This window comes from Hermetia illucens, chromosome 5 (genome assembly GCF_905115235.1).
Source record: "Hermetia illucens chromosome 5, iHerIll2.2.curated.20191125, whole genome shotgun sequence".
In the NCBI taxonomy this organism is placed as follows: domain Eukaryota; kingdom Metazoa; phylum Arthropoda; class Insecta; order Diptera; family Stratiomyidae; genus Hermetia; species Hermetia illucens.
In genome coordinates this window covers 56,498,847-56,643,025 of record NC_051853.1, presented here as the reverse complement: position 1 = coordinate 56,643,025, position 144,179 = coordinate 56,498,847, and the positions used below count along the sequence as shown (strand labels likewise).

The following is a 144,179-nucleotide window of genomic DNA, read 5'->3' as shown; positions in this document are numbered from 1 at the left end:
AATGCGGTTGTATTTAATATAGTGAATAATTCACTTTCGGCCGATAATTTCAGAGTCTTGGTCTGAAACCTATTATTTAGATATTTTTCCAACTCTGTGAGTTCCTGCACTAATGCCGGTTCAATTGTTTGGTTATTATTTAAATTTATATACCGCTTTATTTGGACTTTATTTTTACGTATTACGTCTATTTCTATATCAGTATTTTTATTTTTATATTGCGCAATTTCAATTCCAGTAAACGCACTACCTCATTAGGTGATAGAACTTCGAAAACGTGCAGTTGATCAGGCTGCATGTTTTTGTTAGTAATATGGTTTTCTGAAGTATTGTGAATGAGTTTTGATTGATTTGTGTTTAATTCCTCGGATACCGCGTATTTGGCTTTGCCGGTTATCCGGGTTTTCACAAATTTAAGTAGAATACCTTTGTGTTCTACTGGTGTGAGTTCGTTCAATAGTGAAACTGACTCAATGAAGGATTCTGTTTCCTCTGGGTTTCCGTCAAAGTATTTGACTAGAGCTGTGGCTGTTTTAATGTCGAAAGCCATCTTCCCTAATTGTTGTTTGTCTAATATTGAAAGTATTTCAGCAGATAGTTGCTGTATTTCCTTGCAAACTCCCTTTATTAGAGTTGCTGTTTTAACGTTTGTTCGTATATTTTGTTCAGTCGACTTTGCGTCTATTAGTGTTTGTTCAATTAATTCGCGTTTTTCGCGTATAGTTTTTTCACTGTAAGGACGATTTACACTTTTCCGTAGATTTATTAGTGTAAATTGAAGTTTCTCTTTTAGAGATTCTAATTTGTCCATTTAGAAAAAGCAAAGAATAACATTTTCAGACATCTACTTTTATATTGTTATATTGTCGTGCTTTCAATCATGTGATATAAATACTAACATTATTTGGAACAAACAAAAAAAAATCATTTATTATTTATTACTATTACATTTATTAAACTAATTCTAATTTGGAACAAACATTTTTTTATATTATTTTACTGATTAACTTTATTATTTTTTTTTTTGCATTTTTTTTTAAATAATTTATTTCTTTTTTAACTTTGGTTATTAAATATTTATACTTGTTGTTCTCTTCTAGTGTAGCTGCGATTTGCTCTAACCGTTTATATTTTATGAACTGCCGCTGGAGTTCTCTTCTTCGTCCTCCTTTAGCGCTGACAGATACGTTATTGGATAGTCGTTTCGTTCGTTTCTTATATTCTTCTATTGTAAGGCGTCGAGGTCCCGCAAGTTTATCATCAACCGTAGTTGTCGGTGTTGATTCTGACGGCTTCCAGCGTGGTGGTTGCTCTCCAACTTTATATAGTGTTATGCCTCCGGTGTTTCGCTCTGGTTTTTTGAGCAATCGCCAGATTTTCTGGTAAAGCTGGTCGAACTTTTCCCCAATGTCGTTCATTTACACGACCTTGATTTTCAAATTTTCACGATAGTAAGTAGAAACGCTAGTAAGCAGAAGTCTTTAGACTGTTACTTATGTACGAAGTCTTTAGACTGTCACTTATGTACGAAGTCTTTAGACTGTCACGGTCGCCATGTGATGTGCCACCTTATGTGGTTGTTGCCAGTCCACTTGGCAATACCTTACTCTTCTTTCTTTGTAAATTAGATTATGGTTAGTCGGAGCAGCTAAATGCCAAAACTCCAGACTAACCAGCTATGGGAGCAGCAATTGCCTGAACTCCACAATGATCTAATCAAGCAGTGTAAATTTTGGGAGCAGCAAATTGCCTGGACTCCACAGAATAAAACACGTTAGGCTTGTGTTCGATAGTTCCAACGAACTACGTATTTTTAATTTATATTTCCTATTTTATACAATTTTTACCTATACTTAGTAGGCCGGTACATATGAATTTACAGTATTTTAGAAAAAATATTACATAGTAGGCAATGATAAGTTTACAGTATTTTTAGAGAAAATATTACATAGTAGGCAATGATAAAGTGGATAAGTTTACAGTATTTTACAGTGTGTTCTACCTTAAGGATCGTCTCGGATCATGTAGGCCTCGTCATTTTGGGAATAATCAAGTAGGATGACAAGACTAAGTTGCTGTTATAGGAAAATCGAATGCGGTCAATGCTGGGATGACCGGATGGGCGAAACGAAGTCTTCAATACTAATCCACCTATAGTCTGCAAAAAGTTGAGGATACCAGGAAAGCTCGGTCACAAGGATCTCGTGTAGAAAATGACAAGTCATACCAGGCGTCTTTAAACGGAGGAAGTATTTCAGTAAACTTTCAAAATAATTTGAAAAAAATGATTTTTTTTTCCAGAAAATAAGAATCAAAACTAATTGGAAACAGGGGCCAACAGCAACGAACAACGATATTTATGAGCGATACCTCGATCGTCTGTCTCAATAGATTGCAAAAAGCCGATCACTTAATCCCTATAGGTGAGGATGATCTAGCTTGTAATGTCTATAAGGACAGCATCTATCTATAGCACCAGACAGCTTTTGAAATATCGAATTGATGGACTTCGCACAAATCCAAATGTTTAGACGTCCTTACTAAGGCAAGCCTATACAGGAGTCAACAATATGCATATATGGGTGCCGCAAACCCATATACGGGACAAAATGCGTCAACCACACCCACGCACTATCGCTATTGATTCGTGGATTTTGGCTTGCACTTTTCTTTCACTGTTCAACGCCACTCCCACTTCCGCTTCGCATCAACACCTCCACAGGTATTTGGCCGATATATAATTCAAACTCATACTGAAGAAAATGAGTACTCTCGTCTAAAGTGTTTCAAGAACCAATATCTCACACTCAAGAACAATTCAAATATATATTGCAGTGAACTGTATACTTATTTCACAAACTACTGTATATGCACTAACTCAGTAAAAAATTCTACCTAAAATAGTAAATTTCGATTGAAGTAAAACTGATTGTGATTAAATTTCAACCGCATAGCTCTACCTCCCTTGTGACCATTCTAAATCTCCCAATGGCTTCGGTAAATAGTAAAATAATTAAGGAGAAAACAGTTTACTCTACATTCGACCAATTCTTCTAGAAAGAATCATTTACAACCGGTATAATAAGCTAGAGTTGCAATCTCAAACTGACAACAAAGCTTCTAAATTAGTATCTTCACATTGGAATCAATCACCTTCATGGAGTAAAACACCATAAATCAAACAGCAGTCAATGTCCCGAATTCCAATCTAGCAGCGTAGCTTGATCTATCAGAAATAAATAGTTTCTAACAAAAGAAGAAATAGTTGTTAAATGTGATGGCTACTTGCTGACGGTTTGAATAGACTTTAAATGTTAGCTGGTCAGCGAATTTCAGATATTTTTTTCTCCCAACCTCTATGGATAATTGGTTGTAATTCCACCTTGAGGTTTGGTACAATTAATTGTATGATTCATCCCCGTGCACTCCTGCTATATTAATGTCAGCTTTGGTTTTTTGGAGCATTCCAGGAAGTATACCTAGGTAAATCGCATTTTCTCTGCAAGGAAGAATTTAGAGAATAATTCAGAATTTAAACCCGTTTTACTTGAGCTCCCGCAAAGGTACGCCTCACTTGACTGTTTTTGTACATCAAAAGAAAATATAAGATAATTATCCTTTCAGTGCTTAGACACAAATTTCCAAAGACTTTTATTACAACAGCTTTTGTTAGCATTTTTTCTGTATATTAATTGCCCGAATTTGTTAAGCTCTTTTTTTCAATATGCACAATGCTCGCTATGCTATCAAAACAATCAGCGTTAGTCAAATTATTGCCCATTCTGCCAAATATAAAAATGTCAAAGTATCTGCATTGCAACTGCACCATTTGGGAAAAACGACGAAATCGCATTTGTAAGAAATTGAAAGGTATTTCGCATCAGCGCCGATAGATAGGTCTAATTTCATATAAAAGACCGGTTCGCTTGAACAGCCATCATCAGTCCACTGCAATATTTCACCTTGTAAGATATCTTCAATCCGAATAAAGATGTTTAAATTGGTGAGTTGATGACAACCATTACTTCCTTCAATTTGTGTGATTAGTTTTAATTTTTGGATATTTAATTTTAGTTCGTTTTCGCTGGTGCCCTTACGCTGATAGTTGCCGCTCCACAACATCCAGAACATTATATTAGCCCTGAGGGTGGTGCACAAATCAAAAGCTATGCAAGTGATATCCTTCCCGATGGTTCCTACCACTACGCTTTCGAAACCACCAACGGAATTGCCGCCCAAGAACAAGGAGTAGGAGGGCATCAAGCTCAAGGAGCATCTTCATACACCTCACCTGAAGGAATTCCAATCCAGCTTGCATATTCCGCTGATGAAAACGGCTTCCACCCAGAAGGTGCTCATTTGCCAATCCCACCGCCAATTCCAGAAGAAATCTTGAAGTCCTTGCAATGGAATGCTGCCCATCCAGAAGAAGATGATCCACAATATGAAATCAATTCTAGGCATTTGTAAATAGTGAATGTTTGTGTTAGGATATGCGAACTGAATTGTTATCGTTTTCTGTTATGAAAATAAAGTTATGCGTTAAGTCAGACCCTTGGGTGATCACTTACTGAATCAAAACATTACCTCCTAGGCAAAGTTTCAGGTTTATGGGAAAATAACCTCCCCTGCCTTTCCTGTCCTTTTGCTTGATGTAGGCTCTTTTACGAAGTTATGTTCTCATTTCGTTCGTTTGCCACTAGTTCTTCTTATTTACAGAATCTTTGTCATTCAAATGATGTTAAGTATGCTTAAGGATGCGAACTTGTTGCCACTCTGATGGCTATTTACATCCCCTAACCTATATAACGAATTTCCACCATTTGGTTTCTCGAAATCATTCATAATGAATATTGCTACTTCTCAAGGAATTAGATTGAATGCTTGAAGTTTTTCATCATATTTGTGCATTTTCCGTTAGAGCTAACTTCGGGTTTGTTTGTCTGAAACAAAACCTTATTAAAATCGATTCAATATCTCTCTGTTCGTCTGTCAGTCTGTCTGTCTGTCACAGCCAATTTACTCGGGAACGTCTGCCATGAAATTTGGTGAGAACATTTAGTTTGCGTGCCTTCTTACATGTAGCGATTGGCGCCATTTTGTATTGAGTTTGAAGAGGCGCTTCCCATAGATGCGAAAGAATATAGTCATGTAGGGTATCAAATGAAAGGGTTCGATTAGTACTTTTCAAAACTAATTTCTGATATTGGATGAAAAATAGAGGAGATAGAGCTTAAAACGTGTGCCCCAAAAACTGAAACAGGTCTCGTTTTCAGAACCTATCCAACCGAAAAATCTGAAAAAAATCACAACGATCCGTCTATATGAAATCTAGGCCTCAAAATACATCCCCTTTCGATATATGCACAAATAAAGTTAATAAAAATATATGCCCATGTTTTGGAAATTTACCGGAAGGGGTGGTTAAGTTCATCCGAGAAGTACAAAATTTAGCATCAGCATAGGACATAATTCTGAAAAGTTTGAAGGCAATCTAATTGTTATTAACAAAGTTACAGAAGCTCAAATTTTCGCATTTCAGGTAAATTTATTGCACCCTAAGACGTCTATGACGTTACCGTCATATAAAGTGAACTTATATGAATGGCGGGGTCCATGGGGACATTTTAGCTTTCCTTTCTTGGTTTTTAAGGTTTTGTGTGATACAAATCGGTTTACTGTCTGTCTGTCTGTCCATCACACGTATTTTTCACGGAGACGGTTATAGCGATTGACACCAAATTCGGTAAAAACGTGGGAAATGTAAACACTCACGCATACAATGAGTTACATCTGTTTATGTTGAATTTAAGGGGGAGTCCCTATACAGGCAAAAGCGGGGTGTAAATTTGTTTTCCACGAAATATAGTCACGTGGGGTATCAAATGAAAAGTCTCGGTTAGTACTTTCCGAAGCTGATCTCAGTTTTGACATTTGTTGCAAAGGTGAGGAGTGCGGGGCTTGAATGTTATCATTTATTTGACCTAGGCTCCGAAATACCTTCCATACCGATGTTTCTCCAAATAAAGTTAATAATTGTATATTACTATAATTTTTAGTAATTGACTGCAAAACTCCCCTTAAGTTCATCCAAGTGCCACGAAATTTTGAAGTAATGTAGGCTATAACATAGAGCAAAATCGTTTGGTCGAAATCGCACTACTCCTAATAAAGTTATAATTGGTGAAAGTTGTAAAATTTAAGACTATGAATGTCAATGTCACCCGAAAGAGGATCATCATCATCAACGGCGCAACAACCGGTATCCTGTCTAGGCCTGCCTTAATAAGGAACTCCAGACATCCCGATTTTCCTCCGAGGTCCACCAATTCGATATCCCTAAAAGCTATCTGGCGTCCTGGCCTACGCCATCGCTCCATCTTAGGCAGGGTCTGCCTCGTCCTCTTTCTCTACCATAGATATTGCTCTTATAGAATTTCCGGGCGGGATCATCCTCATCCATACGGATTAAGTGACCCACCCACCATAACCTAGTGAGCCGGATTTTATCCACAACCGGACGGTCATGGTATCGCTCATAGATTTCGTCATTGTATAGGCTACGGATACGCCCATCCTCATGTAGGGGGCCAGAAATTCTTCTGAGGATTCTTCTCTCGAACGCGGCCAAGAGTTCGCAATTTTTCTCGCTAAGAACCCAAGTTTCCGAGGAATACATGAGGAGTGGCAAGATCATAGTCTTGTACGAAAGAGGATATTCTCATATAACATATGCCTATATTACGCACTAGGTACTATTGGGGCTAACGCATACTCAAATGTCTTTATTATAAGAAATACACAAAACCTTTCATACTTGAAGCATCCAGCTTTCAGGTTCCCGATTTGTTTTTAATTATTTGTATGAAGTGTCAACTAGATAAGGTAGACATATGTAGGTATATATATGTAGTAGTAAAGCTTGCGGGTAGTAACAAATATAATATGCATAACATACGAGTATAAATATGCTTTTGTACACGGAGTGAAGTTGAAATTCGTGAAAATGCATTAGATTAACTTAGTTACGAACATGTATAATATATGTATGGATTTTCATGCCGTGATAGACAATGTTTGTTTATTTAGGATAACACTAGTATCTATGTCGTTGATATGTATGTACATATGCGAATCTTGAATTTAGGCAAATTATGACGGAATATATTGTATACTTAACTATGTACGAATGGGAAATCGTGCGTAAAGAGTTTCTCACATAAGATGAACACAAAACCTTTATACCCGAAGCGCACTGCTTCCGATTTCCCGACTTATTTAATTGATCAAAGTACCAGAGCCAGATTAAGTGAACTTGGTGGCCGCAGGTTGATATTCGTTGCCTGTTTGGTAAAACATTCGGATAATGGTGACATTATGAGACAGTGGTGGCATTATGGGACATGGTGGGAAAACCGTGAGTTTTCTGCCCAAAAATTCATTTGTTGTACGGTATTGTGTAGAAGAGTCGTAATAAAAAATCAGTTTAATGTCTGTTCGTTCATGTTTCTTACTGTTTATCTCTCTGTCCTATTGTCTGTCCTTTTCTTTATGTAGGTAGAAAGTTTCAAAAGATGCTGGCCTGGACAGATGAGTGTATGGAATTTTTACTAACTAAAACCACCCTGACTCTTCCACGTCCAAAGAAAACCCAAAAAGTAATTACATAATGGGGTTTAAGTAGCTCAATGTAGGAGTTAGTTTTCTTTTCAAATTCAACTTATTAAAATCGCTTTACTATCTCCCTTTCAGCCTATCAAGTACTTTCCGCAGAAATGCCTGCATCGATTGGTATCAAATTTGGTATGGCTGTGAACGCATGCATTGAGATTTTTCGTTCTACGTGGAACTGAAGAGGGAAGAATCTCCATACATGCAAAAGGAAGATGTAATTTTGCTTCACCAATGTGCCTTGTGGGAAATCAAGTGAAAAGTCTCGATTAGTACTTTTCAATGCTGTTGTGATATTGAATGCAAAAGGTGGAGGTCGAAGCCTCGAAACTGATCATTTCTTTCAGCCATTCGCACAACCTACCACTGTACCGTGCCTACCTAAATGCCCTCAACGCCGATATCTGTTTATCTTAGAATTATGATTGCAATAATATAGGCTAATACTAAGCATGATAGTTAGTTTAGTTAACTGGGGGGGGAGCCGCAGCTCCGAGCACCCAGGCCATTATTAGGCCCATTGTACTATCCCCGTAAGTCGCCTATTCAATGGCTGCCCGCCTACGGTGTTCACAGGCTTTAGCGAATCTGAGAACATTCTCAAGAGGCAGAGAGTGTGCAGATTGTTCGTTGAAGAAAACCTTGTCAAGGTGTCTTCGTCTGAGATCTTAGGATGCCGGGCAACAGCAAAAAAAGTGCATACTAAGCATGATACCACCGAGTTTGGTGGAAATCGCGATATTAATAACAGAATTACAATAGTCCAAAGTTATCGCTTCGGGGCAAATTCTAAAACTCCGAAAGTCAGTACCCCACTAAAATGAATATTCTGACATAATATATGCACATTACGGTACAAATCGAATAAATGTCCACTCGAATATTTTTATATAAGAAATACACAAGACCAAGATCATAATTGATCTTTTGCTCTTTCTCTATGTTATCTCTCGAACCCATCCTTCATGGCAGAAAGCACCCTCTGCATCCACCGACTCTTTCCTAATCATTCCCAACGCTCTTGCTCTATTAGCTGAGCATTATTGGTTAACCCCCCCCCCTCCTTCCTTGCCTTATTGATTACTCCCTCTTGTATTCTTCCTTTTCCTGTTAAAGCCCAGGAGACATATGAGTCTGTAGAGGGATGACTTACCTGAAGGTTTACAAGCCTTAGTCAGAAGTAACATTTCCTCTGCTTCCGGTCCAGACTTTAGAGCGACCTTAAGCTCGCTTATTATGTATGTTATCCAGGCCCGGAGCTTTGTCGTCTCTTATTCCACCTAAAATGTGCAGCAGCTGGTTCTAATGAGTGGGAATATTGCCGTCAGATTCTCCGGTCCCCGGAAGCTGTTAGTGTCTCTCCTTTGCTAAGGATATTACCGCCGAAAGATTTGTAGCACAAAACCATCACAGACTACCTTTACAGGAGATAAAAATGGCCTCTGGATGAATTCGTAGCTTTGCCCTACTCGTCGATCGGATACCTTAGAATTCAGTTAACTTGCTGACACCTGTTGCCTACTACCGCCGCTTGTTGACTACCTGCCGCTTTTCGAGTACGATATTTAAGCAATGCCACTTGTCTCAATGGAAAGCTTGCTCCCAGTAAACAGCAAGGAATACTATTGTGAGTAAGTTAAAATTCTCTTTCCTCTAATAAATTTACATTTTCATAACCCAGAACAAAATTATAAATATTTACATAAATGAATAATGAATAATGTACCATTCTATACGCATATAAATTACGACCTAACTTCCAAATGTGCAATCAAATGTTCCGCATAAACGATTCACAAAACCTACAATTCATACAACATTCAAGCCCCGGTCTTCCGGTTTTGGATTCGTTTATGAATTTCTTTAAGTTACTTATGGCACTTTCACAATTATTAAGTTATAAACGCTAAAATTTGGTGGAAGTGTCATCAGCGAATGAGGCGACCGAAAAAACAGCCCTATGTGGCGGTTATTCCGAGGACTCAGGCAGCCTTCATAGAAATTCTCGGTTCTTTTCCCCCTCACCGTCCGTGATAACGAATTCAGCCCATTCCAAGCTCTGGGCTTGGACAATGTGCAATTAGAAACCTTCTCATAATTTCCCTAGTTAGTGGTTGAATGTTCCACCCATTTTTTTTTATGTAAAACTAATATGTCCATCTGTCCGGCCGTCTGCCTGTCTGTCTGTCATATGAAGTGAATAACATTGTTCTACATTGAGTTTAAGGGGACGTCCCATCATTATGAATAGACTGACGTCTCAGTCAGCTGTACTACGAACATCAGCGTTAAAAGTGTTTTTCACTATTTACGGTACAAGTCATCGACCTTCCGAGACCACTATTGCCAATACCAGCGTATCCGCATGTCATAAAGTCAGTCCGGTTTCAGCCGAATAGATTGATCATTTCGCGATCAACAGTAAATTCATCAGTTGTCTTCTGGATGTGCGTAACAAGACAGACCCTGACATCGGCTTCGAAAGGGATCACTTGCCTGTTACGTCGGTCACTTCTCGCAGGATTGGAAAGCCGCGACGACTTGATTGTGGGAGAATATCGATAAACATTGGGGAGACATCAAAAATACTCTTTTCGTCGGCCACGTACCGCAGGGGCTTCCCAAGGTCTGAATATTCTATTGACTGCTGCGAGTGCTGGCAAGCGTGATGCGATATTGGGCGAAATCTCGGGAAGTTTAACTTACTGTGTGCGTGATAAAAGGGAATTAGTTATTGCGCGGTTCAGGGAAGCAGAATATTCAAACGCAATGATTTCAGAAGTGTACGCCGCATAAAGAAATAACTTACATGTGGTCGCAAACCTTGAGTGTGACAATTCGAGGGGTGCCTGCGTGTTAGCTGCAGTCTCAAAGATTAGCTATGATCCTGATAATCCTGAAATGTATCAAGAAACACTTCAAAAGCCCGATTAACAGATGGTAGGGCGATATCCCTGCGGGAGGATGCACATTCACATCGACTTCCTCCGGATCATTTTCCAAGAGTTGGGGGTATTTAGATTTTCGATTTACCTGCGCTTGATCGATTTTGAGAAGGCTTCACGCCGTTTGAACCGGCAGTGTTTGGTGCGCTCTTCGCAAGACATTGTGGACTTGTAGCACTGATGAAGGTAACATGTGGTTCCCGAAATATCGGCATTTGCAAGGTTAATAAATATTACTACCCACAAAGAAAGACAGGTCTTGATTATTTTAAATAATTTAACCTAAAAAACAACCCAAGATTATACTTAGATAAAAGCTACTATCAGAGGTAAAGTTTCAGAGGAATTTGAGATCGAAAATGGAGTCTATTAGGGTTTCATGGTATCGCCGATATTATTTCTTCTGGTTATCACTGAGGTTCTTCACGTTGCTTTGCCCAGAGGACGTGGAGCAGTACAATGGCCAATGCACCGCATCATGGACATTGGCCAAATGAGTCTGGATTTGGAAACAGGCAAATAGAGACCGAGGCTCTGGCTCTGATGAAATATCGCACTGTTCCTATCTTCGTTAATAGGCGACGATTGCACTCAATTGGATGTCGCTTGGTACATTAGAAAATACTGTAATCCGATCAGCAAAGTCGAGTTGAGACTGCTCTGTGCCAATATTTTTTCTGCATTGATATGTGGAAGTAGTACATGTAAAGTGACGACTGTTCAAGTTTTCTACTGGTTAAGGCTCCAAGTCTTCCTGAACACTTGTCTGCGACATCGCATCGGGATACCTTGGCCTGATACTATTACAAACTATTACAAAGCAGAACTTAGTCGACGCAGAGGCCAGTTACCCTTAGACAATATGATCAGAAGGCGAAATTGGCAATAGACAAATCACGCATTGAGGAGTGGTGACAATTCCATTGCTAGCTACGCCATATAGTGAAATCCGCCCTCCCAAGATGACCGACGAGTCAGTCGCCTCAAGAGGATTTGGCGTAGAAAAGTAGAGAAGAATTATAGGGTTCTCATGAATTGTTAGATCGACTTGTTTTGTCAGTTAACAGAGCATCAAACTAATTGTATGAAATATGTCGATAAATTGAAACTTGCAGGCCCCAGCACATGTGTAGGCAGAACTATCGAATACTGTCTGTGGTTCATTTTGGTGAAGTGCCTGTTTCCATGCAAATATTATCAAGCCTGTCCGTAAATTGCACCGTTTCCACAGAACCATACATTCTACTTCGGTCTTTTTCATACTATTGCCAATAGCGCACATGAATTCCTCCATCTTAGCAGAGAGGTACCAAGCACACAGCCAACAAAAGGAGTTTAACGACCAACGGCCAGTGACAATTCATGCATTTATCGGACATTACCTTTGACTTCCATTCATTATTGCGTTTCAGTTCTGACTTCACTTTACTCAGAAAATTGAAGATAATTGGATTCAGCCCGCAATCTGCTTTACAAGCTGCCATGTAGAAGTATAATAACTTCCCGACTACTTGCAGTAAAAGTAGGACGATGATGTTGCATAATAACATCAATCACAAGGCAAGGCCATAGGCTCCTTGGCCAAATTATGGTGACCCGTTCGTATTTGCTCCTGAACATTTTCCAGATGAGTCTTCGTCCACGGTAATATTCTGAATGCATATGTCAGTAAAGGAATAGCGATTACATTCAGTACACCTTTTCTATTCTTTCCCGAGATATGAAATTTGGGCACTGGCTTCACACGTCGCAGGAATTCGAGCTGCAGAGTATCTTTCACCCCCTCCAGCATGAAATCCTCCCAGAATTCAACAATTCTTGAAGAAGTCACAATCTTAGCATGAACATGGAGGCCACTAATGCTATATCAAAGTAGGATTTGGATCCCCTTTGCAGATGACTTGGATTCAACACTTGCCCAAAGTAAATTCTGTTTCAATTTATAACGGCTGAACGTTTCACACTATCTCCAGCAAACTTGCAAAATGGTCATCAGGACCAGCATTCGACTTGATGTATTCTAAGTATATCAAGTACATTAGCTTCAACTAAGGCCATATTTGATTTCAAGACCATGTCTTTTAGCATCATTCAGTAGTCATGAAAGCACATCTTCGTACATGGATAGGCGTAATTAGATTATTCCTTTGAGCTAAGCATTAAGTAGATTTCATTTTATGTAGATAACCGTGTAGACTTTGTGAATAAGATCTTATCGAAACCCTAAGGACCAGTACGTTTTCAACTCACAAAGCAAGCAACAAATTACTTTTTATAAAAAATATTATTTACAAAAGCTTAACACTACCACAGATTAGCTTTCAGTATCACAAACTTAAGAACGTTTGTAGGCAGCTCCTGGTCCTTGAATGTATTCACGTTCCTCTTCTGGATGAGCGGCATTCCATTCCAAAGACCTGATAATGGCCTCTGGGATTGGTGGTGGGACTGGAAGATGGGCACCTTCTGGGTGGAAACCATTTTCATCAGCAGTGTAGGTAAGTTGAATTGGAACTCCTTCTGGGGAAGTGTAGGATGAAGCACCAGCAGCCTTCACGCTACCTACACCTTGTTCTTGAGCGGCGATGCCATTAGTGGTGTCGAAGGACCATTGGTATGAACCATCAGGACTAATATCACTGGCAAAACTGCGGATTTCAGCTGCAGCTTCGGGGGTACCATGTTGGGCAGATGCTAATCCAATCACTACGGCAAGTACTACCTAAAGAAGAGAACCAGAAAACGAATTAATTACATTATTAACTTTTCCAAACAAAAAGAAATTTTGTATTTGCTAGTCACGTACGAATTTGAACATGTTGAGTCTAAAGTTGCTTGAATGCCCACAAACACTGAATTGATGCTCCTATGGAAGTGATGTTGATGGTACCAGTGACCATGTCTTTTATAACTAAAGTTTCAATAGCTTTCTTGCAGTTTGACACTGTTTAATGACCGGCCGGGTAGAGTGGCCGGTTTTTTTTTTGTTCGAAGAGGAAATTTGGCAATAGGCTCCATTTCGCACTATTTACTATTGACATTTTCAATGGGAACAGGTGAGTTGAGCGTCTGATTTAATGCTAATTAATTCTTGAAAAAACTCTTCGTGGGAAATTTAAACTATGACGCGAGAGGCCGTCAGATTGCATTTTAATATTTGCTCAAATTTTCTATTGGTTAAGGTCACTTAAAATATCTTTACGAATTATTTGTTGTTGGTATCTTTTTTTCATGTAATGTGTTGTATGTATAAAATAAATCACAATTTCTTACGAGTTATAGGTAGTTGTTTACGACGCATGAGTAAATATATTGAACATTTTGAAGATTTTTATATTCTTATCAAGCATTTTCTTCCTGCATAGTTTCAAAAAGTAAAAGACTGAAAAATCAATTTCTTCCCAAAAGGCACTATTACCCCTCAATGCATTTATTCCAAAACGTCCTCTATCTATTTTGACTAGACTGGATTTTTTTTTTTGAGTTTTATCGCCTGCATAATTGTTTCTTTTAATTGATTAAGTACCCTTCGGTGTGCACCTAACTAAGGTTTTGAAGATGAATCATCGACAACTGATCTCCACCATCTTAAAAACTTTATCATTGATGCGCCCACAGGCGCGAAACAAGTCGGAACGACTGGTTCGAAGAAGAATCTAAGCTGGAAGAATGCTGGATACCGGATCATACTGCACTCTCAAAGAACGTGAGTACGAGCAAAGACCTATCACGAGCTTCGACGAACGCAGAAGCGGCTTTACAAACAGAAAAAGAAAGCCTGGGAGAACAAACTCGCAAAATTAAGGGAACAACCGCCCCATTCGCGACAGTTTTTATACCAACACGTCAGCAAGCTGAAAGTTGATGCACTTAGATACTTATCCTGTGGAGACAAAGAGGGAAATCTGATTCCCGACCATATGGGCATATTGGATCTATGAGCTGAGTGCATTGACAAACATAAATATCGCCGAGATGGAGATCCCGCCTACTGAAGACGACGGACAAAAGTTGCCACTACCAAGTATGAAGGAAATGGTCCGTGCAATTCATTGGCCTAAGAATCACAAGTCGCTAGATACCACGGCGGAACTGGTTTAATATGAAAATGACAAACTACATCAAGCGATTCATCAACTGTTGCTGAATGCGTAGGACAGCGACTCAACGCCCGATGACTGACAACGGAGCATTATCTGGCGCAGTGCAACAATTACAGAGGTATCACGTTGCTAAGTACCATCTATAAGATATTCTCCAATATCTCACTAGGCGAACAGCCCCAAACGCCCAGAACATCAGCCCATACCAAAGAGGCTTCACCTAGACAAATTAGGAACACATCAAAGTTTTTCCTCTGCCAAGGTAAGATTTTTTCACAGCGAAAGTTACACTGTACAAGGCCATTAGAGAATTCGGTATCCCGAAGGAATTAATAAGACTGACTCGGCTGGCCCTGACCAATGTGCGAGGTTAGATAAAAACAGCAGGATCACTCTCAAGACCATTCAGCATCAACAACGGTCTAACTCAAGGAGATACCCGACCATGCATCCTCTTTAGCTCGAAAAATAGTGCAAGTGGGAACATTTTCTTTAAGCCAACCCAACTACTGACCTACAAGCGGCCTTCATTCCGATGAATAACATGGTGGCAACGTAAGCACCAATAACCAAAGAACCAAGAGAACTGGTAAAATGAGAACAATAAAAATAGGGAAATATAACTTTAAGACTTTTTCTCCTATCTAGGGCCGATAACCAGAACCACTAGCAGCTAGGAGGATGAAATCCGTTCACGGTTGTTGGCCAGCCAATAGAGCCTATTTCAGCTATCTGTTTCCCTCGAAACGTCTCACTATATGGTCAAAGCTCTTACTGTTCAAGATGATCTTGGCAGTCCTCATGTATTCTTCGGAGACCTAGGTTGTTAGTAAGAAAAATTGGGAACCCTTGGCCGCGATCGAGAGAAGAATCCTTTAAAGAAGGTCCACAAGGTCCACCAATTCGATATCCCTAAAAGCTCTCTGGCGTCCTTACCTATGCCATCGCTCCATCTCAGGCAGGTTCTGCCTCATCTCCTTTTTCTACCATAGGTATTGCCCTTATAGACTTTCCGGGCTGCGTCATCCTCATCCATACGGATTAAGTGATCCGCTCACCGCAAATATTTTATCCACAACCGGACGGTCATGATATCGCTCATAGATTTCGTCGTTATGTGAGCTACGGAATCGTTCATTCTCATGTAAGGGACCAGAAATTCTACGGAGGATTCTTCTCTCGAACGCGGCCAAGAGTTCGCAATTCTTCTTGCTAAGAACCCAAGTTTCCGAGGAATATATGAGGACTGACAAGATCATTGTCTTGTACAGTAAGAGCTTTGACCCCTTGGTGAAACGTTTCGAGCGGAACAGTTTTTGTAAGCTGAAATAGGTTCCGTTGGCTGACAACAACCGTGCGCGGATTTCATCATCGTGGCTGTTATCGATTATGATTTTCGACCCTAAATAGGAGTAATTATCAACGGTCTCAAAGTTGTAGTCTCCTATCTTTATTCTTCCCGTTTGACCAGTGCGGTTTGATGTTGTTGGTTGATTGGTTTTTGGTGCTGACACGGCCACCATATATTTTGTTTTCCTTTCAATGATGTGCAGCCCAAGATTTCGCGTCGCCTGTTCGATCTGGATGAAGGCATTTTGTACGTCTCGGGTGGTTCTTCCCATGATGTCGATATCGTCAGCATAGGCCACTAGTTGGGTGGATTTGAATAGAATGGTGCTGCTCGCATTTACATCGACATCGTGAATCACTTTCTTCCGGGCCAGGTTAAAGACCCCGCATGGTGTTGAAGTTAAATGGTCTCGAGGGTGATCCTGCTGCTTTTATCTGGCCTCGTACATTGGTCAGAGTCAGCCTAGTCAGTCTTATTAATTTCGTCGATATACCGAATTCTCTCATGGCCGTGTACAGTTTTACTCTGGCTGTGCTGTCATAGGTGGCTTTAAACTCGATGAAGAAATGGTGCAACTGATATCCATATTCCAACACTTTTTCCATCACTTGCCGTAGAGAGAAAATCTGATCTGTTGCTGATTTGCCTGCAGTGCAGCTTCTTTGGTATGGGCTAATGATGTTTTGTAAATATGGGGTTATCCGGCCTAGCAAGATAGCGGAGAATATCCTATAGATGGTAGTCAGCAACGTGATACCTCGATAATTGCTGCACTGTGTGATATCTCCGTTTTTCTGTATTGGACAGGCAATGCCTCTTTCCAGTCGTCAGGCATTGATTCGTTATCCCACACCTTGAATATCAGTTGATGAACCGCTTGATGTAGTTGGTCGCTTCCATATTTAACCAATTCTATCTATCGGCTCCTGGCGACTTATGGTTTTTAAGAAGGTAGATTGCACGGACTGTATTTGTCGTCTTCTTTTGTTGGCATCAAAATACTCAAACCATCGCTCCAATATGCTCTTTCGGTTGCAAATCAGATTTCCCTCTTTGTCTCGGCAGGATGACCATCGAGCTCGTCGGAGTTCGTGATAAGTCTCTGCGTGTGCCCGCGTTCTTTGAGAATGCTACATTACTCGGTATGCAGCATTCTTCCGTTCCTTTGCTAGCTTACATTGATCGTCAAACCAGCCGGTCACAATTTTTCTTGCGGCTGCGGCGTTCTTCAGGTTGTTGTGAAGATCATTTGTTGATGCTTCATCTCCAGGACATCTGTTAGCTGCGGTTATTGCGGCAAGTAGTCGACATTTCGGGGCTTCTCAACGTTTATCTAAGTCCCTCTCGAGTAACAGTAATTGAGGCCTTTCTAGTCTGATGTCTGAATTTCCCCCTCTTCAACAGCTCCGCCCGTTGCCAACATAAGATTAGACGTTTACAACTTATTCTCCCCTAATTGCACATGTGAGCTTATCCGCAATTATTAATCATCTGCTTTTACATTTACTCCGCTTTCCCATCCCTCTTCCGATAAATACGATACTATTTCACTCTTTGCATATTCCATTCCTCTTCTGAGCCCCGTCATAGTCGAATTTATCAACGCCAGTATCAAGCTATGGTCAAAGGGTAGTATAGGTCCCGGGGCGAAACGTGGATTGGTACCCACGATGGAGCATAAAACCTGGGAAATGCCTGCTGAACCAACACCAACAGCTCTACTACCAAACCCTATCTCCACCTCCACGTGGTGACCGCTGGGAGCTCTTTCTTAACGAAAAGCTGCAGACGGAGAAGGATGAAGGCGAGTCTCCCGCGCCTAAAAACGGGACAAATTGTACCAACTGGTCCTCCAGGTTGGGGGTTGGGTAGGGCTGACAATCCTACACGGAAAACAACCGTTACGAAGCCACAACAGGAGCCTCGGATAGGACGGATATTAAAACGACGGACCCGGCAACGACAAAGGAACAACGATTTGCGCATTTTCTCATGGAACGTGCGCTCCCTGTACAGAGATGAAGCTGATAAGCAGCTAGCCGATACCCTGTCCCAATATAGGGCTGATGTAACAGCGTTGCAAGAGATGCGATGGACAGGGACCGGTTTCCTGGAGAAGAGCCACTACACCATATATTATAGCGGCCATCCAGTAAACCATGTGCTCGGAGTAGGTTTCTTAGTCAGCCAAAAAATGAAACCTGCTGTTATCGGCTTTGAAAGTATAAGCGAACGGCTATGCACTCTGCGCTTGCGAGGCAAGTTTAGAAATATAAGCCTCATAAACGTTCACGCCCCTACAGAGGAGACTGCAGAGTCGGAGAAGGATACCTTCTACGAGGCAGTAGAAAGAGCCCTCGAAGCCTGTCCCAGATATGATATCAAAATCATACTTGGGGATTTCAACAGCCAAGTAGGGAAGGAGCCCGTATTCAGGCGATACGTTGGCTCCCATAGCTTACACGAAAAAACAAATGATAACGGACTGCGGACTATTCAATTAGCAGGGTCACACGAAATGGTTGTTGGAAGTACCTGGTTTGCGCGGAAAGCTGTCCACAAACATACGTGGGCCTCTCCAGACGGGACCACTTTCAACCAAATTGACCACGTGTTGATCGAACGCCGCCACCTCTCAGCCTTGATGAATGTCAGAACATATAGGGGGGCCAATATAGACTCGGATCACTATCTCGTTGGCATGGTGCTCCGAGCTCGAATAACAATACCACCTAGAATCCCCTCTGACAATCAGGTGAGAGTGAACACTGAAGCCATCCACAACACAACCCTCCGCGACACCTATAAGAGGGAAATGGATGCCGCAATAACCGCAGTCAATAGAGGACCTGGAGATGAAGCATCAACTAATGATCTTCACAACCACCTGAAGAACGTTATCATGGATACGGCCACAAATATACTTGGCCCCAGCCGCAAAAGGAGTCGGAACGGCTGGTTTGACGATGAATGTAAGCTAGCAACGGAACGGAAGAATGCCGCATACCGAGTAATGTTGCATTCTCAAAGAACGCGGGCACGCGCAGAGACTTATCACGAACTCCGTCGAGCGGAGAAGCGACTTCACAGACGGAAAAAGGAAGCCTGGGAGAACCAACAAGTCTGTGAACTAGAAAAGTACAGGGAGCAACCGCACCAGGCGCGGAAGTTTTACCAACAAGTCAGCAGGATGAAGCCTTATACACCTCGATGCTCATCCTGCCGAGACAAAGAGGGAAATCTGATTTCCGACAGAATGGGCATATTAGAGCGATGGGTTGAGTACTTTGATGAGCTACTGAACAACCAGAACATCGGCGAGTTGGAGGTCCCGCCAACTGAAGACGACGGACAAATACTGCCACCACCAAGTTTAGGAGAAACAGTCCGTGCAATTCATCGGCTAAAAAATCATAAGTCGCCAGGAGCCGATGGAATTACAGCCGAATTGGTTAAATATGGAGGCGACCAGTTACACCAAGTGGTTCATCAACTTGTGCTCAAGGTATGGGACAGCGAATCAATGCCTGACGATTGGCAGCGAGGCATAATCTGTCTCATACATAAAAAGGGAGATATCACACAGTGCAGCAATTATAGAGGTATCACGTTGCTGAGTACCATCTATAAGATATTCTCCACTATCTTGCTAGGCCGGATAGCCCCATACGCCCAGAACATCATTGGCCCATACCAAAGAGGCTTCACTCCAGGCAAATCAGCAACAGATCAGATTTTCTCTCTGCGGCAGGCGATGGAAAAACTGTTGGAATATGGACAACAGTTGCACCATCTGTTCATCGACTTTAAAGCCGCCTATGATAGCATAGCCAGGGTAAAACTGTACACGGCCATGAGAGAATTCGGTATCCCGACGAAATTAATAAGACTGACTAGGCTGACCCTGACCAATGTGCGGGGCCAGATAAAAGCTGCAGGATCACTCTCAAGACCATTCGACATCAACAACGGTCTACGACAAGGGGATGCGCTATCATGCGTCCTCTTTAACCTGGCCCTCGAGAAGGTGATCCGTGATGCTGAGGTGAATGCAAGAGGTACGATCATCTTCAAGTCCACCCAACTACTGGCCTATGCTGACCATATCGACATCATGGGAAGAACCACCCGAGACGTTCAAACTGCCTTCATCCAGATCGAGCAGGCGGCGCGAGATCTTGGGCTGCACATCAATGAAGGCAAGACAAAATACATGGTGGCAACGTCAGCACCGAAGACGAATCAACCAACAACATCAAACCGCACTGGTCAAACACAAGCACGAACAAGAATAAGGATAGGGGAGTACAACTTTGAGACCGTTGACAATTTCTCCTATCTAGGGTCGAAAATCACAACCGATAACAACTACGATGAGGAAATCCGCGCACGGTTGTTGTCAGCCAACAGAGCCTACTTCAGCTTACAAAGACTGTTCCGCTCGAAACGTCTCACCATAGGGTCAAAGCTCTTACTGTACAAGACTATGATCTTGCCAGTCCTCATGTATTCCTCGGAAACTTGGGTTCTTAGCAAGAAAAATTGCGAACTCTTGGCCGCGTTCGAGAGAAGAATCCTCCGAAGAATTTTTGGCCCCCTACATGAGGATGGACGATTCCGTAGCCTACACAATGACGAAATCTATGAGCGATACCATGACCGTACGGTTGTGGATAAAATCCGGCTCAATAGGTTACGGTGGGCGGGTCACTTAATCCGTATGGATGAAGATGATCCCACCCGGAAAGTCTATAAGGGCAATATCTATGGTAGGAAAAGAAGACGAGGCAGACCCTGCCTAAGATGGAGCGATGGCGTGGGCCAGGACGCCAGACAGCTTTTAGGGATATCGAATTGGTGGACCTCGGCGCAAAACCGGGATGTCTGGAGTTCCTTATTAAGGCAGGCCTAGACCGGATACCGGTTGTTGCGCCGTCGATGATGATGATGATGAGTATCAAGCTATTGTGATCCTGTTGGGCTTTATAATACTGCGTTTTATGATTTTTTAAATATAGACAACACATTTCTCTTCTTTTTTCGTTAATTTTTAATAGAAATTTATTTAATTATTTAAATTCTAGAAAAATGAAGTGAGATAGGTATCATTTCCACAAAAAAGTTCACGCTTCATTGACTGGAAACTACCAACCCATATTAATCTTTTGCTCTCTGTTTAACATTCTGAAGAAGTATGTCAACGACTAACTTCCATTACTCGGAGGAAGGAGCAGTATACGTTTCCAAGGGAACGCTTTACTGTAACTAACTTATTAGAGTTTACCAACTTTATCCCTGAATGGAACGAATGACACGGACAGTTTACACTGACTTCTCCAAACCTTTTGAATTCCTTGCTCATAGCCTACTCCTCACGAAGCTCGGCTCATATGGTTTTAAAAAACTTGTTCTCTCCTAGCTGAAGTCTTGCTTAAGTGGGAGTGTGAATAAGGTCTTCCTCCACAATTACGCCTCAATTCATTTCTTTTTCTCCTCTAGAACCCTCCAGGGCGCCATTCTTGGTCCAATCCAATTCTACTTCTTAATTAGTGATCTTTCTTCCCTATTATCCCGCCCCTACCTTCCCTATCCAGACTATTTTCTACTGTTGATTCGGCTGTAGAATTTAATCGCCTACAATCAAACCTCGCTAGTATAGGCAGAATAAGTCAGCGCTTAATGTTAGTAAATGTTTTTGGTTAATTTTTGTCCTGAAATCTCTTTCCTCGACATCTGATTTCTACTCGGATAATCAGCCTCTTTCAGTTATTTCCTTTTATAAGAACCTTTGCGTAACATTCGACAGTAAGCTTCAATTTAATCCTCCGTATTCTGCCACCCTCAGCCAAACTTGTAGAATGTCTAGCTTTGCTCTCCGCTCCTCCTAACAATTTTGGGATATTATATATATAACCTATTCGTCCACAATATTCTTCAGCACCTTTCAGTAGCAAGATGCTCTTACCATTATTGCAACTATATTATGATGTGATCCCTTATTCGTTCTAACTGAATCGTTCTATATTTTTTAACATGTCGTCACTTCACCGCCGTGGATATCTGACTGATACATGTGTCACTTCCAGATAATGAATGATGAGTTCATTTTTAAGACTTCGCTTGTGGCATCCGCATTGCTAATGGTTTCTACACGTCTTTCCCAGAGCTCATATGCTGCTTTCACTCCTCCGTGGCAAGGATGTTAGAGAATAAAACCGCTTGCAACCTTTGTCATTCTTTATATTTTATATATTTTTGGAAACTCTCCGATTCTTGTACATTTCAACCAACCACCTAAACTTATGGTTTGGTAGTGGTTTGGCACTTATGCTAAAGCTAGGTAAAATGCGGATTCAGCCGCGATTGTGACAATTTTCAATCGAGATTGTGAAAACTAGCCTATGTTCCTAGTTCCAGTAGTATAGAAAATACCGGAGAAATCAAATACTCGGAAAGAACCAAAACTAGCAGGCACGATCTCATATCGAACGTCCTAGTCAGGGAAGATTCCCCACGTTAGATGCAGTTATATTCGGAAACCGGAAACTCGACTCTTCGTTTAGTCGATTTTTTTTATACGAATACTTCACTATACAATGGTTCCATTTATACATATATAACTTGTAGTGTACGTACGTTGAGTATACCCAATATTCAATTGATGTGGTACTGACATTTTATTTTAGTGACGGAAAAGGAGCACCTTTTACCCAATATAACTTCATTAATAATAATAGGATGGCCTCTCCAATATGATGTTTCATAATAAAATCTATACTGTTGCTCGGATCTAGGATAAAATTAAGGGGGATTCACAGTAAATGTTCAAAATATAATAATGTATTATTATTACATATGGCTATATTCGGTGAAAAAATTCACCCATCTTTTAGCTGTATGGGGCAAGAGGGAGATAAGAAAATATGTAAAACCTGCAACCGTCATTCGCAGTTTGAAATTAACAACGAAATATCAAGTAGCGTGCTTGATATCCTAAAATGAAAAATCAAAGTACAGATTACTAGAAGAAAAAGCTACGTCGCAGATATCAAAGCAAATCTTCTTATTTAACCTCGACTTATGGCCAAAACTCCTGCTGCAGCCACAACAACGGAAATTGCCTGGATTGCCGATCTTCATGACAGCATCCACCGTGCCTCATGCGGACTCTTCTAGAGACCCTCTACAAACAACCGTTGAATAAGCCGATGGTGGAAGAAAGGCGAACGTAAAGGCAACTGGCAGGGCAAGATCACAATAAAAATTAAAAAGTACTTTCAAAGGAAAGCAAAACATCGGATTCATAAAGAAAGCAAGCATACAATTCCTAATCGGAAAAAAAGTGGAATATGAGTCCCTCTAGTGTTTCTGAGTGATTTCGACCTCCATGATGTAGACAAACCTAGGTGTATATAACTTGTGATTGAACAACCGGGAAATATACTCGGAAACCAAGGAAAAATTTTCGCAATATAGAAGGAGTTGGTTCGAACCAAAAATTAGCTCAACTATGTAATGAAGGGTCCTCAAGGTCCTCGTAGCATTTACCATACATGTGGCCCATCTGCGGAACATTAGAACATTGCGTACCCGGCGCTTTTCCAAACCGATTACCTCAAGAGACCCAGTGATGCCCCAAAAATAAAACATCTCCAAATTGACTAACACTATAAGTTTGTACATCCAAATGTTAATCGGAACAACCACAACGCACAAGGGCTGAAAACATTAGAATTAATTTGTATTATGTTATAATAGAACTATACTTATACCAAAATCAAATTCACATAAATTAGCTTCAAAAATAAATAATAAAAATATTTTGTAGATAGAATTATCATTACGTAATGGTAGTGGTGTGCCTAAAAGACAAAATCCGGTAATGAATCCAAAATTGTATTAACTCTGATATATATTATAAACAATAAACGCGAAATAGAGCGTATTGCCAAATTTTATCTTCAAACAAACAAAAAAAAAACCGGCCACTCTACCCGGCCGATCAATAAACAGTATCCAACTGCAAGAAATATATTCAACCTTTTGATATAAAAGGCATGGTCACCGGTACCATCTATATCACTTTCATAGTAGCATCAATTCAGTGTTTGAGCGCCTTCAAGCAACTTAACAGACAACATGTTCAAATTCGTAAGTGACTAGCAAATAGAAGATGCAGATAATATTGATTTATATCATTTTCTGTTTGTCTTCCGCAGGTAGTTCTCGCCGTTGTGATTGGATTAGCATCTGCCCAACATGGTACCCCGGAAGCTGCAGCTGAAATCCGCAGTTTTGCCAGTGATATCAGTCCCGATGGTTCATACCAATGGTCATTCGACACCAGCAATGGCATTGCTGCTCAAGAACAAGGTGTAGGTAGTGTGAAAGCTGCTGGTGCTTCCTCTTACACTTCCCCAGAAGGAATTCCAATTCAACTTACCTACACTGCTGATGAAAATGGTTTCCACCCAGAAGGTGCTCATCTTCCAGTCCCACCACCAATTCCAGAGGCCATTATCAGGTCTTTGCAATGGAATGCCGCTCATCCAGAAGAGGAGCGTGAATACATTCAAGGACCAGGAGCTGCTTACAAGCGTTCTTAAGTTTGTGACATTGAAAGCTAATCTGTGGTAGTATTAAGCTTTTGTAAATAATATTTTTTATAAAAAATAATTTGAAAATAATTGTTGTTTGATTTGTGAATTGAGAACATACAGTCCTTTTGGATTTCGATAATTTGAAAAATTACAAAAATCCAAACTGCCATGTGCATATTAAGGAATACACATATACGTATGTATATAAATACATAGTATATAGTATAAATTAGTAGCTTTTACTCCTATAAACCTTAAATTTAGCTACTATTACTGGCATACATATAGTATATGAATGTTAGATCTGAAGTCAATGAACCTGAAATTCTATTTTTTTTTAATGTAGGCTTCTTAGTTCTCACAGTTTTTATTTTCGAATTAAGTTTCCATTGTAATCAGTGGGGGACAGATACAAGGAAAACAGGGCTAAATTTATTTTTCTCTGAATGCAAAGTTCTCGAATTGGGGACCAATGCGATGTGAGACATAATGCATTCTGAGGAGCTAGCCCCCTCCCCAAACTCTCCTACCTTCAACGGTGCGACAATAACATGTATGTCTGTATCAAAATAAAATGAACAGTCTGACATACCAAAAATATTCCTCTGCCCCTTGAATTACCTATACGAAGTTATCACTGGTTTCATGAATGCGTGTACCCTCCTTGCTAATGTCATTTAGCGAAATACTAGGACTCTACGGACTACTCCTGTCCCTTATACGTTGTACTCCCCACACCTTGCAGTATTAGAGGCAAATTTTTTGCCGGGCTACTGATATCGACTACCGCAAGGCGGGTGTTTTGGCCTAGGAGCCGCTTCCTGACAGGATATTCAGTACTAAATTCCTGTTCAGGTTAAAAAGATGATGACGATTTCCAATATAGAGCAGTAGAATGCTTTTCATGAACAAATACCCAAAGTTCAAGGGAAGCTTTCTAAAGGTGATATAATATATATTATACCAAAGTGGGCTCTGACAACAGCATGTAATGAAGAGTCATGGTCTTAATGACCTTAACTGTATAAGTTAGTAGATTTTCGCCACGTATCCGGTCTAGGTCTGCCTTAATAAGGAACTCCAGACATCCCGGTTTTCTGCCGAGGTTCACCAATTCGATATCCCTAAAAGCTGTCTGGCGTCCTGACCTACGCCATCGCTCCATCTTAGGCAGGGTCTGCCTCGTGTTCTTTTTCTGCCATAGATATTGCCCTTATAGACTTTCCGGGCTGGATCATCCTCATCCATACGGATTAAGTGACCCGCCCACCGCAACCTATTGAGCCGGATTTTATCCACAACCGGGCGGTCATGATATCGCTAATAGATTTCGTCGTTATGTAGGCTACGGAATCACCCATCCTCATATAAGGGACCAAAAATTCTTAGGAGGATTCTTCTCTCGAACGCGGCCAAGAGTTCGCAATTTTTTTTGCTAAGAACCCAAGTTTCCGAGGAATACATGAGGACTGGCAAGATAATAGTCTTATACAGTAAGAGCTTTGACCCTATGGTGAGACGTTTCGAGCGGAACTGTCTTTGTAAGCTGAAATAGGCTCTGTTGGCTGACAACAATCGTGCGCGGATTTCATCATCGTAGCTGTTATCGGTTGTGATTTTCGACCCTAGATAGGAGAAATTGTCAACGGTCTCAAAGTTGTATTCTCCTATCTTTATTCTTCTTCGTGCGTGCGGTTTGATGTTGTTAGTTGCAGACGTTGCCACCATATATTTTGTCGTATCTTCATTGATGTGCAGCCCAAGATCTCGCGCCAAGTACCGCCTGCTCGGTCTGGATGAATGCAGTTTGTATGTCTCGGGTGGTTCTTCCCACAATGTCGATATCGTCAGCATAGGCCAGTAGTTGGGTGGACTTGAAGAGGATCGTACTTCTTGCATTTACCTCAGCATCACGGATCACTTTCTCGAGGGCCAGGTTAAAGAGGACACATGATAGGTCATCCCCTTGTCGTAGACCGTTGTTGATGTCGAATGGTCTTGAGAGTGATTCTGCTGCTTTTATCTGGCCTCGCACATTGGTCAGGGTCAGCCTAGTCAGTCTTATTAATTTCGTCGGGATACCGAATTCTCTCATGGCCGTGTACAGTTTTACCCTGGCTACGCTATCATAGGCGGATTGAACATTAAGATTTATCCAAGCTGATGATAAATTCAGAACAGCAGCAGAACTTTTTTCGCGAAATTTCAAATCAAATAGAAGTTGGCCTTGAACTTTACACATGGAACCACTTTATATTTGCGAAAATTATATTTTAATTCTTAATGCCTGGTCCACATGTTTGCCAAGCTCTAGAAAAAAGTCACAAGCGCAAACAAGTGGATCGAGAGTTTGGCTTGGTAGCTAGTGCTTGTCACCGATCAGATGAAGTGTTGGTTTTTTGGTGCAACAAACATTGTGTATCTGCACTGCCGCTTATAGATCAATCAATCAAAAATTTTACAAAAAGCGTATACACGAAAGCAGAAACAAGGGAATAAAAATGTATATGTGCGTGCACCAAGGAATTTTAAAGCATCATTCGCACACAGATGACAGTAATCCTAAATGAATCTTTAAGGAAGCTCTGCCTTTGGGTCCCGCTAGGTTGCGGCAAGCGCCAAAAGTGTTGAGCCACAGGCCAAATATGTACAAGTTGTTAATTGTAAGGAGATTGGACATCTGTCGGTAAGGCGCGGTTGCAACGAGATCGCACGTCCGTGGACATGTTGCCGTTGGTCGATCAGGCTGCGGTAACCACAAGTTACCCACACACGTGTAATTTCTCGCCAAACAGCAACTTGGTTACACGTCTGTGTCCATCGTAATGCACTTACAGCCGATGATGATGTTGATACACAAAATCAAGATAAATATTTGTTGAAGGTTTGGAACTTGTGGCATATGAGATACATTTTCACATAGATTGGCCTTCATTGAAACAATTCCTAAAAAGGTCATGCGTATGTCTATGCTTCTTCGCCTCAAATGGAATGGCTTTTCTGGGACACCTTCAGCGCAGGGAAAAATATTATTTGCAAGAATTCTGATTTGTGCTGTCTGTGCGGATCTGGAACATCTTCTGCTGGGTAGTATCAATACTCTCTTAGTAAATACATGGAGGAATTCTTTTGTGTCTGACACGTTCAGTGCTGGACTCGCCGTATGCTGGATAGTATGAATACTTTCGTCTGTATTGCGTTGGACACGCCCCGTGCTGGATACGTGTTGCGACCCTGCTGCTTACTCAGAAATTCCCCAGTTCTTAAACAAAACAAAATCAGTTTTTATATTTCAGCTTCTTAATTAATGGTAAAGCAGATTCAGTTGATAGAAAATAAAAAAATATGTTCAGATAAAAATAATGAATCTACAATATTTTAGTTGTGATCTTCCCTGTGCTTATCAATATTGTGCATCTAGGATAAACTCCAAGCATAAAAAGACAAAATGGCAGAATTTGTATATCTAAAGTTTTTTTATCCTATTAAAATCGGTTTATTGTCTGCCTGTCTGTTCGTCTGCCTAAGTTTTCAAGGCTTTGTGTGAAAAAAACCTCATTAAAATCGATTCAATGTCCTTCTATGTGTTCGTTTGTTCTTTTTTTTCGCTGGGGGAAATCTATCATAGATACGCATCTGGAATCTAGGACATACATGCCGAACTCTTACTGACTAAAACTTCCCATATTTCCTCCACACTCTTCCCGCGGGACCATCGTTCTGCTATTGCTTCGCGGGGCTGTTCAGTACCTAACTGTTCACTCTAAATGAGCTGCTACCACCATGCACCATATACCTTATCAGATTTTCCACCGTTAAACGGGTATTTAACTCTGTTTCAAGCTTTCTCCTTGAGCTTTCAAATCTTAGGTAGGTGAAGAAGACGTGTTCTGCCTTTTCGGCTGCACCTTTGCACGTAGAATAATCGGGTGATTCAACTAGACCGAAACCGTAGAGGTAATCACTGTATCCACCTTGTCCGATTAAAAACTCATCTCACCGTGGTTCCGCATGGTAAACATACTTAGGTCTGAGATAAGTCTACGTGTCCACTGGCCATTCTCCGCCTGGTCCGATGCTGTGTACCATACAGCCAATGACCGCATACGCTCACTTTTCTTGTCTAGGCTCGCTTCCTGATTCTCGTACGGACGACTTGCCTCATCGGTTGGAATATCCACCGGGATCATGCCCGCAATTACGCATGACGCCTCATAAGATGTTGTTCCGCAGGGGCAACATGATCGGAGAGCGCTTAATCGATATGCAGCTTGAAATTATCTACGATTTTCCCCGACTTTTATCGCTAACGCCCACACTGGTGCCGCGTATAAGAATACAGAGCTGACGACTCGCGATAAGAGTAATCGTCGACTGTGTTCCCGGGCGCCTACATTTGAAGGCATCCTTGCCAGTGTTGAGCTGACAGTCGCCACTTTCCGCCCAGTAAGTTTTAAGTGGGGTTTAAAGCTCAGCTTAAAGTCGAATGTTACTCTCAGGTATTTCAGCGATGAAAATTTCAACAGTTTTCTGTTTCCACCGCTTTGTAAAGAGCACCAACTTCGTCTTGTGTTCGACAAGCTCCAGCTAGTCTTTAAGCCAAAACTTGATCGTCGGCGTGATTGAATGTTATGACCACTCCAACGTCATCTGCGAATCCGACGACAACGGCTTGTTTAGCTACCGGAAGCTGTAAAACGCCATTACACATTAAGTTCCATAGCAGGGGGCCCAGAACAGACCCCTGCGGAACTCTTGCCATTATTATATACATCTTCGACCTTTGGTCCGTATCATAAAGTAGCTGCCCCTGGCGAAAATAATCGAAGATTATATTTAATATATATTTTGGCGTTTGTGGCGCAATGGGCGCTTCGATGGTATGGTTCCATCTGGCAGAACTGAACGCGTTCTTGATGTCAAGAGTCACCAGTGCATCGTATTTCCCTTCGTCGTAGACTCTTCGGGATAACTCAAAAACCAGTTTGGTAGCACCAACCGTTAATCCACCTTCCGGAAGCCAAACACCCTATTTGATAAATAACCGACACTATCAATTAGTGGATATAGCCGGTTATAAATTACCCGCTCGAGGACCTTGCCTATTGTATTCAGAAGAGAGATAGTTCTGTAGGATGTTGGTTCACGTATCGACTTACCTGTCTTAGAGATCAATGCTACAAATAGCTTATCCGTCCCCTCCTCACTTTCGGCTTAATTTTCTGGTCAGGCAGTTCTCCTACTCAAATCGAACGACTCCAACTCAAAGAGCGCAGAATCCTACGTCACTGTTCCAACACCTACAAAAACGAAAACCGCTCCAAATACATCTCCAACCAGATCCTCTATGACACTTGCCAAACACCCCGCATCGACGCCGTCCTAGCCCGTCATTCCCACAACTTCAAAAAATGTCTATCCCATCCCAATCCCCTTATCACCCAGGCTATGCAGATGGAGATCGTCGAAGAGAATCTTCTACGAACTCTTCTGTTCCCTCAAATCCTGTTATCTCTATAAACCCGAAACCTCTTTTTCGACCCCGACGGTATAGTAGCCTTTTACACCGACAACTTCTGCTCATCCCACTTTTCAAAACCCACCCATCCGCAGCGCCAATCCTAGCTTCCTTTCCCAAATCCCTCCCGCATGCTCTTCATCCAATTCACATCCTAGCTCCTCCCCCTTCCGTTTTTACTTACACTTCAACGTGTGGAGATTTTTTTCGACTTCTTCCTTCTTTAATTTTGTGTCTTGGAAAATAATATTTAAAAGCAACATGGCTTTGACGGAATTTTTTATCTGGCACAATTTAAGGTGTAACGGTGGTAAAATTATATTTTGCGGATCGAATTTTTCCTGCAATAAATTTATTTCGAAAAGGCCAATCATTTTGTCTGACAGACTCCATTACTGTTTACCGAAGGTAAAGATGATTTTATATTACCGATATGAAGTAAAACAGTTTTTATATTATATTAAGATGAATTGATGTCATGTTATAAAAAAATAACAGTAATTTTCGTGATTTGAGAGTTCTTAAAACGGCATTAGTGATCTAAATTGGGGATAATTTTTTTCTTCAGAAGCACAAAATAAGCCTACAATATCCAAAAAACATGTGGGTTCCACTTTTTATCTTGATTACTCACTGAGAATCGAAAATAATGCAAGTATGCTGTATTAAAATATTCCAATACCGGTCTTCCAATATCCAATATCACAAATGTAACAAAAATGATTAGAAGTTAATTTACCCTCGCTGTAAGACGTTTTATCAAAAATAAAATAATAAATTTTGTGAACCAATCACAAAGAAGCAATATAAAATCCAAAATGTTAATATAATAAGAAAATAAGTATTTCACCAAAAGTATATACGTAAAAAAGTTGAAATATGTAAACCGGTGTAATTGTTTCCAGTCAAGGACTCTTACAACCTAAAAGCTCTTAATGCATCGTCTCCAAAAACTAATGCTTCTTGATACTTGCAATATTCTTTGGCGTTCCTAAAACCAACTTTAAATTCAAATAAACAAGTACAAAAAAGAATTAGTTTGGCACTTAAAGTAAATATATTTTTTTATTGATTATTTTTTAACCAATTTAGATTCAAATTTTCATTATTATGCAATATAAATTTAGGTTAAGAGTTGAATTAAACACAAAAGATCATCACAAATGAATTCATAAGTGCAGTGGTACGTTAAATAGGTTAAATTTGGTAATGAAATCGAGAATATGTTAACTCTGATAAACAGAATAATAATAAATTCGAAATGGAGCCTTTCATCAATTTTTTTCTTCAAAAAAAAAAAATCGACCACTCTACCGGGCATGTCAATAGACATTATCAAACTGCAAAAAAAACTATTCAAATTTTTGATATAAAAGGCATGGTCACTGATACAATCTATATCACTTTCATAGAAGCATCAATTCAGTGTCTCAGCGCTTTCAAGCAACTTAAGAGCCAACATGTTCAAATTCGTAAGTAGCTATGCAGACTATGAATAACAGATAATATTGATTTATATAAGATAAAATTGATTTATATCATTTTCTGTTTGTCTTCCGCAGGTAGTTCTCGCCGTTGTAATTGGATTAGCATCTGCCCAACATGGTAATCCTGAAGCTTTAGCTGAAATCCGCAGTTTTGGCAGTGACATCAGTCCCGATGGTTCATACCAATGGTCATTCGACACCAGCAACGGCATTGCTGCTCAAGAACAAGGTGTAGGTAGTGTGAAAGCCGCTGGTGCTTCTTCCTACACTTCCCCAGAAGGAATTCCAATTCAACTTACCTACACTGCTGATGAAAATGGTTTCCACCCAGAAGGTGCTCATCTTCCAGTCCCACCACCAATTCCAGAGGCCATTATCAGGTCTTTGCAATGGAATGCCGCTCATCCAGAAGAGGAACGTGAATACATTCAAGGACCAGGAGCTGCCTACAAACGCTCTTAAATTAGGGACACTTAAAGCTAATCTGTGGTAGTATTAAGCCCTTATAAATAGTCTTTTTTATAAAAAAAAAATTTAATTAATTTGTTGTTTGATTTTTGAATTGAGAACGAACTGGCCTTTTGCATATCGATTCACTTTATTCATTTGATTCGCTTTATTCAGAAGAGCTACATATTCGTATAGGTAAAATGAAAAGCAATTAATGCTTGGTTGTAAGAAAAAATCTAAGTCGACTATACATATGTGCAAATGTTGTTACATATGTATGCAAGCAACTGTCCATAATTTTCAGTTTTATAAGCGGTAAATGTAGCTTTTACTCCTAAAAATATATAGATATGTGTGTGCTATCATCATCATCAGCGACGCAATAATCGGTATCCGGTCTAGGCCTGCCCTAATAAGGAACTCCAGATATCCCGGTTTTACGCCGAGGTCCACCGATTCGATATCCCTAAAAGCTGTCTGGCATCCTGACCTACGTCATCGCTCCATCTCAGGCAGAGTCTGCCTCGTCTTCTTTTTCTACCATAAAAATTGCCTTTAAAGACTTTTCTGGCTGGATCTTCCTCATCCATACGGATTGAGTGACCCGTCCACGGCAACCTATTTAGCCGGATTTTATCGTGCATCCTCATATAGGGGGCCAAAGATTCTTCGGAGGATTCTTCTATCGAACATGGTCAAGAGTTCGCAATTTTTCTTGCCAACAACGCAAGTCTCCGAGGAATACATGAGGATTGGCATGATCATTGTCTTGTACAGGAAGAGCTTTGACCCTATGGTTGACGGTTTTTAAGGTTTTGTGTAAACACAAAACCTTATTAAAATCGGTTTACCGTCTCTCTGTCTGTCTGTCTGTCTGTCTGTCTGTCTGTCCGTCTGTCTGTCTGTCTGTCTGTCTGTCTGTCCGTCACACGCATTTTTCTCGGAAACGGTTATAGCGATTGACACCAAATTTGGTAGAAAGATGGGAACTGTGAACGCTCACGCATACAGTGAGTTACATCCTTGTACGTCGAATTTAAGGGGGGGTCCCCATACATGCAAAAGGGGGGTGTAAATTTTTTTTGCATCAAATATACTCATGTGGGGTATCAAATTAAAGCTCTCGGTTAGTACTTTTCGAAGCCGGTCTTAGTTTTGACATTTGTTGGAAAGGTGGGGAGTGCGGGGGGTTGAAAGTGACCATTCCTTTAAGGGGGCCATTCTCAGAAACTACTCAACCGAAAAATCTGAAAAAAATCAGGAGGCTGCCACTATATGGTGCCTGGGCTCCGAAATACCTTCCATACTGATATCTGTACAAATAAAGTTAATAATAGTATATTACCATAATTTTTAGTAATTGGCTGCAAAACCCCCCTTAAGTTTACGTTAGCACCGCAATAATATAGGCTATAACATAGAGCATGATCTCACCAAGTTTGGTTGAAATAGCACTATTACTAACAAAGTTATAATACGTCAAAGTTGTCGCTTCCTTGCAAATTCAAGACTATGAATGTCAATATCATCCGAAAGTGAATATTCTCACATAATATATGCATTTATTACGTGCTACGTACTAAGAAATACACAAAACCTTTCGTACCTGAAGCGCCCAGCTTCCGGTTTCCCGACTTGTTGAAAGCTCAAAACAGAAAGAAGTATACTCCCCTCCCTCTCCGCTGTTTTTACTCGGAAAAGTTAAGTGGTAGCAGACGCGGTGTCGGACTGTTACAACTACCCCAAGGTACGCACCAACACCGAATTTCAGTATAGAGAAGGACACTTCCTATGGAAAATTACACAGGATAGAATTCCTAAGGTGACGTTCTAATTATGATGGTTTATCAGAACGCCAATGTGAGTACACCTCGTTTGGGCATGCGATCAAGAGGCACTATCTTGTAGATGATAATAGTAACGGTGAAAGATATGTTTCTGCAGAAACCGCAAATAGCTTTCGCTACCATATACCGCACGAAAGAGGTTTCCAGTAGTCTAATCTTTTAATGGTTCTGTAAAAGACATTAACGGTAGGTTTTATATCCATGATGATGAGCGGATGAACACGTAGAAGGTACATTTCACCAAGATTCTGCATCATATAGCATCTGGCAAAGTTCCATCGCTTTGATTTGAACTGTGCTTCCAAACAGAAGCGAAATGATTTTTGCCGGTAAGGGTGCAATTCCAGTAGTCCTTATTTTTATTTCCACTCGTTCGTATATGTTGAGAATCCGAGATCTCTCCCAACGAGGAAGGTAAAAGGGGATGATCGTTATGATTCCAATGAAGAGCACTTGTCTTGAGATTGACACCGGAAAGTGTCTTTATGAGCTTCCTCCCGTCACGAGGACATTCGCTAAAATCGACGTGAAATGTATCAAGGAATACTTCGAAAGCTTGATCGACAGAGACTTGGCTAGTGTCCGCTCTAAATCCTCTTGTAGCAACCAGAATTTAGACCACTGTCTCATCAGTTCCTTGTCACCCCGAGATAGTATCTCAGAGGAATCTTAGTTTAAAGCGCAGTCCGTCAGAGTTGCATTTTGTAAACGATCCTTTTTCTTCTCGTTATCGGTGGTACATCAGAAGAACGATGTCTTGGTTAGAGCGCGTGGAAGCATTCAAAGAACTCTGTCATCTTTCCTCAAACACGATTAAACCGATGAAATCTGTTTGCTCTCTCATCAACTGATGAACATTGATCAAATAGCTCCGAATTTTAAAAAGGAGACAAATTTAGTAGGACTGAAAATGTGGAAATACCAAAATTTAAATCTAATGGGTTATCGCAATTTGCGTTAATGAGGAAAACTTCTTAGGCGTCGGAGGGTTTGTATTACAGTCGACTTTATGTCGTTTGGCATATCAATAGCTCCAAATCCAGTTTACCTGTTTTGTCCGAAATGTAGTTTGCACGCTAATATTCTTTTGCGCCACTATGTGAAAATAGTATGTCCTAAGTGACCACCACTGTTACTTGGAAGTTCTAACTCATGTCTGCGTCATGTTTTGGTGGTGACCCGGCCTAAAGCAATAGCAAATGGAAGAAGGGTTCAGGCGTCTCAGACAATTGAGGGGGCTGTTAAGCACACCGTTAGAAGCTGATAGTGATGACGCCTAGGAGTGGTTCACACACTATGCCTTGTAATGGCATATATATTCTTGAAACAAAATTTGTGGAGACCACCCTGAGACGGAGGTTTTATGCTCAGTATATTCCACAACAGTATCATCTTTGCAAATTAACAAAACGGAATAAATAATATCTGACAGGTGCGGGGGTTGAATACCGGCCTAACAATCTCTTTACCCCGGGTCCAAATACCGGGCCCATTTATCACTTGCACAGCATTAAATGTGATAATAATGTAACGGAAACAATCTCATTCAAAATTGAGACTCTGTGGATGTCCGAAACTCCTACTACTATATACATACGGAAAAAAACTCCTGGTCATGCTACTTCCAAAGCAACAGCAGAGCCAAGGCGGCATTTCACTTGCGCCTCATCTCTCATCAAGGAAATGCGTAATCAGGACTTCACCAGTTCTTAACCAAAACAAATTTATTTCTTATTTTCAACTTTTTTTAGTTAATGGTAAAGCTGATTGAGTTATTCGGAAATAAATTAAAGTGTACAGATTCAAAATAATGTAACTACAATATTTTAATTGTGACCTTCTCTGTGCTTTTTAACTATGCCCAACTTTCGTGGTAAAGGCATATGCTATTGAAAGAAGATGATTCTCTATGCAGAATAAACTCATAGCGCAAATATGAGCCTCGTACAAAAGGATGAAATGACAAAATTTGCATGTAATGTACTTTTTATAGATAAATATAGATCCAGGATAAAATTTTCCGCATTGCCTACAACTACAGCTGTCAGATTTCCTGACAGTAATATCACCAACTGACTTTCGTAAAGAAGATTATCATTGGTATAGGTACAAAAATATTTGTGCTCCGTTGCAAGGAGTGGTTGTACCTAGCAACGGAATGGAAGAATGCTGCTTACTGGGCAATATAACAATTTCAAAAAAGACAGACATCCGAACTCCGTCGACCGGAGAAACTACTTCTCAGACTGAAGAAAGAAGCCTAGAAAAAGCACACAGTCTGTGAGTTCCAGAAGTTCGAAATTTTACCTATAAATCAACAGGATGAAGCCATGTATACTTTGACGCGAATCCTGCCAATACAAAGAAACGGTCCATGCAATTCATCGGCTACTAATCCGGCCCTTTCATTTCATACCCCCCCCCCCCGCCCCCACCCATATATTCGATGAAAAAAAATTGCACACCCGTTTTGCATGTGTGGAAACACACGAGGGGTTTTACAATTCCCAACTTTCCACCAAATTTCGTATCAGTCAGAGTAATCGTTTCTGCCAAAATAGGTCTGACAGACAGAAGGAAGGATAGACAGACAATAAATCGATTTTGATAAGGTTTTGCTTCACATAAAACCTTAAAAAGGACTAAGATTTTGTTTAAGAATCGAGGGATTCCTAAGTCCGCCATCCACTTAATGGCGGACCAGACCAGGTGGAAAGCAACATGCTTTCTCGGTTGTAGGCCCCGGACGACTGACAGTTTTGCTCAGACTAGAGGCATCTCACTAGAAGCTGCGTACCTCCACTCTGTAAGCATCATAACTGAAAGTATTTGCAGGTATTGATTCGTCCTTTATATATATATTCGCAAACGCTACATGATTTGGAATTATAACCAAGCCAGAAACAGTCTTGCGCAGGCCTAAGCCTGGCCGAAACGAACGTTTCATTGTTTGCGGATTGAGTGGGCCCTGAGTGTAATTGCACTTGGAGACAAAACCTTTCCTTTTGGAGAGCAATGTGGTTGAAAGTGGTTACAGGTCCCATGGCATCTGCTGGGTTGCTTCGGCCAAAAACGAAACCGCCAATCATCCTCTTTTAAAATTTTCGATTCGTAGCCCAAGAAAGAAGGTCCATGGACATATAAGTAACAAGTTCATAGACTTAACAGCTGGCAATAATAACATAGTCGAGGTATAACTTTACACAGCCATGAGAGAATTCGGTATTCCGACCAAATGTACAAGCAGCTGACTAGTCTTGACCCTAGTCTTTTATCATTACCAATCGCCTAAAACAAGGGGGGCTTTGTTATGCATCCCATTTGAGGTTTCGTGTAAAACAAAACAAATCAGTTTACTGTCTTTTTATCCGTCCGTCGGTCTGTTACACCCGTTGTCTCAGAAACGGTTACTCCTATTAATACGAAATTTGGTAGAAAGGTGAAATCTGTAAATCCCATTGTATCTTGTGAGTAACATAATTCCACGTTGAGTTTAAAGGGGAGGAGTGTAACACTTTTTTCAAGTATAGTCATGTGAGTATAGTCATGTGGGGTACCAAAGGAAAAGTTCGAGCGCAAAGAGGAAGTGCGGGGATTCGAAAGGAGTCAGTTACTTCGAGGACCCGTTCCTAGAAACTGCCCAACCTAAATATCTAAAAAAATATGATGGTTCATGCGCCTGGTATCTATGCCTCAAAATACTCTACATACCGATACCTGTTTAAATAAAGTTCATGATGGTATATTACCATATCCATTATAAGTATATTTTTATCATCAGCTCCCGCAGTAATAATGGCTATCCTTTAGAGCACGATACTACTAAGTTTGTCACTAACAAACTAAAATGAATGGCCAGATAAACTAAATGCATAAACGTCACAAGCTAGGTACAGGGCTTCTTACTTAGACCGGGGAGAACGAACCGGTATAGATTATACGTACCATAGGTGTGACCAAAGCACTATGTTCCATTTAGGAGATATTGGCAACCATATATACATATATATAAAACTCAATTAAACCCCAGAAACTAATTACACTAAAGCACTTTTCCAAGCGGGAATCAAATTTTATATTGCCAAATTATATTTCAGGAACTAAATTGAATATCAATTTGATAGTGCAAGTGCAAGTGCGAGAGTCTCCTGTACAAATAAAACAGTCGCTCTTGCAAAATTCCAGATTTTCATTCGCCGTGTTTTAAAATAAATTTGATCTCGGAAAATTAAATTAGATGAAAAATCGAAAATTGCCACAACTACAACAGACAAAATGAAAATCAGACTGATCAATGTATAGATAGTTCTATTTTTTCTGCTCCATTGTCTGCTAATGATTCATTCAAAATAATGCAACATCCACGAAAGTCATTCATGAAAATTATCTAACAATAATCATTAAAATTCATCAAAAATATTTCATTTCACACTTAACGCCTACGGCGAACATAGATGCCCATCTCACTTTTTGCAATCCTTGGCTCGATAAAATTTCGAAATTATGAATATTAAGTGCATCAAGCAGAAGTTTAAAAAAAATTTTCGTTTTACTACCGTAAGCTATGACATCTGTTACCTACTAGGCAAACTTTAAGATGAGTATCTTTTCTGGCTATAGCTTTCTTGAACATGCGTTTCAAAAAAGTTTTAGTAGTATTAAATACTATTCTTAAGTCTGTAAAAAAAAGATTTCTAATATTTTTTGCGGTGTGAAAACTTTTTGAAAAAGTAAGTACAGTGGAATATTTCAGATTTATTTGCCAACTTCATTTTTTTCCAGAATAATGTTCTTTATGAATGAATTAATAACAAAAGTCAATACTAATTTCGAAAAAAATATTAAGAGAAAAGAAAAGCTGAAACGGTTTTATTGGACACATTTAAATAAAAACCGATTTGATTTTATCACTGTGAGAATAAAACAAGTCGGAATACTGGAAGTGAGGCGCTCCAGGTAGGTGTTCACCCTAACATATGTCAAGAACTTTCTATGCGCATTTTCCAATTCGTACATAGCTAAAAATTCAAAACATTTCTTCATATATTTCCAAACTTCAAAATATATTTACTTATTAATTACAATTAATCAAAAGTATCTCAATATTTCCTCCTTACTACGCGCACAAAAGCATACGTGCATATATTTATACATATAATTGAATACCATTGATACTAACTTATATACATATCCATCTTAATTGGACACTGCCCGGAAATTTCATACAAATATACATGGTCTGGCTCGAGTAATTGATACTGATACACAAATATGATAACTCAAAAAGGAAGACTAAGATGTTCCCTTGTAATCCGCTGCTCATATGTGTTCATTTTATTTCATGATGACGTCATACGCGTCTTATCAAAATGCAATAAATTCACGTGAAATAGCAAATTTGGACCATCTATAACTTTGCTAATAACAGACGGATTTACTTCAACCTTTTCAGAATGATGTCCTGTCCTACCGTTTATTCTGATGCCCAGTTTTGTATTTCTGGGATGAACTTAATAAGGCTTTCTAGGTTAATTTTAATTTAATTATTAATTTATATTATTATTCACTTTATTTGAGGAGATATCGAAATAGTTCCTTAATTTACTATAGTTCTTTTTAAAAAAGAAAACTTTCCAATTTAACAATAAAATTTCATTTATTTTAAGGTAGCAAACACGTGTTTGGGACACAACATGTGTCCTTCTTCAGTTCTTATTTTGTAATTACACAAAACCATAAAAAAACTCTAATAGGCCGCAGTGGACTTCGGGGAGTGTCGCCTTAAATCTCTCACAGAAATAGTCGATTGACTAGATACAACAAACGGAGTGTGCCAAATAATCGTTAATTCAAGAAATAGATAAATAATCTCTTTTATTCTCAACAAAAAGTCAAGAGGAACCATTATTACTTACAAATAAAAATAAATATTCTAAGCCTAATGAGAATAATCTTGGTCATTATAAACGTTTCCGAAATCGTGGCATAGAGTGGAGAGGAAAATGATTGCTAACAAGTATTTACCCCAAGACCTGAATGAGTAGGATAATCAGGCCAAAATAAGGTATATTTTATCAGTCACCATTATTGAAGTTAAGTCAAGTAGAGCTTTAGAAATGTATGGACTTGATAGAATCTAAGAGGGTTATTCAAAACAAAACGAACTTTATTGAACAATCCCTTCAAAATCATCCAGACAACATTCATCTGTTAATGTAAAATTGCAATTTTGCGTACTTTGATTATCTAATGTAGCTCTCTAGAAATCAGTATGAAATTGTGAAAAAGTAAGTGAACTTAGAAGCTTTCCGTTTTCCTTTCATATAGTTTTTTGGCAATGTGTGGAAAAAATTAAGATTAATGGTGGTCGGAACAGTAATAAAACGACGACCTTAAACGGGTTTCCTCTATTCTAGGTTATATTTCGGGCATTTAATCAAATTTCCAGAGTAGTAGTCGGTCCAATTACGTTCATCCTCCGCCCGTTTACAAACACATTCCAGGTGAGCCAGAAATTTATGTTTGCATGCTTCCTTCAACTATAGTCATTAACACTCACCTATACATTTAGAACGCTGGAATTGCCAATTGGTAGTTTCACCACAAAAGAAAGCAGATTCGCATATTGGCTCGAGCTTTTCCTGCAAGGTGGAACTAACCTCTACTCGGCAAGATTGGGGCGTGAGTTCAGCGAGTTCAGCAGCAGATCTAATTCTCTACTCCATTTTGATTTTTTTTTTTGCATTTCGAGTATTTTTTGCAGAAAAAAATATCTGGCCATATGTCTCCTCCATTCCATCCATTTCGTAGTTCACCAGCGGTACAGCTCTAATTCTTACCAAGTACTAGCAATATGAAATATTGGAAATTAGTCCGGCCATCTGCTCATCAAGGACTAGGAACCAAGAATTGCAGAGAATGCCTTGACATACTCCCTCGAACGACTTTCCTTTAGATATCAGTGTTTTTTGTTCTCGTCAGCCCAGCCCTAATGGACTTAATTTCGTGATATAGTCACTAAAATTTCCCAATTGTATGCAGGTAAGACTGAAAATACGTGTATCTGGGTTAGGTAATAGTCGACTGAACCATGGCCGCATATCTTTGATGAGATACGCAGTCATCTGCCCTTCCATTCAGTTTACCACCATAGCTGCCATACGCGTACGGACTCACTCTTCACGAGCGGTGGCCTCTTTCTTTCTCTCGCCTTTCCTGTGGTATATACGCTCAGCATGGAGATCGGAATAACTCCCTCCATCACCATTACTGCTGGCTCCAAATTGATACAATAGACGGGCGCATCTCGTGAAGCCCTTCGCTCTTGTACTTGCGCTGGACGTTTGCATAACATCTCCTTAGTGATAGAGCCAGTCCATAATTCTGAACCGTAAAAAAGGAGGGACTGACCCGCACTTAACAACAAATGATGCCCACTAGATAAGGGAACTCCAACATTGGACATCAGCAAGCAAATCGTTCTTGCTGCTTGAGTCGTAGAAGACTATCGTAAGAGACATTTCAACGATCCGAACTAGCGACAGTTCGATGAGCCGCCCCAGTGTAACCTTGATTTTACGCTGTCCTTCCCAGGGCTCGTAGAATAGGGTGCGGTACTTTAAATAATCTCTCAATATCCACAAAAAGGCGTAAAATATAAGAACGACGTTACAGCGCCTCAAGCATATGGCGTTTCCTGCATCCAGTGTCACAAGGAGCACAGCCCGCCGACAATGGAGCCAGGCTTGCCCGAATGATTTTCTCAACCAATTTCCCTTCTGTGTCCAACATACTAAGACGAGGTACGATGATGACATCTCGGGGTTGCCTTTACCTTTACTGCCAAATATGCGTTGAATGCGCTGAGTAGCAAGTGCGACTTATACTTCGATACAAGTTTAAGCGCTTTGCTGAGAATGCCACCCGGTCCGGTTATTTTATTGTTCTTCATGAACAGGACCGTTTCTTTCAGTCCTTTCACAGTGAAGAATATGTATTGCCCAGCCCTCCCCCCTCCCTTTCATCAGCAGCGTCAATTCGGATGGAGTCGACAGGATAGTCCTACCTGCAGAATTTCTCCCCTCTTCACTGATTCCGGGGAACAGGGTGACTGACCGCCACTGAGTATTATGGTAACCAACTCACTGTCGCTGACTAGCTCCTGCAAACAGCATGTTTTTCATTGATTTCATGGTGGCACGGCCGCAGAAAAAAAAATTGGCCTCAAGGTCATACGGATCTGAGGTGAAAGTTAGACGGGCCACCATATTATCATTTTTTTTTAATGGAGGTCCTTTTCCGGTCCACAACAAAACCCCGGGGGTAATCCTCCCTTCTCGTCACTCTCCACTTTCTTTTTCACTTTCTTATATTCTGCAGGTCCAAATATAACCCTATCGTCAGGCATAGTACCATGGCGTCGCTATGTCGGAGTGCTATCGATATTTAGGACAGTAAATCCCATCCTGGAGAAATCTCCAAAATTTTTGTATCACGACAATCTGGCTGCGTTCCGGCTCCGGCGTTGAAGTTTCCTCCAATTTAAACTTCACCGTCCGTGTTTCGAAACTGGTCCTACAAGGGGCTGAAACGTAGATGTATCTCCTTTCGATGTCAGGTAAGCGCTGAAAAACGTTACTTCCTCACAGTGAACTCAAACCAAGCCATATTCTCGGCCATTGCCCTGCATTAGCATATTAACAGTATCCCAAACCCATATCGGTATACCATGACGGTGATCTCTTACCTCGATTGTGCTCAGCTCTCTTTGCTTGCACCATCTGTCCCTGAGATCGTGAGCAGTTGCATGTTTGCTGGCAGGATCTGGATCGTGCTGCTTGACTTTTCACGTTTCTTAACATGTCATCAAAACCATAGCAACGAACGGAACCATAAGCCGTTTGTTCTTTCTACAAATCGCGATCCTTGCAAAGAACACAGTATTTTTCCTAGCCGGAAACCTTCGCTTTATGGCCGGGTTCACCAAGCTTGTAACACAAAGTGCATCTGTCCTGCTACAATCAATAAGGTGGAGGAGTTATTGGTTTTCCGTGCTGCAAGAAGCTTCTTTATGGAGAGTTAAGCAGCCTGAAATCCAAAAACGGCATGAAGAGGGTGGACTAAAATATCTTCCCAGAAGTGATGATCCGATTATTGGAAAAGAGAAAGAGATGTAGTCCAAGGTTGGTGTAACAGTTGCTCAGTACGGTCTGAAGACCTCTATTAAGATGCAGACCTCAGTTGGCTCTAAACGCAAAGTTGAGTACTTTAGACGCATCTTTAGCCTTGTATCTGATATGATCGGCATGGTCCCTTATTGTCAACGAAAACGTCATCTCCTTACCTAAGTGGATGAAATCTCTTCATTTTCTAGCAAAATTTGTAAAATATTCTGTTCGCTAGCTCGATTCACCGGTTGCGACGACAGTCGAATCGTTGGCAAACAGGAAAGTGTGCACCTTGGCTGTGCAGCACCGCACATTTAGGGCCCCACATTGGGTGCCTTTATATGAAATAGTTAAGCAGAGGGAGTATCCAATATTAGCAGCGAAGTTTACTGGAGCTATTGGAAAGGGAAATTTGTGTGTGAACGAAACAGTTTTTGGTTGTGTTAAATTCAATGTTAATAGCAGTCAACTTCGCTATTCTCGCTTCTCTTCACGGTAACGTTCAATTTACTATAATATTTATAATTAGCAGCAAGAAAGTACTCTATGCTTAAAGTATAATATTTAAAAGAATGTGGAAGGGGGAGTAATGCACTATAAATATGTAAGTTGCTCGAAAGTAAGAAGTTCCAATTCTAAAAAGAACATTTACTTCTATTTACTTTTAAATAACTAAATATGCAGCTAAGCTGTGGTTACTTTGGAGAAATTACCACTATTTCATGATGCAATCTTAGCTAGGCATTATAATATTATGATAGCTAATTCAGTACAACTATGCTTACAAAAACTTCCAATTCCATCTTCTTGCAAAATGTCAAACTCGTGCCTAGGATCTATATATTATTATCTATATTTCTAAACTAGTAGCTATTTATGAAGTCAGGCGAGATATCTAGAGCAAACCGGTACTTGGCAATTCTGTGCATCTTTCTCAGGTTATTGCACTAGCAAACCTGTTCAACAGAATTAAATTCACCGCAATTTACCTTTCAATTTCATAATTGGATGGAATTATTGCATTTCCATAAGAAATATATACAAGCCGATAAGGTGTAAATAATACTGCCCTTCAAAGTTATTTGGTTGAACTCTTCCTCTTTACTAATTACACCGGTTCCCCATAAAAGATAATTAACGCTTTTATAACGAAGACAATATTAACCTTCCGTACTTCGAACCGCATCTGAATAGTGATTAACATTTGCCTTATAATACCTCCGTGGGTAATGTTCAGTGGCAAGGTAAGCATCATTCTCCGATAACAAAGAAATATCTCTAGAAATGCCTACAGGTTTGGTATTTACAGCAAAACCCAGCCCAAAGCTCCATTTCCTCATAATTCAAGCATTTTAATCAGATCCTTATCACCAGCGTATATTGTCAAGCGGAAACCAAAAATACGTGTCTCACTTGCTTGCAGCTGAAGACTAAACTCCACCAAGAACCATCTTCGAAAACATACCTGGGTACTAAAGAAATGCCACCTGATAACAGGCCATGCTGGAAATGAGTGATCAATGCAAATTATTGGGACCGTGGATACTGCGGCCCAGATACATTTGAATAAATTAATTCACTAATTTTATGCAAGCGCCCGGCGTATGACAAACGAGACGCTTCGGTTTATCTGAGTATAATTCACAGGTAACCTCAGAAATATCAAATATGGGAAACAATATGTTAGTATATATGCACACTTGTATGCAGATTCCATTCAACTTTAAACTTGTTTCAAATGTCGGCTGATCGATATAATGTTGGGTGGATACGAATCCGAAAAAGCAAGGCGTAAAAAAATGCCACGGTCAAAATCACAATTAACAATGAATAAAAGAGTCGCAAACTAACGATAGAAAGAGCTCCATTGTTATAAGCTCTTTCTATCTGCAATCTTTCGTAGCTTCAATTCAACCCACATATTTACATCAATGATTACAAACCACAGCTTCAGATATGATTGATGTAACATATTATGTTCGATACAAGACCTTAGTGCGCACATATCGAAAGCTAATAAACACCATATGCGAAACATTGCAATGATACATTTGCATGTAAGTCCGATTATTAAAATATGAGACAGTGATAAATGAATTAAGAACATTAGATAGCCTTCCAGGATCGTCAAAATTTGTTCTGTTTTCCGGAGGATTAAGCAACATGGATAAGCCTTTATGTGCAGAGTAACTAACTAACCCCAATCCCATCCCAATCCCACAGTTCACGTAGCCCAGTACGAGGCAAAATTCTATAATCGTATTTCAAGCAGTTCTAGGTAGCGTAAACATGTTTCTATCTGAATTTTAATTCATGATGTGATGACGCGCAAAACAAATGATTTTTCAAATAAAAAAAAAATTCATAAATATTGCTTTCTGCAATTGTAATCCCATGACATTTCGTATTGCTCTAGGTCAGGTACTATTTCAACTTCTTCAAAGCAGGTAGGAATATCAGGTGAGGCAGAATTCAACCTCATTGACATACTAATATACATATACGTTCATAGTTCCCTCTTCCATGACTTTCCGAGGAGCTTGTACTCCTCCCCAATAGTTTTGGGCCATTTTCTTCAAGAGCGGCTCACCCACCGGCCATTCTGGAATGCTATGTTCCTTTGCACGACGTAACCCGCAATGGAATTGTAGCACTTTGTTAATTTTTTTTCTTATACAGGGTCACTTACACCTTTTAACCAACATGACCACGGATTATACACTAGTCAAATCGCAATATTGTATGGCTTCTCAAGTTTACGGGGTTCATTTCTAATCATTATTTCATTTAAAAACGGTTTTGAAACGCTTTTTGTTTTTATATACAATACTACCTGGTGAAACCGTATTTTTTAGAAAAGAATATATATACAAATGGTATAACGGGAAATATAGGAGAAACAGTCCGTGCAATTCATCGGCTTAAAAATCATAAGTCGTCAGGAGCCGATGCAATTAAACCCGAATTAGTTAAATATGGAGGCCAACCCAAGTGGTTCACCAACTTGTGCTCAAGGTATGGGACAGCGAATTAATGCCTGACGACTGGCAGTGAGGTATTATCTGTCTTATACATAAAAAGGGAAATACTACACAGTGCAGCAATTATAGAGGTATCACGGTGCTGAGTACCATCTATAAGATATTTTCCGCTATCTTGCTAGGCCTGATAGCCCCATACGCCCAGAACATCATTCGCCCATGGCAAAGAGGCTTCACACCAGGCAAATCAGCAACAGATGGAAAAGCAATGGAAAACTGTTGGAATATGGACAACAGTTACACCATCTTTTCATTGACTTTAAAGCCGCGTATGATAGCGTAGCCAGGGTAAAACTGTACACGGCCATGAGAGAATTCGGTATCCCGACGAAATTGATAAGACTCCATGCCAGATAAAAGCAGCAGGATCACTCTCGAGACCACTTAACTTCAACAACGGTATACGACAAGAGGATACCCTATCATGCGTCCTCTTTAACCTGGCCCTCGAGAAAGTGATCCGCGATGCTGAGGTAAATGCCAGAGGTACGATCCTCTTTAAGTCCACCCAACTACTGGCCTATGCTGACGATATTGACATCATGGGAAGAACCTCCCGAAATGTGCAAACTGCCTTCATCCAGATCGAGCAGGCAGCGCGAGATCTTGGGCTGCACATCAATGAAGGCAAAACAAAATATATGGTGGCAACGTCAGCACCGAAAACCAATCAACCAGCAACATCAAATCGCACTGGTCAAACACGAAGAATAAGGATAGGAGACTACAACTTTGAGACCGTTGATAATTTCTCCTATGTTGCATCGAAAATGACAACCGATAACAGCTACGATGATGAAATCCGCGCACAGTTGTTGTCAGGCAACAGAGCTTATTTCAACTTACAAAAACTGTTCCGCTCGAAACGTCTTACCCAGGGGTCAAAGCTCTTACTGTACAAGACAATGATCTTGCCAGTCCTCATGTATTCCTCGGGGACTTGGGTTCTTAGCAAGAAGAATTGCGAACTCTTGGCCGCGTTCGAGAGAAGAATCCTCCGAAGAATTTTTGGTCCCTTATATGAGGATGGATGATTCCGTAGCCTACATAACGACGAAATCTATTAGCGATATCATGACCGCCCGGTTGTGGATAAAATCCGGCTCAATAGGTTGCGGTGGGCGGGTCACTTAATCCGTATGGATGAGGATGATCCAGCCCGGAAAATCTATAAGAGCAATATCTATGGTAGAAAAAGAAGACGAGGCAGATCCTACCTAAGATGGAGCGATAGCGTAGGTCAGGACGCCAGACAGCTTTTAGGGATATCGAATTGGTGGACCTCGGCGCAAAACCGGGATGTCTGGAGTTCCTTATTAAGGCAGGCCTAGACCGGATACCGGTTGTCGCGCCGTTGATGAAGATGATAACGGGAAAATTATGTACACACAAGTGAAAACGAAGACTTTTAGGGATTTTCCATAAACAAAAGTCCACCAAAGATATCAAAACGGAAAGATTTTGTTTCTTATAGAGTGTTTTTAAGAAAATGTGAGTATAATACGAAATTTTTACCAGATGGGTGCAAAGAAAAATAGGAACAACGTTGGAGAAAGGGAAATTTAAGTTAAGCGGTCTTAGGAAGGTAAAACTCTTCCGGAAATCGGGAAATTGGCGAGTAAATCTCATCCGTCTGTTTAAAGAGTGACCGGAAACTACACATCGTGCAGTTGGATTACATCAAGGTCACGTTCTGAATACCCACATAACCCGAGTGATGGTGAACGACGTCACATTTTCAAAAAAGTACAACAAACCCCTAAAACAAAGGCTTTAGAAATTGATAAGAAATTAAGTATCGATTTCGGAAGACTGTTTGGAAAATTTTAAAGAAAGGTAGTTGCCGAATCCCGCGGATTCATCACATATTAACAGAAAAGGACGAATTGTTTGTTAAAGAGCACATTAGCACATTGGGAAAACGTATTCTTTTCGGAAAAGAGCAAATTTTGAATTGTTCAGATCAAGGAACGAGTGCTCGTCCGGAGAAAACAAGCGGTAAATAAAGGAAATCTGGTAACCACTGTCAAACACGGCGGTGGTGGCGTCATGTTGTTATAGTGATGTAGGTAATATAACTTTATAAAGTCAAAGTAGACAAACGAATATATTGGTATATAAATAAAGACAATTTGAAACAAAGTGCTGTAAAACAGGATCTGAAAAATGGATTCATGATTCATGAATGATAGTACCAAATCTTGAGAAACTGCAGGTGCAGCAATGAATTACTCCGCGGGGAGATCGTCTAGCCCATCGACTTTATTTCGTTTTAATGCATTAATGCCCGAGATGATTTTTCTTCTGTTTTGAGGAACAATCCATATCCGCATGTTACGGTGAATGACCATTTCATCCAGAATAGGAGGAACTTCACTGGATCTGATACAACTAACTACAACTGATGAAGTCTTATTTCCACCTCTTCAGCTCAGCGAGCTGCTTGGCCGAGTACTGACTACTGATTTTTCCCAACGTTCCCAATATCCCCCTCCATCGATCTTGCGCAGACCGCTGCTAATCCGCCCATTCGCCCAGGAAAAACCAGTCCACTTGCGGAACAGACCCTGTACATTACAAACTAACTACAAATGGAACAAATGCTCACACAAATATTCTTATTTAAGAAATACACAAAACCTTCCCTACCGAAAGCACCGAGCTTCTCATTTACTACTTGTGCACCGCCCCGTAGGAGCACCTGTTGCAGCCTGCGATATGCCGATGGCGAACAACTTCCTTCTCCTTTTAAAATAGATATTCAGAATCAACATTACATTCTTTGCATATGTGGTCCTTTCCTGCCTATCCTTACCTGTATCAGCGGGTTGCACATACTCCGCTATGTGAGAAAATTTCAAGCATTTGAAACACCATATGTCCTCTTAAGGGGGTTACCCTTAATTGGTGACTGATGCAACGCGAGCGGGGAGAATGGTTTTCCTAATGCCCATGAATTGAACAGTAATCTTCTATCTTTCGGCCTTTTTTCCATCTATTACCCTCAGGGCCTCTCCACTCTATAATAGAAGAGTTCAGGTTCTGCTATTAGACTTCCTCTTGGCTGTTTCGAATAACGCTCCTTGGTAGCAACGCTAAAAAATTCATTTTCCGTCATTTTTCATTTGCCAAACTTTGGTCTAGACCTCTACGCTTCTTTTTAGGGTCTTTGCTTTTCTCCAGTGATTAGAAATTCCCGGTATCGTTACTTTCACGACTGCAACTACTCTCTGGCTGAACTGATTTTTCCATTAAGAGGTCCTTTTGCTTTTGGTAGCCTGCAATAATATGAGAGATTCCCCTTTTCTACTTGCCCTCACTTCAATTGAGATGGCCCTGAGCAGCACTTAAATTTTTGAAAATTTGGTTACACAAAGGCATTTGTCCGGATAGCTGAGTGGTTAGAGCACAAGGCTGTCGTACGGAACTGTTGGGAGTGGGATTTGTATTGTGATTTGACGTCGGATACCAGTCGACTCAGCTGTAAATGATTACCTGGGTGAAATCAGGGTAATAATCTCAGGCGAGCGCAACGCTGACCACATTGCCTCCTACAGTATTAGTGTAGTGTACCGTTACGGTCTTGAATGAAGTGCTCTAACACAGTTCAAGGCCCTGATCCAATATGGATTGTTGCGCCAACGATTATCAAAGGCATTTGCATACCTGCCAAGTGTTATATTCCGAGAAAACGTGAGCTATGCTACCATTTAAAACCGCACCTTAAAGTCAAGTAAATATAAGCCTCCCAACACAAGAGTTGACACGGCTTCTATTTACTGACTGTCCAATTCATGATCTCAATGAAAAGCAAATGAAACAGCTTAAAATGCGTCACTGCAATATAAACGACATTAATGAAACGGTATAGTGCGTATGATGAACTGATAATAACCGCGGCTGCTCAGCTCTAATTTACGTCTGTGTATTGCCAGCTAAGGTGCAAGTTGAGAAGAGAATGGTAGGTGCACAGATGCCCAGACCTAAAGAACAATTAGCGAAGGCATGTCGATCACTTCATGAAGCCCCTAATGATCAACGGAAACAGGAGTGACAAACTTACTTACGAAACTTATTCTTTACTAAATCGCCCCACTTTTACCTGATATGAAGAGCATTTACAAAGGAGCTGGAGAAAGTAATATTCCTCTATTGACTCCCGATGGAGGTAAGACTTCCAGAAGTATCAAGTAACGTCGCCAAACAAATTGCTCGAATTATTAAAGAGTAAATGGTCCGAAATATTGATTGGAATGTCGGAAATCACGATGACATGCCTGTTACTCCAAGAAGATTCCACAGAAAACACTTGTTCCTCAAATTGAGATAGATCAAACCCAAGTTGTATTATACAAGTCCACAAACTTGCTTTCTCAACCAGTCATAGACCATGGCCAAGTGGCTCAAGATCTAAGGAAGATAAACACCAACAAAACCTAAATTATATGACTAGGTAGTCTTCGTACTCTTTCTATTTGCTTCAATGGGCACAACATCGAAGAGGTCCAACAATTAGTAAAACAAAAAATTGATTGCCTAAAGCTCACCGGAACGACGAATAACCGTATGATTGGTAGCCATTACACGGTTTGCTGGCCCAAAGACCATTGCTTACTCGAGATGTTATAGCAAAACGAGGTAATTGCAGCGGAATCACACTTCAGGACTCGATTGAGAAGTACCTTTGTTCCACCATGTGCTTCACCTTTCTTGGGCGCACGGAATAAACATCTTTCTTGATCCCTCCGAAAGTTTCTCCTATAGTAGTTATGATCACCTAATTGTTTTCTCAGTCTGCCTTCCTGAAATCTAACTCGGGTACTTATCACTATTTTCAACTACGCCCAATTTATCAGAGATGTCACTATTACGCCAATGACTTTTTGCCTGATCGCAATGAAGTGAGTTCATTATGCCAGCTGAAGATCTACAACTCGGTCTCTTTTCAATTTGATTTTGAACTACGTGTGGATTTTGAACTACCTCAAAAGACATCACGGCCTCCTACTTCAATGTCTTTCCTTAGGTCATAGTGTATATTGTTATGAATCATAAACTGGAGGCGTCGTCCTCGCCATAATTTCCCTACCAGAACCCATTGTTCCAATATGAGGCTCGCTGACCAAGTTTAGACTTAGTATTTTACGGAATACACCACCAGACTCTAAGCGAAACTTCATGCCTTGCGATGATGGAATCCTTAAAGTTAGAAGGAGTTTTTCCTGCTCGCACTGCTAACTATCGTAACCGGATGGGTTGGTGGGGTGAAATCAAAATTTAGCCATTGCCGACGGGTTCTCCTTTGATGGCATTTGGGTTCACGAATGGGAAAAATTACTTCCACATGGCTTCGATTTGCCTTTAGTTGCAAATACTCGAGACGATCGTTTCTCCTCGACCTTGGTAAAACTTGAAGGTTATGGTTTGCCCTGAGCAGGTTCGCCCTAGGGCGTTTTCCACAGAGAGCATTTTTTTGCCAAAAGATAAACGCCGTTTATCTGTAAATATCCGTGCCCGGATAGCCGAGTGGCTAAAGCACAAGGGTGTCATACGGAAGGTCACGCTTCAAATCTCACTGGTCGCAGTGAAATTTGTATCGTGATTTGACGTCAGATACCAGTCGACTCAGCTGTGAATGAGTACCTAGAATAAGTCGGAAAACCGCAAGCTGAGCGCTTCAGGTATGAAAGGTTTTGTTTGCTTCTTGCGTGGGTATATTTGAGTGTAGAACTATCCCATTTGTACGTAGCCCGTTAAGAATATGCATTTAGCATATCAGATTTAGTACTTCGGGTTGTAAATTTACACGGTAAAGACAATTTTGAGCTAATGTAACTTTGTTACTAATAGTATGATTTTGATCAAACTTGGGGATAATATGCTTCATATTATATTTTATACTACTACCAACTTTTATAACTCTGAAATAGACTTAAGAGGGTTTTACTCAATTTTCCCAAAAATATGATAATATACTATTATTAACTTAATTTGAACAGATATCGATATGGAGAGTATTTTGAGCCCTGGGCACCGTATAGAGGCAGCTTCAAGATTTTTTTTCAGATTTTTCGCTTGAGTAGTTTCTGAGAATGGGTCCGTTAAAGTAATCATCACTTTGCACCCCTCCCACTCCTCGCCTTTTTAAGAAATCTCAAAACTAAAACCGGCTCCGAAAAGTACTGATCGAGATCTTTCATTTGATATCCCGCATAACTATATTTGGTGAAAAAAAATTTTACACCCACCTTTTACATGTATGAGGACTTTCCTAAATCTCAACCTAGAAGGATATCAATCACTGCTTGTCTGGGGGTCGTGTCAATCGGTACAGCCATTTCTGAGAAAAGTGCCTGTGACAAACAGACAGACAGACAGACATACAGATAGACAGACAGACGGGCAGACAGACAGACATTGCTACACCCACAGCGATCACCAGGCAATCTTCTTTGAGACATGTATCGAGCCACAGGGCAAAGAGCTATCATGCCCGAAACCGAAAAAGGTTTCAGGCTGGTCTGCAAAATCTTTGGGTGAGCAGACCTTCATACAGGTGTGGTTAGATCAACCTGATAAAGCAGACGCTTCTACGGAAAGAGCCGTCCATCTGGCTCAATGCATCGCCAAAGCATGTGACGCGTCTATGCCTAGGAGGTGCCCATTCCCCAGTAGAAGACCAAACTACTGGTGGAATGATGAACTGACCGGTCTTCGATCAGCCTGCCACCGAGCCAGAAGAGCGGCTCAGAGGGCGGTAGGTAGAGTCGATCAGGGGCAGAAAGAGTGCGCCTATAAGGCAGCCCGCAAAACCCTCAAGCTCGCCATCCAGCGAAGCAAGGCGAAATGCTTTAAGGAGCTCTGCTCAGAAGCGGACAGAAACCCGTGGGGGAGTGCTTATAGAATCGTGATGGGACGATTCAGAAGCCGCTCCTCTCCGCAGATTACGTTTCCCACCCTCTTGCTGAAAATCATCCAGAGGTTATTCCGCCAGCAAGAGGAGAGCACCGACATATTCCAACCACCTCTGAATGTGACGACAATTCCTCCAGTCACCAGAGACGAACTGCTGGAGATCTGCGGCAGAATAGGAGACAATAAAGCGCCGGGCCTGGACGGAGTACCGAATAACGCCCTTAAGCTTGCCGTGAAATCCAGGCCGGACATGTTCGCTGAGTTGTTCGAAGCGTGCATGTCCGAAGAAATATTCCCGGCGGCTTGGAAGCGACAGAAGTTGGTACTTCTACCTAAGCCTGGTAAACCTCCAGGTGAACCATCGTCATACCGACCCATATGTCTTTTGGACACTGTCGGGAAAATGTTGGAGCGGGTAATCTATAATAGATTACTCCCGGTTGTTGAGAGCCAAGGCGGCCTTTCAGATCGGCAGTATGGGTTCCGAAAAGCCAGATCAACCATTGATGCCATCAAATTGGTTAATGGCTTGGCCGAAGATGCAATTCACGGAAAGGGTAGTACCAGCAAATATTGCGTGGTAGTAACCCTGGACGTGAAAAATGCATTCAATTCGGCCAATTGGAATCTAATACGCAAATCCCTAACGAAGGTTGGTATTCCCGCCTATCTCGCTGCTATCGTCGATAGTTACTTAACTGAAAGGAGGCTCTGGTATGACACTGATGACGGACCCCAGGAGTATGTTGTTTCCGCGGGTGTCCCACAGGGTTCCGTATTGGGCCCACTACTGTGGAATATCATGTACAACGATGTTCTTAATCTTCCCCTTCCGGAGGAAGCCACAGTGGTGGGTTACGCTGACGACATAGCGCTGGTTGTTGTCGCAAAGCAAGTGAGGCAATCAGCGCTGTGAAATGCTGGTTAGAGAGCTCTGGTTTGACGCTTGCGGAGGAAAAAACAAAAGCGGTCCTCATCACGAAGCGCCGGAGGAGAAATTAAGCCCGTGTTAGAATCGGGAATCATATCATCACTTCTAAGCCGACCATCAAATACTTGGTGATAGACAGCAAGCTCAGCTAAAAGCAACACGTACAGTATGTTTGTGATAAATCATCCACTGCTAGTATGGCCCTGGCGAGGATGATGCCGAACGTGGGAGGGCCACGGCATACCTCTAGGTTACTTATAGCCAGGGTGGTGACCTCAATCATGCTCTATGCGACCCCAGTTTGGAGCGAGGCATTGCGGATGTCAGTTAACACTAGCAAACTGAATGCAGTCTACAGGAGGACAGCTCTGAGGGTATGCTCTGCCTTCAGGACTGTCTCAGATGATGCAGCATTCGTCATCTCTGGAATGATGCCGATTGACATCTTGGCAGATGAGATGGCGAATATATACCATGCGAAGCCAATCTCTCCCTTATCGCAGACGAAGAACGTTGAGAGGGAGAGATCCATAAATTGATGGCAAGAGCGTTGGGAACGTTCGGGAAAGGGTCGGTGGACTCACAGGCTTATTCCTGCCATCAAAGAGTGGTTGGAGAGACGACACGGTGAGATTAATTATAATCTCACCCAGTTTCTCCTGGGACACGGAGGATATCTCCAATACCTTCACAGGTTTAAATTGGAGACCTCACCCGACTGTCCAAATTGTGATGGAGTCCCAGAGGACTCAGAGCATGTATTCTTCCACTGTCCGAGATTTGTGGAAGAAAGGAGGAATCTAGAGGAGACTCTAGGAGAGGTGCTGGTACCAGAAAATCTGGTGCCGAAAATGCTAGCACATCAAGAGAATTGGGATGCGGTCAACTCCATGGTCGCATCTATTCAATACAAATTGCGAAAAGCAGAGGAAAGAAGAAAAGCGCGGCCACGTGCGCCGCGTATAGAAGAAATGGGATTAAGCTAGAGCGAGCTGACTCCGCCCCGTGATGTAATACCTTATGGTGGTTCCGCGGGGCAGGAAGGGAGTCGGGGGTGGTTTTAGTGGGTAAAAATCCCACACGCTGGTGTGTCCAGACCAGTGTCTTTTGAAGATTTCCACCTCCTCAAAAAAAAAAAAAGACAGACAGACCGATCTTAATAAGGTTTTGTTTTGCAAACAAAACTTAAAAACTGAGTCTAGACTAAGGTTTTCTACCAATGAGCGCAGTTTAATTTGTATTTTACTTTTTCTTTTGTGTGCAAATTATTCATAATTGACTGTCATAGCTTTTGCTTCACTAGGGAAAATAGGTCGATTTCGGCAGTTGCCTTTTTTTCGAATACCAGACTAATCAAAATACATCTTAAACTCTGCGAGCGTTCAGTTGCAGGTTTCTCCTCTAGTTCCCCGGAAAACCTTAAGGGGTCATCTCGTGTGAAGGCCGTTTTTTGGCTTTTTTGGAAATTTTTTGTGAAGCACTGGATATAGATACAAATACGATTTTTTCACCAAAGATTTGTTAATATCTTGAACGTGTATATTAATTTTCCCAGCCCGATCGCATAGTTGGTTATTGAAATACAAAGCAATTTATACACCCATCTCCAAAAAAGGTGTTTTTCTGCTGCCACGCTAGAGGGCGCTGTCATCATCTTAGAGAAAAAAAGTAAACGGCACTTTAACGTACAGACTTAACTAAAGTCCGCGAACTAGGATTATCAAAAAATATTAAAAACTAAATTTTTGACACCATATTAAACTTTTTTTTAAGAATTGTAGTGTTTCTTCACGGCTTCTTTAATGAATAAAAAAAAAACTACTGAACGAATCGCAATTATCCTAGTTTGCAGACCGTAGAAATATATTGGTTTGGTTTGGTTGGATAGATTTTGGGCTATGGTGGCAGTCGATTTTCAACATGCAGTTTCGAGAAAAACGCATTTAAAAAGTAGAATGCAATTTTTAGCCATAAAACCTTAACTGACCATTAATCTGCTATACCTAATCCATAAAACTTAGGTTTCTTGAAGAAACACATGTACAGCCTTGGATTCAATTTTTGTCCCTTTAACGAAGTCATTCGAACGTCGTTCGGATTGATAAATACGCGCTTTATTACGGCGATCGACATAAATCTGGCATGTTACTTATCACGTGTTTAAACACTATAATTTCCGAATGACCCGGAATATCAAAAAATCACTTTGTGTATATATTCTACACTATAGCTAGATATAATTGATGCCAAAAGAAAAATTCGATTCCGCGAATCCGACACACGGGATGACACCCTTAAGTATCCTTGAGGGACTATGCCTGTTTAGCTATTCATAGTAATCAGAAGTGATCACTCTTCCGTTTTAAGGGTTAATCTTTCCCAAAATTTTATTTCTTTTAGGGACTCTCCATTTTTACTCAAACAAGGTTCAACTTTGATATTTTAAATTGTATAATATTAAATATAATTAATATAATAAGTTTTCGTTCCAAACATACTACACATATTCATCGGCTTCAATAATACAAAATTAGTAGAAAATTATTTTCCTTGCTACAATTTTCCTTGCTTAATGGAATGCAGCCTGAACTGGATTTCAAAGAAAGTGTGTTCGGGTGTTTGGAATTCCTGAGATTCACATACGCTGGCCTTGCATTTTTCTATTTTGGTCAAAATCGTTGTTAACTGGAACAATAAATAAAAAAACAGAAAACGTAATGAGATAACCCCACTTTTGGATGCGTCAATTAATGGATCGCATATCACGCATTTCATATAAAAGACCTGATCATCATCCCAATCGGTATCAGTTTCACATTTGAATAGATCAAATCGAAAACATCATGTTCAAGTTTGTAAGTTCCATAACATTATAATATATCAAAATATTAAAATGCCTTATCGGTCTTCCGCTGATGATATGCCAATAATAATCACCAATTTAAATAAGCCTCTAATGCAATAATTTTCGTAATGATCACAGGTAGTACTCGCCGTAGTTGTTGCCTTGGCTGCCGCCCAACGCACCCCAGAAGCCACCGCTGAAATTCGCAGCTTAACCAACGATGCTAGTCCTGATGGTTCATACCGCTACTCCTTCGAAACCTCAAACGGAATTGCTGCCCAAGAACAAGGTGTAGGTGGTGTCCAAGCTGCCGGAGCCGCTTCCCACACCTCCCCTGAAGGCATCCCAATCCAACTTACCTACACTGCTGACGAAAATGGATTCCACCCAGAAGGTGCCCATCTCCCAGTCCCACCACCACCACAACCAATCCCAGACTACATTGTCCGTGCCTTGCAATGGATCGAAGCTCACCCATACAAAGAGGAATATGCTAACAAGCCACAACGCTATTAAGTGAAACTGATGGTTTAAATTGTTACAAATATTTAAATAAAACATAATTTAAACTAACATTTGAAATGTGTTGTGACTTATCAACTTGATTAAGGTATGGATTGTTTTCCTCTTCCGGAAGGAGACAGTGAAATGTGCATGTTCAAAGCTCATGGGCTTGCATTATGCCAGTGCTCAAAAACTGCTTAAATCTGCATAATTCGAATGTTTATACTGGTTATCGTTATAATCTTATAACCAGCTCCGGTGACGATAAGTTAATAATAAACTGAAGTGGATTAAATTATTACTCCCAACTTGGCGGCAACAATTTTGACTGACAAAGTTCAATTTCATCAGCAATAAACCAGTTTTTAGATTAAATTTTGTGGAAACCCAGTGAACTTTGTAAATTATTTAATTTCCAATTAAAAGCCCATCCACGGTGTTATTCAAGGACACAATTTTCATGAGTCTTAGTATGGCTTAAAAGTGAGATCCAGTGTTTCGTTTAAAGCCACCTGTTATCAGTTTCTCAATCACCCGCCTCCATCAAACATTTATGGTATATCTCATCATCGACATCTATGCAAATAAACCAAAAATTCAAAGGTTAAGCTCAAGTGCAGCCAAAATATAAGATGGTACAGTTCCACGGAAGTAATGGCTCAAATTTCACTGGAAACGCAACAGTGACCCAAGCCTCGTTTTCATCTTGTTTTTGGGATTTAATTGTGAACATCATTACAAAAGTTCATAATAAGAGCTATGAAGGTAAATATCAAAGCTATTAGCGCTGTAGTGCACCGGTATTATAATACAAACTCCTATAACCCTGGCTAACTGGAAGGGTAAAGGGAACGGAATCCAGCCGTTTCAGATTTTCAGATGAAGCCCATAGCGCTTAAGAAGGATACCAGCTTATCCGCACAACAGCGGGAGATATATTTAGGTCCCTAAAGAATTATTTACTTAGTGACCGCAACCTGGCCCTATCTAAACAACCCCCGAAAGAGTAGAGCCATCCATAACAGGCAGTAAGCCTGCTCATTTGCCTCTGTATTCATGACCCAAGGAAGGTGATTTTATGACGATATCCAAACGGTCCGGTGCATCTTTGCACTACCCCACCAGCTTTCAGAATGTTCTTATGAAAACAAAACCTTAATGGTCGCTTAGCTATTAGGCAGAATTTACGTTAAGGGTTTCCATCATGTCCCAGTCATCAACCCTCCAATCGCGCCACCATATCCGCTAGAAATATACTGGCATATCCTAGACTCAACTGTGTGTATCCGAGAATACTCCCACTGCACACCACCACCTTTGATGCGTTGATAAAACATACTTTTTCATATGCAACACCGCCATACTTCCATTTTTCTCTCTCCATAGTAAAATTCCTCTTGAAGCTCGGCTTGCAAACAGATGTATTCCGTTGTTAATACCCATAGTTCCCAAGGTATTTCGTCTAAGAAGTACTCGATTATGTATGCACAGCCATAGGGCTTCATATTTTTGGTAGGCCATATAAAAAACCACGGACAGAACATCTCCCTCAGACCGATTATACACGCCATCGATTCTACGACATACGAGCTTGGGCACTACTTAACATAGCAATTAGCGCTATTCTGTAGCAAAACCGGCACACCCATTCCAAATTTGTTTGACTCCACAAACGAAATCAAAATACCACATTTCAACCAGCTGATGAGCTAGGCAATTTCGACGTCGAATCCTGATTCACAAAGGTCAGAAAATATTATCGATACCCATGCTCCCATGGAAGATAAAGATGAAGCAATGGGGGAGTGTGTCCGGATGGCATAAGTGGTTAAAACGCTGGGTTATTGTAGCGGAAGGCCGCGATTCAAATCTCACTGGTTCAGGGGAGTTTGTTTTGTTATCGTGACTGGATGTCGGATGCCGGTTCAAATCTCACTGGTTCAGGGGAGTTTGTTTTGTTATCGCCGTGAATGAGTACCTGAGTCAAATAAAAGTAATAGTCTCGGCCAGCGGAATGCCGACCACATTGCCTCCTACAGTGTACTGTAGCGTACCATGACATTCTTGAATGAAGTGCTCTAACACACTTCAAGGCCCTGATCCAATACGGATTGTTGCGGTAACGATTATTATTATTATTAATGACGGATAATTTTTAAAGCCACCTATAGCAACTTTAGTATTCCTTCCTTAGGATGATGTTGATGATGCAGTATTTTGCTAGTGGACTGTAATGCCACAGTCGGTAAATATGGTCCATTTCAATCTCCATAGTAAAAACAGTTTTCTTGTGGCATATCCTTGAACTGGGGCAATTGAGCTGTGTATATCCGAGAATAATCCCCACTCCGACCCCACAGACCATCTTTGATTCATCGATAAAGCATGTTACCACGGGTTTTCCAGTTTTTTATGGTTGGAAAGCTCGGCTCGGAAAGTTCCGAAGTACTTCGTCTAATATGTATATACGGATAACCGTAAGACTTCGTTGTCCAAGACTCAGACTCATGGAGTCTGAAAGCACTGTACGCTATAGTGTAATTGATATCGAGATCTAGGAGGGAAGGTGTAAGAGTACATTAAGAGTATGCCGTTCTTTGGATCCTACTAAGAGCCACCACGCAATGGAACCAAACGTTAGGATATGATGAAGCACGGCTGTCTGCATCCGCGAAACCATCCTCGACCGGAGACTTCAGTTCTTTGTGGAGCTCTTCCTCCAGGCGCAGAACACAGGCATTTTTAACAATCAGTTCTATGTCTTCAATTTAACTTAAGAGGATCTCACCCAGATACTTTATATCAAAAAGTGCCATTCGTAGAAAAAGGAATTCAGATACCATTCTCGTGGTGATAAATAGTACCAGTTACGTTTTGTTTGAATTTATCTCGCACCTTGCAGCTTACTCAAGTTGTCGGCATATACCTCCACCTTCACTCCGCTCCTGTCTAGCATCCGTAGAATTTCACCCATCACTATCTATCAGAGCATCGGAGAGGTGACGCACTCTCGATTCAATAATTTCACTCAGCTTGGGCGACGTAACCTCCAAGCGGAGTTCTGCTTCACAGTCCTCCTAGCGGGAAAGTACGTGAGTGTAACTCCAGTGACTCACTAGAAGATTCCGTCCAATTTTCTAAGAAAGGATGGATTTCTCAGTCAGAATCTTGTTGAAGCCCGCAAATTCGCTGATGATTTTGATGTCTTCTTCAGAATCCCAACCTTTGACTTGAGTTCGTCTATTGAGCCAATATTACCATACCAACATCGGAAAGTTTGTACCCGACCACACTTTCGCTAGTTGATCCTTCTAGTGTCTCTAAAAGGGTAGGGAACCTCCACAGCGAAATTTAGACCGAAAAGTATCCCACGGTGTATGCATATAAAAATAAATACTAGCTACTATGACGAAAAAAAGAAAAACCATCTCATCATTTTCACTAATATACTAGGTAGAAACACCGCAAGAACACATTTAGTATTGCCCTGTTGCACACTGATAGGTTTGTTAAAAACAAAGGCTGACCTGTTTCGTACATTTTCGAACGACCCCGAATAATGTGCCTTGCATAGGTACCGCCGCCTGTCAACAGGTTGACCTTTCAGGTGTCTATCAGTACGTCAGATGTAGTTCTTCTGAAAGAACTGATCAGTCGTGAGCCATATAAGAGGGAGAAGATATACATGCGTTCCGCTCTTGTCTTCTTCACTTTTACCACAGTTAGGCCACTGGAACTCAGGTCCGTGAACAGAGAGGCATCGCGTTGGTACCACGGCATGGGTTGCTTTTCTTTTTTAACAAGTTGGAATACCGGAAGCACGTCGCTTCAAGTATAAAGGTTTTGTGTTCATCTTACGTGAGGAACTTTCTATGCACGTTTTCCTTTTCGAAGATAGCTACAAATTCAAAACATTCCTTCATCTATACTATTTGGAAACTTTCAGATATATATACGGTAGCTTTAATAAATAAATAAATAAACCTTACCATTAATCTCCACAACAAAGGTGAAACCTTTAGAAGTATCGCTAACAACAAAGTTGTGAAAACTTGCAAGGAGGATGGATCCGTCAAGCGTAGATATTCTAAAGAACAACCAAAAATCGCAACAAAAAAGATTGATACAAGGAATAAAAGCAGGTGAATTTTATCATTTTTGAGTGGTTACTTCAAAGCCTTGATCTATCGCCCATCGAAGATGTATGGGTGGGGCTAAACACAAAAGCAAGTGATAAAGTTCCCTGAATTTTGGCTGCATTGAAAGATTTAATTTTGGAGGTTTGGCCTACTTTTCCTCCAGAAAGGTGCAGAAAGTACGCGCCGTCCTTATCAAGTCGGCTGGCAACGGTGTCGCAAAATAGTGGCAGCCATTATTGACCTTAAAAAAATAAATAAAATTTTCCGTTTTCTTATTGTAACCCCCTTTTATAAGGAAGCCGTTTCTTTTGAATTAAATTTTATGTTTGTGTTATCAGTTCAGTTACTATTTTTAAAAACAATTGCTACTTTTTCATTCTTAAAATTATTATATTATGCTCATTCTAAACAAACATTGTCTATTGCCGCATACTAATGTGGAAATATATTTTGTACGCACATACCTATCTAACTTGATAGCAGGGATTTAAACTTTACTGAAATACAGAGCTATGACCTTCTATAATTTTGTTAGTAATAATTGCATTGCCATCAAACTTTCGAAAATTACGAGTATGTCTTATATTATGACTTACACTTGTAGGAAGAACTTAAGAGGAGTTTTCAAGTAAATTTCTAAAATATAGGAATATGCTGTCTTTTCAGGCCTAGATTTTGTATAGGTACATCACTAACTTCTTTCAGATTGTGTTTGACCTGTTTCACCTTTTGGGGCACACATTTTGTGTGCTCACTCCCCTATGTTTCACCCAATATCAAAAATAAGATCGGTCTCGGAAAGTATGAATTCAACCCTTTCATTTGATACCCCACGTGGCCATATTCTGTGAAAAAAGGTTCCCCCCTTGCGCCAAGCGAAATCATGTAAAGGGACACACAGACCACATGTTTTCACAAAATTTGGTGACAATCGGTGCAGCCATTTGCCAGTAAATTGACTGTGACAAAGAGACACACCGACAAACAGACATTGAATCGATTTTAATAAGGTTTAGTTTCACACAAAACCTAAAAAAATGCTATATCAAACGAGATTGGACCAGCCTTTGAATCGTTTCCTAACAACATTATTATTTATGGATTCATTTAGTTGCTACTATCAAAAACTATTTTTTTGTTGATATGGTAGGTGTGACTTGCAACTTATAATAACATTTCCTCATTACCAGAGAACGAGCCTGGAACAGTTTGACACATTAATTCGTGCTAGCCATGCCGCTGTCTCGACCTAAGGAGCTTTCTAGTCAGACAATTTCTATCACCAACGGGAGGGAACAGAATGAAGAGAATTGTTAGTTCCGACGTACAACACTAAAAGACGGAACAAGTGGCTTCCGACATATCTACTAGTTAAATTAACCCATTGCCATCCGGCTCTTTCACCGGTCAAGTTACATAAAATTATTGAATTGAAATTCCACAAAAGAAAAGGATGTGATGCAGATGAGACTGAAAACCTCCGGGCCTACTCAGAACCATCTGCCTATTAACTAATCATTCAGTGTACATTGTCGCACCTCATGAGCAACCTCCTCTTCTTTCTTGCGATTGTAAATGGCTTTACGTGCCTTAGCAAGAAGGGCTTTTGGCTTCAGATAAAAATTAGAGTTCCTACACGTCGCGCATTCGTAGAATTCTAGTTACGACCTTCAGCATTACTTGTGGCTTAGACTATTCAAACAAAATTCTCAAAAAGTTTTACGAAATATGGCTAATACAATATCCAAATTTGATTGGATTCTATTTAATTCTTCCTACTAAAAGAATCTCACAAAAGTACGCGAAAAAATTCTTATAATGTGCTTTCCCCACTTAAGGTCGATTATCGAGTTAAACGTTAAGCCAAGATACTCAACAGTCGATTTTGACTCTGTAATCAATTTATCGATCGTTATGTAGGGACTCTATTTTTGGATAACATAACCACCCAGCGCAAGGCTGAAACCATGAGCGGTCATCCAAATCATCAATATCCCAAGTGTGGTTTGCACCTGTTCAATATTGCGTCCGGTCACATCATCCGCATAAGAGCCGATGCGATTCTTTTTCTATATCGAGTTTGAGAAAACTATCGTAGGGAGCGTTCCAGGCGTCTAGCCCTAAGATGCATCCGTATTCTATCATAACATAGGGTCTGACAGAGCGAGGAACGATCTCTCAAATAATCCGGCAACATTCCCAAGAGATAGTCAGACAATTAAAATGAATTTCTTAATGTGCCTAGCACATTTATCCCTTACGGAACTGAAAGCATTTTTGATATCATACGTTACGAGGCGGACTTCCTGTCAAGATCTACGGCTGTGTGCCTCAACTCGGCCACCATAACAACATCAACCGTAAATCTCTCTGCTTGAAAACCTAACTGCTTTGGTGAGAAGTCAGCAACAGCACGAATCGCATCAGCGACACTAATCTTTGTAAGCTTCTCTAGCACTTTCTCGCACATGTCAAGAATACACAGTGATTGGTATGCAAATGGCAGCTCAAGTTCCCTTTTCCTTTTGACAATTCGCATAAACCTCACCACCTTCCAGGGCATAGTGAAAACGCCTTCCTTTAGGCGATCATTGAATGCGCACAGGAGTAGGTCTGCCCGATAGATGAACACCAGTTTATATATTTCAGTCGGGATACAATCAGGACCTGACGCTTTCTTATCTTTAATAGTGAGAACCGCCTCTTGAAGCTTTTTCATGTTAAAATGCAGGTAATCCTCGACGCCTTGCACGCTGTTGCGATCAACCCTTACGCGATATTTAGGGAATAATGGCCGTGTAATGCCTCCATCTGATCGGATTAAGCGCGAAAGGTTTTCAAAGAGTCACGAATCCTCATTCACTTGGATGGCAGAGTTTACACGAACGATGCCAGTGATTCCGGCGCAAAAGTTAAGTCGGTGATTGCTCCTTCGCAGCCTGGGCTCCGGAACGTTGGCAAAGATTCGGTATTCCAAACTACTAGCCCTGTTTTCACCACCATTTCCAATTCATGCGCCCTGCCAAAACGGCATCGTCCAGAGCATCAAGCCTGCATCGAAAGTCCGGCACCGTCTTATTCCGTGTTAGATAAACACTTAAAAATGTTATACCTAAACATCCAATCTAGACAATGTCATCCCCTGGGCCTTGCGCAAGAAACTGAAGTCAGGTGCCGTCCCAAATCCAGATGGAGGCTCGATTTAATAAATCGAAATACCATGAACCTGGATCCTTGTTCCTGTCCTGTTCGCTGAATATCATTGGATAAGCTTCTAACAAATCAACCGGGTTATAGCCATTTCCGTCCTGAAGACTGAACACCGCTCCTGCTTGGCCTCTGTAAAGATAAATGCATATTGCGATGTACTCATCAATTCACTTACGTACATATATAAGTTAATTCAGAAACTAATGATGTCCCGACACCCCCTTTGCTTATTTGCCACACCTTCTCCGCACAGCAAATAAATAACATTATAAAATAATAATTAGCAAGATAGCATTTCAATTATTCAGAAATCTTCCAACCCACTTTTATTACCATTAAAATGTTAGTGGAATGAAATATATTGAGTAGTTCTGGTGAAGAAAAGTCATTCATAACACCTCGCATTTATATATCAACCATAAAATTTATTTCAATATAAAACATTTAACAAATTCTATCAGTTCCATTTAATAACGTTGTGGCTTGTTGGCATATTCCTCTTTGTATGGATGAGCTTCGATCCATTGCAAGGCACGGACAATGTAGTCTGGGATTGGTTCTGGTGGTGGTGGGACTGGGAGATGGGCACCTTCTGGGTGGAATCCATTTTCATCAGCAGTGTAGGTGAGTTTAATTGGAATTCCTTCTGGAGAGGTGTGTGAGGCTGCTCCTGCAGCCGAGTGTCCACCTACACCTTGTTCTTGGGCAGCAATTCCGTTTGAGGTCTCATATGAGTACTGGTATGATCCATCAGGGCTAACATCACTTCCAAAACTGCGAATCTCAGCAGCGGCTTCAGGAGAGCTGTAGTGTTGTCCATGTTGGGCAGCAGCCAAGGCAACAATAGCGGCGAGTACAATCTGCAACCGTAAACAAAACATATGTAAAGTATACGTCCATTGGCATTAGCAGATTTTGCAAGAATGATAGATTGCTTGTTTAATGTCAAAGCGAATACTTACAAACTTGAACATCTTAATGTGTTTGATTTGATCTATCCAAAGATGAAACTGATGCTGATTGGGGTGATGATCGCGACTTTTATATGAAATATTTTCGAGCATTATTTGAAGCTAAATATGCACCTAAGAGCGGGGTAAATTACCATTTTGTCTCGGATGCCATATTTTCATTCAGAAAGTATCATATTTATTATGTATATGTCTACAAATACCAAGTTCAAAACCGCCCTGTAATTAAAATAGAGTTGATGGCAAACCTAGAAATTTTGCACTATTTGTATACACATGCAAGTGTTCCCACTAGTAGAGCTACGCACTCATAGGCCTTTGTAACGCAGAATTGAGATTCTGAATCCCAATGAGATTTTTGACTACCATGGGCTCGATGGTATGGTATTTCCTTCATTATTCATGGAACACACAGTCATAGACTAAGCCTGTAACTTCTTAGAAAATGCCAATAGTAAAATTCAACAAAAACACGCCCTTGAATTCGTGTACCAATAAGATGTAAATTGCCAGAATTAATTATTTCCATAGCTTTTTGTAGAATTTCAGAGAAAATGAATAAATGAAAAATCATTAGGAGTTCATTGCATTTACGTACTGTAAATGTACACAGCTTGCAAATACGCATATGCACAAATAGTGAATCTCAATTTCCGCAGCATAGTGAATTGGTGGAGGGTTCATTGATTAATAGTCAAACACCTTAAAATTATCGAGAAAAAAGATAAAAGAAGCCAGCAATGGAATAAAAGTCGAGGTAAGCGGAAACCGTAGTTATTCAGTTTTTTAACAGGTTCCCAGTTATTGTAAAATTATCCTGTTTAATTCATTTCTGGAGTTAATGGGGCGATTATAGTGAAAGATTGATAACGAAATTCACATGGTGACCTGGGGTCAAACGAAAAAAACCAACAGTGTCATTCATGTTCACATTTCTTAGATAAAGGAAAGTAAAATATTCTTCGGGCTAGAAACAAACACTCGAAAGACACCATTATTTTACTGACAGTTTCGCGTGAATGAATTTGATGATTTATGCCAAGGCTCCAAGACTTAGAAACCTTATGCTTAAATCTTGCGATGTAACTTCCAATTGAAAAGAAACTGCCTGTGCTTCTTGCGGTTTATTTTATTTTTTGGGGCACTTCGATCCCACTCATGCCATTTCCGATGGGTGGGTCCGCAGTGGATCCTGAAAAAATAAACGAAAAGGGAATTCGCGCGAACTATAACTGAAAATTCGAAAATAAAAAAATAAAACAATAACCGCGTGCGTTGAGCCGTAAAATTCTGCACCCGAGTCCCGCCATCAAAAGGGAGGATCCACGATGAATCACAACTTCGATCGATATTCCTCCTGCCTCAGATGTATGATGAGGTGTGGTCTGCCAGGTTCCCTCCATGCCTTTGGTATCCTCGGGCTATTATATTGGAAGATGCCCCTTTTGTCTAAAAGAGTTTTTCGGGACTAGAGAGGAATAGGGGAGAAGGAGCTCCTCAAATTAGGAAGAATTAGTTCGAATTCATTTCAAAATATATTCTAAATCATGAATTAAAAAAAAAATAAAAGACGATACGATAATCAATAATCAATCAAAGCACCTCAACCAGTGCTCTGTTTAGTAATTTTTTTTCAGTAGTGCCATTTAGAACATTTGTTTCTTCATAACCATGAAGCTGCTTTCTCGTTTGCCATGAATTTCAAGCAAAAATTAAGGAAAAGTGTGTTATAGTTCACATTCAAAGCATCATTGTAAAACTTATCTGACACCATCCCTTGATGCGCTCCTTCCTCACCTCCTGCCGACGTCGTCTCGCATAAAACACAATCTGCCAAACTTCTGGCCGGCAAAAAGATACGAAGACAGATGTTCAGATACTCGCAACAAGAGAAAAGATTAGATGAGTTTACTCAGACTTGATTTTTAGATAGTTTCTTGTTAAGAAGGATTCATTTCGTTTCTCCCTTTTTTACACGAAATAGTAGGAATCAGAATTGGCAGGTGTGCGAGGTACGAATAAGTAAATTAAAAAAACTTCCACCGCACTTACTCAAGGGAAAATAGTCTCAATTCAATTGAGAGCGTCTTGTTAAAAAAACAAAAATTTACCCTTGCCGTGATATTCCGAAGAGAAAATTAATCACGTTCTTGGAGACTTCGCCGAATATCACCAAAGAATCGAAAGGGCCCACATTAGTTCACTATCAGGCGCACTTCTGTATAACATCTTCTCAAAATGTTCTTCAAACAAATTTTTCAGGATGGCTAACACAATCACACGAAAAATTTTTGCCGAATATTTATTTTTGAACTTACGTTGTAATTAAAACTACAATTTTTCTTAAGTAGCGACAATTCATAATGAAGGACATCCGAAGACACCAACGATCTCCCGTCCTACGTCCCGCTGATCAGCTGCCACCCGATTAACTGATCCCATTCATATCTGATTCCACCGACCCTAGCCTTAAACTTCAAATTGAAGGTCGGCTCAGGGAATGCGCAATCGCTCTAGCCCAGGTCAACCTCTGTATCTATGTACATTCATACATTTACCCCGGTCAATGTTCGATGGCAATAAAGAATTGTTATCAAATTCAAATTAAAATTTGTTCAAATGAGATCCGTTTAGGTTTAAAGCAAAGCGACCATTTATTAGATTTTTTTTAAAATTAATTAAAATTAAATAGTTAAATTAAATTAAATGTTAAATATGGGATCTGAAAGAATGTCGCGATAGGAATTATGCAATTAAGGAAGCTAAGGACTGTTATAGTGGGCGAAAAAAAAAACAAACAAAGGCAAGATTAGATATTATTGAATGCACTCTCCTGTCGGATGGAACCTGAGAAAGACAAATGACATACCGCCCATATCGCAAAGCCGCAGACACAAGTACAGTGATGTGAAAGGCTTTCAAAGATTGGGAAGATCACGTACTGTAAGAATACGGCAAGCCATAAAAGCGCTTGATATTCGGAAAATTCAATGTCTCGCATAATCAAAGAAGACTTAGGAATAATAACTTACAAAAAAACTATGGGACATTTGCTGACAGAAGGATTAGTGAAAAATTGGCTGGTAAAATGTAAGAGAAAGCCGGCAGCAAGCATCAAACGATGGAAATTTCCAACGAAAAAACTTTCGCCATAGAGAAATCATTTAATAAGCGAAATAACATAATTTATTTACGATCGTCAACGGTCACTACTCTGCTTTACCAGATTTTCTCTGTGCGGCAAGCGATGGAAAAACTGTCGGAATATTTAAATGTTTAAAGCCGCCTATGACAGCGTAGCCAGGTTAAAACTGTACACGGCCATGACTGACTAGGCTGACTAGGCTGACCTTGACCAATATACGAGGCCAAATAAAAGCAGCAGGATCACTCTCAAGACCATTCGACATCAACAACGATCTACGACAAGAGGATGCCCTAACATGCGTCCTCTTTAACCTAGCCTTCGAGAAAGTGGCCCGTGATGCTGAGGTAAATGCAAGATGTGCGATCCTCTTTAAGTCCACCCAATTACTGGCCTATGCTGATGAATCGACATCATGGGAAGAAAGACCCGAGACGTACAAACTGCCTTCATCTAGATTGAGCAGGCGATACTTGGCGCGAGATCCTGGGCTGCACATCAATGAAGGCAAGACAAAACATATGGTGGCAACGTCAGCACCGAAAACCCAGCAACCAACAACATCAAACCGCACTGGTCAAACGGAAAGAATAAAGATAGGAAACTACAACTTTGAGACCTTTGACGATTTCTCCTATCTAGGGTCGAACATCACAACCGATAACAGCTACGATGATGAAATCCGCGCACGGTTGTTGGCAGCCAACAGAGCTTATTTCAGCTTACAAAAGCTGTTCCGCTCGAAACGTCTCACCATAGGGTCAAAGCTCTTACTGTACAAGACAATGATCTTGCCAGTCCTCATGTATTCTTCGGAGAGTTAGCAAGAAAAATGGCGTAGGTCAGGACGCCAGACAGCTTTTAGGGATATCGAATTGGTGGACCTTGACGCAAAACTGGGATGTCTAGAGTTCCTTATTAAGGCAGGCCTAGACCGGATACCAGTTGTTGCGCCGTTGCTGATGATGATAATCCAAGTGTCAAGCCGCGACAAATGTCACCTCCAAGAATTCGATAACCGGCTTTCAAGTGATGATTACTAATATGAATACTAATTCCTCTTCCTACGTTTGTTAACCAGCACTATCTCCGTCTTTTGTTCTCCAAGCTAAAGCTGAACCATCTCCACCCCGTTTTATCGCGCTGATGGTTTCATTAGCGCACAGTTCAATATCTTCAGATTATTTCGCAACGGCGATCGTGATTAGATCATCTGCGAAACCAATTATCCTGGCCTCCTTTGGCATGGGAAGGACAAGAGCCCAATTGTAAGTTACGTTCCACAGGAGAAAACCCAATAGGGAGGAAAATTGCCTAGTGGTCGCTATGAGTTTAATGCTCACTGGCAAGCCACACTATTCTCCTCACCAATGTAGTACTCATATATATATGTCAAATCAACTAGTAAACCCCTCGAAAAGTGGATAGATTTGCAGCGTTTGCAAGCACCGACGTACGTAGCTAAAGCTTCGAGCAAAATACAGCCTCAGGTATTCGTAGTTCGACTGTTCAAATTCCCAGCCTACACGTTAGGATACGCTAGGATTTTGGAGTTTCGACTTTTCAAGTATTTTCTCGAGCTGTGTCCTCGTCGCGCTTGGTAGAGCATAGCTACTGTATATATAAATACGAGGTATGTTTACCTTGATGAATCTAACTTCCGGATTGTTTGATTTCTACATGCCCATATTGCCGGTTAAGGTGGATTTGTATCAACCTCATTTCATCCAAAGCTCCTCTATATACTGAGGATCGGCTGCTGCCTGTGTCACCCCGACAGTCGACGCCCTTTTTCCCCTTGCGAAGCATACATACAGGATCAGCCCTGCACTCCCTTCTTCTTCCCCGGACACACACAGGATCAGCCTTGCACTTCCTTCTTCTTCCCCGCATTTTTTGCACCTTTTTGACTTATCACAGTCACCGGTGCATTTCGCCGCTATATGGCCAAATTCCCAACGAAAGAGGCACACATAATAATCAAATCGCATTTCTAAACAACGAAGTCCCCGTAGTATCGATAAGACCATTTTCCGCTTGGTGGTATTGATGCAAAATCTGTGGATCGTCGCAAAAAATAGTTACTAAGGTTCTGTGTATCAAGCCACTATTATCTCGGCTGGCCATTAGATCGCTTACCATCCACTTCGATGTTCAGACCAATCTTGGCAAGTGTATTCTCGTTAGCGACAATTAGGTGACACCATATCTATCACGGATATCTTCTTTTCGGCTGTGCTGAAGGCATGTTACGCCACTAGTCCAACGTAACATCTTCGTCGCCATTACCGTGGGACGCCTTTCATTGCCTTTGGTATTCGGCCAACACTCAGAACTATGTAGGCGACATTCCGGTAAATTTTAGATTTGATACGACGATCACAAAGAACACCAGTTGTGGAACGCCATTTCATCCAGGTTGCGTTAATGTGGGCATTAATTTCATAGCACAGTTCTCCATTGGCTGAAGGCATTGATCCGAGATATTTAAATCGCTTCGTTCTAGGCGGGTCACTACCACTCACATTCATAGCGCCTGTTTCATGGGAATCGGTTGACAAAAATTCAGTTTTATTCAGATTCAATCTGATAAAGTTGCATGATCATTCCATTTTTGGACAAATTGTTCGAGATGATTTTTGCTATTTGACGCTAGGAAAATATCATCTGCATAAAGCAATGTGTAGGGCCCTGGATGGTGGATGTCCCGTGTGACACTGTCCATAATAAGAACGAAGAGGAGTGGTGAGGTGGCGCGTTCTTTATAAATACCGACAGAGATACGAGGCGATTTTGATACACCCGCCACACTTCAAACTTTACTTTTCGGATTGTTAGAGCAATTTAACCCAATGCACAAGTTGCTCTGGCACTAGGTGTTGTGGTAGAGCATAGTAGATGAGTTCGTCTGGCATACGGTGAAACGCCTTCTTCGGATCACAAAATGCAATGGGAAAATGTTTCTAACAGCGTTTCTTCATGGGTAGCCGGGCAGCATATATCGCATCAGTAGTTCCGCAGTTCTTGACGAATCTGGTTGTCAAGAATATGTTCAAAAATCTTCATGGTACGGGACAGCCACCGGATCGGAGGGTAATATGAATTTTCTTGCCCTACTTTTCTTTTTTTGTATTGGAACTTTGGTACTTTCTAGCCAGTCAGATGGTGTTATACCTTCCGCAATAGCCCAATTAAAGATGTCACTGAGCCACAGTGTTAGGTACCAGCTCTTTGCTTTGCAAAGATCAAATGCGAAGTTCTCAGGTCCCGATGCTTGCCCCGATTTCATTCGTGTCATTGCTTCCTCGACTTTAGTGGCGCTGACAGGTAAAACTGCTCCAAATGTCGGCAATGCTTGTGGAAGTGGAGAATGAACCAATTCTTCTGTTGAAATCGGCTCGAAATATTCACGCCATCTATCCGCCGCGGTTCGTCTGTCAGTAAGCAAAGTACCGTTCTTGTCATTAACGCAATAGTGATGTTCGATGTCCTCTGTGTGTGTCATTAACTTAGCTCTACTATTCTCCCAGTTTCGTAATGATAATGGTCTCATATGGAACGGCTTTGCAGTCAGTGATGGTGGTAAAATGTGGCCGTGTTATGAAAATGGAGTCGTTTTGCATTTTACTATTCTCACTATAAAATGTAGGAAGATGAGGCATGTGTCCGCAAACTCGACTATACGCTCGCTACCTTCAATGCGTGCGTCAAACGCTTTTACCCCATGGTACTTATGTCGTCTGAATTTTCACCAACACCATTAAGGTTGCCTGTAATTATGATATAGTCATCAGCCAGCATGTCACAGATCTTCTTGGCATCAGGTCGACCTGTCTGTGGTGAAGAAGCGTGATATACTGGTGAGCTTCATCAGCCTCAACTCATTCAACTTTTTTAATGGCATCACGGGCACCCTCTGAGATGGCAGCACACTCGCTCAGCACGATGTTGGTATTATAATTGAAGGTGATTTAATCGACTTATTTATGATTGCATGAATGAATGTATTATATATCTGTATTTCCATCTCTCTCTTTTTATTTCATCAAATAGATTTGCTTTCAAAAAAAAAAATTTCATTATAACGTGAAAGGATTCACGTTATGAACTAACAAGTTATATTGCCTATCTACCGAGGAGAACCTTTGGTCGAGCCGGATGATGTTTGCTGGCATACGTCTACACGTTTCTCAAGCCGTTTCGAATCTCCCAAGAAATCGGAAAAAAACATTTCACCACCGTTAATTTCATGCAATCCAACAATATTCATATTATTGGCTGAGATGGTTAGAGCGATGGGCTGTCGTAGCCTAAGGTCGTGGTTCAAATCTTATTAGTAGCAGGGGGATTTGTTGTTGTGACGTGGACGTGTGAATCGTGAATGCGTACCTAAGTCAAATCAAGGTAAAAATGTCGGGCGAGCGTAATGCTGACCTCCAGCAGTTTTCTGTAGTGTACCGTAACTTGAATGAAGTGTTCGAACACACTTATTATCGCACTATTTTCTTCCGAGTTGTCACAATCTTGGCAGATGCCGGATTTTACTTAATACTAGCACTAAGTGTCAACCATTCAGGGTCGGACGATCCCACCTACTTAAATTATAAAGAGAAATGGGGGAATCCGTCGAGAACTGCCCGTAACATCGAGCACCGTGAGGGATTTAGATACAATAACTGTTATGGGAACTAAAAGCTCCCGGCCCAAACGCCAAATTTCCTTGGTTTCCCGAGCCAGTGGCTTATAGTTCACCTTCTTCTCCGCATATTTCCGTTTGATGTTGCTATTATGGGGAATAGCAACATCAATAATATACGCGAAGCGACCCGTCATGTCAACTAGCAACACGTCAGGCTTGTTGTAAGGGCTGTAAGGGGAACTATCAAGTACTGCCACCCAGGTTTTGCAAAGTTTTGATGGAGCACCTTACATACAACATTATGCCTCTTCATGTATTGCACCGGTACCATAACAGTGCGGTTTGAAATGAAATGGTCCAACATCCATAACGCCGAACCTCAAATTCTGCACTGTTCGTTCTCCACCCGCTCTTCCACTATGGGCTTTTTATAAGCTCGGTCGGCAACCACGCTGTCCTAAATGGCACACATGAATCCCTCCGTCTCAGCAAAGAACTCCCCAGCACACAGCTATCTGTTCGGCAAATGTAAATCGACAAATGTCCGCCAAAGACAATTCCGTCCATTACCTTCGACTTCCATTCATCGATCTACTCTTGGTCCGACTTCACCTCACTCAGAGGATTGAAAGATCGATCCTTCAAGTTAAGTGAAGGCACTTCACAATCACAGTCACAGACAACCGCATGCTAAGGATTCGCTTGCCCTTTGCTGTAAAAATAAGCGCGCAGCGAGTTGACTTGGCGATGATGTTGTTTCGCCACATCAACCACGCCCCTACCTCCAATGTCACGATGCAAGTTCATCCGCTCCACGGCAGACTTTGGATGATGCTGTCGGAATTTAGACATAGTTGTCCGTATTCGCCGCTTGACGTTTTCCAGATCGGTTTTCCTCCACGGCAATATTCCGAATGCATAAGCCAGTGAAAGGATAGCGAATACATTCAATGCCCTTATTTTAATCTTCCCCAAGAGATGCGATTTTAGTACCAGCACGTCGTACACGTCGCAGGAATTCGGACAGCAAAGCATCCTTCAGATTACCAACTCGAGCATGGTTCCTTGCAGAATTCCTAGGTATTTGTAAAAGTCTATCTCAGCCATAGTTTCGATGTGGAAGTCACCAATGCTATGTCCAGCATGCGGCTCGTGATGACCTTTGCGGATGGCTTTGATTCGACACTTGTCTAAGACTAATTCCATCCGAATATCACGACTGAACATGTCTACTATTCTCAACAGACTTCTAGCGTGAATGTCAGTACCAGCATACAGCTTGATGTCATCTAAGTATGTCAAGTGTGTGAACTCGCACTTAGCCCCTAGGCCATACTTGATTGCGAAACCATGCCCTCTAGCATCATTCAGTAGCCCTAAAAGGGGATTCTGTACCATGCCAAACTACAGGGGAATCAAACAATCCTCTGGAAAAGCCTGCTTCGTATATGGATAGACTCTTATTATTAGGCTGAAAGTCGGAATAATAACATAATTTAAAGAAATACTTTGACCTCTATGATACCTGCTCTTAGTACTTAAGGAAGAAACCATTTCATTTAAAACCCCTACAAAATCGAGCTCGCCCAGTATTAAAGTCACCGAAGTAAGCTCATTTAAAAAGCGGGAAAGGCGAGGAAGGGACTGTCCCTTAGACCCTGAATTCTCTAGGGTCCGGAATAGAGAAACTTTAACAAAATTAGGTCAATTGTACAATTTTGTTGTGATCCAAATGCTTTGCACCCCGTAAACGACCCTTCTCCTTGCGGCCTTGCCCACGTGATGTGCCAGATTCAGAAATTCAAAAGGAACCGACGAAGAACCAAGATACATATACCCCAAAAAGTAAACCGCAATACTAAGGAATTCTTCTTTCAATCTATTTACTTATTATAGCATTCCCAAACTGAAGAAAACGAAGAATTTTAGGGTTTCGGTAATTTTTAAAATTTAATAAAAACAGGAAATAGTAATTACCCACTTCCCACAATTGAACTTTATACAGTTGTAATACGAATACATTTGGCAACCGCCGCAATATTAATTCAAATAGGTGTCTATTTCTAGGACACTACTAAACCTACTGTACCATTCTCTCATTTAACTTTCTTACTAACCAGGTTCACAATGATATGCTTCATTAGAGCGTAGTCATTAACTGTTAATATTAAAATTAGTCTTTATAGAGCTGCAGTAAAGGTTCAAATTAAATTTAAACCAAAGCCTCCAAGAATCGGATAGGTGCTTATCTTACACCATAAATATTAGAAGTTATGGATGGATATATGAGGCATGCGTGTGAAGGGCACTTGCAAGAAAAGACCATATTCAAATTATTTATATGGACTCAGTCATCAATAGAATGTACATATATATTGACCCCTCTCTCAAGTAGTGTCGCTACATTCAAAAAAGCGAATAATTCATATAAAAAGCCCCATCATCACCCCAATCAGCATCAGTTTCACATCTGAATAGATCAAATCAAACACATCATGTTCAAATTTGTAAGTTGATCGTGACTTTTCGCTGAAAAACTATCCGCCGTTATAAGTATCAACAATGCAAACATATATTTAACATACCTTTTGTTCAGGTTGCACTCGCCGCTCTTATTGCCTTGGCAGCTGCCCAGCATGGCCAACACTACAGCTCTCCCGAAGCCGCTGCTGAAATCCGCAGCTTTGGAAGCGACATCAGCCCCGATGGATCATACCAATACTCATTTGATACCTCTAACGGAATTGCTGCTCAAGAACAAGGAGTAGGTGGACACTCTGCAGTTGGAGCAGCATCACACACCTCCCCTGAAGGAGTCCCAATCAAACTTACCTACACTGCTGACGAAAACGGATTCCATCCAGAAGGTGCCCATCTCCCAGTTCCACCACCAATCCCAGAGGCCATTGTTCGCGCCTTGCAATGGATTGCCGCCCACCCATACAAAGACGAATATGTTGTTAAACAACAACATTACTAAGTGAAACTGAAGATACTAATTTGTTATAACTATTTTAATAAAACTTTAATCTGATAGTACGAAAAGTTGTTAATCTATAATAATGTAAATGGAAATTCTTCATTTTTCTGTGATTCAGCATTCCAGCCATGACGATTGCAAATGTCGTGACCCGGAATCTTTTGGTTGGATTTATTTTATTCAGACTAGCGAGAAGCAAGGCGTTAACTTTCGTTTCAAGACGAAACTTTTGTTATCTGATGAAATAGACAATCTATTATGCCGATGCTAACGATTTATTAAACAACGTCTAATTTCCCCAAATTTTAAAGATAGTCCTGAGTATTTAACTTCTTAAGTAAGAATATTCTGGAGGAAAGGTTGAAGAATCAATAGATTTATCGATAAGAAACAGTAGATTCCGAGGGTTTTCTGGTGTCGTCAAAGGTTTCCCCTTGGCACAAACAACAAGAGATTATATACGTATGTTTATTAAAAAATTCCATGAATATTGAGATACTCTCGTTTTTTCACGGATTTCTAGTGAGTGGAAAAACCTTACCGATGGTACTGTGACAATCTCAAAAAATCACCAAAATGGGGCATTTTCATTACAACAAGATCTGTAAAACGCCGTCAAATTGATGTGAATTTAGATTCCGAAAATGAAAGTTTATTGCTTATCTGGTATCGAAAATGCCAAACGTCCTAGAGGACTTGCACCCGGAGATACTCCAAGGAAATTGACAAAACTTGTAAGCAGTCCAGAATGCCAACCTAAATAACACCTGAGATCAGGTGTCGAAACCAAGTTTTATTTCGAATAACGAGCACTTGATGAATGGGATATGGGTATGGGGGATTCCGAGAAAGCAACGAAAATAGCTCATAAAACTAGCACCGAGAAAATTCTGAAAGAATTACAACATGGACTTAATATCCATGCGGAAATACGGGAATAGGTTTTCCTTATCCAATTTAGACTTTGACTCGCTTGGTAACGGGGTCGGCTCAAGAGACGTTTTCAAATCACCGTTTCAGGTACCAAGTCATAACTGTTTCGATCATTTTTTGGATCGTTTCCCATCCATTTGGATGCTCTAGCTAATCCAGCGGATTATCATCAGCGTTAGTCACATCATACTAATAGAAACGCCCCTTTCGCGACTTCTCTACGATGAGTTCAAAGCCAACATCATCGACGGCAGGATAACAAGAATCCTGTCTAGGCCGATCTTCGTAATGAACTGCACACATCCTGTATTTGGGCGGAGATCCGCCAATTCGATATTCCTAACAACTCTCTAACATCCTGACCTACCTCATCGCTCAATATGGGGCAGGATCTGCCACCTCTTCTTTTTCTACCATAGATATTGTCCTTATAGACTTTCCGGGCTGGATGATTCTCATCCGTACGGATTTAATGACCCACCTACAGCAGCCTATTGAACTAACAAACTTTGCTTGATATAATCGCTGCCCAGTATTCGAAACCGCAAAAAGCAACACGCCGAATGACGTCGCAGTGAATTTGGATCTAAGACATACATTGCTGTGTCAATCACAAGTACTGAGCGCCACTGTGTCTAGATAGTCGCTGATACGTAAAGCAATCTCATGGTGCATTTTGAACTCCTCATATCACTAAATGAACGTAGGTACATAAGATGATCAATTAATATTTGGGCGAAGGAGGAACAACCTTCAAATACCCGATTATGGCGTACCAAGCATTTAGGCTCAAACGATCCTACCTACTAGAAAGATAAATAGGCTCTGGTAGTGGTGGCCGGTGGTAGGATAATGGGAGAATCCCTCGAGAACTCTACGCAACACCCAACACGTATGCAGAATGGTGTATTTCTGCATGGTTTAAACCAGACTGTGTGAGAGTCCCAGGACGTCAAAGGAGGCCGTGAGAGATGAGTACAATACCCGCAGCTAACAGTATTATGAGAGCTACAAAAGCCCTCTCGAGACACAAAATTTCTTTGATTTCCCAAGCCAGTCGCTCATAATTCACTTTCTCCTCCACGTATTCCTGTTTAATGTTGTTATTATGCGAGGATATCAATATCATATCAACATTTTGCGGTATATAGCGATCAGTTCATCAGAATATGTTGGTTCCAATACATGCTGTAAGCAAAACTATTAAGTACAGCCTCCGGTGCATATCGGTAAAACAGACATATTCCCGTGATCGGCGTATGCTTATATGCAAGGTTTTGCTGAATCACCTTACATACAGTATTATACCTGTTACAGCAGGAATAAGATGTTCCAACGTGTCTGATGCCGAACCACACATTCCGCACTGGTCGCTCTCCATCTGCTTTTTCATTATGAGCTTTTTATAAGCTCAGATAGCGACCACTCTATTCTGAATGGTACACATAAATCCCTCCGTCTCAGTAAAAAGTTCTCCAGCACCCAGCCATCTGTTTGACAAATGAAAATCGACAAATGGTTGCCAAAGATAATTCACGTGTTTATCATATATTGCATTCGATACATTCGCACAGCAAGTCATAGTGGTGATATTGTGGCACCGCGTCAACCACACCCTTTCCTTCAATGTCACAAGGCAGGTTCATATGCTCCACAGCAGAGTTTGGATAATGCATTCCGAATTTGAACATGATAGACCATAACCATTGCTGGACGTTTTCCAGATCGGTTTTCGTCCACGGCAATATTCCGAATGCCGGTGAAAGGATAGCGAATACAATGAACGTATTTTTTCACGCTTTATTCTTCGCCGAGATATGCAATTTTAGTACCAGCTTCACACGTTGTCGGATTTCGGATGACCAACCCGAGAATGGATTCCTTGCAGAATTCCTTGGTATTTCGCCTACTATTCGCAAAAGACTTAGAAGCTGACCATCAACACAAACATACAACTTTATGTCATGGAAGTACATCAAGTATGTCAGCTCGCACTTAGCACGGAGGTCATATTTGTGTTTCCAGATTTTACAGAGTTTCCATATCTGCAACTGTTCATGCGCTGGACGACATCTAGTTCGCTACACCGTCGGCAGAAACCACGCTTCCTAGATATATAAATTAATCGACGCCTGCTGTGCATTATTCATTAATGAAAATAGGAAGACTGAGTTTATCTTCAGTCTAAATCTACTTGGCTTTCTCTCCAAATCCAGGACCAATGAGCATGATCCGATGAGACAGCAGACAAACTTCATCAGCGTAATCGAGGTGTTTGAGGAAAAATGCCACAGTCCATTGAACGAAGCGAAGATCTAATCTCCGGGCACTGTTCGAAAATTACCGATGACGATTGACGGGGTCAATTTTGCAGGATCCGGAGCGGAAACCAACTTGCTTTTTGTCGGTCGAGTTTTTAAAATGCTCTTTGATGTGTTCCAGAACTGTTTTAGCTATTATCTTTGCGACAGAAGAGAGCACGCAGATTGTTTTGGAATCTCTAAATCTGGATCATCCCCTTTTTCCACTCTTTAGAAAAAGCCGCAGATTCCCATAATTTCTGTAAGAATGGAACTAGCAGATCTGCAATAGCTTCAAGTGCGGCTGTAAGTAACTCTGCGAGAAGATCGTTGAGCCAAGCGGTTTCATTTCGTTTCCGTGTATTGACGGCCGTGATGATTTCTCTTCTACTTAGAGGAACAGTCCCTATTACGGTGATTGACCATTTCAACCACTAGAGGCGGAACTTCACAGGTTGTGTTTCGATTAAGAACTGTGATGAAATGATGGATACAACACGCAGGCGAACGTAAGCGCCTATCAGATGGTGATCTCTTTCGAGACCAATGTCAGAACCTCTCTTGTTATGCACATCCAGAACACAACTCCTAAATTCACTGGTGATCGTAAAGTGGTCAGTCTGATTGCTTGTACGGTGATACGCCACGAATGGCATGACGGTGCAATCAATATAGAAAAGCCATTGTTTGCTTAGTAGTGCATGTGATATCTCGTCCTTTCTCAATCCATATTCCCTGACTATATGCGGCCACCACTGCCACTATACATTTAATAATGAGAGCGATTCAAGTAAGACAACAATTCGTCATTAGTTCTCCCCCACATTGGTCGCGGTCTTTGAGTTTCAGAATCCTCCACAAGCAAATGAACGACGAGGACGTAATCCCAGTTTTCTCTCGCTTTGAACTTCCCATGAAGATCTCAATTTCGGTTGGATGATGTTTGATTAACCTGCTTCCATTGGAAAAAGATCAATCAATGATATACTTTCCCTTTAGTTCGATGCGAGTTGTTAACTACCATTTACGAATTTTACTGGAAAAAAACTACAGATAACTTTTTCTAGGCAAGTTCAGAACTTTCCCAACCAAATTCGTATTTTGCGAATTTATATCTTCACCAAGCTAACGCAATAATTGGGTCCGAAACATCAATCCAACTACTCAATACTCTAAAAATGACGATTACATAATTGGTAGCATCACTACTCTTAAACAATCCGACTGCACAGTATTATGGTAAATTCAAAGAGAGAAAGTGCTAGTCCGATAAGGCCAACAGTCGACCTGCTCTCCAATATTAAAAATTATTCATTTCCCAGCATATTTAAGGATGCCTTCGCAAGCTTCTATTTGATAGGATGAAAAATCTGCCCCAGTATTTAGAGCTTCAAAAGGTTATCTTATTTTAACGCTTTGTGGGAACGCTGTCTAAGATTTTAAATGCAAACCTATACCTGTTGGTTTTCCCCGGCTTCCTTCGTCTACCTGTGAAGTCGCCTCTCGCTCGAATTCGTGGTAAGTCTGAGCACGTGGCCGCATTCTTTGAAATTCTTCTGTTACTACCCTACAATCACCATCGAGGCAGTCATCCTGACTTTTCTTAGGGCCAAATAGGACTGTTAAGGTCAGTTATCACTACTTCATCTCCAGGGGATGTTAAACATAACTGCGGCTACCGCGGAATCCATTTTCGCATGTAAGTATTATGAAGGAATTTCTGGTGGATCACATCAACGTTTTCTTATGTGTTCTGTTCACTCGTTTGAGGAGTATAAGGCACAGTCTCGGTTTTTAGTCAAACTCTGCTTCAATTTTATTGACATCACCCTTAGTATTGTGCGAGTCATAAACCTACAATAGTGTGACTAAAAAGGCGAACACAAGCATCCATGAGGACTGGGGTTCGAACTCGGGGTAATCAGATTGAAAATAAGTTTGCCTCACCTAGCAGTCAAAGGGGATTCGACACGGTGTTGTTATCCGAGCCCTGAGCACAATGCCAACGAGATAGTGACCTGAGTTTATATTGAACCTTATATGTTGTGATCTTCGTGGAGGTTGAATTTAGTTAATTCAGTTGAATCTGAAGAGACCCGCGATTTTGATGGATCTCTAGATATTTTCAATAAGCATTCTATGATACTAACTGAATAATCAGTAGTTCGCTGTCAATGTTAATTTTATGCAAATTCCGTAATTTTCTATTTATATCTATTTATATCAAGCATGATTTACATATAAATAACATACTTGAGACAAGCTCCGTGACTTCATTCTGCCACGTAGAATGTATCCTTCTTCTACTATGCAGCCTCTTCTGTGTTGCTCGAGATCATTTTTGCTATTAGATATTTACTGGGAAAATGTCATCTGCATCTGCAGTGCATATGGCGCGGAACGTTAGATGTCCTGTATGATGGTGTTCATAACAAGAACAAAGAGGAGTAATGAGAGGGCGCTTCCTTGATGAACACTAACAGCCACTTAGTTTTGTTTCGGCCGACAACGTTGTCGCCCCGTCTTCCTCGCCGCCACCTCTGAGCACCAATTACGCTGACAGTTAAGTCCTTGAGGGTTTTACGTGAGCACCTGTCTGGAAGACTTAATCCCACGGTCTTCTTAGGACACGGTTTGATTTTGTAACCACAAGCAAAGCCCCGCTGAGACAAACAACATCGGTACCAGTCTATACCAAGTGCATAGCTTAACATTCATACTGGTGGATGCAAGACCTACCTAAATCTCTACCGAACTAAGGAGTACGGCACCCATGTTGAAACGCAACACCACGCCGAGGCCCGAAGGTTTCTTCTCGCTTGAGCATCACCAACAGCCCCCATGAAGCTCCCACTAAGGGGCCAACCGCAAACAACCGAGCTGTACTCATATACGACAGGAATTCTCCCGAAGTATATGAGTCCAGGGGCTACCCCGGTTCCCATGGTACCAGTATACCCCTGGTAAGGTTTCGTGGCCGAAGCCACTTCAGATGAGTCCCCGTGCAGACTCGCCCTTATTAAGCCTTGGAGCATTCGCCTACTGCATCACGGCCGGCAAGCCAATGCGATACAGCGTTTCCCAGCGCCACCACGTGGAGGTTCTGATCGGCCACTTGGTTTTGCTTCAGCCGGAAGGGTTGCCGCCCCGCCTTCCTCCCAGCCACCTCAGAGCACCGCTCTGCGCCGACAAGTGGGAATGTCGGCAATGATTGTGGAAGTGGAGGATGAGGAAATTCTTCAGTTGAAACCTGCTCGAAATATTCTCGCCATTTATCCGTTACGGCTCGACGGTTGGTAACGAAAGTACCGTTCTTGTCATTAACGCAACAAAAGTGTTTGCTATTCTGTGTGCGTTTGTGCCAGCTTTTGGCAAGTCGATTCAGATCTCTCACGCCATATCGGGTGCCCAGCTTATCGTAAAGGTCTTTGTAAGGCACCGCTAAGGTGACAGCGATCGCTTTCTTTGCTTCCCGGTTAACATTCTTATAAATTTTCCAATTGGTGAGCGTTTTATCGTCGAGAAACTTATGATAAAATCTTTTCTTTTCACAGACCTTCATTCCAACATTGTCATCCAGAACCAAGTATCTCGGTTGATAACCGCAATAGTTGCAGAGGCCGCTTTGTAGCTCGTATCTTTAATCTGGTTCCACGATTCCTCTACATTCTTAATGGTTGGTAATCGCGTAAGCGAGATCATTTCTTCTTTCTTCTGACACAGGATGGGCATTAAAGAGAAACTAATAGTTATTATCGGAGCGACATATTATGGTACAAAATGTCACATGCTGCACGGAGGCAAAACCTCGCAGGATTACAAGTTCGAAAGCGGAACCCACCAGAGTTGCATCCTGCCACCGATATTATTTGTTCTTGTTATCGGTGACGTTCTTCGTGCTCCTTTGTCCGAAGAACGTGGAGGAGTTCAATGGACAATGACATCTTTTCTCAAACACTTCGACTATGCTGATGACATCTGATTGTTCTCTTACCGGACCATAGATCTTGGCTAAATGGCTCTGGATTTGAAAGAGACGCAACAAAATCAATATCTCCAGTCTGAGGGGCATCGCACTCCCCATATCTGTAACAATGGCCAGAGCAACGAAACCGTGGATGAATTTGTACATCTAGAAAGCGTGGTTTCTGCCAACGGCTGCATTGAACCGGACGTTGCCCGACACATTAACAACGCTAGATTCGCTTTCGCTGCCATGTCTAAAATCTGGAAATGCAACGCAAGTGTGCTTTTTGTGATGCTATAGGGGAGTAGCACGTGGCAAGTGAACTCTACTGATACCCAGTGCACAGTCATGCCACTCGTACACACTGTGATCAGAAGGCGGAAGTGGCAGTGGATAAGTCACACTTTCAGGAGGAGGACAACTGCATTGCGCCATGCAGTGGAACCCACTCTTCGAAGATGGCCGACGAGTGGGTCGCCCCAAGGGCACTTGGCCCAGGATAGTAGAGGAGGAGTGCAAGCGTCTCGTACTGAAGAGCATCTCAGGTAACTGCGAACGATAGCGCGATGGTGTGGCTGACACGCCAAACCCCACCAGAGGTGAATGGCAACCATATAAACTTTGTCATTACTTGATAAATAGCTCCTCTTCCGAGAATATTGTTTTCAACATTGCTTCATGTAATATACGTAGCGCAAAAATCTTCGAAGTTCTTTTCGCGAAGCTCGATAGCTATTTTCCCTCTCTGATCCCGAGATAGTATCATCCCGGTCTACCACACGGATGACTTGCTACAATAAAATACCTGTGTATAAATTAACTATTAACAGGCGACGATTAGGTTCTTCGCTATTTCAAGCAATGAAACTCACAGCCCAAGCGAAGCTGACCAATCTACTACACAAATATACAAACTGCGTAGCATGAAATAGTCAAGGAGATGTGTATCCTCAGGAATTCCTAAGATAACTTGAAACGCATTACTAGAAACTGGCGTCGAGGTTACGTAGGCGTGGGAAATGTCCCACATAGAACAGGTAAGTGGAAAGACCCAACTTTTATTCTCCAAGTCGGTAAAATAATGAGGACTTGGAAATTTTGCCGTATTTTCAAATACTAGAAGTGCACCACAGTCCACATAATAAACTATCTGTGAAGAGTACAGGCGCACCCTGAAGAATAGCAGAATGGATACTCTGAACTACTCATAAATTTTTGTTTGTTTTAATATTGCAACGAAATTAGAAACGTCTAGTACTCTCCAGATTCATAAAAGGTTAGGATAACAACTTCGCTCTCAAAGTATCGAGTTACAGTTCTTTCCAAATTAAGATAAATATACCGTCAATGAAAAGTTCTACACAAAATCCGTTATAAAATACAAACGATTCCCTTATAAAATCGACTTAATTACAGGTAAAAGGCATTTATAATAAAATAATTTATATTATTTATTACAAAATTTCCAATTTCAATTGGCATACACATAATTTAATTTAGAATAAATATAACTTAATATCCCAGAAGTATTTCAAGGCAACTGATCCACAAATATATTATTTTTCATATTACATACCATACAAAGTCTTCGGGCAATCTCTAAAACTGTCAATTATTATCTATTAATTTTGTGGCCATCTAACGAAAAGGTAACGGTCGAATTTAGGAGGTTGATTCCCAAAGCACTTCACCATTCTCCATTTGGCTGCAGTTACATCTTGTTCGCATGTATATATGTATGTACATTCATACGAATATCCACCCACCTTCCCGTGATCTGCTAACATTTCTAAACCAAATCTTGTATCGCCCGAAGATTCTCATTAAATGCTGCATCTAGATTGGAAGATTGGTGCATAATGACTTTGGGAATGGAGTGACTTTTACTTTGTATCTTTCAAATTTAGATCGAAATTACACTGCGGGTCACTACCATACAGACACCCTCTTGTTTAAACAACGATCAACGACTTAACAGTTTTAAACATTAATAGCTAGATTGGAAAAATTGCAAAATATTATAGAATCGAGGTTTGACAAACACATAAAGACGCATGAAAATGACAATGAGATTGTTGAGCCGAAATTGAATTATATAATATATTTTAATTTGGATATGGGAACAGGCAACAAAATTGAGTTATAAGCAATCAGAAAAGATTAGTAGAAATATGGATGAATCCGCATTTTTTCATCCCGACGAGCACACATCCTACAATGATCTTAAAATGTGAAAAGCAGATAACATTTGTTCATATCTTCAATACTTGAAATAATCGACATAATATCTGAGGGTCTGACTAATTTGTTATGCATCCTTCACTGCTTAACTCTAAAATACTACTTTGAAGCAGTGGTGGCTTGCCAATTTATTTTATGGATTCTCATTGAGTTTTATTTTGCTCTGCATACTGGACGGACACATTCCATTATCCACCCGAATATCCTTTTGCTTCCATTACAAAAAATGCGTTACATACATGCACGGTCAGAATTCGATTCCTTCAGCCGTTTTCCTGTGGGCAGGCGTTATTTGGTTTTATCAAATGCCTGATCTGGAAGCAAACTCGAGGCTTTTAAATCCCCATTAGCATTTTGATCGTTTACCATCGATTTCGATGTTCAGACCAATCTTGGCAAGAGAATTCTCGTTAGCGCGGATCACGTGATCATACCATCGAAAGTCTCTCTCGCAATTTTTCCACGATCGATGCAGCCCCATATCGATCGCGGATATCGTCATTTCGTATGTGATCAAAGGATTACCGTAAGACGCCGTTCTTTGTCTTTTATAGTTGGCCAAAACTCAGGACCATAGAGGGCGGAAAGATACTCTGGTAAACTTTAGATTTCAGGCATTCGTTGATATGTCGATCACAAAGCACACCAGTTTTGGAACGCTACTTCATCCAGGTTGCGCTAATGCGTGAAGCAATTTTACAACGTAGTTCTCCATTGGCTGATCGCATTGACCGGAGATATTTAAATCGCTCAATCTTGGGCAGGTCACTGCCTCTCACATTCATAGCTTGAACACGTTTTAATTTCGCCGCGCTCTCAAAATTTACTGCATATGACAAAAATGTTCAGTCTAAGGATTTCCAGAATTGCGACCACTGGTGTTTCACTCTAAATAGCATTTCAGTAAACCCTCCCTGCTTTATATTTCAAATATCTGCTGGCGTTGCTAATACCGATTTGATACAGCTCAACAATGTTCTACCTTAATAAGTCATGCCGACTTTCTAAACGAATCTTCATCATCATCAACGGCGCAACAACCGGTATCCGGTCTAGGCCTGCCTTAATAAGGAACTCCAGACATCCCGGTTTTGCGCCGAGGTCCACCAATTCGATATCCCTAAAAGCTGTCTGGCGTCCTGGCCCACGCCATCGCTCCATCTTAGGCAGGGTCTGCCTCGTCTTCTTTTCCTACCACAGATATTGCCCTTATAGACTTTCCGGGTGGGATCATCTTCATCCATACGGATTAAGTGACCTGCCCACCGTAACCTATTGAGCCGGATTTTATCCACAACCGGACGGTCATGGTATCGCTCATAGATTTCGTCATTGTGTAGGCTACGGAATCGTCCATCTTCATGTAGGGGGCCAAAAATTCTTCGGAGGATTCTTCTCTCGAACGCGGCCAAGAGTTCGCAATTTTTCTTGCTAAGAACCCAAGTTTCCGAGGAATACATGAGGACTGGCAAGATCATAGTCTTGTACAGTAAGAGCTTTGACCCTATGGTGAGACGTTTCGAGCGGAACAGTCTTTGTAAGCTGAAGTAGGCTCTGTTGGCTGACAACAACCGTGCGCGGATTTCATCATCGTAGTTGTTATCGGTTGTGATTTTCGACCCTAGATAGGAGAAATTGTCAACGGTCTCAAAGTTGTATTCTCCTATCCTTATTCTTGTTCGTGCTTGTGTTTGACCAGTGCGGTTTGATGTTGTTGGTTGATTCGTCTTCGGTGCTGACGTTGCCACCATGTATTAAACGAATCTTGCACAGCGAATTTCTTCGGCCATTCAAACTAATAACACCAAAGCGCACCTTCTCGCCGTGCAGATTCACGCACAAAAATACATAACTCACTGTAATTGCAGTAGCCAAATACCAGTATCAGTGTCCGGATAGCTCAGTGGTTAGAGTACCAGGCTGTCAGTCGTGGTTTACTGATGGCAGTAGGATGTGTATCGTGACTTGATAGAGGATACTAGTCAGTTTAGCTTTTACCTGAGTAAGTTTAGCTTTTACCTGAGTAAAATCTGGGTAAGCGCAATGTTGATCACATTGCCTTTTCCCGGATACTATAATCCTGTAGTACGGTCCACTACGGCACAGTAGTGTTCTAACACACTTCAAGGCCCTGCTTCAAATGGATTTTCAAATTCAAAATATTCCCTAATATATTTCCAAACTCCAAGGTATGCATATCTACATATTACTAACGTAAATCCTGTGCTCATCCTAAGCCTTTTATCGCATACTGAGGCACATATATATGTACGCATCCAAAATAATCGAACGCATCGGAATATTTGCGCTTTGTTCTATACTTTACGGCATGCATACATATGTACAGTATATGTACGTAAATTGAAATGCTGCCGACAGCAGAGAGACATTAAACCGATTTTAATAAAGTTTTGTTTTACACAAAACTAAGATGTTTCCATAGGACTCGCCGTTCATATGGTGTATACATGATAACCTCAAACACATTTTAAAATGCAATAATTTCACAGAGAAATGAAGAATTTTGACTTTCTGTAAGTTTGTTTTTAATAGTTTGTTTCTCTCTAAACTTTCCAGAATTATGCCCCATATTATCACCTATACTGATGATACTCCTCGGATTAAAGGAGGTTTAAGGAGAACGAGACCTCACTCCCTTATGGTTCAACAAATATAGAGAAATAGGACCAATTTTCAAAAGTATTAATTGAATCCTTTCATTTGACCTCCCCTTCGCATGTATGAGGAGCCCCCCCTTGAACTCAACAGAAAATGGGCCCCTTGCTATATATAAAGGTATTCACAGAACACTCCAAATCAAATTTAGTGGTTGTAGATTCAGCTGTTTCCGAGTAAAGTGGGTGTAACAGACAGACATCGAATTGATTTTATTATAATAAGCTTTTGATTCACACAAAACCTTAGAAGATGTTTTTTTTCATTATCATATATTGAATCCCTCTTATCCAAGAATTTGCTACGTATTACTATTTAGATGAAAATAACAGAGTTCATGCAGGATGCATTCCAAAAGTATCGGTACTGATTACAAAACAAGAAGTTGATTGACAGTTTTCTCACAATAACTTAATATTCTTCAAAGGATCACTCTTGTGGGTTACCGCCACCAACAGGTTTACTCAGCTTCATACGCGTCCTGGAACTCGGGAACCTAAATGCTCTTCAGGACTCATTTCGAAGCAACCTGAAACTCCGCCACCCTGTGTAGTCTTTCGTGTCCGAAGAACAATAAAAGGGTTTAAGCGGCCGCGTCAGGGCTGTAAGAAAAGTGCAGCAATGCTACAATTTTATTTCCATATACTTCATTTTTAGTACTTAGGTATCAGTCACCCGATAACGCCGCTCCAAAAATATTTGAATTTTCAGTGTTCGGAGTTTTTAATGCGAATTTTAGACTAACCATGCAAGTGTTGGACTCGGATTTACAGCTGTCTATGTTCAAATGAATTCAAAAATGCCACCCCCCGTAAGACCAAAGCTAGCCTTCAAGGAGAACTATCTTGATGTGATGAATACTTTTAGGTCAGCAAAGAAAGGTTCATCAGTTAACTGGAGCATCTATGATTTTTCGACATTTACTTGCCATTTTTTGCCGGTTGTTGTACATTTCGGAGGAAAAGTAGCATCATTTCCCGGGAACACCTACTCTAGTTTACACCAATATTTCGGAAACAACTTGTCCCTTCTTAAATGCTATAACTCCATAAGTACGTTTAACCCGCAAAAAAAAGAAAATAAATAAGATACTCTACTTATTCATAATTACATATATTCATGTTCATATTCGCCTCATTTTCAATGGAGCACTGCAGATCTTATCGAAAATTCTGGGATTGTTTACTACCAATGGTGAAACAATTAAAGGTCCCAAAATTAAAAATGCTGCCCTTCATTTTTACTATACTTCCCGGAACCACGTGTCTACATTATGTGCCCAAGAATAATGTTACATCCATATACTATTACGGTAATTAGAACGCCTTTAGAAAAAATTAATCAAAACAATAGGAAGCTTCACAAAAATACCTCCATTAATTTTAATACTTTCGGCACAACTAGAGAAAATTAAGGAAAGCCCTACGCATCTAGCCAGTTCCATCTGGCGATAGTGAACAGTCAGGTCATTTGCATGACACACTTCATCCATGTGTCTTCAAATTCTACTCGGAAAAACAGCAAAAAAACCCATAAATTGACTATTGTTCTACTTAATGAAAATACACCAAACTGCCCCACAAATTTAAAATTAAAAAGAATATTCTTCCTTCACTTTACTGCGCCATGTAGTTCTAGTACGTCCCACTCGGCGGCCAACCTAAGATATTGGATTCTGCTGCTTGATATAATCCATCAAGGAATTGGCGCCTTTTCTCAACGTGTGACCTATCCACTGCCTATTCCGCTTCTGATCGACCATCCATCCGTTAATGTTTCAGACCATAAATTAATGACAGTTTAGGTGTTTCGAGTAACTCTCTCATATAGTATCATAGAGAGAACATTGCCCGGAACATAATGTTGGTGTTGAAATTTTAGACAAACTAATAAAAGCCAATTCAGCGCTATTAATACGTCCAGCGGCTCCAAGTTTGGTGCTGTAGTCATTCGAAACAACGGTTCCTATATATACCAATTGTTGGATGTCCTCAAAGTTATGTCTATGACCTACCTGAAAACCTTATAACGCTGGCAGGCACCGCTTGAAACTTCAAATTCCCTTGAGATTTAATGTCGATGCAGCAGGTAATATTTTACTGTATCTTTCTGATTATCCTGATAATAGCTATAAGCTTCTCCAGAATGCCTTCCCTGAATAAAGCATTCTAAACTGCATTCTTTGTTGCATTCCGACATGATTGCAGCTAGTAACTTCTGAAAGCTTTCTGCAAATGTTCGACTGTCCGCGATGTTGTATATAGTAATCTCCCTAACTTTTACAACACACAAAACATTATTTGGGAGTTTACGGGATACTAATAACCCTCCAGCTTTTCACATAAAATTGGGTCAGATTAGAAAAGTGGAAAACCGTCATTCCGTGCATTCAAGCCATAGTAGGCCTATTGTACTATCTGCTGCTCTGCCTACTTAGAGTTAGTTTCTTGCATTTATCACTCATTGGTTTTTGTGAATTAACGATGTTTAACATTTTCCCAAGTCTGAGAATATATCAATTCCCCTTTAAAAGAGTCTCTCTCTACAAAGTTATTTTTGGTCTAGAGAAGCCGGTCAGTTACATTTGAAATGCAAGATCGGCCGATTTTTTCAGAATGATGGTTATCGAAGCAATGCCCTTCTAAAGGTACCCCCTTCTTGAAAGGCTCTAAGAAAGCCACATTAACAACCCAAGAATTAACCCATTTGGCTGCATGAATACTTGATAGCTCGCCCTTTAATGCAGTCTTCGCCTTGCCCAATATTTTGGAGCAAACCGTTTGGCGAACGAATCCGTCACTCAAATGCCCTAGCATCCATATCGGAATCGCTTTACTCAGTCGACTGAGTTTAAGCAACACCTTGCCGTACTTCAATACCAACCAGTGTTGTGCTGGACATTATGGGGTACATTAGTGCAAAAGGATGAACTTTGCGGAGTTTCCGAGTAAATTTAAACCTTCCTTTTGACACTCCACATGACTTTATTTCAAATTTCATTTAAGTATAGAATAATATTTGCTAGTTCTCGAAAATAAAACCCTTCTTGAAAACCAACGTTAAAGTCATGATCTATGTCATTTCGGATAGTCCTAATCATTTGAATATTGATACGGTTTTTTAGAGGAAAAAAAATTAAAGGCAAAATTCTAAAAAACTGGACGGTATCAAAATCTGAAATACCAGAAGGAACTTTAAGCGCAATGAGTGTAAAGCAGAAAATGGCCATAGTGCGTGAAGTAGAGAACATCGAAATCCGACTTCTCTCAACCTATAAACTTATTTCGGTTTCCTCCAGCAACAATCCCTACTAGTAAGAGCAATTCAAAACTAGAAAAAATTTAGCATGTCATGAAACTATTATACAAAGAAAATTGGGAAATGCCAAGGGATAAAAGTTAGATTTTTAAGTTGTTTGATTTCAAATTAATACCTGTGATATATGTGGGGCTTTGCGCATAAAAAACAAATTAGAGGGAAAAGACTTAGAACCACCACACACCTACATATATAATGTATATAGTTACATATTTGGTATTACGAGTACATCGTATGGTATGCTTTATATGTTAGGACTAACTTATTTTTCGGTATTGTTCACTAGCTGTGGTTCTGAGGAGGTTTGGTGCAATGTCGGTGTAAATAGCAAGTCGAAATATGAGTCCACAAACCCCAGGGAAGCACTGGTACACAAAACTCCTCAAAATGTCCGCTTAAGACGTTAGTTTAGAGATAAAGGCATCAATGAGGAAATAACACGAGAAAGGACAACTGCAGTCGGGTGGGCATTACTCTAACTGGGTTTTCCTCCGCGCTCCAAATCCTAGCTTTTCTGCACAGTTGATTTTACGCCACGTGGCGCACAAACGAAGGTATGGTATTTTTTATGCTTACCAAATTCTCGCCCTCTACGCCACAGTCTTTCACAAAAAAGCTAAAACGAAAGTGTCAGCTGCACTTTCTCCAGCAAGTAATCGCACACACTCGCTAACACCAAAATACCATGCTACTAACGTTCAGTTGTTTCACAGCAATAACTTACACACAAACGGTTTGTAATTTTCTGATATGAATCGCTAAACAAAATCCACTTTCTAGCACACAGCATGAGCATATACGAGTATATGGCCAGGATATGCAATTTATATAGTAACAGCAACAGTAAAAGAAAAGATCAATGGTTATTTTTGGTAATTAGAATTTTATGTATTATAATTGAATAATCTTTAAATAGGTTCCAAGGTTTCGACAAATTTAAAAGTAGAAGGGTTTTATCATGAAAATTTCAAAAAGGATTTAAAATATTCGTTTATAAATATTTTTGAGTAATATGAATTTGTAATGGAAATAAGATATTTGAAAAGAAACATGCCACATACAAATAAATGAATCTTTCACCAGATCAGAGAAATTATTGATTTTATTCAGACTAATCGATGATCGATTGATGATAATTCAACTTCCTCTGTAAGATCTGAATTCCAGAAGGTATTTCCAATAATATAATAAAGGAGAAGTCTGTGAGGTCATATAAAAATAAATACAAGCCTAAAACTGAAACACCAGCCCTACTGCCCCTGCATTCAACGCAAATCAAAATCTAACTCGGCCTTAAATGACTAAGTAATTTAGAAAACTGGATTCTAAAAAGAAGAAAAAATCTTAATACTGAATTTCACTTATAACAATAGAATTAGTTAAATAATTCTTAACTTATTTCCGATAAAGTAAAGTGTAAAGTTTAAAAAGATCAAAATTACCACTAGAATAATCAATGAAGCATGAAACATTCTCTGTTAGTATCGAAAAGTAATTTAAAATTCCGAACCTTCTTCAAGAAAACTTAAAACTCTCAGCACCTGTATAAATTCTCCCTATTAAAATTTGCATTTAAATACTACAATGAATATAAATCACTGGAATAGTCTCTTCTCCAGATTGGTTGTACATTGTACATAGTATGTATTTACGTAACCCATTGCATCCGATCAATTATCCACTTAGTTCACTCGAAAACAAGTTCCATTATTATAAATTCCAAAGCGAATTTGAGATACTCGAATAGCCCACGGGAAATATATTTATAGAAATGATATAAAGCTATCCTGGAAGCAAGAGAGACTATGATGCAACAATAATATTAAACTGGTTATATATGTTTAATAGTTGAATATCTGTAATTTCTTGAACTAGGTCAGGGTCGAACCTGAGACCTAACTCAGCTTCTCAATCCCGGGGCTTAAATAATATACATACCTTTACAAATAAATATGCTTTAGTTTACAGTTCCACACATATCCAATTATCTGGTCTTATTCAATTCATTCTTCCCGAAAAAATGTTCCAAGATACCCAGTCATTAAATCAATACCGATATACAAAGCTGGTTTTCTTCAAATGTCAACCACAATAATTATTCCATTCAGGTGTTTGAAACAAAATTAAAAAAATACATCCTAATAGAAGATATTCCATTGCCCCTCTTTTTTTCTGACTAGTTCCTTAGATCTTTTTGCTTCATATATAAGGCCCGATCATCCTCACAGTCAGTATCAGTTTCAGTTTCGAAAAGATCTTAACAAAAGCACCATGTTCAAATTCGTAAGTTAATCAAAATTTTGCTTATGCAGATTAACATTGCTCACCTTCTACTGAGCAAACGAATTAACAATGCAAATCGTCATAACCCGTTCTCCTTACCAATCTGTTCTCAGGTCGTACTCGCTGTCCTCGTTGGCTTAGCTGCCGCCCAACGTCCAACCCAATACAGCAGCCCCGAAGCTGCCGCCGAAGTCCGCAGCTTCAGCAGTGATGTCAGCCCCGATGGTTCATACCGTTACTCCTTCGAAACCTCAAACGGAATTGCTGCCCAAGAACAAGGTGTAGGTGGTGTCCAAGCTGCCGGAGCCGCTTCCCACACTTCCCCTGAAGGTGTCCCAATTGCCCTTACCTACACTGCTGACGAAAACGGATTCCACCCAGAAGGTGCTCATCTTCCAGTCCCACCACCAGTCCCAGAATACGTTGGACGTGCTTTGGCCTGGATCGCCGCTCACCCACAAAAGGAAGAATACGTTGCCAAACCCCTTCGTTTCTAAGTGAACTGAATTCTGTACCTTTTAATGTTGTTAAATAAACTGCTGTAATATATCACTAAAAAAATATCTTTAATCTGAACTCATGATCCCCACTCCTTCACGTTCAATGATGAATTAGTTGCTGAGAGTTGATCCTGTTTTGAAGAAGAGATAAAAATAGTGCGAAACTACTCTAATTTCATCGTATTCAAGCTAAGAATTACATCACATGATATCCAGTTTCCTAGAAAACACCGAAATAACTAGTCTCATCGGATACAACAACAGTGGAAGAACAAGTATTACTGCAAAAAAAACTCTAAAAAATCCCAACACCGAAAAAACAGTGTCTGGAATTGGAGCATCGCCACCGTTTAGTAGATTATCTTGATGTTAATCATTACATTTATATGCCTCATGCTCGTGCCTCTGCCATTCACGCATTAATAAAAAGATATGCGAAAAATACGCAAAACAGTAAGTCAATTAACTGATTAGTTATGCCACCTTGGATCGCGTTTCGCACATTCAGAGTCAGGAATAATCGACAGACGCGATAAGCTTGTGGACCTATGCAAATGCTGTGCAGCGTACCGATACCCAGTGGTTTTCCTCCGGAGACTTTCACTGAAAAATGAGCATAATCAATCCACATGTCATTTATCGTTTCTTCATGGAAGGATTATATAATGCATTTTCGTCAATCTGACCTTGAGCATCTTCCAAAATCTGAGATTCGAAAACCGGCTAGTCGCTAGTCTCCGCTCTAACCTTGGGATGTGTTATTTGCACAAAAAACCGGAAAGAAAAACTACATTTTTCTGCTAAAACACCACAAAGCTAAGAGAAAGTATCGTATTTTTTCCGTGTCTAGATCTGATTTTGGTTGAAAAGAAAAAATTGATCCTGGAGAATGATTCGAGGCTATCGGAACATGGCATCAGCTAGGAAACTTGTTGAGAAAAATGCAAGCCGTTTAACTCGTTCTGTTCGAAGATTCACAATCATGTTCGCCATAAACTTTAGATGAAATTAAATGATTGAATGGTAGCGAAAAAAAACAAATTTTATCGGTATCTTTTGTAAAGCTCGAGATCAAAAAGAAGAAAATACTTTCTTAGATACAATGCAAACTTGCTAATAAAATTCTCAAACTCGTCTGCTTTCAAGGTAACAAAACGCTTTTTGATGGCAGAGTCTTCATCAATCAGGCGATGGAAGATTTGAATTGATATGGGGTGAACTGGATTAAGAATATGCAAATAGCTGAAGATGCCATGGAATCACAAAACTAGAATAGGAAATAGAACGGCCGATGCTTCATGTTAATTCCGTTGCGTTTAATTAATCAGGTTATCAGGTTTTGTTCAGCTGATATGAATTCTTAATGGGGGAATGTTATCAGCGTAACATTAATCGTATTCTGATGACCTTTCTTAATGAGCCTGCAGGAGAATTGGTATTTTGGCAAGTACCACTTCTCGTCACATAACAGACTCTCAGACAACTATTTCTGAGCTGATGAAATTATACAGGATTGCATTTTGAATTAAATTAAGTTACCTTTTATAAAAGAATCGTTCGCGCAGAATCTATATAGGTAAGCTTCTTTTAGACTATTTCTCATTTCCACAATACGTGCCGTGTTAAAAATAATAACGAACAAAGTTGCTCCTCAAAACTCAGTCAGGAAATAAGTCATATAAAACATCGTACCTTAGTAAGGAACTCCAGAGACCCCGGTTTTGCGCCGAGGTCCACCAATTCGATGTCCCTAAAAACTCTCCGGCGCCCTGACCTACGCCATTGCTCCATCTCAGGCAGGGTCTGCCTCGTCTTCTTTTTCTGCCATAGATATTGCTCTTATAGACTTTTCGGGCTGGATCATCCTCATCCATACGGATTAGGTGACCCGCCCACCGTAACCAACCAGACCGTCATGGTATCGCTCATAGATTTAGTCAGTATGTAGGCTACGGAATCGTCTATCCTCATGTAGGGGGCCAACAATTCTTCGAAGGATTCCTCTCTCGAATGTAACCAAGAATTTGCAATTATTCTTCTTAAGAACCCAAGTCTCCGAGGAATACATAAGGACTATTAAATCATTGTCTTGTACAGTAAGAACTTTGACCCTATGGTGAGACGTTTCGAGCGGAACAGTTTTTGTAAGCTGAAATGGGTTTTGTTGGCAGCCAACAACCGTGCGGGGATTTCATCGTCATAGCTGTTATTGGTTGTGATATTCGACCCTAGATGGGAGCAATTTTCAACGGTGCCAAAATGTACATCTCGGCTTGTTCTTCCCATGACATCAATGTCGTCAGCGTAGGCCAGTAGATGGGTCGACTTGAAGAGGATGTTGCCTCTCGCTTTCCCATCTACAACACGAACCACTTTCTGCAGGGTCTTTTACCTCATCCCGCACATTGGTCAGAGTCAACGTAGTCAAAACATCGAAACATTAACAATATAATCCCAATAAGTAAACACTGCAATTAAAAACACGATAAACTACATATGTGCAATCATCATTTGTATATCAACCTTTGCAGACCTGCCGCCTTTTTTGTCAAGTCAGTACACCTTATAACATCCTTCAGGAAGTGTCTGACCTCGAAAAATACACAGAAATGCAAAATCCAGGCCCAAGAGTAATAAAATACATAGTTCCTCGTTGTGACGGTGAAACATGCATATATGTAGACAGATACAGGTATCTCTCGACCAAATACACTACTTTTCAACCGGAACAAGGATAGTTCCCTAAAATTGTTCCAGATACTTAGCCTCAACTTTTGAAAAGTCAACTTTAGCTCTACTGTCGCCCAATTCATTTTTTGCTAAGCTTCCAATCAACTACACCCCTTCCCTAATCCAGTAACTTGACATATATAGTATTCTTTCAAATATGGAAAACTACAAATTGGCAGCACTGTTTCCTACGACAGTCAGTTTGACAGTTCTCGGTTGTTTTTCAGTTAGTTCAGCTCAAGAAAACTGTATTCAGAAGGAGCAAATCCAGTGACAAAATGGCTCGGAATGTCATTGCATATCTTTGGGGCAGGGACGAAGTAGCCACCTGGTCCGTGACCCATGTGGTTAGTGTACTGTTGTGTCGGTATGTCTATGTTGCATATATGGTTTTCGAGTGTGTGTTTTCCCAGCCGATATGTGGCAAGCATAAACAGCTGTGCAATGTCTATTATTATGAATAATGATGCAACGTGCTCGCAACCACGTGGCCGCACACCAATGCACTGCATCACGCAGAACTAAAACCAGATCTTATGCGCGCAATTTTGCTGGAGCATTTACAGTCCCCTACAATCCTCTCTGACAATCAGGTGAGCGTGAATACTGAACCCATGCGCAATACAGCCCTCCGCAACACCTATGAGAGGGAAATGGATCCCGCAATAACCGCAGTCAACAGAGATTCTGGAAATGAAGCATCAACAAATGATCTTCACAACCACCTGAAGAACGTTATCATGGATACGGCCACAAACATACTTGGCCCCAGCCGCAAAAAGAGTCGGAACGATTGGTTTCACGATGAATGTTAGCTAGCTACGAAACGATGGAATGCCGTTGCATTCTCAAATAACGCAGGCACGCGCAGAGATTTATCATGAACTCCGTCGAGCGGAGAAGCGTCTTCACAGATGGAAAAAGGAAACCTGGGAGAACTAACAGGTTTGTGAACTAGAAAATTACAGCGAGCAACCGCATTAGGCGCAGAAGTTTTACCAATAAGTCAGCAGGATGAAGCCTTATACACCTCGATGCTCATCCTGCCGAGACAAAGAGGTACTTTGATGAGCTACTGAACAACCAGAACATCGACGAGTTGGAGGTCCCGCCAACTGAAGGCGACGGACAAATACTACCACCACCAGGTATTGGGGAAACAGTCCGTGCAATTCATCGGCTTAAAAATCATAAGTCGCCAGGAGCCGATGGAATTACTGCCGAATTAGCTAAATATGAAAGCGACTAATAACACCAAGTGGTTCATCAACTTGTGCTCAAGGTGTGGGACAGCAAATCAATGCCTGACGACTGGCAACGAGCTCATACTTATGTATAATACAAAGGGAGCGGGGAGGGATATATCACACACTGCAGCAATTATAGAGGTATAACGTTGCTGAGTACCATCTATAAGATATTCTTCGCTATCCCGCTAGGCCGGATAGCCCTATACGCTCAAGACATCATTGGCCCATACCAAAGAGGCTTCACTCCAGGCAAATCAACAACAGATCAAATTTTCTCTCTGCGGCAAGCGATGGAAAACCTGTTGGAATATGGGCAACAGTTGCACCATTTATTCATAAACTTTAAAGCCACCTATGATTGCATAACCAGGGTTAAACTGTACACGGCCATGAGAGAATTCGGTATCCCGACGAAATTGATAAGAATAACTAGGCTGACCCTGACCAATGTGCGAGGCAAGATAAAAGCAACACGATCACTTTCAAAACCATTCGACATCAACAACGGTCAACGACAAGGGGATGCGCTATCATGCGTCATCTTTAACCTGGCTCTCGAGAAAGGGATCCGTGATGCTTAAGTAAATGCAAGGGGTACAATCCTCTTTAAGTCCACCCAAATACTAGCCTGTGCTGACGATATCGACGTCATGGGAAAAACCGCCCGAGACGTACAAACTGCCTTCATCTAGATCGAGCAGGCGGCGATTGGTGCGAGATCTTGGGTTACACATCAATGAAGGCAAGACAAAATATGTGGTGGTAACGTCAGCACCGAAAACCAATCAACCAACAAACGGGAAGATGATGATGAAATCCGCGTACGGCTGTTGACAGCCAACAGAGCGTATTTCAGCTTACAAAACCGGTTGCCAGTCATCACGTATTCCTTGGAGACTCCAAAGAATTTTTGGCCCCCTATATGAGTATGGACGATTCCGTAGCCGACATAACGACGAAATCTATGAGCGGTACCATGACCGTCAGGTGGGCGGATCACTTAATCCGTATGGATGGCGCAGTTGTTCAAATTTATTCTAAAAAATATGGCCAAAAGAGACACTGTTCTTGATCCGCAATATCATTTAAAAATTTTATTCAGTGATAAAGCACACTTTAGATTAAATGGCCATATCAATAGATAGAATTGCTGCTTTTAAGTCGATGATTATTCATTAGCCATTATTATGTCCAAGAAAAGTCACCGTGTAATGCGCTGAAATGATTGATCGACATAATTTCAAAAATGGTTTTGGTCAGAATGGTGAGTGTACAGAGACATTTACTAAATTTTTCGCCCCTCAATTAGAAAGTATTAATGTTACAGACAGTAGATTTCAACAGGACGGCACGACCAGTCACATAACACGTAATACAATTAATTTATTTAAAGAAACATTTGAAGAATCATTAATTTCATGAAAGAGTCCTGCCAACTGGCCACTTTTTTATGCTTTTTGACTCGTTTGGACTAATTTTTCTGGGGATATGTAAAGTCTCATGCCTACCCTAAGAATTAAATAATTGACTAGCTTTAGTTGCTTGTCATAACAGACGAACCGACCGCATCAATTAGGAAGGCATCTCACCCACTTTTCGAGCGTTGAAGGAAAACATTAGTCCTCAGTTTTGAAAAAAGTGAGTATTTTATCCAAACAGCTTCTTCTTAGTTGATTCGGTTCATTCATCAGCAGATGCAGCTTCAGGACTCCATGAGCCCTAAAACAAAATTACTTCTGCTTCGCTCCGCCTAGGCCTTATATTCGTCCTGAATATAATTCACCCCCATGTATTTATGGATACATATAAGGAAGCGGTCTCAGATTAGATGTGAAAGGTTGGCTAATGAGTTGTCTCTGCCCTGGACGAAACCGATAATCTTCATTGAACGAAATAGATATTTTGCACTTCTACAATTTACTCCCATGCTCAAATCACCTTTGAGCAGGTGATTTTTATGGTTTTGTGTAAAACAAAAGCTTATTAAAATCGGTTCAATGCCTGTCCGTCTGTCTGCCTGTCACACGCATTTTTCTCCAAAACGGCTAAACCGATCCGAACGAAATTTGGTGGACAGATGGAAATTATGAAATCCCACGCATACAGCGAGTGGCATAAATTTAGGTGGAGTTTAAAGGGGAACTCCCCATACATGCAAAAGGGGGATTCAAAATTTTTTTTCACCGGATATAGTTGTGTAGGGTATCACATGAAAGGTCTCGATTTGTACTTTCCAAAACTGACATTAATTTAGGCATAAATTGGAAAGTGCGTGAGTAAGGAGTCAAAATGTACGCACTTGAAGTGAGACAGGACTCATTTTCGGAAACTACCCAACCTAAAAATCCGAAAAAAATCAGGGTGGTGCGCCTAGATGAAATCTAGACCTCAAAATATGTCCCATTCCGATATCTGCTCAAATAAACTTACTAATAGTATATTACTACTTTTTAGAAATTTACTGAAAAACCCCCCTTAAATTCATCCTAGGACTTCCGAATTTTGTACCAGCATAGGGGACAATATTTCATATATATGTGCTTTCAGGCAAATAACGCTAAAGTTATAGCAGTTCAAACTTAGCAATTTCGCGCGAGTTTACTGCTTCTAAACCCATGCAAATCAGATGCTGACGTCATAATTACCCGGAATAATTGACATTCGCGTGGAATATTAAAGTCACATTTATGAAGAATCTATTTATCTGCAGTCCTTTTTAATGTTTTGTGTAAAACACTTATGTGAAATCTAATCTTCGAGAGATGTCCCATTCCGGTATCTGCTCAAAAAATTTACAATATACTATTATCAACTTTTAGAAATAAACTAAAAAACTGCCCTTAAGTTCATCCTAAGGGTACTAACTTACTTGTACTTGCACCGACATAGAGCGCAGCCTCGTGCATACACATGCCAAGTTTCATGACAATCCAACTATTAGTGGGAAAGTTATAGCAGTTCAAACTTATCAATTTCGTGCTAATTAACAGCATTCTAAGCCAAACAAGTAAGATGCTGATGTCATAATTAACGAGAATAATTGACATTCGAGTGAAATATTAAAATTCCATTCAAGAAGAATCTAATTTTCCCTTTATATTTTATGTTGGTTAAATTGTTGGCACACTCAGAGTGTGAAGCGTATGTGGTTGACCATTATCAACACAGGACTTTCCATCAAATGATTTATTTAAATCACTTTCTAGAGAATAAAGGACAATGGAATTTTTAGCTATATTATACGGAGCTGTCCAGCGTATCAAGCCAGTATTGTTTTGGCCGGCTTTTTGGTTGCTTACCATTGCTTTCGATGTTCTGACCAATACTGATTGTTGAATTCTCCTTAGCGTGAATTACGTGACCACCCCAAAACGTATCACGCCACCAGTGCAATGCAGTATCTTCGTCCCCATTACCGCAAGACCCTGTTCATTGTCCTTTACAGTCGCCAACACTCAGAACTATAGAGAGCGGCAGACGGACGACATTGCAGTAAATTTTAAATTTGGGACGTGCGCTGATACGTCGATCACAAAGAACACCAGTTGGGGAATGCCACTTCACCAAGGTTGCGTTAATGTGTGAAACAATTTCATTACGCAGTTGTCCATTGGCAGATAGCATTGACTCGAGATATTTAAATCGCTGAGTTCTGGCAATGGCAGTAACCTGCCCCTCGAGATATTTAAATCTCTGAGTTCTGGCAATGGCGGTAACCTTCCCCTCGAAATATTTAAATCGTTCAGTTCTGGCAGTGGCAGTAACCTGCCCAGAACTGAGCGAATTCAATATCTCAAGTCAATGCTATAAGCCAATGGAGAACTACGTTATGTTCCTCACATAGGCAAACACAAAACCTTTTATACCTGAAGTGTCAAGCTTCCGGTTTCCCGACTTGTTATTATATAATATTATTATGAATAGGAACTTATTCCCTTATCCGCGCTTTTTTATGTTTTGTTGAAAACGAAACCTTATTAAAATCGATTCACTTTCTGTCCGTCTGTCTGTCACAAGAACTTTTCTCAGAAACGACACTACTGACTGACACAAAATTTAGTTGGAAAATAAGAGGTCTCCATATACCTAAATAAGGGGTGCAATTTTTTTCCACCGAATATAGCCATGTGGAATATCAAATCAAAAGTCTCGATTAGTACCTTTTGAAACAGATAGTTGCAAAGAGAAGAAGTACGGGGATCCAAAAGCGACAATAACTTGAAGCCACCGCTATCAGAAACTACTCAATCGAATAAATAAAGTTAATAATAGTATATTTGTATGACCGGATGGCTCAAATGGTTAGAACGCTGGGCTGCCGTAGCGGAAAGTGGCGGGTCAAATCTCACTGGAGGCAGAAGAATTTGATATTGTGACTGGATATCAGATACCAGTCGACTCAGCTACGAATGAATACCTCAGTCAAATCAGGGTAATAATCTCGGGCGAGCCCATTGCCGACCACATCGCCTCCGGCAATGTACTGTAGTATACTGTTACGGTCTTGAATGAAGTGCTCTAACACACTGAAAATATGGATTGTTGCGCCAAAACTATTATTATTATTAGTATATCTTCATATTTTGAAAATTAACCGTAACTTCATCCTAGATCCGTAAAATTTCACAGTAGTACTGGAAAGTTTGGTTAAAACTATACTATTAACATAATGATGCTCATCCTGCCGAAACAAAAATGGAAATTTGATTTCCGACAGAATGGGAATATTGGAGCGGGGGTGGGTTGAGTATTTTGATAAACCAATAACAGCTATGACGATGAAATCCGCGCACGGTTGTTGGCAGCAAACAGTTCCTATTTAAGCTCACAACTGTTCCACTCGAAACGTCTCACAATAGGGTCAAAGCTCTTACTGTACAAGAGTATGATCTTGTTAGCCCTTATGTATTCCTCGGAGACTCTTGGCCCCATTCGAAAAAAGTCCTCCAAAGGATTTTTGGCCCCTACATGAGAATGGACGATTCCGTAGCCTACATAACGATGAAATCTATGAGCGATACCACGACCGTCTCCTTGTGGATAAACATAAATCACAATATATTTTGCCTAATATATTGTGATTTATGTTTCCTGGTGTTTGTCAGAAATTAGAAAGAAGTCTTGGGAAACGACAAATTTATTCTTTGAATAAATATTTAAAAGTCTGGGTGCACTCAGACTTTTAAATATTTATTCAAAGTCTGGGTGCGCTCCGCGGCCTGGTCTGATTATGCTTCAGGTTAAAGTTGCATAATTAGGCAAGTCCTCACACGACCTCCGCGTGGTGGCCGCTGGAAACCGTCTTCGGGCGGGCCAAGAGTGTGTAGGGCCGGGCTGGGAGTAGGCTCATCCAACTGATGAGGATCTGCTTGTCTGCTGGTCATGTGTTCGGGGCAAGTAGATCTGGCGGGGGGATGGACTGAAGCAACAGCCCGGGGATCGTCCTCCCTGCACCGGAGAAGGTGCTAATAGGACCCCAAGCCAAGGTGGAACAGCATACGCCGAGGGCTGCGTGGCCAATGGGGAGCTTGGTCTTTAGTATGCGAACTCTGAATACCTTGGGCACCTTCAGTTTCAAATAAGACCCTTACCCTGGTGGCCGAGCCAGCCAGTGTGGACATTCTTCCCGGATTACTCGTGGGACCAAGACATGGACTCAATTAATAAAAACCTGGAACCCACTGCCGTCAGGCTGGGTGTAGCGAGTACCAGACATAGTACTCTTGACCCGAAGCCCTCAGCGTCGGGGGATCCCTCGAAAGCGAAAACCGACAAGAATGTCGGTCGCCGGAAACTGGCTAAGAAGCGAAGGTCCACGGGTGTCCTGCTCAAGAGTCAGTACCAGAAGGCCATGCATATTCTCAGCAAGATTGCCAAGAATAAGGAGGCCGGTACTGTCCACGAGCGGGATGAAAAAGACCTCGCTAAATACCAGGCGATTGTTGATGAATACAACAGCAAACGCCGGGCTGACGAGCAGAAGGCGAAGCCCATCGCTCTAAAACGCAACCGATCTCAATACGAGGTCGAACAAGATAAGAAGCGGAGCAGAGTGGGCAAGAGCGCAGACGCCAAGCAACATACGGAGGAAATTGTACAGCAACCGTCAGCCGGCGGGCCACGTACTGCGAACCCGTTCAGCGATGTGGCCAGGAGTCACTTACGGGTGGCACTGCAATTCTGGATGCAATTCTGGTAGCGGCAAACTAACGCTGGAGGTGTGGACCAGTGTTGGGGCTAGGCTGTCGGGCATGGTCTATGAACATCTCGTGGAAACCGGAGGCAAACACCCGGGACTCACTCCCCACTTTGATTCATCTCAGGTGGTCCGTGGGTTCCACGTAATAGCTTGCATAGACCAGTTCTCTAAGGACTTTCTCGGCTCGTGCGTCGCTAAGATCAGCGACGCTTGGGAGGGCGTTAAGCTCAAGATTATCCCTTACGACGAGATTCCCAGGAGACCGGTCGCTCGCATTTGGTTGCCGAAGATCCGCATGGAGAAGGACCAGCTGGTCCATTTCCTGCGCCTTCACAACCCCGGGATTCCCATGGACGACTGGGTTGTTATAAAGGAGGAGGAACCTCAGATAAACAGCCAGCCCGTACTACTCCGCATAAACGAGGAGTGCCTGGAGGCACTGAAAAAGGCTGATTACAAAGTGTGGTTCGGAGTCAGGAATGCCAAAGTAAAAGTGTTCCGCTCTGCAAAACCGGACGACGACCTTGACCCAATCGACGCCGCCAACGAGCTGTTGGAGGAGATGACGATCGACGGTCCGACGGGGGCTGACAAACCCCCCACGCAAGCAGATCATGCTGAGGGTAACGCAGATAAATCTGCAGCACTCGAAGTGTGCCTCGGCTAATCTGCTCGTCTTCCTCTTAGAGGAAGACATCGACATCGCATTAGCGAACCATCGAAGGGCTCCAAAGCAAATATTTTAATTTATTCCACAGCACAGGAGACGCAGATCAGGCTAAACCTAGAGCATGTATTCTTGCGAGGAAGAGTCTGCACGCTTTCCTGTGCCCGGACCTGAGTTCCAGTGACCTAGTTGTGGTCAAGCTGGAGCAGGTGGGGGCAGAGAACGTGTATATTTCCTCGGCGTACATGGCTCACGACCGATCAGCTCCGCCAGAAGAACTACAACATCTGACGAACACCATAACACCAAAGAAAGCCAAACTGCTGATAGGCTGCGACGCAAATGCAAGGCATACGCTTTGGGGCAGCTCTGAAACCAACGAAGGAGGTGAGTCATTCTTTGATTTTATTATTACTTCAAATCTATCGGTGTCTAACAGGGGCAGTACACCAACCTTTCATTTCCCCTGCTCGGAGAACTGTGACGGTTGGGAGGAGGTCCTTCATATCACCCTAATAACCGACAACGGGATTCTTAGGGTGGAGGACTGGAGAGTGTCTGACCAGAGATCCTTCTCTGACCACAGTTGGATACTCTTCAGTCTAGATCTCGCCGCAGAGGTCTCCAAGCCCTTTAGAGACCCCAGGAGGATCGACTGGAGAAAGTTTGGTCAGGTAATTAAAAACAAACTCTCCGGTGCGCAAATTGGTAGGATTGGCACGACAGACGAACTGGAGTCAAAGGTCGGGGCTCTGGAGAAGGCTTTTGATACCGCCTTCAAAGTCTCGTGCCCTGCTAAGTACAGCAAAAAGACCCTGCCACCGTGGTGGAACGAAGATCTCTCTAGTCTCAGGAAGCTGACCAGAGAAATCTTCAACATCTGCTACAGGCAAAAATACTGGCAGCCATACAAGGACTGCCTAAAGAAGTAGAAGTCGGCCATCAGGACCGCCAAGAGGCGGTCTTGGCTAGACTATTGTCAGAACATTGAAAGCACTAGCGAATCCGCGAGGCTCAATAAGATCCTGTCCAAGGAACATAAGATTCCATCCTTCCTTAAAAAGTCGGAAGGCTCCTGGACGGAATCTTCTAATGAAACCTTGGCGCTGCTGGTGCAAACGCACTTTCCCTCCAGCGAGGAGGATTGTGAGTCAGAACCTCGCTTGGAGGGTTTGCGGCAACCCCAGCTGTGCGAGACTATCAAATCGGTAATTACTGGGGATAGGATCGGCTGGGCTATAAACAGCTTCTCCGCATACAAATCTCCAGGCCCAGATGGCATAATGCCAGTCATGCTACAGAAGCAGCAGGAAAGGGTTGTGCCGTGGCTTGTTGAGATTTACCGGAGCTGCATCACTTTAGGATACGTACCGCAGTCCTGGAGGCGCGCACGGGTTGTTTTCATACCGAAAGCGGGCAGGCGCGGTCATGAGCCCGCGAAGGACTTTCGGCCAATCAGTCTGACCTCTTTCGTGCTGAAGACCCTAGAACACGTCCTGGACATTCACTTAAGGACGATTATGGAGAGAACGCCTTTCTCTAAGTCCCAGCATGCCTACCTCAAAGGAAAATCCACAGAAACCGCCCTCCACGAGGTAACTGGCACGGTTGAGCGGTCGCTGCAGTACAAGCAGTATACCCTTGTTGCCTTCTTGGATATAGAAGGAGCTTTCAACAACGTCAGTACCAACGCCATCAAGGAAGCCTTGACCGGTATTGGATTGGAGGGGTATCTCACGCATTGGATTATATCCATGCTAAGTACCAGGATAATCCAGTCCGATCTGGGAGGCAACCACTTGACCAGAGCTGTGAACAGAGGCACGCCCCAGGGTGGTGCTATCTCACCGGTGCTCTGGTTAATAGTAATGGACAAAATTTTACGTACATTAGACACCAGCGGGGTGAAGGTGGTGGCGTATGCCGACGACTTGGTAATATTAGTATCAGGGATGTTTCTGTCCATTATGAGCGACATCATGGAAGGAGCGTTGCGAAAGGTGTGCCTGTTGGCCGCAAGATGCGGACTCAGCATAAACCCAACCAAAACGCAACTGATGCTTTTCACCACCAAGACAAGGATACCTGAATTCCATCTACCACGGCTGAATGAACAAGGATTGGTTATTTCCTCTAATGTGAAGTATCTGGGTGTAACCCTGGATCCTAAGCTAAATTGGAGGTTGAACATAGAACTGAGGGTTAAGAAGGCCTATATAGCCTTCTATGCCTGTAAGAGAACCTTTGCCAAGAAATGGGGTCTCCGGGCGAGGATAGTTCCCTGGATGTACACCACTGTAGTGCGTCCGATCCTGACGTACGGATCTATTGTATGGTGGCAGGCTTTGAAGAAGAAATACAATAGAACGAAGCTTAATAGGATTCAAAGAACCGCGTGTGCAGGTGCTATGGGGACTCTGCAGTCTTGCCCGGCAGATGCTCTCAATGTACTCCTGCATCTTCTCCCCCTTGACCTCCACATCATATATGTGCAGCATGCAGTGCCGTCAGACTACGTGAGTCCGGATGCTGGGCAGCGAAATCCTACGGCCACAGCAACATTCTAGATGAAATACCTCAAGAAATCTGGGCATCCCCCACGGACTATATCACACGCAAGCTGAACTTCACGAGAAACTTTGCTGTGGACCTTCCAACCAGGGCAAAGTGGAAGACCGGCGGCGTGTTGCAAGACTATGACACGGTATTCTTTACGGACGGATCAAAGATGGCCTATGGAGTCGGCGCGGGGGTTTTCTCGAATACACACGGTGTATCCAAGTCGTATGGTCTCCCAGGTTTCACCAGTGTATTCCAGGCGGAAGTGCTGGCGATATTGGAAGTCTGTCGATGGCTGGAGCGTGATTCGAGCCCCAAGCGTAACATAGCCATTCTGACTGACAGCCAAGCGGCCATCAAGGCCTTGTACTCAACGACGACATCTTCCCGGTTGGTGGGGCAGTGCAGAGACACGCTCAACCATCTGGGCGGCACGCTCAAGATCACTCTCCTCTGGGTTCCCGGGCATAGGAACATAGAAGGGAATGAGCGGGCTGACGGATTGGCCAGGCAAGGCTCTGCTCTTGGCAGTCCCTCGGGGAACACAGTCGGTGTTCCGCTGGCGGCTGTCGGGGGCAGAGCCTACTCGCACTACCTAGCAGCCGCGGGCCTGAGATGGCGAAGCCTTACAAGCTGTGCCAAATGAAGGAGAATTTGGCCCGCTTATAACATAGCCCGATCACGAGAGCTCCTGTGCCAGACGCGTGCAAATGCATTCAAGATTACGTCGGTCTGCACGGGGCACTGGCCCATAGGGGACCATGCCGCTAGGCTCGGCTTACCCTACAACTCGCATTGCCGAAGCTGCGGAGAAGGAAGGGAAACCCTCATGCACTTTCTCTGCGATTGCCCGGCTCTGGCTCGAGTCAGGCTGCGGACACTGGGTAAACCATTCTTTGGGGACCTCAGTGAGATTTCTAGTTTCAGGGTCGGAGAGCTGCTTTCCTTCGTGAATGCTACGGGCTGGCTCTGAAGATCCGAGCCAGCTGGACTCCGCTTCCCTGTTCCTATAACAACAGTCACGGTCTTAGGAGTTTGTGGCATCAAAACGGCGCACCAAAGCGCTAATTGGGCTCCTCGGAGCGGCCACTGATACCTACCTACCTACCCTGGGTGCGCTCAGGTTATATACATGTTAACACGTTCGTAGCTCTGCCTCAATAAAAACACGCCTCAAGTCAACACTAACCTGTAATTCGCACCATAAACTAAAGAAACGCCGACGTAAAATCACCCAGTCCAATTCCTTACTCGAAATGCTATAAAATTCAAGCAAATTTGCCTGGAAATCTTTTCAGGTGATCGCATAATGTCTACGGCATCATATTTACCTAAAACCCAACATTTATTTAAGGAACGAACTATTACTTAAGTGCATACCTGTGCATTTCCGCTTCAAGATAACATTTTAATTAACAAGCGAAATTGTAATTAGTTAATAATGAATAAAACAAATCGGGAAACCGGAAGCTAGACGCTTCAAGTATGAAAGGTTTTGTGTATTTCTTTTATAAAGAGATTTGAGTGTGCATTTATCCCATTAGTATGTAGCACGTAATATGTGCATATATTATGTGAAAATATCCACTTTCAAGTGATATTGACATTCATTGTCTTGAATTTGCAGAGAAGCGACAGCTTTGACCTAGTATAACTTTGTTAGTAATAGTGCAATCTTCAAATTTGGCAGGATCATGCTCTATGCTGAAGCCTATATTGCTGCAAAATTTCGTGATTCTAGGGTGAACTTAAAGGGTTTTTTCCTGTCAATTACTAAAAATTATAGCAATGTACTATTATTAACTTTATTTGAACAGGTATCGGTACAGAGGATATTTCGGAGCCTACGCACCATATAGTGGCAGACTCCTGATTTTTTTTCAGATTTTTCGGTTTGGTAGTTTCTGAGTATGGGTTCGTTAAAGAAATGATCACTTTCAACCCCCGCACTCCCCACCTTTCCAACAAATCTCAAAACTAGGACCAGCCTCGAAAAGTACTAACCGAGAATTTTAATTTGATAACCCACATGACTATATTTGATAAAAAAAAATTTACACCCCCTTTTGCATGTATGGACAACCCCACCCCCTTAAATTCGACGTAAAAGGATGTAACTAACTATATGCGTGAGCGTTCTCAGTTTCCACCTATCTGCCAAATTTGATGTCAATCGCTACAACCGCCTCCGAGAAAAATGCGTGTGGCAGACAGACAGATAGACAGAGAGTAAACCGATTTTAATAAGGTTTTGTGTTTACACAAAACCTTAAAAACATTCAATTTCTAAATTCAAGTCGTTTCATTCGAGACTCCATAACGTACTTTGCATATGCTCCCGACAATGTTCACTAAAACTTGATAACATTATACGAAACATTGATCTGTCATTGTAATTACATCTTCAACTTGCCAAAATCTTGCTTATAAATAATTTTAGGTGTCGAATCTTTGAATATTCAAGTTACTTCATTCTATATTGAAATTTGTACACATTTTGTTCATACCACATTTCATTGATCGTTTCATCTGGCACCGTACAAGATTGCCCTGTAAACATAATGTTCGACTCGCCAAAAACGTTGTCAATCCTCGTTCTAGACTGTTGTAAACTGCGAAATGAATGACAATTGTGTACTCTGATGAGAAGCCTTGTCCGTTTTCTGACGACAGGCATAAACCAATGATCAATGATCGGTTTTCACCACGAAATCGATCCCTTCTAGGATGCGCCGAAAATGACGAAGACGTACATATATAGCGAGGAGCCCACGGTCGTCCGTGCTATTTAACATTTCCGCTGGTGAAAATCTAAAGACAACAATCTGTCTTCGTCCATTGGCTCCAATACTACACCGGCTACCGCTGGGGCGTCTCGTCGGAAATGAACTAGTAATGTTGCTTCAACTTCCGCGTCTCTGAAGCATTGAAATGCTTCGTCGGATGACCGGACGATGTTTTGCTTACAAGTTTGCATAGCAGTCCGTTCGCTATTGACGGTACAAAAATCGACGGTAACAATTCATGGTTTCCAAAATTCTGCCAAAGTCATTCATGGTTTTCGGGCGTTCGTAACTTTTTATCGCTCCTACCCGGTGGTGCGATACCGGACCAGAATCGTTGCTGAGATACCCGGGATATTCCACTTCACTGCTAGAACGACTTGGCCGTATTTCACAGTTCAAAACGTGGTAACAGTGAGCTTGAACAAAACGAATAGAGTGACCACAGCCATCTTTGGAATGTCCAACAGGGCAACTTGGAGCTGCCCTTAGTAAATCGGTTTTCGAAAAGATTTTCAACCTAGCCAGACCGGTGATGAAGTCCTGCATGTGCGGCATCGGGAATCAGCCAAGCTTTGTAATTGCGTTCAGGGCATCTGTAATCGACGCAAGGTCTTCACGTATCAGTTTTTCTTTTTGGAGTAAATTGCAAAGGGCTTGCCCAAAGACTGGAGGACAAGTGTCGGTAGAAGCTTTTCTTCATCATCATCTGGGTTTCGATGTGAGGATAGACATGGCTGCTTGCTCCTGCTTGGGTGGCCAGGTTAAGGACTTTCGTGAATTTTCGCCGAAGATCGTGTTAACATGAAACCCCTGCGACTGACGAAATACCGGAATCACTGACATCACTCAGAGCTCCTCTCGAAGATCGATACTGGTGACCAAAAAACCAGTATCGATTTGCAAAGACGCTAGTCAGGACGAAACAACTGATATCCAGCGGGTACTCGCATCTGAAGGATCCGGTACGCTATTTCCGACAGGTTGGTTAGATCCGTTGTCCCAGCAACGCTTAAAATGGTATGTGCGCCGCTAGGCAATCACTGAAACCACCTAAAATTCGCGCCTTAAATGCGTCGTATTTCCCTTATGCGTGGGGTCACTCAACGATGTCTGCTTCCTGTGCCTACCGATCGAAACAACGATCCTTTTCTTTGCTTCTCAGTTCGGACTCTTATAAATTTAAATAGCTAACCGGCGTTTTACTGACGAGGAACTAATGATTGGGACGTCTGTTTTCACGGACCATCATTTGGACATCATCATTCCAAAACCAAGTATCTCGTTGTTGAGCTGCTTATCAGGGTTGATGATCATGAGGGTAAATTGTAGAAGTTAAATAAGTAGCTTCTCCTTTTTACAAATAACTTCTATTTGGCACACATGTACTTATGTCGAGAGCTACTTACTCCCTACTTCAGTGCTTAAGTTCTAGCAGTATTAGCTACTAGCCCACTAGCACACTACAAATTGAATCCAAAACCTTTTCAAAAATAAAACTCCTACCGAACCCTAGGTCAAAATTGTTATATTCGACTGCTGGGATATTCTCGGTTCGAATGCCATTTTCAACCTAAGACTAAATCTATCTATCTTTCAAAGGGACCATAATGTTATCATTGCCTGCACCAACTTCGTGATTATATGTTTGTACTTCCTTCCTACCACTATTATCGCTGCATCTTGGTATAGAATCAAACATTCCCCTTTATTTTTAAATAATCCAAATGTCGATGAGTTCGATACATATTGTACAATGTTGGGCCCCAAATTCACCATTACCCAGATGACTATCCAAATAAGCGCCTCCATGTGATAACAATTAGAAATTTAAAGCTGTCAGCCTTTTGATGTGCATGCAATCGCTACATACTAGTAACCAAAGATTTAAATAGATCAAACAGATCATAGATAATTACATATGGGATGGAGTGTATATTACTATATTGAAAAGAAGTCTTCTATCTAATTACAAACTGAAGCTACTCTTGAGAGAATTGTCTACACTGGTAAGCTGAAGTATTATAAGTCAAAACAAACCGTGATATTTATTCTCAGAAATTTGGAGTAATTAGATCCTGTTGCTTTCCTTTTACCCTTAAAAAGGTGACACAGATTTTTTACCGATTGTGTATTATCTTGTAACATAGCTGGTAATCAGACCTTTGAGAGAAAAGGAAGGTTTTAGACTAGGCAATATTTATCCTTCCACGAAGCACATACCACTGATATTAAATAATCGTTCACACACTTTATGTTTTAAAACACATTTTTTTATATTTTAAAAATTTATTTTCTTCAGACATTCATGACAACAAAAATCATCTCTTCCTCTTAGAAGGGTTTACCGGGAAGTTCTTCTTTGTAAGGATGGGCAGCATTCCATTCCAAGGATCGGACAATGTAGTCTGGGATTGGTTGCGGTGGTGGTGGAACTGGAAGATGAGCACCTTCTGGATGGAATCCATCAGCATCAGCAGTGTAGGTGAGTTTGATTGGGATTCCTTCAGGTGAGGTATGGGAAGCAGCTCCAGCGGCTTGGACGCCACCTACACCTTGTTCTTGAGCAGCGATTCCATTAGATGTTTCATAAGAGAAGTGGTATGAACCATCGGGGCTTACATCACTGCCAAAGCTGCGAATTTCAGCGGTTCCATCAGGAGTGCCACCATGGTGTTGAGCAACGGCCAAAGCAATGGCAGCGGCGAAAACAACCTGTTAGCGGGAATGAATAAAATGTTATATCAAAATTCGTTTTGTTTCAACTTCAAAAGCATAACATGTTGCAACTTACAAACTTGAACATGTTAGTTATGATTTGATCTACTCAAAGATGCAACTGATGCAGTTTGGGATGATGATAAGTCTTTTATATGATATGGTTAAAGTATAATGACTGCGCCAAATACTGATTTTTTGTAGAGAAGGGGTTTCGAATAGTGTTATGAAAAATAACAAAAATTTATGAAACCTGTATTATCCTTCTTATCAGAAATCGCCAATACTTGTTCTCAAACAACAATATCTAAATTCCACAGAGCAAGATTTACATATTCCAAAACAATGGGTCATAATCGAGGTTGATATTAAAAGACGAATCTTGATTGAGTCTTTATTTTGTTTTGGTCTTCACCATCTTAACCAGAAAATTTAAAACTCCAAAGTCGATGTCTTCAAAACCAGCTGAAAAGATCAATTTCCGACCGTTTTCGAACTTTTTTATTTAATCAGTGATTCTGAAATGCTAATTCTGTATAATTGTACCTACAATTATCACAACTAGCTAATCATGTTTTAAATATTCTTAATATTAAATAATTTTTAATTAAAATTTAGGAAAAGCCATATATAATTGTGTAGATGACAAACTTAGCTTCAGGACTCGTTCAGCAATCGTTCTACAAGACGCATAAAAAGCAGCTAAATACAAATATATTCTATTTCTAGTAAATATCAAGCCGCAAATAGATAACAGTATTAAGGTTTTCTTGCGTGAAAAATTTCGGACGCGCATGTGGCTAAAATCCAATTGCTGTCCATTTCTCTAGACTCATTTACAAGAGAAGTTTGTTTTGGAAGGAGGTTTGATTCTACTATAGAAACTTTCATCACCGCTATAAGTAACCATAGTCAAAGACAAGTAAAATTCACACCGGAAAATAGTAGATCCGCCGAAGAGAAAGTTTCGCAGAATTTGCGAAGTGACTACTTTGGAGCCTGTCAGAAGAGCAACTATAGATCAAAATCAAAAGCACAAAATGACCTGCAGCCTTTCGCCGCAGCAAAACCAGAGAAAAATAAAAGTAAACAATCTTGGCAATTATGATATTTACAATGGGAACCAGACTGTGAGCTACGAAGGATCTTCTTTTCATGTTGATCAGTTGAACCATTTTCCTTGGTCGTAGGCCTGATCTTAATGGAATGGAGATGATCTAAAACCACCATCTAGCATATCAAGCCGTCGTATATTGCACAATGCAAAAAATACATATGCTACATTCACCGATGGTTAAGACAAAGTGCTTCGCATGAGAATCTATGAAATTCATATTTGAAAAATCGGAGAATTATCAAATGTAAACAAGTCGGGAAACCGGAAACTGGATGCTCAAGTACGCAGTGAAAGGTTTTATATATTTATTTTGTAAAAACATTTGACCGGACATTTGTCCCATTGGTACCTAGCACGTAATATATATGTACATATAATATGTGAGAATATCCACTTTCGCATGATATTGATATTCAAAGTCTTGAATTTGCACAGAAGCGACAACTTTGACCTATTAGAACTTTGTTAACAATAGTGCGATTTCCAAACTTGGTAGTATCATTCTCTATATTGTGGCTTACATTACTGCAATTTCATGATTCTAGAGTGAAATTAAGGGTGTTTTCCAGTCAATTACTCTAATGTAGTATAATTAACTTTACTTGAGCAGATATTGGTATGGAGGGTATTTCGGAGCCTAGATACCATGTAGTGGCAGCCTCCTGATTTTTTTCAAATTTGTTGGTTGGGTAGTTTCTGAGCATGGGTCCGTGAAAGAATCAATTTCGACCCCCGCATTCCCCAACTTTCCAACAAATGTCCAAACTAAGACCGGCTTCATAAAGTACTAACCGAGACCTTTCATTTGATACCCCACGTGACTATATTTGATGAAAAAAATATACACCTCCCTTTTGCATGTATGGGGACCCCGCTCCCCTCACAAAACCTTAAAAAAGCAATTCCAATAGATAGCGAATACTGGAACCAAACCGGCCAGGAAAAGGAGAAGAGCTTGAGATACCGTACTCAGGACTATGAATAAAATGAAGTGAAACTATATTGCTGAGATCAGGGAGGGAAACAAATACAGTGCAGATAGGATAATTTGACCACGCGTCAGCTGAGGGAATAAAAAATCTCACCGACTCGGATTAGAATCCCAATCATCATGGATGTTTGCGATATACAGTGTGCTTATCTCGCATCTGTAGGTTTATCATTTAAACTGCATTGCGTGCTATCATAATGAAACTGGAGCACAGTTTTATTGAAAATAAGAGGAACGAAGTGACTGACTGAAAAGGAAAATCAAAAAGGGGAAATTCGGGTCCGTTTTAAAAATTATGCAGCCCCGTTATTATCCCTTTATTTCACTTCTCTTGAAGTTTGACCGTATGAATGACCAACACCCTACAAAAGAATGAACAGGAGGCATGTAAATCCTACCTGATCACTCCTGGTGTCAGGTACCAAGAAAGCTCAACCATGAAAATGCACCTAAAGTCAATTGCTTCTGATCATTCTACATAAGGAAGTAGTACACTATGACAAATCGAAAAAATCGATTTTTTGTTTCTTTACATATTTCAAAAATATAACATACTTTCAAGAGCTCAGATTAAAATAGAAAATATTTCAAAAGTTATAGCAAAAAGAATAGAGCGTGCCGAAGTAGATAAAAAAAATGTCAATTACCCGGTAGCAGCTACTTCAGTCGTCCCTTCTATATAATATCTTCAATTCTATATTGCTATAGTTAGCTGACTAAGGTCTAGGCATTGTATAAAAATAAATACTCTTAGAAAACAAGAAGTCGGCACAGTATACGAGGAAGAATTTTGTAACATCTCAGTAATAAGTTTTGCTACGAAAAATCTATTGTAATTTTAAACGCGTTTTACTTAGCCAATTTAATTGAAATTTGAATCCCTGATACTACATACTCATTCCATAAAAAATACAACGATTTTAACGATTTTTTTTTCTCGCAATTTCGACATTTTATTATTTTTACAAAATATTTGCAAGTTTAAGGTCCCGCATATTTCGACAAGTCTACAGAATAGAAAGGAATTCATTTTCTTGTATTTGCTTCTGTCAAAATCAAATTAAAGTATAAGAACAATAGTGTATTATTTTCTTGTACAAAGAAAATAATGAAATAACGAAACGAAATTTCGAGCGCCACATTGTAAACACGTGAAACATCACATTAGTTGGTAATGTGATATCATATCACTTTTTGAAAAAATATCTAATATTTAGTGCAATATTTTCACATGTAAAGGACAAGAATGATTTTTACGATTAAGTATTATTTCACTTAAAAGTTATCTTTGCTTGGCACAAAATAGAAATCATGTTTTCACACCAAGCCAGCTGAGGCGAGAATGAGCTCTCAACAGCAGCCTCACCCGTTTGTACTAGGAAGGAGACCAACCCCATACTCACATGAATTACCAGCATCATTACCAAGCGATAACATTACGAATCAATTATTTAAAGCCAACAATGTACATCCCCATATTTACATGCAGACGAGATCATTTTCCGGCCCAAAGCCAACCTGAACTCTGCCTAAAACTAGCTAAAAGAACACGCCATCATAACAATAATAGATTTGCAAACGAAAGTCGCTATCGTCATCCACTTAGCACCGACTCCACTCTTGGCAAACTGTATTATAAATAGCGATAACATGTGATATCACATTACAAAACATTACGTACCACAGAAGAAATATCACCATTACCTTGGTAATGTAAGTTAATGTGGTGATATTCGATAATGCGATGATGTTAGGTAATGTGGTGATGTTAGGTAATCTTGTAATCTTTCATCATCATCAACGACGCAACAACCGGTATCCCGTCTAGGCCTACCTTAATAAGGAACTCCAGATATCCCGGTTTTGCGCCAAGGCCACCAATACGGTATCCCTAAAAGGTGTATGGTGTCCTGACCTACGCCATCACTCCATCTCAAGCAGGGAATGCCACGCCTTCTTTTTCTACCATAGATATTGCCCTTTTAGACTTTCTGGGCTGGATCATCCTCATCCATACGGATTAACCTGTTGAATTTTATTCACAACCTGACGGTCGTGGTATCACTCATAGATTTCGTCATTATGTAGGCTACAAAATCGTCGATCCTCATGTAGGGGGTCAACAATTCTTCAGAGGATTCTTCTCTCAAACGCGACTAAGAATCCGCAGTTTTTTTCTGTTAAGAACGCAGGTCTCCAAAGAAAAATAAGGATTGGCAAGATCATAGTCCTGTACAGTAAAAGTTTTGACCCTATGGTGAGACGTTTCGAGTGGAACAGTTTTTGTAAGCTGAAATAGGCTCTGTTGGCTGACAACAACCGTGCGCGGATTTCGTCATCGTAGCTATTATCGGTTATGATTTTCGACCCCAGATAGGAGAAATTGTCAACGGTCTCAAAGTTATATTCTCCTATCCTTATTCTTCCTGTCCTGCGCGTAGCATCATATTCACCAACGGAAACCTTACGATACATAAACGATTCCGGAATATTCTGTTAGACAGGGGAATCGAACACAATGGACCATTAGAGTCGGAATGCTCAAAGGTTTTGCCTGTCCCCCACCTCAAACACACACACACACACATGGAGAATTTCGCATGGACCTCCAGAGACATAATAGGAATACTCAAGCACATTACAAGAAACGGTGCCGGTGCGGAAATAATTAACAAATAATAAGAAGTTAATATTGTCTTCTATTTGTAGTTAGATCTAAAATTGATAGACCATTACTACAAAGCTACCTTAGCTTTGTACTGATGAAGGGAGTAAGTTGCTCCCGAAATATATATATACATAATAAAATAAAATTGTAGTTTGGAGTAAGCTACTGGTCTAACAAATAATACGACCACACTATCTGAGATTTGCAAATTGCTACTTAAACTTATCCTGGAGCACATTAAAGAACATCTGGAAAGGTTCATAGGCAGAGAGCAGGCTGGGTTCCAACCTGGATCCTCCACATCAAGACCCTTTGGATAATTTTGCAAAAGTGTTCGGAGTTCAGATCTCCACTTCACCTGCTCTTTATTATTCTTCATTGATTAAGAGAAGACTTTCAAAGGGTCTGAACAGTGAATGTTTGTGGAATGCTCTACGCAAGAGCGACATATGATGTCACAAAATGTTAAATGTTTCATTGAGGTAAAATTTCTAAAAAAAATGTAACGCAAAGTATCCTATCGTCGATATTATTTCCGCTCAGTGACGTTCTTCATGCTCCCCTGTCCGGTTGACGTGGATTGATCTTTTCTCAAATACCTCGACTACTTTGATGACAACTTCTTGCTCTCTTGTGGGGTCGTGATGCTGCGCTAAATGGTTCTGGATTCGCAGAAGGTGTCAAATAGGGCCGAACTGAAGATGGATAAGAACATAATCAAAGTTATCAGTTTGACGGGTCATTGGACAATCATTTCGATCCAAAGACTGCAGTGCTTCAGTTAGAAAATCTTAAAATGGATCTTCAATCTGTCTCCACTGAGTCCTCCCAACTTTTCCGTGGCTTATATTTCGTGTTTTTCGTTTCCTTCTTTCAAGAGTAGGCTTCCTAGGTAGATGAATTGGTCCACCTGTTCGAAATTACGCTCGGTCATTGCGAGATCCTGCATGCTAGCAGCCGCCTCCTGAATTTGGGTGATATATTTCGTTTTGAATCCAGCTCCTGTCGCTATGACAGTTTTTGGCTATTCGACATCGGCAGCGGTATTTCCCTCTAACCAGGAAATGGTCCGAGCCACAGTCACCAAGTTGGAACTGTGTAGCACAAGAAAAATTATCACTACTATTACTCGAGGGCTTCAAGACTGCATCAACACTTTTCTATTTCGTGTTATCACTCTACATAATTTTGTAGGGTACTTGGTAAATGACGGATTTGGCAGAAGAAACATCATACATTAAGAAATAGCGACAACGTCCACTATCCCAAAATGGTTAACAAGTAGATCGACCCAGAAACACATGGCAGAAAACAGTGGAGGAGGAATGCAAGCTTCTCGGGAAATGCTAGGAGAGCTAAAACACATTACAGCAAACCGTCAGCGAAGGCGCCTACGTCATAAGACCCACCTAGGGCAACCATTCTTATTCTACTTATAACACGTCAATACATTTTCAATGCATACATAAAACTATGAGTATGGTACCACTTTTCACCTTACATATTTGCAAGGCTTGAATCCGAACTTCCTCCCATTGCGGAGTAATCGCAAATTGAATTCATTAAATTTGTGAAAAGAAAATTAGGATTCATTCGCTATACTTCGGAAATCGTTACTCTTCCATCGTAACTGATAGCTGTGAGAATTTAAAACCAAAAAATAACATGAATAGATGCTCCTCTTCAGAGTTGATTTTGAAATCGGAAATCATGTAACTGGAAACTCATCTGGAAGTCTGTTTTCCATTGTTATAATTTTCTTGAAATTCGCCTTAAAGCGTGATGATATAAGTATATGTACGAATATGCTATTATACCGAGTAATAGAGCAGTAGTATATACATATGTATGCGCACTAATGTTGCATGTTGCAGTTCCACTGAACTTTCGAGAGAGAATCTTCGGCGATGCACCTAGCAATTCAGAAGACAGACAGATGGCCAGACAACTTAACCCAAAACTGAAAATCGAAAAAGTTTACGACTAAAGACAAGACCTTGAAAAGAAAATGTTTTGGTATCAGATGCATACAAGAGTCGATGCATTGTCATCGAATTCCCTGCATACATTTCCATTCATAATCGAATGGCCTATTACCTTTTTTGCACGGCAGATTGGTGGATTATCCAGTTACGTAACACTGCGTACGATTCGTAATATTAAAGTGGGTGAATCATTCAATCTTCTGGTACTAGCACAGTTCAGGTAACTTTGAAGTTCAAGTGTGAATGCAGCAAGTTCGTGATTGGTGTCGCTTCATACCACGAGGAAACTCAACCTCGAAAGACATTTTGAAATCTACCTGCCTACATAGGTTACTCAGTGTAAATACTGAGAAAAAACTGAATAGATTAATCACTGCACGACTTGTTCGAAGAACTTTTATGGGATGCGAAGTTAAAGTTTAACCGGTGAACCTGTAAATCTGCAGCTTCATCTTGAGACTTCCGAATTCTTTGCCGGGCGGTGGTAAAAGGTTACCAACTACCTAAGGCATAGCATTGAACCAGGCAAGCAAAAAACCAGAAAAATTTATTACGTCTAGTATTCAAATAGCTGCCACTAACTGCAAATAGGAAAGGTCATCTTTTCATTGAACTTAATCTCAAAAAAAAGCAGAAATCAGCGACTAAAAAAGCATAACTGAACCTCAGAGTTTTTTACAGTTTGTAATTCATAGACACCTGTCCATGTTTGACGAAGAAGTTACATTTTTCATCGCGGTATGCATATGAGGCTCAGATGCAGAGCGCGGCTGCTGAAAGTGGTCGTCATCATCTTCAGATGTTAATTTCTTTAATGAATTTCACATTTTAAAATATGCGATTATGCCAATATGTAGTTCATCGACATTGACAATAATCCAATAAGCCAGTCTGTGGGCGTGTGCTGATAGGTCACCACATTTCGCTTTTCGGTGAAATCAAAAGTAGCGAAAACAGAGTACATGTCGTAAGTGCTTTGATAAAACAAATTGCTAACATCTCTGGTACTGCTGGCGAAATTTGAAAATTACCAAAAATTGCAAATCATGTAAATATTATTGAGTGTGGGAAATATTGAAAAGAAATTTGCATATACAAGTCACACAGAGGCTTGACATTTTTATATCTTTTGTTGTGCCTCCCGAATCAATGGCTACCAAGTCGCCAAAGTGTAGTCACATCAAAATTTGAATGTGGGCTTTGTCATGAAATGAATGCTCCATTGGACTCGAGCTGAAAAGCTAATTGTTTTCCCATATTAAAGCGTCGCTATTCATATAGTTTTATCTAATAAAATATTAGAATTTGCGAAAATTTCCCGAAAATTGACAAAAAATTAATTGATATACCGTAAAATATGAAATTTTGCCAGATTCATTGAGTATAATGGATTTTCAGTGGAGAAATTTGGAGTTTTGTGAATATTTGGAAACCTCACAAAATCAACTGGCCTTTTCGATGTGCAATTTACCTCCAACACGAAATTTATTTTTAAAAAACCTGTTTGCGTTGACCATGAAACATGGAGATTTTAAACACCATTATGAATTATTTATCACAGTGCATGGTAACTGCGTTGACAATTTTTAAAAAGATCAAATTTTCAGTGAAGTATGCAAAGATAGAAATTTTCGATTGATGCGAACGCATGATAGCTTCCTGTCTGGAAGGTTTTTCACATTATTTGAAATCAAACAAAACTGCCGATCGATCGTTCATAAATGCCAGAATCGCTTGACTTTTTTAACTTCAAAATAAAAGCAGAAAGAACACATATTCAGGTGGCTTTCATTGCTCTTGTCAACTAAGTTACCACTTTTTGACACCGTAAAAAGTCGAATTTTGAGTGAATCAAAGTATAGAGGAACCGCAGAAAGAATTTCCGACTTGGCTATTGGTAACTATCATACAAGAGCAAAGGTTAGACTCACGTATTTGGATGTCGAAAGAACTTCCAGGTACGCATTGGCCTTCTGGATAAATAAAATGTTTGAAAACAGGCGAGTAGAAATACCAGATACCAATTCTATTGTCCTGAACAAAACCCCGGAGAGGGGGTGGGGGTCCTATCATCACCAATGTGGAGTATAGTAGTTGACGAGCTTTTAGGAGAGCTAACAAATACTGGAATACCGGGCCAGGGTTACGCTAACAACACCGTATTAACGTGCAGGGGTAAGTATGACGACACCCTGCTTGATGGGATCCAATCAGGATTGAGGCTTACTAGTTCCTAGCAGAGGAGGATCGGGCTGCACATCAAAACAACGCCATTGTACGATTCACAAGAAAAGGCAGGCTTAATCACTTGAGAGCCATTAGACAGTGTGGCATAGAAGTTGAACAAGAAACAGATACAGCACTAAAACAAAAACTAATCTGGCTTGAACGTCGGAAATGTATGCTGGAGCACTACACGGGCTTTTATAATTTGCAGGTCCCTAGCAGGGAAGAAATGGGGATACATCCCGAAAATAGTTCATCGGGTGTACAGTAGCCTAGAGAACTAGAGGAAATTGCCTATAGAGAACCTGGAAATTAAAGTAAACAATTTATTTGCATGTGCTGCTCTGATGTTATAATAAGTGGTCCTGCTATCCGCGCTTAGAAATGCTCACTGAGTTGGGCACCTGCAAGTGCATGCCATCAGACTACCAACTAAAAATCTCCCCGTCATTGAGAACTAACCGTTTGACACATTACTTAGGGCTAGCTTTCCCATTCACCCGCCTCATGAAGCCTTCAAGTCAGGCAATCCCTTCCACCATTTATTTTTCAATAATGACTTACATCTCAACATTGGTAGCTTATTCCTAGCTTAAGTTGAACTTAGCTATCCTAATTCTATTTCAATGGGTGGCTATTACATTTGTTTGGCCTACCCGACCGTCTATGTAAATTTACTCTCCTATATATTTCATATACTTACATGAATCTTGACATTTTCTTAGTTACCAAATATTAACTTTGTTCATAAACAAGTCAGAATACCGGAAGCTAATGCTTCGGGTATAAAGGTTTTGTGTTCATCTTATGTGAGAAACTTCCTACGCACATTTTTCCATTCGAATATGACTAAAAATCGAAAATATTCCTTCATATTTTTTCAAACTACAAGATATAATCGTACGTACATATTACGGACGTAGATATTATCATCATCATCAGTGGCGTAACAACCGGTGTTCGGTCTAAACCTGTGCCGGGGTCCACCAATTCGATATCCCTAAGAGCTGCCTGGTGTCCTGGCCTACGTCAACGTTCCATCTCAGGCAGGGTCTGCTACATCGCTGCCATAGATATTTCCTTTAGACTTATAGACTTTTCGGGCTGAATCATCCTCTTCAATACGGATTAAGTGACCCGCCCACCGCAACCTATTGAGTCGGATTTTATTAACAACCTGACGGTCATGGTATCGCTCGCAGTTATGTAAGCCAAGTAATCGTCCATCCTCATGTAGAGGGCCAAAAATTCTTCGTAGGATTCTTCTCTCGAACGCGCTGAGAACCCAAGTCTCTCAGGAATACATGAGGACTGGCAAGATCATTGTCTTGTACAGTAAGAGCTTTGACCCTATGGTGAGACGTTTCGATCGAAACAGTTTTTATAAGCTGAAATAGGCTCTGTTGACTGCCAACAACTGATCGCGGATTTCATCGTCGTATCTGTTATCGGTTGTGATTTTCGACCCTAGATAGGAGAAATTATCGACAGTTTCAAATTTGTAGTCTTCTATCTTTATTCTTCCCGTTTGACCAGTGCGATTTGATGTTGCTGATTGCTTGGTTTTTGGTGCTGACGTTCCCACCAAATATTTTGCCTTGCCTTCATTGATGTGCAGCCCAAGATCTCGCGCCGGCCGCCCGTATCTGGAAGGCCGTTTGTCCGTCTCGGATCGTTCTTCCTATTATGTCAATATCGTCAGCATAGGCCGGTAGTTGGGTGGACTTAAATAGGACCGTCACCCTCGCATTCACTTCAGCATCACGGATCACTTGTTCCATGATAGGCCATCCAATTGTCTCAGACCGTGGTTGACGTCGAATGGTGTCGAGAGTGATCCTGCTGCTTTTATCTGGCCTCGCACATCAATTTCATCAAGATACCGAATTCTCTCATGGCTGTGTAGAATTTCCCTGGCTATGTTATTATAACAATAATAATCGTTGGCACAACAATCCATGTTGGATCAGGGCCTTCAAGTGTGTTAGAGCACTTCATTCAAGACCATAACGGTACACTAGGAGGCAATGTGGTCAGCATTGCGCTCGCCCGAGATTATTCCCCTGATTTGACTCAGGTACTCATTCACAGCTGAGTCGACTGGTATCCGACGTCAAATCACGATACAAATTCCACTGCCACCAGTGAGATTTGAACCGCGACCTTCCGTACGACAGCCTTGTGCTCTAACCACTCAGCTATCCGGACACTATGTTATTATAGGTGGGCTTAAAGTCGATGAAAAGATGGTGCAACTGATGTCCATATTCCAACAGTTTTCCTATCGCTTGAAGGAAAAAGAGGATGTTGACGTCATTCTTTTTTATTATGGAACCATCGAAGTAGATAATACAACAAGTGATAAAGGGGACATAACTGCCTTTAATCGAAGTGATAAAATGGTACGCTCTCTACCCAGGTCCGTGAACACGGATGGTCGACCAGGTATTGATAGTGGCAAAGGTGGTGGATTCGGGAGAAAATATCTCCTGCTATGTGTTTTAAATATCTGAAGTACGGTTACATAGCCATATGTTGCACAAGCAAGCACGATAGGTCTGACCTGTGCAGGCGATGGACGAAAAAGGATACCTGGCACGAAATTATGAGAAAAACCCTGAATGCTTGTAAAGATGCAAACCATTGTGAGGCTGCACGCGATCCTTTGAGCCAATCAGTCCAAGAGCTCTACGTGGACGTGGCGATTATTAGTGAACTATGCAGAGAAAAAGGTAACACGGCATGGGCCTCCGACAGAAGTGTAAAGTGCGCACTTTGGATGACAGGACGATACCCGTTCGAAAAAATAACCGCCACGCCTGAAAATTGGTTCGTAAGAGCCAGAATTAACGGTATTCGTGTCTACAGTTGCTACGCTCCGCCAAGTTCAACAAGCGCGGGATATGAACGAATGTTATATGAACTTTCTTTAGGCGCACGTTCCCCCATTGTCATCACGGGAGACTTTAACGCATCGTCTACTGCTGGAGAAGCAAGGTTTTTAACAACAGGAGGCAGATATTGCTGGAACCTTTTTCTTCGCTGGACATTGTTCTCTCTAATATCGGAAGTACCTATAAACTCCGTAAAGAGAGGACAAGTTCAGTGGTAAATATTACCTTCCTAAGCAGTGCGTTGATGGGAGCATTACTTGGCGAGTTAGTAAGCACTGCACACATTGGTCGCTATACTGTTTAGTGAAGTGGAGAACAGGAGAATGGAGCATCCGAGAGACATAAAGTCATGCCGGACGAAGCAGTGGAGTTCAAAGATGTTTGACGAGGAAATGTTCGCTGAGATATTTAAGAATAGTTCCACACCAACAGGTATAGCGAGAAGAAAATCTGAGCAAATTGTCAAAAACATAGTGTCAGCCTGGGATGGCTCTATGCCAAAGTGCAGGAAAGCGATCTATGAAAGTAAACGGAATTTCTTTTCAAGGTTGGGCGGAATACCGAACTTGGCTTTGCAGGCGGCAATCAGACCAACACCGGAGTGGTTCATTTCCACTTTCAATACCTGCTTAGAAGAAGCCACCTTCCCTACTCAGTGGAAAGGCAAATACTGGTGCTACCAAAGAGTGGCAAACCATCTGGAGAGCCATCGTCCTATTTGTTTGCTGGACAGTATGGGAAAGTTGCTGGCGCGCATTATATGCCACAGGCTGCTCCTAATTATAGAAGAAGCGGGAGGCATGTCCACACAGCAATACAGTTTTGTGCCGACGTGTGCCACCATCGCCACACACTTCATAATTCACGTCAAAACTAATACAGTAGAATCCTGATAATTCGCATCGTCAAGGGACTGACGATTTGGTAGGGAACATCGTGATTACCAATTTTCAGGCGTGGGAAAATAAAGAAAATTAACCCTCATGGACCGGCAAATTCGTCCGGATTAGCCGGAAATACGAATTAACGATGTACGAATTATCGGGATTCCACTACATCAATTTCAAAAAGTAGTAGTCGAGAACTTTCATTTGACATCGCATATGGCTATCTTTAGTGAAAAATTACATTCTCCCTTTGTATGTATGGGAAGCTCCCCTTTAAACTCCAGGTAAATTTATCTAACTCATTGTATGCGTGTTTAGTTCCCATATGTCCACCAAATTTCGTTCGGATCCGCCGTTTTGGAGAAAAGTACATGAGACAGACAGTGAATCGATTTTACTAAGGTTTTCTTTTACACAAGACCTTACAATTCTGTTACATCAAAATAACACAAAATAAATCGAATACAAAAAGGGACGTGGACCTATTCAGAAGAAATTTGAACTTTACGGGCTGGTGTCTTTGAACAAATGAAGAATCTGATATGAATCGGAATTCTCGTTAACTCGGCGGAGGATTAATCACGGTTTGGTGGAACCTGCTACCAAATGTGAAAATCATATTTATTTATTTAATTAGAAGAGCAAAAAGTAAAAAAATGTGGATATGCATCAGAATTTCATTAAGTCGGTATTAAAAAAGAAATGGGCACCAAGAACAACGTATTTCAAATATATAACGCTAATGTACTGCCGCGGCCATATTCGAGTTGACATGAAAGTTTTTAGCAGGCTGAATTAATGATTTCGACTAATTAGTCAAATCAGAGCCGTCATCGAAGAGGGAACTTTTTTTAAAAAGAGAAAAGAAGAATTTTTAACTTGACATTGAAAACAAATATAATTATTTTCTAACATTTCGTTTGATTTAGTAAAACCTACTCGATTCAATAGAATTTAAGTTTTTAGAAAACATAAAAATTAGAATTCATAAAGTTGAATAAATTCCATACTAAAATTCATGCTTCTAAGTTGACTATACATTAATTTGAAGAGAATGCTGGAAGTAACTTGACCTTTTCAGCCAGAAGTCCAGACTTAGATCTAGTTGAACAGTTTAAAAAATATTAAGGAAAAATACGAAAACCATTCGAGCTGCAAAAAGAAAATATATATAAAAAAGACCAATATCATTAAAATTTAGCGGTATCAATGCCTGATATATTTATCCAAGTACCTTAAAAGAGAAATGATATTAAGTAAATAGAAAGAAAAAATATTTTGTGAAACTTAAAAATAACAATTTTTTGGGAAATTTAAAAAAAAATCTAACATTTTAATGTTTCTTATCAATTTTTTTTTTCTTTTAAAAACGGTTCAATAAAAATGCATTTTTTATTATTTCAAGCAAAAAAAAGGGAACTCGAAAATTGTTACGCCGCACTAGATAAACTATCATTGCAGATTAAGCGTTATAAAGCACCAGTTCTATGTTCCAGAAATCGCTGTTACCTTCATCGGTTTCACATGTATAATTGTTTCAACTGTATTTTATCTAGTCTTATATAAATAAATAAAAAAACAAATACAGAAAGCTAACCGCAATCTTTTTTCTTCATCTCTATTTGTCAGTTATTTTCAAAGTCGTTATTGCTCAAAATGACATCACTTCCTTGCACACTTCAAAAGACATTCTGAACGCACCCATCGCAAGCACATGTTTCCCCTTCAAGCACATCAAACTGACGTTTAGTCAACATTCGTAGTTGTCAAATGTGGTTATTGTGCTTCTTGGTAATTTAGTTAAATTTGCGAATTAAAATATGTCAGGAAGTCGAATATTCCGCCGCAATCGTGCGGTTGGATACGTCAGCAACAATATTCCGGCAGTTACGCGTTATGTCCATCGCCGCAAAGATAATTTGATAATCACATGCATTGGCCGCGCTTTTCAAGTGTACACCGCCGGTCATTTTCGTTTGCTACACATAAGCGATGTCCACCCTGACGAAATTACGTGTCTTGCAGCTGACAAACGCTACATTTTTACTGCCAGCGACAAGGCCGTCTATGCCTGGCGTTCAGGAAAACACCTGAAACACTTGTACAAAGGCCACGACAAGGATGTTCACCTGCTGCTGCCGTTCAGGGATCACTTGATCACCGTCGACGAAGGAAATACTCTGCGCGTTTGGAGCGTTGTCACGGAGGATATCTACCTTGAAATCCCATTTAATGAAAAGGAGTTCAAGATTAGTGCAATGATGCATCCTCCCACGTACATCAATAAGATTTTGCTCGGCAGCTCGCAAGGGACGCTCCAGTTGTGGAATATAAAAGACAATAAGTTGGTTTACACGTTCAATACAGGAACATGCAGGGTCACCGCCTTGGAAGCAGCCCCCGTCATCGATGTGGCAGGCATTGGCTTTGTAGACGGCCGTATTGTCCTCTTGAATATGAAGTACGACGAGATAATTGTGGAGTTCAAGCAAGAGTGGGGTCCAGTTTTGCAAATGTCCTTTCGCACCGACGGCAATTCAATCCTAGCTACCACCAGCACGAACGGGAACGTCGCCTTCTGGAACCTGGAGGAAAGAAGGGTAATTTTTAACTTTAATCAGTTACCTTTAATCTAACGGCAATCCAATAGGTTGCCAGCCAACTCGTAGCCCATCACGACAACGTCACGACCGCAATATGTCTCCCTAGTGAACCGCTCATGCTAACCACATCCCCTGACAATTCAATGAAGCTTTGGATTTTCGACTTACCGGATGGCGGTGCTCGGTTATTACGCATCCGAGAAGGGCACAGCGCGCCGCCACTCTGCATTCGATTCCACGGCTCAAAAGGGGAAAATATCATTTCATCCGGCGAAGATAGTTCCATGAGAATTTTCAGCACAATATCCGAGACGTTAAACAAAAGTATGGGGCGTGCGAGTTACAATAGGAAGGCTTCGAAAAAGAAAAGTAATTTTGCCCAATTTTTCCTATAAACCAGCATCTAATTGAATGTCTTTCTTCACATCAGATAAAATGCAAGAAGATCCCTTGATTATGCCTCCCATTCTTCATTTTACAACTGAGACAACTCGCGAGAAAGAATGGGACAACATTGCAGCTATTCACGCCGGACTGGTGCAGACGACAACGTGGTCTTTTGACAAATGCAGAATGGGACACTTGAAGCTGGTCCCAGAGAAATTTCACAATAAAACTAGAACTGATTTTATTTCGGAGGCGACGTGCGTTGCTCTGACCCACTGCGGAAATTTCGTTATTATTGGTAAGTATATGCTTTTAAATGGTTATTTCTATTGCTAATGTTTATTGAACAAATATATATGGTTGCCATTGGCTCCTACCCCTCACTTCAATCGCACCTACACGCCATAGTTGTCAGTTCAGTACTTCAGAGAAGCTTTCATTCCGCCTCTCCTTGTACTCGTCACATGTTTCTAGGCCACCAACTCGTTGGTCATTCTGGAACAATGGATTCCACTGAATAAACTAGCCAACACTAGGATTGCCACCGTTTCCCCATGTGTGATCTATGGACAACCTCTTCTTTTTATTTTTCTTTAATTTTTGTCCGGTTCAGAAGCGGGATTGGTCGAAAATACTGTCTTCTTCACATTCATCTAAAACCGTGTAGCATAAGGCGGTGATTCCACTTTCGAACAAGTTGCTCGGGATCGAGTTTGTTATGGGACGCTAGGAAAATATCATCTGCATAGAGCAGTATGGAGGAGGCTGACCGTTGAATGCCCCATGTGACATGACTCATAACAGATCAAAGGGGAGTGGCGACATTTCCTCGATTATTGAGATAACAGCCTTTTCCACCTTCTAGTCATTACGCCTTCAGGTATTGAATTGTACGATGCAAGAAGGATACAAATAAATGATGAGACCATCATTTAGATTTCAACTAGAACTGGTCAATTTGAATGCTGGTATGCTTAATACCCCCTGTAAGTTGAGGCTTAAGAATACACTTGTCGTAAGAGGGAGCTAAAAGGGAAAACAATTTGTGAAAATGGTTAATGCTTGGTTTCTGAAATATACGTACGCTCTTGGACAACGGTAGCGAGGTTCATCGGAATGCTCACTTTCATCCAACACAAGAATTCCAGCAATATAAGTTGGACATGCTGGCCCTAAACGAAGCAAGATGGTCGACTCTGGAAAGCACTCCAGTACTCTGGAAAGCCAAGTGATAGCTGACGCGATTTGGCAGCCAGCTTCTGACAGCAAGATTCCGATCAAGGCTGAGAAGGATGTCAACTGAACTATGTGGGGTGGCTACGAGGTGTTGGGTGCTATGACCCAATTGACACTTTCTATCAGCAATTAAACGCAGTTCAGGGCTACCTTGCTAAAGATGACATTGTGATCTTGATGGGTGATCTGAATGCCAAAATGGAATTTGACAATACCTTGCTCGGACATGTGATAGGGAAACACGGCTTCGGCGACCGCAGCGGTAATGGGGGGAGGTTCGCGGATTTCTTTAACTTCCACTGCCTCGTCATTGGGAGCATATTGTTCTAGCACAGAACCTGCAGCAGTAGATTTAGGAGTTGTCTCTTGGATGTGCGTAACAAGAGAGGCGTTGACATCGGTTTCAAAACGGATCACCTTTTGATGGTCACTTACGTTCACTTGCGTATTTCGTCCGCAACTTCTCGCAGACTTGGGGAGCAGCGACCCCATAAGTTCAACATCGAAAACTTTTATGACCCAACTGTCGCTCCACAGTGGGAGTACTATCTTGCTGACCGGACGAGTATCCAGCCTGAGAATATCGATGAGCATCGGGCCGCCATCAAAAATTTTCTTTTCTCGGGTGCTACACAGGTGTTGGACACGTCCCGAAGGGGCGTCATAAGATCTGGCTGACTTAGCGAATCGATGAACCGAAAGGGTTGAAGGCTCTACTGATCGATGCGAGCGATGGCGGGAGTGACGAAATCCCGAAAAGTTTAGCGTAGTGTACGCCGTTAAAAGAGAAAGTTTCCTACTGCCCTGGAGAAAAAAGCGGAAGATGCCACTGATCGCAATGATTTCAGAAATATATACCGCATCACGAAACAACTTGCAAGTGGTCGCAAATCGTACGATGGTTCTATAAAATACGTCAACGGTTGACTTCTCATCTACGATGATGAGCAACTGAAGAAGTGGACAGTCCACCACATCATAGTTCTTAACCGTATCACATCCGGTGAGGTTCCTCCGCTTGTAGATGAAATGGTTAGTCACCGTAACATGCGTAACATGAACTGTTCCTCCAAGCAGAGGAGAAATAATTTCGGCCATTAATGCACTCAAACGGAATAAATCCACTGATCTTGACGGTCTTCCGCAGAGTTATTTATCACTGTACCTGCAGTCACTGCAGTCTATTGCTTCCAGTCATACGGAAATCTTGGGAATCCGAAACACAATGGAGTTATCGTTAAGATTCCAAAGAAGAGGACTCGCTTTGAGTGTGATAATCAGAGGGGTATTTTCGTATTCTTTGCCTGCGCAAAGATAATAGCTAAAATAATCCTGGAACGCACCAAAAAATATGTCGACAGACAGCAGACTGGTTTACGCTTCGAATTCTCCTGCATTGACGACATCTTCTCTTCAACTGCTCTTCATCGATTTCGAGAAAGCTTTCGATACCGTGACCAAGGTGTGTATCTGAAGTGCTCTACGCAGAAGGTGCATTCCAGAGAAACTAATAGATATTATCAGAGCGAGATATGATGGCGCAAAATGTCACGTACTTCACCGAGGTCAAATCTGGAAGGACTTTGAGATTCAAAGCGGAGTCCGCCAGGGTTCCATTCTGTCACCGATATGTTTGTTCTTGTTATCGGTGACATTCTTCATGCTGCATTGTCCGGAGGGAGAGGAATTCAATGGACGATGGCATCCTTCCTCAAACACCTCGACTAGGCTGATGACATCTGTTTGCTCCCTTACTAGCTCATGGAGTTTGGCCAAATGACTCTGGATTTGGAAAGGAAGGCAAGAAGAGTTGAACTGAAGATAAACACCAACAAAACCAGAACCAGTCGGAAACGTAATCGCACTCTCCCTATCTGCATTGATTGGCAAAGCATCGAAGGCGTCGATCAATTTGTATATCTAGGAAGCGTGGTTTCTGGCGAAGGTGGCACCGAACTGGATGTCGCCTAACGCATTAACAGCGCTAGATCCGCTTCTGCTGCTAAAATCTGGAAATGCAGTTATCTCAACACCAAGATCAAGTTGAGGCTGTTCTGTGCTAGTGTTCTTTCTGTGTTGCTATATGGGACCAGCACATGGAAAGTGAACTCCACTGTTACCGAAAAGCTCCAAGCCTTCATCAATACCTGTCTACGTCATCCAAGAGCGCTGGCTTGACAGTACCTCGAACGACGAACTTGATCGATGCACAGGCCTGCCACTCGTACGCACTATGTTCGGAAGACGAAAGTGGTAGTGGATAAGTCACACTTTAGTCAGGAGCGACAATTACATTGCGGACTACGCCATGCAGTTGAATCTTAAGATAGCTGGCGAGTGGGTCACCCCAAGGGCACTTGGCGCAGAACAGTAGTCAAGGAGTGCGAGTGCCTCGAGAAGTGATGGGGGGCTGTAACGCATTTCAGGTAACCGCGAGGGATGTCACGAAGGTGACGTTGAAGCGCTATACCCCACCAAGGGGTGAATGGCAACCATATATATGATATCTGCGACTGTGGCCATAAAAATTGTCGATGCAATCCTAAAATGAGTGCTACCAGTCTGTAGCCAGGCGTCAACTTGGCTGCCGCTGGTTATAATTTTGGTCGATTCGGTCTGTGGCCCTTGAATACGAGAAAAATCGTGACTTGCAAGCTCTTGTCAATAATATAATTTCATTTACTTAAGTTATCAGTATTATCAGGTCGGCCAATGATTTCGCTTTATCGCGTTCCGTTTCATTTTCTACTGAATCAGCCGAAATCGGAGCTTACCACCTCTTTGCATATACATCGGTTAAGATAGACGATGTAATTTAGCTTTGTACAGGCATCAAGTCTGCTGATTCCAACTGCATTTTCACTAATCGTCTGCTATCTAAGGAGACCTACAGTTTAAACTGCTCGTTTAGGACCTTGCATTGGATGGAAGTATCAATGGCTTTCCCAATTAAATTTAAACTTGACTTCGTAACCATTAAGTCTTACTATCGTTGAACAATTTCAGCATCAATATTAGATCACCTGTTGAGCTCCTCCGAATACTGTTGACAGGTCTTTCAGATAAGAATCAGCCTTCACAACTTTTAATAGGGCTGTGTGAGAATTCTTCTATTTGGATCAACCCTGATCCAATCATCATGCATTTTTCTGCTTGAGAGTCAGACCACTTACCGGCACTAGTATTTCGGACATTACTTTCCCATCTATGATTTTGACCCCCTTTCTCAGAACAGGATACTCTCCTTTTTTCTCGGCTGCCTAGAGGTTCCCCTCTAGACATGACCCTTTGATCTGTTCGCCCATCGGTGAGTGGGCGATTAGATATCATTTGTTGTTTTTTTTTTTTTTTGGTTTAATTAAAAAAAAGTTTGGGTGATTCTTGCCGATCTGTACCGGACATTATTTCATGGCCGCACTCGCTGATCAGTAAACTAGCTGATGCTATGTTTGTTTCGGAAAGAGGAGTTGCTTCGAAAAGCAAAGGGTTTATCCAGTCCGTGAGACTTACGGGGGCTCTGAGAGCAGATACCATCTATTATTATTCAATTTGCCTAGGGTGTTTACGAGCTGAGACAAGAAAGTTGAAATAGATAAAAATGTAACGTATGTCGATGATTGGAGAGAGAGGGAGAGCGCGTGGCTTGTATGTTATTGCTCAGGCGTTGGGGAGATAAGAACAAAGTACTAGCTATGTTTGAGACAGGCTAGATGAGGTTTTAGACCTCCGTGTCCAGTCCAGCGTTCCTTTCCACTCTATGCAACCGAAATTCTATATACGCTTAACTCATCCATTAAAGACCTCATCAAGTGTCCCTAAAGGGATGCGGCGCAATTTGGTGAATGATTATGTTCGGAACAAACAAATTAGATATGGGTGGTGATCGTTGGAGATTTGGCGCTTTAGTTGCGAATTTTAGGGTATATTCAGTGTGCGTTGTGAAGACCTGTGTATGTGTGTGTATTTGAGTAGGGACTGAATTTAGGGAATTGGGCTATAAGGAATGACATCCTGAGCTTAGAGATGTATTTACTCTATTGTTCTTGTAGTCATTTGAAGAACAGGGAAAGAATATACTTCTATGTCGGATATTTACACCATTCGATAGATGGGCATTCAACGAAATACACCACGCTAGGGAAAGAGCGTAGGTCTTATAGGGACAACGATAAAAGCTCTTTGCGCAAATTATATAAGCATATTTTCTAGGGTAATTTGAGGTTTTTTTGGGTAGAGATAAATAGGTAGATTAGGTACGTGGAAAGATTTTAGAAGGGGTAAGTTACTTATGAGCTATTTGTTACGTGAAGTGTGGGGAATGAATATGTGCGAGGGTTTTATTGGGGGTTTGGGTATTTCCAGAGTGTGTCTGATATCAGTCTATTTGTTTACATCTGTGGTAATTAGAGGAATTATCAGAGTAATGAGTAATAAGTAACGCGATTATGTAACTGGTAGTCTGGATGAGATTTTAATTTTTGAATAACGGATAATTAACGTGTGGCAGGTACGTAGTGCTTTCCTTTCTATATGCGGTTTTTGGGATCCCTATCTTCAACTGTACACAGCCATGAGAGAATTCGGTATCCCGACGAGATTGATAAGACTGACTAGGCTGACCCTGATCAATGTGCGAGGCCAGATAAAAGCATCAAGATCACTCTCAAGACCATTCGACATCAACAACGGTGTACGACAAGGGGATGCCCTATCATGCGTCCTCTTTAACCTGGCTCTCGAGAAAGTGATCCGTGATGCTGAGGTAAATGCAAGAGGTACGATCCTCTTTAAGTCCACTCAACTACTGGCCTATGCTGACGATATCAACATCATGGGAAGATCCACCCGAGACGTACAAACTGCCTTCATCCAGATCGAGCTGGCGGCGAATAGCGCGAGATCTTGGGCTGCACATCAATGAAGGCAAGACAAAGTATATGGTGGCAACGTCAGCATCGAAAACCAACCGACCAACAACATCAAACCGCACTGGTCAAAGAGGAAGAATAAGGATAGGAGAATACAACTTTGAGACCGTTGATAATTTCTCCTATCTAGGGTCGAAAATCACAATCGATAACAACTACGATGATGAAATCCGCGCACGGTTGTTGTCAGCCAACAGAGCCTATTTCAGCTTACAAAAACTGTTTCGCTCGAAACGTTTCACCATAGGGTCAAAGCTCTCACTGTACAAGACAATGATCTTGCCAGTCCTCATGTATTCTTCGGAAACTTGGGTTTTTAACAAGAAGAATTGCGAATTCTTGGCCGCGTTCGAGAGAAGAATCCTCCGAAAAATTTTTGGTCCCCTACATGAGGATGAACGATTCCGTAGCCTACACAATGAGCGATACCATGACCGTCCAATTGTGGATAAAATCCGGCTCAATAGGTTACGGTGGGCGGGTCACTTAATCCGTATGGATGAGGATGATCCAGTCCGGAAAGTCTATAAGGGCAATATCTATGGTAGAAAACAAAGACGAGGCAGACCCTGCCGTAAATAGAGCGATGACGTAGGTCAGGACGCCAGAGAGCTTTTAGGGATATCGAATTGGTGGACCTCGGCGCAACACCGGGATGTCTGGAGTTCCTTATTAAGGCAGGGCTAAACCGGATACCGGTTGTTGCGCCGTTGATGATGATGACCTTCAGAGAGGATAGTAGGTATGTAATATTTATTGATGAAAGAATTTTTGATAGGAATTGATGTGTAGTATTTATACATAAGAAACATTTTTTTTATATTTTATCTTTTATATAATTCGACAAGGAGAAATATTTATATGTGAGTGAGTTGTTTGACAACGTATTGAGTGATGGGTCCAGATCCAGTTTTGCGCAAACTGTAGCATATAGTAAGGAAGATTGGACTTTGCAATATGCAAAAGTTCAGTGTTCAAGTGTCAAGAGTATATTTTGTGCAAGGTGTTGCACATGAAATAGTTGTTGAGTGTGTTGCAATGCTATGCACTGCGTTTCTGAGCGAATATCATGCTATAACTGACTTTTGAGTGGGGATTCGTTGGATCCCGAGAATTGGTGGTGATGTTGTGGGTGGTAAAATGATAATTAAAAAAGGTTGGGGGTGAGTTAAATAGATATTTATATTACGAATAGTAGTATTTCCTACAAGAGGATGGAATTTTTTCTGCAAATACATATGTGAAGTATAAATGAAACGTCTTCAGTTTAGTAGTGAAACAAGTATCATCATCAACGGTGCAACAACCGATGCCCGTCTAAGTTTTACCGACTGGCTAGAGCATGGTTTTCTGCCTTAACCCTAAGGTGAGAAGTTTCGAGCGGAACAGTTTTTTTTATTAACTACCAAGAACCGTGCGCGGATTTCGTCGCCATAGCTGTTATCGGTTGTGATTTTCAACCCTAGATAGGAGAAACTTTCAACAATATCAAAGTATTACTATCCTGTCTCTGTCTTTAACAAGAACACAAACCATTTAGTGCACCACACCGAAATAGTCAGACTAAGCGTTTTGCGTGTAAATTTACCACCCCTCTGCCACGCGTAAATACCGCGACGATATTCTTGCTAACTTGGAATAAATAAAAAGATTTTTCATGAAGAAAATCAGCCTCCGCCTGTAAGAAAAATACAATAAACTCCTTCATACCTGAAGCGCCAAATTGTCGCTTTCCGAGTTATTCGGCGCTTTTTTAAGGTTTTGTGTAAAAACAATTTTTCTTTTCTGTCACGTTTTGATGTTTTGATGCCTTTTAATTAATAATTTTCGTTTTCACAGGTTATTCTTCTGGCGACGTAGAACGCTTTAATATACAGTCAGGAATACACCGCGCTTCGTATGGAAAACCCGCTCATAAAAGTGCGGTCCGCGGCATAGCTTGTGACAATTTGAATCAAATGGTGATAACGGGCGCCAGCGACGGTATTCTAAAGTTTTGGAATTTCAGGGAAAATGGTAATATATTTAAAATAAACATATAACAACCGTTCAGTCAGTAATCATGTGTGATTTCAGTTTCTGAGCCAATATCAGAAATGGACCTGCATCAAGGAGTATCCATGTTCCATTCACATCGGGAAAGTGCTATGCTGTGCATTGCATTAGAAGATTTTACTCTCAATATATTGGATTGTGATACAAAAACAGTTGTGAGAAAGTTCGTGGGTCATACTGGGAAGATAAATGACGTTACATTTAGTCCGGACAGCCGCAGGCTTATCAGTGCAGCGATGGATTCAACGATTAAAACATGGGACATACCATCTTCGTATCTGATTGATCATTTTAAGGTTAGTATCAATCATAAATAGACAGCACTTCAGTCGTTGAAAAATTATCAACAAATTACTCTTTTTCGTACTCCACAGGTTGAACGACCATGTGTCTCACTCACAATGTCTCCAACTGGAGAATTCCTGGCAACAGCGCACGTAGACTATTTAGGAATTTACTTGTGGGCAAACAAAATGCTTTTCAATCAAATTTCTCTTCGTTCCATTGATCCTTATGAAGATGCACCATATATTGATCTGCCCTCACATGCTCGCGACCAGGAGGCAAATATTGAAGATGCCATGGCGGAAATAAACTTGGGAGAAGGTGACGAGCTTACTCTTAAATACGAAACTCCCGAACAACTAGACGATGAACTAGTGACCATGTCAGATTTAGCAGCATCACGTTGGCAAAATCTCCTCGATTTGGATATTATCAAGAAGAGAAACAAACCGAAAGCCCCACCAAAAGTCCCGAAGCAAGCTCCATTTTTCCTACCAACTGTGGCGGGAACCGAATTCCAATTTGATCTTTCTGGAGTTACACAAGAAGATGAAAATTCTCGAGTTTTAATCCCAGAAAATTTCTCGAACTTGACAATATTCGGGAAAATGTTACAAGAAGCCATTAACACCGGTGATCATCAAAGCTGCGTTGACCATCTGAAAAAAGTTGGTCCTTCAATGATAGATTTCGAAATAAAATCACTTCACCCAGATGGCGGTGGAAATTATAAGATTATGTTACAATTTTTGCGAATAATTGTTTTTATGTTAAACACAAATAAGGACTTTGAATTGGCTCAAGCATATTTGAGTGTATTTTTGAAGGTGCATGGAAGGAGTTTAACGGAGAATAACGAAATTATGGACTATTTACCTGAAGTTCAAAAAGCTCAAAATAAAAGTTGGGATATTTTGGAGGAGAAACTGCTGTATGGATTGGGAGTTGTTAGTGCTTTAAGAAATTATGTACGTTAAGGATTGTAGATATATTTTTTATTGTTAATAAAGTATATTTTAAAAATATGTTTGGGTTCGTATTTAGGTAGAAAGTTCACTTTGGAAACTAGGAGGCATGGATTGTCTTTTATTCATTATAGAACATCAATGCTTTGAATGCTAAAAAGTTTTCTGCTTCCCCTAACACAAATAGTAATCTCAGAAAAATTTCGATATTCTTTCTACAGTTTTGTGGCCGCTCCCCACAATGTGGGTAGATAATTAAGATTTACTTCCTTGGAAGTTTTGCAGTCAGTAAAATTGCAAAATTATTAATTGTGAAACTGCACGAAGAATACACCAATCAAAGCAAGGCTGCTTCTTTAGAAAACTTGATAAGTCAATATCTAAATTGGTGAAATAAGCGTCCCAAGAAATCAACTATGACGAATTCAAGGCAACAGATTCGAACCCAGACCTATCTTTCAGATCCAGCAAGGATTCGCCTTAAAAAGAATGCGTTTCTCTTACTTCAATTAAAAAAATTTCCGGGAACATTCAAAGAATTTCTTCTTCTCGGCAACACTACATTTCTTTGGCTTCTTTGAGCTATTTTGATTCAAAAAAGTATCCTGTCAATGTCGATTGCGAATGTTCCATTTTTTTCTTGGATTTGACTTGTCTACTTTCGTAAATTTTCCTAATTTTGGATACTTTCGGGTCGTTCATATGCTATCGCTAGTCAGCTCACTGGAGTCTTAGTAGCCATATCACTGCCCACACTGCTGGCTCACCGTAAATTTTGTCCAGGTCTCTTTTGTACCATTCACCTGAAAGAAAAACTGCTGACAATTCTCTACGTAGAACCTTCCTTTGAAAGGTGTTTACCGTACTTTTGCTGCGTGAATTGAAATCCATTATCTACTTCCATTTCATTTTGTAGAGGCATAGTTTCCTCTGCATATGCATTTCGATTTAAAAATGGGGAGAGAAGGTAGCATGCGTTATTCGTCAGCTAGATTCTTTAAATACATCAATTTCATTTGCGTCCTTTGGTAGGTTTTTACTACCTATGCCACGCCGCTCGAAGGACAGAGTTTACGCAGCATCTGATGAATTGTCTTTGTCCCGGAAGAAAGCGCAAGACGTCATCAGCGTGATCGATTTGTTTGAGGAGATGTGTCATGGTCCTCCACACTTTCCGAATCATGCAACATAAAGAACCCAAGCTTTGGACGCAACTATATGTCGTTCTGGTAATAGCTATTATCATCATCATCATCAGGATTATTCAATCGATTTGATGTTGCGGGTTGGTTGGTTTTTGGTGCTGACGTTGCCACCTATATTTTGTCTTGCCTTTATTGATGTGCAGCCCAAGATCTTGCGCCGCCTGCTCGACCTGAATGAGGGCAGGCGTTGTTCACATGATGTCGATATCGTTAGCATAGGCCAGTAGTTGGCTGGACTTAAAGAGGCTCGTACCTTTTGCATTCACCTCATCATCTCGCATCGCTTTTCCCAGGGCCAGATTAAGGAGGACGCATGATAAGCCATCCACTTGTCTTAGACCGTTGTTGATGTCTAATGGTCTCGAGAGTGATCCTGCTGGTTTTATCTGGCTTCGCAAATTTCCATCGCTTGCCTCAGAGAGAAAATCTGATCTGTTGCTGATTTGCCTGGAGTGAAGCGTCTTTGGTGTGGCCCAGTGATGTTCTAGACGTATGGGACTATCCGATCTACTTAAATAACGGAGAATATCTAATAGATGGTATTCATCAACGTAATACCTCTATAATTGCTGCACTGCGTGATACTTCCCTTTTTATGTATGGGGTAGATAATGCCTTGCTGCCTTCTGCATAAGCTGATGAATCGCATGGTGTAGTTGGTCGCCTCCATGTTTAACCAATTCTACTGTAATTCTATCGGTTCCTGACGACTGATGATTTTTAAGCTAGTTAATTGCACGGACTATTTCTTCTATACTTGGTGGTGACAGCATTTCTCCGATGTCTTCAGTTGGCAGGACTTCCAACTCGCCGATATTTTGCTTATTAGGCAGTTCGTAACAATACCCAACCCATCGCTCCAATATGCCCGTTCTGTCGGAAATCAGATTTCCTTCTTTGTCTCGGCAGGATAAGCATCGAGGTGTATTAGGTTTCATCGTGCTGACTTGTTGATAAAACTTCGCGCCTGGTGTGGTTCCTCTCTGTATTTTCGAGTTCACAGGCTTGTTGGTTCTCCCAGGTTTCCTTTTCCTCCTCTGTGAAGTTGCTTCTCCGCTGTACGGCGTTCGTAATAAGTCTCCGCGTGTGCTCGCGTTCTTTGAGATTGCAGCATTACCCGGTATGCAGCATCTTTTCATACCGTTGTTACCTTATATTCATCGTCCCACCAGCCATTCCGACTTTTTTTGCGACTGGGACCAAATATGTTTGTGGCTGTATCAATGATAACGTTTTTCAGGTGGTTGTGAAAATCATTTGTTGATGCTTCGTCTCCAGGAGCTCTGTGGACTGCGGTTATTACGGCATCCATTTCCCCCTTATCGGTGTTACGGAGGGCTGTGCTGTGGATGGCTTCAGTGTTAACTCTCATCTGATTGTTAGAGGGAATCCTGGATAGTGATCCGAGTCTATATTGGTCCCCCCTATATGTTCTGGCATTCATCAAGGCTGAGAGGTAGCGGCGTTTGATCAACACGTGGTCAATTTGGTTGAAAGTGGTTCGGTGTGAAGAGGCCCACGTTTGTTTGTGGATCGCTTTCCGTGCAAACCAGGTACTTCCAACAACTATTTCGTGTGACACTGCTAATTGAATAATCCGCAGTTCGTTATCATTTGTTTTTTTATGTAAGCTATGGGAGCCAGCGTATCGCCTGGATACGGGCTCCGTCCCTACTTGGCTGTTGAAATGCCCAAATATGATTTTGATATCATACCTGCGATAGGCCTCGAGGATTCATTCTACTGCCTCGTAGAAGGTATCCTTCTCCGACTCTGGAGTTTCGTCTGTACGGGCTTGAACGTTAATGAGGCTTATATTTATAAATTTGCCTCGCAAGCGCCGAGTGCATATCCGTTCGCTTATGTTTTCAAAGTCGATAACATCAGGTTTCATCTTTTGCCTGACTAAGAAACCTTCTCCGAGCACATGATTTACTGGATCGCCACTATAATATATGGTATAGTGGCTCCTCTCCCGGAAACCGGTCCCTGTCGAACGCATCTCCTACAACGCGGTTACATTAGCTCTATATTGGGACAGGGTAGTGGACGGTAGGGCTAGCTGCTTGGCAGCTTCTTCTCTGTACAGGGAGCACATGTTCCACGAGAAAATGCGCAAATCGCTATTCCGTTTTCATTGCAGGGTTCGTCGTTGTATTGTCTGTCCAGTCCGAGGCTCCTTGTGTGGCTTCGTAAAAAGTTGTTTGTTTTTAATAGCTATTAGTTTCTCCGGAATGCCCCTCCTGCGTTAGGCGTTCACGGTGTCGTTATCCTTCTCGAAATCGATGAAGAGCAGATGATGCAGAAATCTCCACTACGCGCACTGTTCCAAAATGATCCGCAAGGTATTGATTTGGTCAGCGTAGGGGGACCTAGACTGGAAACCAGGCTGTTTTCTGTCAATGAAGCTTTCGAGATGTTGATTATTTTAGCTATTATCTTTGCGACGACTTAAAGCTGCGACTAGCACAATGGTAGCAGTTTATACTGAGTGGAACCTCAGCATTTTTACTAATGGTTGCAAAACCTACCTGAAGCTCTTGCCGCAGATAAAGAGTACGGCACCCGAGTTGTACCGCCCAACTTCACGCTTGAGCCCACAAGGGGCTGTGTACGACATGTGGATATACTTACAACTGCCCTGAAAATTCCACTAGGAGACCAGTCGCAAATAACCGGTCCGAGAACACATGCACCAGGAACTCTTCTGAGACATATGAATTCAGTTCCCATGGTTTAAGGTAACATCTGGTGAAGCGTCATGGCCGAAGCCACTTTAGATGATTCCCCGTGCAAACGCGCATTTGATCACCTAAGGTATGTGAATAGAGGTGCCCGGTGTTAACACGTGGAGGTATTTCTTTGCCATTTGGTGTTTACTGGCCCAACGGGGTTGCTGCTTCGTCTGCCTTCTCTCTCTCTCTCTGCTCTAAGGTCCACCGGAATGTTACGAAATTTATGGTTGATGATGCATCTTTGGCGTTTAGTTAGTTTGTTTTGGCTTTCTTCCTTACTTCTGAAAACTATCCACAACTATATGGAAGACCTTTATTCGGACCGATGAAGAGGTCCAGTGGCTTCTCCGTTTACACCACTGCGTCTTCGCGCGGGTAGACTGGTACTACTGTCACTATATATGCCCCTGGTATATCATCCCCAGTACATGTCGATAGCTTTGTTCCCTTCCAGCGGTGTAGAATGGGGACTGTGGTCGTAAGTCAGTGGGCCGTGTCCCCTGACTCATAGTCTACCAGTATACGACCGTGAGAAATGTATACAATGTGTCCCTTACACATCTGCTTCAGACAGGGGAGATACCATTTAGCGCTAGGCGATTGTGCTTATTTCCTTTCTAACGTCTATTACGCTGACCTCTGAAGTACTTCTGATCAAGGACCTTTGTGTGCCCTTCGCAATGTTGACCTTGGCTCCACTATCTGACTTCCCAACTCTTCCTTCTTGAGTTCAGTCACCTGGTTACTAATATTCGGCCGATGTTCCTCCGCCTGATGTACCGGTTTCTGTGTGGTATGGAGTTCCTTTTTCGTTCTTATTATTATTATTGTTCACTTTACTCACTTTGTTCCTAACGGTATGGGGGTTATGATATCTGCTGTGCCATAGCCCCCGTAGCACAATGAGGTCAACCTTAGTTATTGAAACGATAAGGTATCAGTTAGGTTCCTTTCGAATGTAGTCAGTTACTACGGACTGCAAACTATCTAATCTAGATCCGTAACGTTTTGTTAATAGTATTATCACCTCTTACATGGTGTGACTATCATCATGCACTAACAGCCTTGGTAGAAGAGAGGCTTGGGTCTTGGAGAATCAAATACCAACTTCCGGCGAGCGATAGGTTGACTCTCAGAGAGTTATATTCCGTATCAATCTACTCTGACCTCTAATGAAAAATAAGTGAAATAAATAAACACCTTTCTACGGAGCAAATATACATACTTCATTTGGTGACCTTTTTAAGCGTTGAAAATCGCACTTTTCTTGAGAAACAGAATCTAACCATAGAAAACAAAAAGAAAAACAATAGCGAAAACTTTTTACATCTCAAATGCATATTATTTTTCAATCAAGTGATTCCAACTCGTACCGTTCTTTAATTTTTTACTTTCTCTTTTCACACAAATAAATGTTTGCTATTATCAC

General features: G+C 41.1%; 10 protein-coding genes and 1 long non-coding RNA gene across 11 annotated transcripts; 7 read left to right on the top strand and 4 right to left on the bottom strand.

Moving 5' to 3' along the window:
• The first annotated feature begins 3,845 nt into the window (after positions 1-3,845).
• On the top strand, positions 3,846-4,552 carry LOC119657298 (endocuticle structural glycoprotein SgAbd-2-like). The gene is made up of 2 exons (XM_038064144.1): positions 3,846-4,003; positions 4,075-4,552. The coding sequence occupies exons 1-2, from the start codon at positions 3,992-3,994 to the stop codon at positions 4,468-4,470; spliced, it is 408 nt and encodes a 135-aa protein (XP_037920072.1). The 5' UTR covers positions 3,846-3,991; the 3' UTR covers positions 4,471-4,552.
• An 8,329-nt stretch (positions 4,553-12,881) lies between these two features.
• On the bottom strand, positions 12,882-13,576 carry LOC119657222 (endocuticle structural glycoprotein SgAbd-1-like). The gene is made up of 2 exons (XM_038064033.1): positions 13,423-13,576; positions 12,882-13,338 (listed from the first exon to the last, which is right to left on the bottom strand). Exons 1-2 carry the CDS (start codon positions 13,432-13,434, stop codon positions 12,952-12,954), a joined length of 399 nt encoding a protein of 132 aa, XP_037919961.1. The 5' UTR covers positions 13,435-13,576; the 3' UTR covers positions 12,882-12,951.
• Positions 13,577-24,063: 10,487 nt separating this feature from the next.
• Positions 24,064-24,757, top strand: LOC119657274 (endocuticle structural glycoprotein SgAbd-1-like). The gene is made up of 2 exons (XM_038064113.1): positions 24,064-24,221; positions 24,290-24,757. Exons 1-2 carry the CDS (start codon positions 24,210-24,212, stop codon positions 24,674-24,676), a joined length of 399 nt encoding a protein of 132 aa, XP_037920041.1. The 5' UTR covers positions 24,064-24,209; the 3' UTR covers positions 24,677-24,757.
• A 6,744-nt stretch (positions 24,758-31,501) lies between these two features.
• On the top strand, positions 31,502-32,217 carry LOC119657230 (pupal cuticle protein Edg-78E-like). Its single transcript, XM_038064042.1, has 2 exons — positions 31,502-31,660; positions 31,751-32,217. Exons 1-2 carry the CDS (start codon positions 31,649-31,651, stop codon positions 32,135-32,137), a joined length of 399 nt encoding a protein of 132 aa, XP_037919970.1. The 5' UTR covers positions 31,502-31,648; the 3' UTR covers positions 32,138-32,217.
• A 24,511-nt stretch (positions 32,218-56,728) lies between these two features.
• On the top strand, positions 56,729-57,446 carry LOC119657231 (pupal cuticle protein-like). The gene is made up of 2 exons (XM_038064043.1): positions 56,729-56,881; positions 57,010-57,446. Exons 1-2 carry the CDS (start codon positions 56,870-56,872, stop codon positions 57,385-57,387), a joined length of 390 nt encoding a protein of 129 aa, XP_037919971.1. The 5' UTR covers positions 56,729-56,869; the 3' UTR covers positions 57,388-57,446.
• A 7,682-nt stretch (positions 57,447-65,128) lies between these two features.
• LOC119658071 (pupal cuticle protein Edg-78E-like) lies at positions 65,129-65,809 on the bottom strand. Its single transcript, XM_038065330.1, has 2 exons — positions 65,687-65,809; positions 65,129-65,584 (listed from the first exon to the last, which is right to left on the bottom strand). The coding sequence occupies exons 1-2, from the start codon at positions 65,786-65,788 to the stop codon at positions 65,192-65,194; spliced, it is 495 nt and encodes a 164-aa protein (XP_037921258.1). The 5' UTR covers positions 65,789-65,809; the 3' UTR covers positions 65,129-65,191.
• A 10,056-nt stretch (positions 65,810-75,865) lies between these two features.
• LOC119658072 (pupal cuticle protein Edg-78E-like) lies at positions 75,866-76,518 on the top strand. The gene is made up of 2 exons (XM_038065331.1): positions 75,866-75,986; positions 76,076-76,518. The coding sequence occupies exons 1-2, from the start codon at positions 75,975-75,977 to the stop codon at positions 76,457-76,459; spliced, it is 396 nt and encodes a 131-aa protein (XP_037921259.1). The 5' UTR covers positions 75,866-75,974; the 3' UTR covers positions 76,460-76,518.
• Positions 76,519-93,958: 17,440 nt separating this feature from the next.
• LOC119658339 (pupal cuticle protein Edg-78E-like) lies at positions 93,959-94,740 on the top strand. The gene is made up of 3 exons (XM_038065687.1): positions 93,959-94,002; positions 94,075-94,177; positions 94,291-94,740. The coding sequence occupies exons 1-3, from the start codon at positions 93,974-93,976 to the stop codon at positions 94,672-94,674; spliced, it is 516 nt and encodes a 171-aa protein (XP_037921615.1). The 5' UTR covers positions 93,959-93,973; the 3' UTR covers positions 94,675-94,740.
• On the bottom strand, positions 94,513-94,966 carry LOC119658340. The gene is made up of 2 exons (XR_005250216.1): positions 94,878-94,966; positions 94,513-94,808 (listed from the first exon to the last, which is right to left on the bottom strand). It is a non-coding gene; the product is annotated as an uncharacterized LOC119658340 (long non-coding RNA).
• An 18,196-nt stretch (positions 94,967-113,162) lies between these two features.
• LOC119657244 (pupal cuticle protein-like) lies at positions 113,163-113,813 on the bottom strand. Its single transcript, XM_038064058.1, has 2 exons — positions 113,660-113,813; positions 113,163-113,580 (listed from the first exon to the last, which is right to left on the bottom strand). Exons 1-2 carry the CDS (start codon positions 113,669-113,671, stop codon positions 113,200-113,202), a joined length of 393 nt encoding a protein of 130 aa, XP_037919986.1. The 5' UTR covers positions 113,672-113,813; the 3' UTR covers positions 113,163-113,199.
• Positions 113,814-128,144: 14,331 nt separating this feature from the next.
• Positions 128,145-138,870, top strand: LOC119657853 (WD repeat-containing protein 36). The gene is made up of 6 exons (XM_038064976.1): positions 128,145-128,951; positions 129,002-129,323; positions 129,385-129,639; positions 137,345-137,521; positions 137,582-137,856; positions 137,935-138,870. Exons 1-6 carry the CDS (start codon positions 128,172-128,174, stop codon positions 138,820-138,822), a joined length of 2,697 nt encoding a protein of 898 aa, XP_037920904.1. The 5' UTR covers positions 128,145-128,171; the 3' UTR covers positions 138,823-138,870.
• The last annotated feature ends 5,309 nt before the right edge of the window (positions 138,871-144,179 follow it).

Excerpts from the sequence above, each read along its gene's own strand:
- LOC119658339 (XM_038065687.1), top strand. The coding sequence starts at position 93,974 with ATGTCAACCACAATAATTATTCCATTCAG. Across the intron at positions 94,003-94,074 it reads ACAATAATTATTCCATTCAG|TTCCTTAGATCTTTTTGCTT; the intron begins GTGTTTGAAACA and ends TTTTCTGACTAG. Across the intron at positions 94,178-94,290 it reads AAAGCACCATGTTCAAATTC|GTCGTACTCGCTGTCCTCGT; the intron begins GTAAGTTAATCA and ends ATCTGTTCTCAG.
- LOC119658071 (XM_038065330.1), bottom strand. The coding sequence starts at position 65,788 with ATGCTCGAAAATATTTCATATAAAAGTCGCGATCATCACCCCAATCAG. Across the intron at positions 65,585-65,686 it reads ACATTAAGATGTTCAAGTTT|ATTGTACTCGCCGCTATTGT; the intron begins GTAAGTATTCGC and ends TTACGGTTGCAG.
- LOC119657853 (XM_038064976.1), top strand. The coding sequence starts at position 128,172 with ATGTCAGGAAGTCGAATATTCCGCCGCAATCGTGCGGTTGGATACGTC. Across the intron at positions 129,324-129,384 it reads GAAGGCTTCGAAAAAGAAAA|ATAAAATGCAAGAAGATCCC; the intron begins GTAATTTTGCCC and ends TCTTCACATCAG. Across the intron at positions 137,857-137,934 it reads ATCTGATTGATCATTTTAAG|GTTGAACGACCATGTGTCTC; the intron begins GTTAGTATCAAT and ends CGTACTCCACAG.